Source organism: Podarcis pityusensis (genome assembly GCF_964106645.2).
Source record: "Podarcis pityusensis genome assembly, chromosome: 4".
Taxonomy (NCBI): domain Eukaryota; kingdom Metazoa; phylum Chordata; class Lepidosauria; order Squamata; family Lacertidae; genus Podarcis; species Podarcis pityusensis.
Genome location: NC_138027.1, coordinates 17,916,486 through 18,060,664, shown reverse-complemented (window position 1 = coordinate 18,060,664; position 144,179 = coordinate 17,916,486).

The following is a 144,179-nucleotide window of genomic DNA, read 5'->3' as shown; positions in this document are numbered from 1 at the left end:
AGTTGTCTCCTCATTAGTCCAACAGCCACAGCATCCATACATTAGTCTATTACTCAGCTTAATTGCTTCTTAATTTCCAGCAATGTTTGTTTGCAGTTGGTTTTTAATTAAGTGACAGAGGTTAGTGGAATGTTAACTAGCACTATCTTCCTTTGTTTGAAGGGATGGTATCCTCTACAGCAAAGATGGGGAAACACAGCAGATGCCATTGGGTTTCATCTCCCATCAGTCCCACCTAACTTAGCCAGTGTTCAAGGATGGTGACACTTCAAGTCCATCACATCTGGAGGGTCACAGGTTCCCCATAATCTATGGGTTGCATCATGATGTAGATGTGCTTAGAGTAGACCTTTTGAGGTCAGTGAGGAAAGATAGTTATGACTGACTCGAGTCCCATTGATTCCAATGGGTTTAGTCTAAACATGGTCAAGTCTGGATCCAACCCTATACAGTGGTACCTCTAGTTACGTACTTAATTTATTCCGAAGGTCCATTCTTAACCTGAAACTGTTCTTAACCTGAAGCACCACTTTAGCTAATGGGGCCTCCTGCTGCCGCCGTGCTGCCAGAGCACAATTTCTGTTCTCATCCTGAAGCAAAATTCTTAACCCGAGATACTATTTCTGGGTTAGCGGAGTCTGTAACCTGAAGCGCATGTAATCTGAAGCGTATGTAACCCAAGGTACCACTGTACCAGCTTCTGAATGTTTCTCCGCAAAGCTTGGAATTCACAACTCTTCAGAGTGCAGAGGGGAGGAAGAAAAGAGCAATTTGTGCAAGTTCAGTGTGATGCAACAGCTGGTTATCACACAGTGAGAGGAGAACCATCAACCATTACCAAAATATTAATTTATTTTGCTCAAACATTTACAGCGTGTCATTCAATACAATACCTGGGATTTTCATCCTACATTTACAGTATATCTTATGCTCACTAATTGCAAATTTTTGTTTGCTGAGATTGAATCACATGGGTCTATGCAGCCAATAAACCATGTGACATACCTTCCTAGATTCTGTGGAGTAAAATTGCTACTGGTGGTGGTGATACTTCTTCCACTGTTGGTGCCATATGCTTCTGAATACCAGTTGCTGGAAACCACAGGAAAGAAAAGTGCTGTTGTGCTCAAGTCTTACTTGCAAGCTTCCTCTTGGTAGCTGGCTGGCCACTGTGAGAACAGGATCCTGGACTGGATGGGCCACTGGCTATTTTTATAATAATAATAAATTTTTATTTATACCCCACCCTTCCGATTCAAAAACTGGGCTCAGGGCGGCTAACAACAAATTTAAAACACTTTAAAACACTTAATTATAAAAGCAGCATAAAATACAGTATAAAAACATGAATAACAATAAGATTCAAAAAATCAAAAATCAATTAGTTTTTTAGTTAATCCCCAGGGCTAGCTGGCTGAATTGGTCCTACTTGGGCCAGCGAGGAGGCCAGGGGAGAATTAGCTGTGGGGTCTCAGAGCAGGTGAAATTCATAAAAGGGGAGGGGGAGGAAAGAGAAGGGAAATAAAAGATCAGGCTGAATTCAAATTAAAGGCCAGGCGGAAGAGCTCTGTCTTACAGGCCTGGCGGAAGGAGGTTAAATTTTTATGCTTTTACGATGTTTATGAGGTTTGATACTATTTTATTTATTTTTCTTATGTTTGTTTTTGTTGTTTATATAATCTAGAATGTTGGCTATTTCATAATAGTTTTAATATTATGCATGCCTTGGAATATTTTTCACTGCTTCTTTCCCCCCCAAAGAAACTAAATAAAAATTGAATGAATAATTGAATGAATACCCTTTACACACAGGAATTGTTGAGCATTGGCATATCGCATCAATAGGAAACCATCAGCACATTAAATCACATTGGCCGGAACAATAATTGACATGCTGTCTCCACAACTGCATGCTACGCTATAACATGGTAGCATGATTACAGCAGGATGACTGTGTTGGCAATGCTGCAAAAAACACAAGTGAATATGGTTGAACATTTTGCAAGAGCTACTGGAAGGGGGCAGACACTCAGCCCTCTGAACCAGAGATCAGTTCTCAGCAATAGCAAAAATTTGGATGTGGGTGAGTGATTTAAACTCAGCTCTAATTTTAACCAACTAGCAATCTGTGTGGTATACATTACGGAAGAAAGGAACATAAATAAATGATTGGCTTGGAGTGTGTACATATGGAGGAATTTGGAAACTTTGCCAGCTTAATTGGAATCCTGTGTGTGTGTGTGTGTGTGTGTGTGTGTGTGTGTATTCTCCACCAGAGAAGTTGTATCCAATTAAGGAAGCATATTAAATTGGAGGTATTAGTGTGCTGTAGTCTCTTACTAATTCAACTTTTTATGGGCACTATCAGAAAGCCTGATCCCTAGCAGGTGGCATATATAAATCATCAATAAATGAAAATGACCTTAACATCTGCTTTTTTACAAAAATAAAATTACAGAACCTTTAACAAGTCTGAAATCAAGGCTTGGGGAAGTAGGAATGGACTCATTATTCTCTTACGGCTGTTCAGTCCCAATTTCTAGACATGTGAATAGGCTTTAATCAGTGAGAAATTATATTTGCATTGCAGGTGACCCACAGCACAGCCATATGCATACATTAAATAACCCTACCAGGAAACTGCTTTTACTTTAAACATTTTTGCAAGGAAAACAGAAGGGTGTCACAAAAAAACCTGCAATGCATCAATGTTCAAAGTGTATTGGGGGGAGGGGCAATGTGAGCTCCTTTCATTTCAAATCTGGCTAGTTTGGGTTTAGAATCAATTTAGCCTGTGGGCCATTTACCATATTGATAGCCCTTTTTTGCTGATAAGCTTGATTTAGTACACAATCATCCTTTGAATCCTAGACTCATAGAATTGTAGAGCTGGAAGGAACCCTATAAGTCAGGCATAGGCAACCTCGGTCCTCCAGATGTTTTGGGACTACAATTCCCATCATCCCTGGCCACTGGTCCTGTTAGCTAGGGATCATGGGAGTTGTAGTCCCAAAACATCTGGAGGGCTGAGGTTGCCTATGCCTGCTACAAGTCATCTAGTCCAACCCCCTGCAGTGCAGGAATCTCAACTAGATCATACATGGCAGATGGCCATCCAACTCCAAGGAAGTCCACAACCTCCCAAGGGAGTCCATTCCACCGTTAAACAGTTCTTAGTGGCGGAACGTTCTTCCTGATATTTAGTCGTAATCTCCTTTCTTGTAATTTGAAGCCATTGGGTTGGGTCCTACCCTCCAGAGCAGGATAAAACAAGCTTGCTCCATCTTCCGTGTGACAGCCCTTGTTGTTAGCCGCCCTGAGCCCGGCTTCGGCTGGGGAGGGCGGGATATAAATAAAATTTTTTATTATTATTATTATTATTATTATTATTATTATTATTATATTTTTGGTGGCTATCGTATCTCCTCTCAGTCTCCTCTTTACCAGGCTAAGCGTTACAGTCAGTTATTGATCACCAGCATGAAAAGAACACCTCATAGTTAACGTAGTCTAATTAGATGTGTCTAAACTGCAGAGGGGAAACGTAGTAAGTCTGATAGGGCAATTTGATTTTGCTATGTGATAAATGGTTCAAAATGATGTGAAAGTCCTTACAGTAATTGGAATGTATTTCCAGGTTTTGTTTTGTTTTGTTTTGTTTTGTTTTGTTAATTGCCTTCTTTTTCACCACAACTTCTATTCCTCATGGTTTTATATGTACAGATGATTCTTTATGGTGATATTTCCCCCCCTGAATTCACAGTTGCTCCTTTTCTCTTCCATCATGGTATTCTGTAAAAATCCCTCCCCTCCCCCTCCCCCCATCAATTATGAGTATGGATAAGACCAAAGGCTCATCTAGTCCAGCATTCATCAGAAGACTTCATTCACATTTCTTCATGCTGTAGTATAATCATCCACTCTCTTTCTTAATCTGCCTTTTGCTTGGAGTCGGCATCCCTGTGACCTTGATCAGCCCCATAACTCTACAGTAAAAGTAAATGGAGCAGTTCATGTTGAAAAATAGATTTCAGGGAGATTTGCAGATATCCATATGGCCTCCTTCTGAAGCCTGTTGTGATACATTCATTTGCAAGGGGTCCTTTCCAACCCTACAATTCTATGATTGTATGATACAGAGGCAAGAAAAAGCTGGGTGTATTCAGACATGTGCTCTAGACTTTAGAGAAGGCTGATTTCAAAAAGTTTAAGGAACTTACTGCTTGAGAACCTATGGTAAGAAATACTCAAAGAGAAGGGAGTCCAAGATGGATGGGAATTTCTTAAAAGTGAAGCACTGAAGGCACAAATGCAGACAATTCCAAGAAATAAAAGTGCAACGCACCTTAAAAAAACCCCCAGTGTGGCTGCATAATGAGCTTACAGCTGAGCTGAGACATAGTCAACAGTTGTAGGGAGAACATCAGGCAGGCCAAAGATCAGAATAAGCTCAGGCTTGCAAGAGAGGTTAGAAATCATAAAAAGGTTTCTTTGGCTATGTTTGAAGGAAGAGGAGGAACAAGAAGGTAGTAGGTTCTCTGTGTGGAGAAGGCAGAGAAATGCTATTTAACAACAACAACAACAACAACAACAACAACAACAACAACAACTCATTATTTATACCCCGCCCATCTGGCTGAGTTTCCCAAGCCACTCTGGGCGGCTCCCAATCGAGTGTTAAAAACAATACAGCATTAAATATTAAAAACTTCCCTAAACAGGGAAGTTGGGTGACAGAGAGAAGGCGGAACTGCTCAACACCTACTTTTCCTCTGTCTTTACCCAAAAGGAAAACAGTGCCCAACCTGGCAATAGCAGAATAAATGATGCAATAGAGAGCTGCAGCCCAAGACAGGATAAGAGATGGTAATCTATGATTCTATGAATTCCAACCACAACCAAAATACTAAATTAATTGGTTTGTAGCTTGCTAGAATGTCCCAGTAGTGTGTTGTTGTTTTTCTTCAAATGGGAGCATTAGAAGTGCTTTTCAACCCCAACTTTGCAAAAAACAACAACAACAACCCACCTCTCTGGCAGTGTCTTCAATCTGATGGAATTTCCTCTGGGAATTTGAGGCGTGCTACCCTCCACACACAGGCTCATCTACACACATATAGCCTAATTTCGAAATGCCCTCAGGACTATTCTGGATATGGTGGGCAGTATCTCCTATGTGTCTCCAGCTTTCACTTTTAAAGCAATATTCCACATTTTCATGTTCTGGAAACAACAGTGCATAAATATTTTATTCATAGATTCTTTGGGGTTCCAGACATAGTTGCATGAGGCATTTCCCCATACCGCCACTGCTAGCACATCTGTGCATTAACGTTTTGAAAAGCTTTTGCTACTTGACTGAAACTTCCGGAAGGAATCCCACATGGCTGGCCTTTATTTAGATGCAAAACTTCATTCATCTTTCTCTCTCTGCCTTCATTCCCCGCAGCACCGATGACAAGTATGGAAGTTTTGTGCTCATGACTATTGCACTGATGGGAGAACTGGATGCCCACCTTAATCCGTCCCGCCTCTGCTGAGTCATCAGTCTGATTCTCCTCCCGCGTTCAGTCAGCACCTCTGGAAGCAGAGACTCTGGAGAGCTTTTCAGAGTTGCTGATTTAGTGCGCTGGAAAGGCGCTGAAGCAGATGAATGGCAGCAAACAGATCAGCGCAGAAAACTAATGAAGGCTTTAAAGCCATTAAGTCCTGCAAGTGAGAAGGATAATCAGCATAATCCTTAGCGCTTATAGGGCCCACACTTCCAAAGGGCTAAGTACCTTCACCAAAGAACAGAGCAGCTGGGAGGCTGGGAGCCGCACAGCGCTCTACAGACGTTGGTATGTTATCGGGACATTTCCACACAACTCTAATGCAGGGATAAGGATTTTCTGGCCTGCAAGCCAGATGTGGCCCATGGAGCCACTGGATTGCAGTGTGAGTTGCAACCAGTGAAAATATGGACAGTGTATATCCAAAAGTGACCTAAAATCAACTGTAAAAGGTAAAGGTAAATGACCCCTGACAGTTAAGTCCAATTGCAAATGACTCTGGGATTGCGGCACTCACCTCGCTTTACTGGCCGACGGAGCCTACGTTTGTCTGCAGACAGTTTTTCCAGGTCATGTGGCCAACATGACTAAGCCACTTCTGGCGAAACCAGAGCAATGCACAGAAACGCTGTTTACCTTCCTGCCGGAGCGGTACCTATTTATCTACTTGCACTTTGACATGCTTTTGATCTGCTAGGTTGGCAGGAGCTGGGACTGAGCAATGGGAACTCACCCTGGCGCGGGGATTCAAACTGCTAACCTTCTGATCAACAAGCTCTAGGCTCAGTGGTTTAGACCATAGCGCCGCCTGTGTCCTCTAAGTTTGATCATAAAAGCATCTTGCTGCACACGTTCTGGCTGCACAACTAATACTAGCAGTTTAATTGGGGGGTAGGTTCAGGTACGTAGCCATGTTGGTCTGACGCAGTCGAAATATATATTTTAAAAAATTGTCCAGGAGCACCTTAGAGACCAACTAAGTTTGTTCTGGGTATAAGCTTTTGTGTGTATGTACATTTCTTTAGATAATTGGGGGGTGTTAGGGCAATGGTCCCCTTCATGGATCACTGCCTTGTCATGGTGAAGGGGCTTGAATAACTCCAAGAAGCTCTGAGCTGTGCCGTGCAGGGCCACCCAAGACAGACAGGTCATAGCCGAGAGTTTAGACTAAATGTGATCCACCTGGAGAAGAAACTGACAATCCACTCCAGTATTTTGCCAAGAAAACTTAACGGACATAAAAAAGGAGAAGCTTTAAGAAGAAAGTGAGAGTTTTCAAGGCATGCTGTGGTTCATGGGATCACGGAGAGTCAAACACGACTAAGACAACTAAACAAAGGGCAAGGGTAGTACCTCTGGTGGGGGACACGTCATGCTCCTTCTAGGGTAGTTTGTCCATCTTTGGTCCCCAGCCTGCACTCAGCTCTCACCTGTGGCTCCTAGAAGCTGTCAGCTGGCCACAGCCACACCCCAGGAATGACTTTGACTGACCAGCTAAGCCAGGTGAGGCTAGTTTATGGGTCTCAAGCCCTGTGAACACAGACTTTGGAGGATTCAATGGATGAAACCGATAGTGGGTCCAACAGTTTAGAAAGCAGTTCCTGCACACGCTGGCGAAATGAGAGGCAGATGGGGCTCGTCAACCTGGGAAGGTAGCCCATCCAGGAGAAGGAACACTCTGATCCTAAACCTCTGCTGTGTTGCACGATATCTTTGGAAGAAGAAAAGCCTAAGGAGTGAACCCGACACAAATTCAGAGTAGAGTCCCTAAGATGGTTCAATGGCATTTTGTACGCCTCTTTCCAGCAACTCCTACAGCCAAGCTGGTGCCAAATGTATTGCTCTGCTTTCCTTTGGACCACTGAAACAAGGGGGGGGGGGGTCTTGTCAGCCATGTAGTCCAGGACCTCCATATGCACTGCCCAGGCTGCCAGTGCAGCAGTCTGACTTCACCCCCAGAGGCACACTCCATTGTCTCTTGAGACAGAAGGAAGCCAGCTAATTGCCATCACTCTCAGGTTCATTTACATTCCATGACATTTTCATACAGCCAAATATGATTGGATATAATACTTGAGTTCTGACTGGCTGGGCTCACATAGTGAATGAGAAAATTGTTACCATAAAGCACCAATGCTGCAGCAAGCAAAGGCTCTAGCAGCTCAGCCAGCTGCTTGTGGCTGGAAAGCCAGACAGGATGTTTGTGACTGTTGCCATGGGAACAAAGGGGCAGTCCATTCTGTACTGAGCACCGGATGTTAGCTCAGTGTGTGTGTGTCATATGACCCGTACTGGATGTACTTGGGAGGAGTTTTCTTCTTGCTGTTGTTGAGTGCAGACATGATTCTCTGTACTGATGTAAGAGGCAGAAATAAATGATGTAAATAGTTTTCTGTCTGCTTCTTTCCCCTCCCTGGGGACACCAAAGGGGAGAGAGGAAGAACGGTGTGTTCCTCTCATACATCTGAGAAGAATCGCCGGACCTCGCCTGCTTATCAGCAGAGTGAAGACGCGGGGAGGTCGACAGGAATATCTGCCGGTGCCTACGCTGTGGCACATTCCTCTGACCCAGGCAGAATTCCAACAGTGGTAGCAGAGGATGGTTGCGATTCATCGGACATCTGCATGAGAGGCTGGTGGATTGTCCTCCTCTGCTCCAAGGAGGAAGAGAAGCGTCTGAAAGATGCCAGAGGCTCCACAGACAGCTGATGGAAAGAAGAGGTATTTTCCAGAGCAACAAAGTTCAAGGTATGCTGCATTTCGGGCTAAAAGTGTGAACGCAGGAAGATTAATTCCCTGGTTCACGGAGCTGCGTTTCAAAGAAAACAAAAGCTCCGGAGGAAGAGGCCTGCAGCTTGAAGGCTGAAGCCTGCATTCCACAAATTTTTGTGGTAGATAAGAAGTCCTATTGAAATGCATTGTTGCTAGGTAACGGTCCTGGAAAGTTACTGGCAAAGGGGCTGGACTCTGCGTGTAAGCCTGGGAAAGCGAAACAAAATCAGAGAATGTTTCGGCTACAAGGTTTACGAGCTCTTGGAAGGGACTTTTCAATAGCAGCCTGAGTTTAGCTGCCAGGTGCAAAAAGCACAAACAACTTGCAGTTTGCCTGCGTGAGAAAGAAAAAAAAAACAGCTGTTGGATTTTGCAGCTTGTTTGGAGGTGAGAGAGGCTTGGCTTCAAGATGGATGCCAAGAAAGGGGGAGGTTTGCCTTGCCCACCTCACTTAACCAATAACAATTATTCATCTTGGTCTGTAAAGATGAAGGCCCTGCTGCAGAATCAGAGGCTTTTTGATGTAATTGAAAACCCCATCCCTGCAGCACCAACCAGAGGTTGGGAGTCACAGAATGTAAGGGCCAGGACTGCTATAATTCTGTGTGTCTCAGATGATCAGTTGGTGCATTTTCAACATTTAGAAAATGCGAAAGAGGTTTGGGACACGCTGCGTACAACGCATCAGAGAGATGCTGGTTCTTCAGCGTTGCTGTATTTTGAGAAATTGACCAATCTGAGACTTGCGCCTGATGGAGATGTTCAAGCGCACCTGACAGAAATGAAGTTTCTGCGTCAACAGATGGTGGAACGCAATTTCCGTCTTCAGGAGGAAGTGTTTTGCTTCATGATGATAAACAGCCTTAGCCGCACCTACAAGGTTGTTGCCAGTCAGCTTGGTTCCCTACCGGCCGCGCAGCTGACCGCGGAGAGAGTTTGTGCTGTGGTCCTGAATGAACACGACAGACTTGCTGCACTGGAAGAAAAAGACAGGGGGAGGGAAGAACAGAGTTCTAATTCCCCCACTGCTGATGCTACTAGGGAGCATGGTGTAGCATTGAGTGCTGTCCGATGCTACAATTGTGGACAGACTGGGCATCTACAGCGAAACTGTAAGAAGCCGCGCCAGTCAAGAGGAGCAAAGAGCAGCTCTACGAAGCCTCAGGCGTCAGGCAAAAGCCGTACCAAGTGCCAGGTGAAACCTGCAAAGGCTATGATGGCGAAAGGAACCACGCCAGATGTTGGGAACTCGTTCATAATTGACACGGGCGCAACGGTTCACATGTGCCCGCACAGAGGACTGTTTTCGACGTTGAAGAAGCAAAGCTTCACTGTGAAACAGGCCAACGGTCAGGAGTTGGAAGCGACTGGAATTGGGACTGTGTATCTTGAGAGTCTGAACTTGACTATAAGTAATGTTTACCTGGTTCCAGAACTGAGATTTAATCTGCTGAGCGTGTCGCAGATTGCAAAGAAAGGACTGAAACTGTCCTATGATGCTAAAAGCTGCAAGATCTACAAAGATGGAGAACTGTTTCTTACAGCCAAAGAGAAAGATGGACTGTATTTGTTGACTTTTGCTCAAAGTGATTACATGAAATGTAATTCTTCTGATTCTAACGAAATCTCTCTTGCAGGTGTGACCAGTGTGAGCACCAAGACCAAGAAGGTCGACAGAGCATTTCAGCGGGTGTATGCTGATGTGATTGGTCCTCTAGAACCATCTAGAGGCGGTGCACGATTTTACCTTTTGTGTGTGGATTATTTCACTAATTATTCTTGGGTTTATATGATGGAGAAACCGCAAGAAACTTTAGAAAAGTTTCAGGAGTTTTGTGACAAGGTTAAAAGTATGCATGATGCTAACATTGATTGTCTTTTCACAGATGAGAAGCAAATTTTTCTGTTACAGAAGTTTCAGAAGTTCCTGGATGGAAAAGGGATAGACCACAAAGTGGCAGTTTCGACCGAAGCGTGGAACAGGGGGGTCTGTGTAAAAGTGAACAAAGAATTGCAAAAGGGGATGAATGCGCAATTGCTGAGTTCACATTTGCCACATGAATATTGGGCCGAATCGCTAGCGTCCTATCTTCATGTGTGGCTGAGAAAAGTCTCAACAGAGTTGGGATGTTCTCCTTTTGAGAAGCTGTTCAATAGAAAACCTTCTGTTGCCTATTTTAAGGTTTTCGGGTCTCATGTGAGAACAGAAGCTCCAGGTGGAGTAAAGAATGCCAGAGGCATTTTTGTGGGTTATGAAAAGGGTCTCTACAGAGTAATTTTGTCTGAATCTGGTCAGGTGATTCTCACAAAGTTCCTAGAGAGTGCTCCAGAGCAAGAGCGGGTTGTAGTACAAACATTTCCCACAGGTGGCAATTCAGATGATGATGATGATTTTTCTGATGTCACAGATTACAGTAGTACTGATGATGACAGTGAGAGCTCAGAGAGTTCAGTTGTCACAGTCATTGAGAGGAAATCTCACATAATGACTAGACCCTCAGAAGAGGAGGATGAACCATTGATTAAGCTTAGTACTGGTTCTCAACAGAGTCCAAAGGTTGAACCAGTGAGCACAGAGGATCAGAACCTCTTACGTAGGTCTGAGAGAGCAACGAAGGGTGTACCACCCAAGAGGTATTCAAAGGAGTTTGCTAACCTTGCATATGTTGCTATTGTAAACGACCAAGGACAGATTGAAGCTGTGTCTGAGTCAGAGACAAAGGCACAACAGAGAGTTGTTAACCGAGGTAATGCGAAGTCACACAACCAGAGAGGTACATTGGTTAAACCAGTGGCGGGTAGTTCCAAGGGTGGAACTGAAACAACAGGGGAATGTTATAAATATAACAACTGTTTGTTTTCTTCTCTGGATGACGCTTTGCTCGCAGCACACATTGATACTTTAGGGGGAGTATGTTACCATAAAGCACCAATGCTGCAGCAAGCAAAGGCTCTAGCAGCTCAGCCAGCTGCTTGTGGCTGGAAAGCCAGACAGGATGTTTGTGACTGTTGCCATGGGAACAAAGGGGCAGTCCATTCTGTACTGAGCACCGGATGTTAGCTCAGTGTGTGTGTGTCATATGACCCGTACTGGATGTACTTGGGAGGAGTTTTCTTCTTGCTGTTGTTGAGTGCAGACATGATTCTCTGTACTGATGTAAGAGGCAGAAATAAATGATGTAAATAGTTTTCTGTCTGCTTCTTTCCCCTCCCTGGGGACACCAAAGGGGAGAGAGGAAGAACGGTGTGTTCCTCTCATACATCTGAGAAGAATCGCCGGACCTCGCCTGCTTATCAGCAGAGTGAAGACGCGGGGAGGTCGACAGGAATATCTGCCGGTGCCTACGCTGTGGCACATTCCTCTGACCCAGGCAGAATTCCAACAAAAATAACTTAATTGGGAGAAGAATGTTACTGAACCAGCACTAGGCAGTAAACAGGTGTGGGAAAAGATGACGGTTCAGAAAAGCAGGGTTGGGGAAAGTTTGCTGAAAGGTGAACATCAAGGGAAACCTCAATTCAGGCTTAAAGGAGAAAAGTAGGGTTAACTCAGAGGAAGCAAAGCACAGAAGAAGACATGTTGCGGGTGGTGAGAACAAAAATGAAGGAGTTACAAAGAAGCTGTATATCACATCAAATAAAAAAACAGTCATCTGAATTATTGAGCTATAATTCTATCTCAAGTCATAGATGAAAACATACATCACCGAAGCTTTGCCCTTGTGGTTTATAATTTCAGTGGTGCCCCTCTGGAGAATTTCAACCTATAATTTATGCCTTTGATATGGGCTCCCCCCCCCCCTTTGCTCCTTGCAAGTTCAAAAGGCTTGCATGTTAAGTCATAACTGTGCATAGTACTAGCGATCTTAAACAAATTCTCCACATATTTTTAAAGTTTAAATGTATATTCTTGTTCCAGTGACTCCAAGTCCGGTAATATGAACGCTCACCCAGACTTCAGGGTTCATTAACTTGGACCCTGTTAAAAACTGCCAAGATCCTTAAGAATTAACATCCAAAATTGTACACCATTTCCCCAATTAACTCTTTAAAGGTAAAGTCGCCTCAAGTTAATGCCTTTTTATAACACAAATATTTATTTGCTTTGCATATATGTGCAAAGTCCAAATATGAGACATGTCCTTTAAAAAACATTCTTTCTGAGATCAAACGTATAGGTTTGATCTTCTTGCAGTCCATGGGACTCTCAAGAGTCTCCTCCAGCACCATAATTCAAAAGCATCAATTCTTCGGCCTTCTTTATGGTCCAGCTCTCACTTCCCACTACACCACTACATCACATTCCTCATAGGCCCTTGCTTGGCTGGGTTGTGTCCTTGAATTCTGTCTCTTGTTTATCTGGATGGAGTACAGGGGAATATGAGCATGTGTGAATGTGAGAAACAGGCTGCCTATACCAAGGTTAAATGTACATTTGTTGCTCTGCCTACTTCTGCCTGCCACGTGACCCTTAGAGATTAAAAATATGTAATGCTTAACAAGCTCTACAGCTGTTGAATGGAATAGTCTCCCTGCCTCCCCCCCCCAAAAAAAAAAATCCTTAAAGATTTTATGTCACCAGTGATCTCCAGAATGTAATGAAGTCATGTTAATTAGGAGTTGTAATGCCTACCCAAGTTGTAGGGCAGGTGAACGGGGAGCTGCGGTGGTAGTTTTTACCCAGTTTTACAAACAATGGCCTGTTTAAGCAAAGCCACATCAAGAATCAACATGAGACAAGCATTCCTTCCTGAAGGGCTTCCAACATTATGAGGTCGCAAGTTTGCTGCTTCCAGGAGACCCACCAAAAATACAGTTTTCTAGGATTTTCTAACTCTTTGGTCTTACTTATGCTCCTGAGTGAATTCAAGAGTCATCTAGCCTTCTGCAGTGAAGGCATCACGGCTTTCACAAACAGCTATTAGAATCAGAAGGGAGGGGAATGAGAGATCACCTTTGGTGGAGATAGTAGCCAGTGCATAGCCTTGTGGTACAGCCCGTGCACTACAAGAAGAGGTCTCAGTTTCCCTGGCATCTTAAGGTACAGATAATAAAGACTCCTGCCTGAAACACTGGAAAGCCACTGCCAGTCAGTGTAGACAATATTGGGTTTGATGGGCTCTAACTCACTGTAATGCTGTTTACTAATATAATAACTGTTGTACCTTTGAATATATATTGTATGGCAATGTGTTATATAGGCATCAAGTGCAGTTTGCTAATACAAAGTGTTAGGCAGGCTTCCCGCACACATAAACTTCATTCTGAATTAATTTCAAAACAATGAACAGCTTGTCGCACAAATTAAGGAGGGTGCTGGACTGGGGTCGAAGCCCAGCCAGGCTTGCCATTATCAAATGCAAACAGCCTGCCTTGTTTGCTTTGCGGATGTTGGCATTTAAGTCTTTGAAGGACTTCATATGCTTAATCCTGATTTAGAGAACCTTTCTTTGGATGTACGGAATCCTCTGGAGAAATTTCACGAGCTTTAGCAAAATGACTTTTGGCGAGTCGTCTGCCTGACAGCCGGGGATTGCACTCTGCGCATTGGATAGAGCGAGCCCTAGTCCATCAAAGATCATACCAATGTCCCCCAACATCACAACCTTGAGATGTTTGGGGCAACAACCCCCAGCAGCCTCAGCCCACAAGGCCAGCACCAACCAGGATGGGCTTGATGTGAGCTATTTTCATGTGAGGAATGTTGGAGGGTATGGATGAGAACAGGATGCTGTGCTAGATGGGCCTTTGGTCTGTTCAAGCAGACTCTTCTTACACTGGAAAATGTGCTCGACTTTAAGGTGTCAAAAGGCTTGTGGTTCTTGCTGCAGCAGACCAGCCTTGGTACCATGCTTAATGTTAGATTATACACAGCCACCAGAGCAGAAAGGAACCTTCACATTGGTCTTTATAGCAAAACCACTTCCCCAAATGTTATTGTCCTTATCAAAGCTCTGTTGGCTTTCCTTGAAACTTCTCAAACATTTCAGCTAAGGGAGGATCAAACCCTAAAGTCATTTTGAAAGTTGCTTCAGTCAAAATTTCAGCGGCGATACCGCATAAAATTGTGTTAGATTAATGTCGTACTACATCAAAGCAAAATCTCCTCTTCTTTTTCCTCCCCCCCCCCCTTCGTTTCACCATCTAATCATTTTATGTATAACAGCCATCGACCAGCATACAGGACTTTTTTTTTAACTGCTGCTTGCTGACTCCAGTAGCTTTTGTTTATAGTCTAATTTACAGACCTCAGGAGAGAGAAGAACATTTGTGCCAAGAATCTCTTTAATGGATGCAATTTTTCCCCCACAACACATTTATACGTGGAGAACTCACATCATTTACTAGATCGCACATGCAAGTATAAAAGAGAGAGATGATTATAACATTCCTTTAAAGAAAAGAGGAAACTGAGATGCTGAGATATATATTAGCTGCTGTCTTGTGTTCTGTTTACTGCAATTTAATAACAGAATGTTTGGGGTAATTATGCTGACCAAAAAAGAAGAAGTTAAGACTCAGGAAGATATTAAATCATCGTGACCACAAAGTAAACGCTTTTGATGCAAATGAGGAGGGAAATTACTCTGGAAGTTTAGAATCATAGAATTGGAGAGTAGGGAGGGACCCCAGGGTCATCTAGTCTCACCCCCTGCAATGCAGGACCCCCAACTACAACATCCATGACATCGGACCATCCATCCTTAGTTTGAAAACCTCCAAGGAAGGAGAGTCCATAACTTCCTGAGGGAATTTGTTCCACTGTTGAGCAGCTCTTACCACCGGAAAGTTATTCCTTTAGTCATTACACACAGGGGGGAAAAAATCCTTCCAGTAGCACCTTAGAGACCAACTAAGTTTGTTATTGGTATGAGCTTTCGTGTGCATGCACACTTCTTCAGATACTTGTTTCGACTACGGCAGACCAACACGGCTACCTACCTGTAACTAGAACCTTTAGTCATTGTTTTAAAAGACCAAAGTGTCAGTATAAGTCACTGGGTTTGTGAGTATGATGGGTTGGTGTAGATTGGGAGTGGGAGTGAAATTTGATTCCATTCACATTTAAGAGCTAACCTACCGGATTTGCGCTTTGTGAAACAATGCATGGACTGAAACACAGCCATCCTTTGACATTTGCATTTCTCGAATTTTGCAAGGCAGTTCTCCAATGAGAACGAGCGATTGTAAAGAAAAAGACTACATCTGAGTTTGCTTGTTTATACTCCTTATTGTGAAGCAGTTGCCTTTGGTGGTATATTCTGGTGTGTCTTTGCATTTTGCTATTATATCACTAGTGACCCAGTGTACTGTTTGCAAGAGGGCCTTCTCAGCAGGGGAACTCTCCCTGTGGAACACCCTCCCATCAGATGTCGAGGAGATAAAGAGCTACACAATTTTTAGAAGATAACTGAAAGCAGCTGTCAGGGGTTCAGGAGCAGAGGCACAGGAAAGGGAGGAAATAGAGAGCGAGGGGGAGGAGTCCGAAGGAAATGTTAGCGATGACAGCGGTCCGAGGTCTCTGAGTCTTTCCAGCGAATCGGAAGATTCACAGAAAGGGGCTCCCATGGTCAGAGCAAGGGGGGTGCCTAGGGGGACACCCCAGGAAGAAGGGGCCAGAGGGGACTCAGAGAGCAGCAGTTGGAAATCAGGACCAGCGTCCACACCAGAGTGCAGTAGGGGGGAGGAGTCCCAGGCATCGGGATCAGGCGGCGCACTGCCAGTGGGAGGACATGAGTCAGGATTGGCCACGCCTCCATCGGGGAGCGAGGAAACGGTCGAGAGGAAGGTTGAAGGCTGGGCGCGCTCGCCAAGTTCAAATGTACAGGAGGGCGGCGCAGTTGGCAGCCCGGATAGGGAGCCAGGTCCCAAAGCCCGCCGAAAAGAGGGGGAGGAGTCAGGGGGGTCAACGTCAGCGTCAGAAGAATCCAGGAAGGAAGGGACCCCGGGGGGTAGCAGGACCCAGAGGAGAAAGGAGAGACGGAAGAGGTGGAGTAAGGCTAGAATCTTAAACTGGTGTACAGGGGGCGGAGACTCAGATGGAGCTTCGCCGATCTAACCCCTAGACGTAGAGCTGGGGCGCTGCGGCTTGAAAATGGAGACTGTACTTCAATAAAGACTTTTGTACATTACTGCCGGCTAGCGTTGGTCCTCTGTGAGCTGGGACCTGGAGCCAGCTCTGACAGCAGCCTTCCATCGGGAAGTTTTTAATGTTTGATTTTTTTTATGTTTTTACATGTGTTGGAAGCTGCCCAGAGTGGCTGGGGCAAGCCAACCAGATGGGCGGGGTATAAATAATAAAATTATCATTATTATTATAAGTCCAGAACATGCATTGCAAAAGCCAGGGAGGGATACTTTCAAAAAATGGTATCGCGGTGAGCAGCACCTCCCCCAGCCATAATCTGTGGGACTATATGCCACCTGGATTCCCATCACTGCCATGTGAGTCTCCTCACCATCCATAAGTAGACTGGAGCAAAGGTGCAAAGACTCACAGCGTGGTAGTGGTGATACCTTAGAAGATGATGAGATACAGACAATGTAGCACGAAATACTGAGAGAATTTGGAGTCTTTGATTTCAACTCATCTTCTCACTGAGTCCATTGGCATTCACCTGGTGAGGATGAATAAAAGATCAGGGCAGGAATGGATCTGCTCAAGGAATAACTGACTGCGCCAAATGAACCTCTGCGAGCTTGACCTCCATCAGTTATGCCCAGGAATGCGAGTCCTTTAGTTAAGCATTAGCCGTAAGATACTTCGGGAAATCTAATTGTTCGTGAGTCTGTGGTGCAGCTAGTTTTACGGTGTCAAGGTTCCGTGATGATTTCTTTAGATTAGAATGTGCAGATGTAAGATTTGTATAGGGAATGGTACACTTAGGCAAATCGGGATGCATATGATCAGCCATTACGAGCTGTCTTTGTAATCGGGTCGGTATGACTGATAGGCAGCTATTGTCGAGTCTTTGGGGTATATCAAATCATTATTGCTCTCCTTTTAGACATGTCATGTTGTCTATAATGCCTACAAAGGAGACAAGGCCTTGATTTAATGTTTTATTCAAAGGACAGGTCTTTCAGCAGGATTACAGCAGCCCCCTTAATCCTTTGCAGATATCACTGGATTCAGCATACCAGTTGAATCACAATTTTAGAGTTGGAGTCATACAATTGCATCTCTCTGCAACATATGGCAATTTTTTTAAAGCGATGAGGATTTTGCATGTGAGGCCGTGGGCTGAGGCTGAATAAAAAGCTCCCTATCAAACTTTTCCAGCTAGATACAGAGATGGGGAGGGAAGAGAGAGGAGTTTTGCTCACCAGTTCCTTTCATCACCTACTTGTGGAACTGGTTGTGACCACCATGCTCTTTGGCACAATTTCACTCTCCCTTTCTTTCTACTTCCTTGGAGGTTTGTCGCAGAGGTTAGATGGTCATCTGTCATGGATGCTTTAGCTGAGATTCCTGCAATGCCGGGGGTTGGACTTGTTGGTTTTTCTTTATCTTAAAGTGGTCAGTGATGCTACGCAGGAATGGGGCTGGTCAATTGAAGCTCACAGGTGTATGTTTGTAGTTTAACCTCCTTAGCTGCACACCTGCAGTCTCTTGACTTTTTGCCTAATTAGAAAGCGGAGTTACTTTCTGCACCAGATGCAGGAAGGGATTGTTAGAATTCCTGCTCCACGATTGCAGTCATGGGATTTTTGTCTTTCACATGACGTTATATGTTTTGACTCCACAGAGTGCGAAGTGACGGAGACAAGATGTTTGTGTTACTGTGTTCCATGAAGTGGGACTATTGTCCTTTGTTCTTTTTATCTTTGCTGTCTGATAATAGAGAGAGAGGGAGCCATGTTGCAGTGCTCTGTGTGTGTTTATATGTAAATAAAGTAGATTAGCCAAAATGCTGAGTTGCTGAGGGCTGCATCTGAATACAGTTCGGAAACTTCAGCTAGTGCAGAATTCAGCGGCCAGGTTGCTCATTGGAGCAAGACAGTTTGGGCAGGTTACGCCGAATCTGGTCCAAATGCACTGGCTACCAATTAGTTTCCAGGCCCAATTCAAAGTTGTGGTTTTGACCTATAAAGCCTTAAATGGCTCAGGACCGCAATACCTCAAGGACCGCCTCTTTCCATATGAACCTACCTGGACCCTGAGATCATCTTCTGAGGCCCTTCTTTGTGTGCTTCCTCCTTGAGAAGTCTGGAGGGTGGCAACAAGAGAACGGGCCTTCTCTGCAGTGGCTCGCTATGAAGTTCACCTTGTGCCTTCATTATACACGTTTAGGTGTCAGGCAAAAACTTTCCTTTTTAACCAGGCCTTTGGTTGATTCGATTGACAGAGAGCCAGTGTGGTGTAGTGGTTAAGAGCAGTAGACTCGTAATCTGGTGAACCGGGTTCGCGTCTCTGCTCCTCCACATGCAGCTGCTGGGTGACCTTGGGCCAGTCACACTTCTTTGAAGTCTCTCAGCCTCACTCACCTCACGGAGTGTTTGTTGTGGGGAGGAAGGGAAAGGAGAATGTTAACCGCTTTGAGACTCCTTCGGGTAGTGATAAAGCAGGATATCAAATCCAACTCCTCCTCCTCCTCCTCCTCCTCCTCTTCTTCTATGCCCTTTTAAAATGTGGGGGTTTGGGGGGAGGAGTTATTGGGCTGTTGTTATTTTGATTATGTATTTAGAGTTTTATATTTTTATTCTGTGAATATAAATTTGAAGAAGAAGAAGTTGCATTTTATGAAAATTCCTTCTGCACATCCCTTTCAACAAGGTACCAATTGGGAGGATCAGGTAAGTAATATATTGAGCACAGCCTTGAAACCCATTTCACTGGTGTGAATTCATTTTCTTCAGCATAAGAAGTATGTGATTTAAGAAAGGAGTACTCATCTTGGGCAATATTTCTTCTGTTTTTTGACTGATATAAGGAGAAACGAGTAAATAGCTTTGGGCATAAATAATCTGAGTATGCATTGCCGTATGTTCGTCATCACTCTGAAATGTAGGGACAAAATACAAGTTCCTTGGGCATCAAAGGGAGAGATTGCGAATGATGCCCCCCCAGTGGGGGCAAATTTCATACCTTCCAAATGAAGTGGCCCAAAACTGGGACACCATCTTCTGGATCTGCACTCCCATAAGAGTCACATGACCTGTGCAAGATTACTGCCCCCCAAAACTGCTTTTTAGGGTGCCACACAAGATTGCTGTGTTTTGTGGTGTTTTGTGTTTTGGGGTACCACACAAGATTGCTGCCCCATAGATGCACCTTTTGGGTTGCAGCAGTCTTGCACAGCACCCCAAAACACATGTTTTTGGGCGCCATCCCTGAAAAAAGTGCAGCCTGAAATCTTGCGAGATGGCGACGGCCATTTTGGCCACTCGTGAGAAAAAAATGAATGTCTCCTTTTTTCCAGGGCAGTATGAAATTTGCATTTACAGAGAGAGAGAGAGAGAGAGAGAGAGAAAGAGAGAGAGCTGAAAGGCACTCAAGTTGGTTTCTCCCAAGGCAGGGGGTAAATAGTCACATGGGCAGAAGCAGTCAATCAGAGCTACAGTTCCCAGAGTTTGCAGGGAAAAGGGATTGACTGTTAAAGCACTCTGAGAATTGTGGCTAGATGAGGGGAATAGGGGGTCTCCTGAGAACTCTCAGGACCTTTAACAATTTACAGCTCCCATGATTGTATAGGGGAAACCACAGCTCTTTAAAGTGATATGGTAACACTTTTAATGTTTAGTGCAGATGGGGCCTGAGTTATGAAACAAGGTAATGGGGGAAGGGGGAAGGTGAGGGGAGAGAAGACTTATATCAGCAGACAATACAAAGGCAATGTGTTTTTCATTTACACCATCACCGCGCTCTGAATACTGTTAAAAATGGCTGGTTATGGATCTCCATAGTTATTTTGTTGGAAGCTGCCCAGAGTGGCTGGGGAAGCCCAGCCAAATGGCCGGGGTATAAATTATTATTATTATTATTATTATTATTATTATTATTATTATTATTATTTCTGCATTGCAGGGGGATGGACAGGAAGACCCCCGGTGTCCCTTTCAACTCTACAATTCTGTTTTTTAACTCCAGATTTATTTATTTTTATTGCCTGATGGAGCTTCAGACAATGAATTTGCACTTCATTGAACTATTCAGTACCTTATGACCATCTTGCATTTCCTTTTCGCCTTGCACTTTCATCTTGCAGGGGATGTGGCCCTGCTCCCTTACTGTGGATTTAACTCATATGTGGAGGAACGCACGAAAAGAGTTCGGTCTAGCTAGGCATCAATGCTCAATAGCAAATCAGATAAGAAAAGCGGCAGGGGCAGATTTGGGGCAGGGTGAGCATTGTGGTTGCACCAGACGCAAAGCCAAGAAGGTAAAGGGACCCCTGACCATTAGGTCCAGTTGTGGCCGACTCTGGGGTTGTGGTGCTCATCTTGCTTTATTGGCCGTGGGAGCCGGCGTACAGCTTCCGGGTCATGTGGCCAGCATGTCTAAGCCACTTCTGGCGAACCAGAGCAGAGCACGGAAACGCCATTTACCTTCCCACCGGAGCGGTACCTATTTATCTACTTGCACTCTGACGTGCTTTCGAACTGCTAGGTTGGCAGGAGCAGGGACCGAGCAATGGGAGCTCACCCCGTCGCGGGGATTCGAACCACCGACCTTCTGATCAGCAAGTCCTAGACTCTGTGGTTTAACCCACAGCGCCTTCTCAAAGCCTGCTAAGCACTTGCCCAGCTTCTGTAAGAAGGAGATTCTGACAGGGTCCTCGTGCCTCCTTCTCAAATCCAGGAAACTGCTTACGGGCTTTGGGAAGGAGCTGGAAGGGCTCTAGGATCCTCCCAGAGTCTCGCACCTTCTTCCCAAAGCCTGGCTTAAGCCCAGTGCTGTGAAAACTGTGGGAGGAGGGAATCAAATGGCCTCACACAGGGTGATGTATTACCAAAGGTGGTATATTACCACTGAAAGCAGGGATAAATTTGGGATCTATTTTAATTTGACTATTCCTTAAGCTGGAAAATGTAAATCCTTGGCTGCACTCATGCATGCAACCAGAGTACTGAAAGCTCTGCAACATTGCTAATGAAAAATAACAGGAACACAAATCATCTTCATTTCCTATCATTTGCTGTGTCCTGTATCCTGAAGTTGCATAGATTGGGGCTCCTGCATTTTCACAGAACTCTAATTCTCATTTCCCTGCATTTGTAGCAGCTTCTAGGATCTTACATAGTTAAGAAGATGAGGTTGTCAAGTGGGGTGGGGGGGAACACACAGACATTTATCCAGGGGAAAAGTGCTATAACTTAATTGTTCCCATAAATAATGTTCACTTCAAATAATCATTTATAAACACTAAAGTCAAATGGTATTCCACTAACGTTTATCTGTAGGCTGCCCAGAAGGCTTATGGGTTATTCATTTTTATCGGTGTTACTGCTACAAGTAGCAGAAATATTTTTATCCTAGTAAATCTTCATTACTTGCTTTGACAAAATAACTGCTACATATTATTTACTTAAGTGCTGCAAATCAATGTATTTTTTATTTTAAAAAAGATAAAGACTGTCTGCTCTGTTTTTCCGCTATATTAAAAGTCTTTTTCTCCCCCGCCCTAAGCTTTCATACTTTTATCTTCCCTCAAATGCCTCAATTTCTTTTCGCGGTCACATTTTTCATTAAATGACATTTTCATTTACCGAGAACATTTTCCAAAAATAGTGTGATGGTCCAGAAATACTGTGGTGGCCTCTACACTGAAAAAGCCATGTAAGTGATTGTTCTCTCTTCATTTCTTACCTACCAGCTGGGATTATTTGATTTTATTTATTTGTAAAATTTATTGATAGGCTGCCATTTGGAGCAAAGGCCATCGAAGGCAGCTTTCCATCTTATAAAAACACAGTAACATTCAAAAGAAGCATGGCAAATTAAAATACACAGAACAGGAAAATATAAATGCTATATACTGGAATGTCAGTTCATTTTCATCCATAGGTGGCAACTCCTAGGGGAATTCCACCCCCACAAAGTTGATGGACATTGCTATTCAAAGGGTGTCTTGTGATTGATGATGCAGGTCAGGGCTTACCTGGCTGTCAGGGACCGTGCTGAGGAGGGCTGCACTGAGGAAGAATGGTGGGGGACACCCCCTCCGCCTGATCCTGAACCTGAACCTTTCCAGGAGCAGGAGGACAGTATAGATTTTGAACAGTGATTTGCAGAGGGGCATAGTTCAGGAGGCAGAAGCTGGGAAATACTGGATATGGAACAGCTAGGAGAAGAAACATTAGAAGAGAAAGAGTAAACAGATTCACAGTCTCTGGATAGTATGCACCCCCCTTTCCCAAAGTCACGGAGAGCACAGAAAGTGTCAGAACAGAAAACGCAGCAGCTCCAAACTCAGATTACGAGATGTAGGAGTGACGTAGATTAAATTGGGGGCACCACCATTTCTAGGTGAGGTGTTCTTTGTTCTCTCACTGTGATTATTAAAGTTTCTAACAGGTAAGAAGACTTCTTTTCCTTTGTTCTGCTTGTCTACTGCCACGGGAGGAGGAAGCCGATTCCCTGAAGCTTGACACTGGCCCTCTTCCCCAATATTTTATTCAAATTGGCACCCCTGTTGTCAATGCATACACGGTGAAGAACTAATGGCTGCATATTTGCTTAGGGAGGAATCCTATGCACAACAAGCTGGCATAATGCAAGCCAGTGTAAGGGCCCATCCAGACCTCCTTTTGTGCCACATTCCTAGGCACAGCTCTGTACTTTAAAGCTCCAGGTGAAAACCCGCTCTTTACTGCTGAATCAGAACAAGCAGCATTCCATGGAAAAACCAGATTGCCAAGTTTCAGCACGGCCAGCTTCAGGGTGGACAAGTTATGTCAGTGTGCCAGGGACTGGCTGGATAAGGGAAAGCAGAGGAATCCACCCAATCAAGAATATCCCCACCACCACGAGGAAGGCATAGAGGAAGAGAATTTCGAGCCTGGGGACTGGTGATGGGACGCTGGCCACACATCAGCGGAAGGGATAAGCTGGGAAGTGCTAGAAGCAGGAAGCTTGAGGGATAGCGAAGAGGCAGAAGCAGGCAGGTGACCCAGCACAGGGCAGGGTGAGGAGGTTTCCTGTTTTGTTGCAGGCACCAACAGCAATGACAGAGAGGAGTCAGACCCTGCAGTTCTCCCTCAAAGCCTCTGTGACAGCTTCTCCGCTGATAGTTTGGCGCCCCACTCCTCTAGAATGAGGCATTTATTTCATGTTGCCGAGCTGTGAGCCAGGAAGACACAGAGGGAGTCCATTGGAGCTCGCCGTAAGAAACGATCACAGAAGGAAGGGCCTGACACAGAGAGCCAGAGAGCGAGGAAGGGGTTACAAGCCAGTTCGAACAACTGTTCCATTTAGACAGGTTTACCCTTTAGAAGTTTCCATGTGTGCTTTCTTTTGCGTTCCTTAATAGAGGCCAGTGTAGTGTAGTGGTTAAGAGCGGTAGTCTCATAATCTGGGGAACCGGGTTCGCGTCTCCGCTCCTCCACATGCAGCTGCTGGGTGACCTTGGGCCAGTCACACTTCTCTGAAGTCTCTCAGCCCCACTCACCTCACAGAGTGTTTGTTGTGGGGGAGGAAGGGAAAGGAGAATGTTAGCCGCTTTGAGACTCCTTTGGGTAGTGATAAAGCGGGATATCAAATCCAAATTCTTCTTCTTCTTGATAAAGAAACTAACTGCAAGTTCACCAAGTCTCTTTCTCTCCCTCTCTCTCTCTGACCTATGAACAACCTGCTTTGCTTATGGGCTCCTTGACAAAGTGTATCTTTGGCTAAGCCAAGCCTAGGGAGTTAACTCCAGCTGAGCCCAGCTGAACCAGGAATCGGCCAGCTGGAAATCCACTGCATCCTAAACTGCTCATCCCAGCAGATTTTTTTTTTAAAAAAAAAAGAAATAAAATAAAATCCACTCAAAAGGGCAGACCTCTTTCTAAACCAGCAGTGAAGAAGCTGTGGCCCTGTAAATGTTGCCAGACATCATCCCTGATTATTAGTCATGCTGGCTAATTGCCCCTTACAATATGACTATTACACAAGAGGACATGAGCTGGAATGTGGAAGTTGTATTGGGACTTTGTGGCTCTAATTCAGTGCAGACACAAGGAAGAGCCATGATGTGTCTATTACACTTTCTTGTGAAGATACAAGCTACAAATGCACTGAGAAATGTGAATTGCCTCTTCAGCATTTGATGGATACTCAGAAGAAAACTTAAAAAGCATCTTAAAAAGTAGAGACATCACCTTGCCAACAAAGGTCCGTATAGTAAAAGCTATGGTTTTCCCAGTAGTGATGTATGGAAGTGAGAGCTGGACCATAAAGAAGGCTGATCGCCGAAGAATTGATGCTTTTGAATTATGGTGCTGGAGGAGACTCTTGAGAGTCCCATGGACTGCAAGAAGATCAAACCTATCCATTCTGAAGGAAATCAGCCCTGAGTGCTCACTGGAAGGACAGATCCTGAAGCTGAGGCTCCAATACTTTGGCCACCTCATGAGAAGAGAAGACTCCCTGGAAAAGACCCTGATGTTGGGAAAGATGGAGGGCACAAGGAGAAGGGGACGACAGAGGACGAGTTGGTTGGATAGTGTCTTTGAAGCTACAAACATGAGTCTGACCAAACTGCAGGAGGCAGTGGAAGACAGAAGTGCCTGGCGTGCTCTGGTCCATGGAGTCACGAAGAGTCGGACACGACTAAACAACTAAACAACAACAACAGCAACAACAGAAAACAAAGGTTCCTCAGCATTTTCATAGTGGTTTCAGTGACCATTTAGGGCAACTTTTTTGTAAAAACAACAAAAAGAAATCACCAAATGACTAAAAAATGTAACTAGTAGTTGTAGTAGAAGTAATATAAACCAGGGATTAATGGAGATCCCCCAACCACCATTTGAGAAGAACAGAAATGTATTTTTCCCCCTCTTTACTCATTTCATTGAATAATAATAAAAAAACCACTCCTGGTGTGTTGGGAACTACATATTTCAATCTAACAAATAAACTTGAAGTCAGTCCACCCTCAGTAAAAACTATTATTGCTTTCACAGTTTGGCATGTGAAGTTTAAGCTTTATTGATTTAGGCCACTGGATGGATTAATAAATATATGAAATCTCATTCCCTAGAATAACATGTGTTTGAAAGAGGAAATAATCTTTCAAAATAGAAAAAAAAATTAAATTACAATTCCTCAGGGCAGTCCATTGCAATTGATTTCTGAGACACTAAATGAAATTCTTTTGAAAGCCTAACCAAGTGCCCTAGATACAGCTCACAACTGTGGTGAGGAGTTTAAAATTAAAAAAAAACGACACACACACACACACACCAAGTGTTGCACAATAGGCAGTTCTATTTTAGAACTTGGAGATCATAGCAACGTATGAATATTCATTGTACCATTTTTGCTGCTCCTCTTGGGGAATATTTAGGAGGCTCAGAGAGAGGGGGGGATGGATTGACATTGACAATGAAGAAAACAGGAGAGAGAGAATGGCTGAATCAATTTGTTGAAGCAGGGAGGGATGGATTGAAAGTTTCAGCCTCCTTGGCAAATTATGTAAATTGCTAGCAAAGACTACAAAGTGGGGAGGGAAGAATCTTTGCAATGGGTACAAATATAAATGTTTAGGCTCCAGTGCTGTGCACCCTTGAAGAGGTCTCACACAGGAGCCTGTGAACCACTGCTGAAGTGTACAGAAGCCTCTAGGTGACTGTGATAGTAGTTCTGAGAACTGCTACAAGCACCTGCAAAGAACCCGATTCCAATCTTTTGAGTAGCCGCAGTGCCATTACTGCCACAAACCACTCACTCATCATCAGCGTTTGACTTCTGCAGTCAACAGGGAGAAATAATAATAATAATTTATTATTTATACTCCGCCCATCTGGCTGGGTTTCCCCAGCCACTCTGGGCGGCTTCCAACTGAATATTAAAAACAATACAGCATAGGAATACAACAGGAAGAAGGAAGTTTCACCTATTTCTTAATTCTATTTCATTTTTTGAATAAGCCAGCTGTTATGAAGCAAGTGATGGCAGCACGGGTTATGGGTATATGGCAGAAGTGAGGCTCTATGCTCAAGTGCCTGTAGCAGCTGTCAGAAATGATAGCTACTGCAGACAGCCAGAGGCTTCTGTACATAAGGGATCCAGTTCACAGAATTTGCTTCTTAGTACTGTAATATGCATTACATTGGCAATGAACCCTTCCTCTCTGTTGAAAGCAACAACAGAGAATCATAGAATTGTGGCATTGGAAGGGACCGAAACACTGGCTGTTCTGTAATGATCAGTAAGTCCATATAAACTGATCCCTGTGAAAGCAGTAATGATTGAATTAATATTATGGAAGGAATTAAGGAGACGTGATTGCCTTGTTTCGGTTGTTTTGAAGTTGAATTAAGCAAAGGGTTTTTTAAAAACCTGTTAGGCAATACCTCCTGCGGTGCTTAATTATGTATAGTGATTCATTATGTAAGGGAAATGCTTATGAATCAAGCAAGGGAATTTTTCATACTGATGAACAAGTTGTACGTAATCTGGAAGCCATTGAAAGTGCCACAATAATTGGAAAAGCTCTGGACGTTACATAATGTTCCCAGAAGAGACGGATGCTGAGACCTGATAAAGAAACTTGAATAGTTGCATGCCGTGACTTGGTTCTTCTTTTCTCACCATTATGCAGTTAGAAACTCTCCAAATCAGCAGTAATGAGGAAAGTTATTAGGTATCGTTTCTGAAACAGGCATGAGTTGGAAGCATAGCTGTCAATGTTTTCCTTTTTTTTTTAAGGGAAATTCCCTTATTCCAAATAGTATTCCTCACAAGAAAATGGAAAAGTTGACAGCTATGGATGGAAGCCATGAAGAAGAAAAAAAGGGGGAAACTGAAGGGGATTTAACAGGGACATTGTTGCAAGACTTTTGGACTGGGGGTCTGAATCTCATACCTCCCCCAAACTTTGGCCCATATTTTTAATTACTTGAGGGCACTGCAAGACACAGTTATGGTGAAGCAGCAGATGACCATCATCTTAATTTGCCCAGAAGCAAATTTAAGCCATGGGCCTATTCCATGAACCTATTAAGTACCCAATAACATCCTTGACATATAGGACCAAACAGACACTGATGGGATCTCATTATGTCAGGGAGCAGGGAGCTGGGAGAGACAATGGAAGCTGGATGACATCAGAGTAGGGTTGGTAGGTGGGTGGATGGATATACTGCGAGAATGTTGGTAGGGATAGGTGAATCTGTCAGTTTTGATTGCTTTCAGATTCTCATTTTTATTAAATTCAATTCGCACAGACATGGTGGGGGCGGGGTTTAAGTCCTCACGGAAATACATAAGGATTTTAGCATGAAATTATTCTAATGTCCATAAATTAATAGGTCGGTGTGGCATAGTGGCAAAGTGTTGGTCAGGGACTTAGGTGACCAGCGTTCAAATACCCACTTCAGTCATGAAACTCATTTAGGTGGCCTTGGACCAGTCACAGTCTCTCAGCCTAACCTACCTTACAGGATTGTTGTGAGGATAAAATGGGGAGGAAGAGCACATGACATCATCTGGAGCTCCTTGGAGAAAAGGTAGAGCATAAATGCAATAAAATGAAATATTTTGAAAATATGTAATTTTGTCTAATACATATATTTTCCAAGCATATTTTCCCCTAAGATTTGCAATTCCCCCAATACAGTGGTACCTCGGGTTAAGAACTTAATTCATTCTGGAGGTCTGTTCTTAACCTGAAACTGTTCTCAACCTGAGGTACCACTTTAGCTAATGGGGCCTCCCACTGCCGCCGTGCCACCGCCGCGCAATTTCTGTTCTCATCCTGAAGCAAAGTTCTGAACCCGAGGTACTATTTCTGGGTTAGCGGAGTCTGTAATCTGAAGCGTCTGTAACCTGAAGCGTCTGTAACCCAAGGTACCACTGTACAGTGCGTTTTGTATCTTATTTCCACAAATACGTGCATTTGCTTTTGTTCTTGCTTCAGTCAGTATTTGACTCTCATCTCCTGTTACCTTCCCTTGTTTTTCCCTGGTTACTCCTTGTTCCTCCTGTTCCTCCTTCCACCTCATACTCGCTCAATCACTACTCCTCCCGTCCTGTTCTCCCTTCCCTTTTTCAGTGGGCAGGACCAATACCCAATGCATCTCTCAAACCACTCTCAACCCATCCTCTGCTGGGCTCAGTGACACTGCATCCTCAGTGTGGTCCCCCTGTCAGGATTCACAGAATGCTGTGTGAGATAGTAAGTCTGCAGGCTTGAGTTTGCTAGCTGATGCAACTGGCTGATGCAATCAGCCTGCAATACTTTCTATGGAATTGCTGGGTCAGAAAGACTCAGCAGTAATGTGCTGTCAGTTGATTGGCTGTCATCGGTTTAAAAGGGAAACCTGTCCAGCAGTAAGTGGGTGGTGTAGAAGAGGGTGGTCAGAGAGAGAGAGAGAGAGAGAGAGAAAGGTCTTCCTATTTGCCTTAAGGTGCAGCCAGGTACTCTGTTTGACTGTATGAACTGTTCGTGTATTATAACCTGTAGATTATTGTACAGTATGTGTGTGTGTGTGTGTGTGTGTGTGTGTGTGTGTATACACATACAGTACATACACACACAGTGGTACCTCAGGTTAAGTACTTAATTCGTTCTGGAGGTCCACACTTAACCTGAAACCGTTCTTAACCTGAAGCACCACTTTAGCTAATGGGGCCTCCTGCTGTCGCCACACCGCCGGAGCACGATTTTTGTTCTCATCCTGAAGCAAAGTTCTTAACCTGAAGCACTATTTCTGTGTTAGCGGAGTCTGTAACCTGAAGCGTATGTAACCTGAAGCGTATGTAACCTGAGGTACCACTGTATATAGATCACAATAAATATACTGCACTGCACTGCAGAACCTGGAACTCTGAGCATTTCTGCTAAAGTGCCACGGAGAATTTGCGGCACCCCTAACTTCATCTCTTCCAGCCAGACTGTCAACACCTCAACCAATTGGAGAAGAAGCCTTCCCGACCTCTCCTCACAACCATGTGCAGGAAAAGAATCCTAGACAATTTCCTCTGCTGTCCTCTTCCCCCCTCTCCTTTTGACACATTTGATATTCTGAAGTTTGTTTTTGTACTAAAAGTCATTGCTCCCTTAAGAGTCATTGCTCCCTTAAATCACTGCTTCGAGGAAGGAAAAGACAGGAAATGAAATCTGATGGTGCAGACCTTTGAGTCCCTCTGGAAGACAATAATTCCCCAGCGTACGTAAATCCAGATGGATCTACCTGAAAAGATTTCTCACCCAGACACATTTTCTTTCTGTCCCTGGACCCCCCCCCCCTTGCTTGGCAATGGCAAGGACAGGCTGTAGAAAAAGGATGTTTGCCAGCAGGAGCTGTCACATAGGCTTCATGTGCTCGTCTGGCAGATCACATGTGTTGGGAGACCTCGAGACAAAGCTCAACGACGGTTCCACTTAATGTAACGAGCGGGAGAGCATGTTGCTCTCTTAATTAAAGCAGGTCGGCAGGCCACCTTTCGAGACGAATATGTGCATCAGGAAACACTGCTTTCAGAATACACTCTCCTGGCCTTTTCTAATTAGAACTAACAGGGATGAATAGGTTCAAGAAGACTTGATACCTTCAGGTCATGGGGTTCAATTGAAAAAGACTCAAAAAGTTGCCCATCTCGTCCACTTCTCTCTCTCCTCTCTGTCTCTCTCTGTCTGTCTGTCTCTTGCTCTCTCTATTTTCTTTCCCTCTACCTTCAGCATTCTTCTAAACTGGAGCTAGAATGAAGAGCAGCTTGGGCGACAGAAAGGCAATTGCAAAGCATTGTTGTACTCTGGTAGGAAGAACATCACTAAAGCAGAGCAGATGCATTCTGTGGTTATTGATGCTGGTCCTTATTTGAGACCAGATTCATTACCTTTGTGTGTTTGTGTGTGGTGTTCTTTGTTCAAGATGTTGCTGGATTCCAACTCCCATCATCCCTGAGCATTGCCCAACTGGCAATGCTTAATGTAGATCAAGGAACGGCCTCAGCTCCGTGGCAGAACATCTACTTTGCATTTAGGAGGTCCCAGTTTCAATCCCTGGCATCTCCAGGTGGAGCTGGAGAAGTCCTTCATCTTAGACCCTAGAGAGCTTTTGACAGTGCAGGTGATACTGAGCCAGGTGGACCAGGGGTCTAACTTGGTATAAGACTGCTCCCTCCCTATGTTCCTATGAGTTGAAAAGAATGGGACTTACTGAAGTCTCATTGATTTCGATGGATCTACTCCTGCATGACTAAGGCTGGATCCATCCCCATGAAATACCCACATTGTTCCAGAGGGGAAGCAGGAGGCTGCATTACGTCCTTCACTGGGGCGTGCTCACTGTTGGGATGCTTCCAAGGGAACAGGGGAAATTTGCAAACCCCCAGCTGGTGCCAGCCCACCGGTCAGGAGCTGGGCAATCTCCGGTCCTTGGCTCAGCATGAAACAGCGACCCACAGCTTCAGAAGCTGGAGCACGCTCTGATCAGCAGAGTAAATAACACGCAACTGAAGTGGCAGAAGACGGCTGTGAGAGCATATTTACAGGCAGTTAATTCAGGATACATCAGGACAAAGGAAAACATGTCTTCTCCCTTTCGTGTCCAAGAGCAAGCAGCATAAACAATAGCTATGCACACAAACGGAAGTTCCCAGCAAGCTGTGCTGGAGTGTAAACAGACATGTGACATACAGCAATCCACACATCTGTCTTAAGGTGGAACTGAATATCGTAACCCGTACCATGGTGGGGGGCTACAGTCACAACCCACCTGGCGGGACCAGGGACTGGGCACGTAGGGTAAACAAAGCCCATCACACCAGCCCAACCCTCGCCGCTGTTGCTGGGCAGGCATGAGACACAGAGGGTTCATGGGGCTACGCAGGGTGGAGCCTGGCAGGCCAACGCAGCCCTTGGCATGTGCATCCCCTCAACACTGGCCAGGCGGCCATTCAGGGAGGGGACTGGGGACCCAGTGGCAAGGCAAGGCTAGGCTCCTGGACCCAGAGAACCTTGGAAACAGGCAGGGTGGGGATCCCTGCCTTGGCTCACAGCCCCCCAAAATCATGTGTCTGGGGATATGGCCTCCTTGGCCTTCTCCACGCTATGCCCCTGCATTTAGTCTTTGCCCTCCCAACTCATCCATTCCCAACAAACAACTGATTAGAAATATTTCAGTTCTTTTGGAAAGCTAGGCATCCAACTGCTCTGCACACGCTCGCTCGCTCTTGGATCAGTGCCCATGTGTTTATCTATCTTTCCCCCATCTAATCCTAGGAATAAATACTTGGTCTCCCATAAAAATGCTGAACTTTGGAATTATTGAAGCAAATCAGAGCAGCTAGCGAGAAAAGCTCTCTGGAGATTGCAAGGGTCTTAAATACTACAATGATTGTAATTTGATGGTAATTTAATTAAGGATCACGGTTGGAAATCACAGAGAAATCATTATTCCTTTAATACAGAACTAGCAATGTCTGTGCTTTTTGAAAAAATTAAGAGGGAGAAAAAAGAAAAGGAGTATTAAATGGTGAAATATAGGGAGTTAATAAAGTGACCGTAGTTCTTCTCGAAGCAAAACACATATATTTATTCCATTCCCAATGTAATTGGCAAACGCATTAACATTTTAAAGGGGTTAAGAAAAATTCTGGCCAAAACTGAAGGCTTAATCCTTAAGGGGGGGGGGGGAAATCAAGATAAGAATGACTGCAAATACAATAAGATTAGTGAAAGAGCTTAACTGGCAGAGATCCGACATGCAGCTTATTTCAAAGACTGCATTTGGATTTCTACCTTTAACATGGGAAAAGAGAATGGGAAGGGCTGTGTTTCATGAGAGCAGTGTGGCTGCTACTCCCCTGTGGTTCCTTGCTTACGTTGCTCCAGAAATGCAAGAATGAAGAGAACATTCTGACATCAGGGGCCAAATTAAGTGGGCTGCAGTGGCAGGGCTGGACTTTGGTTTTTCAAATTTCAGCGGCGTCCTGTGCAATGCCAAAATCCCAGCAGCCCCACCTTCCATTCTGCTCAGTTAACTTTATCCTAGATATGAGGCCCTGCAGTGCCTCCTAGGCTCAGGGCCCAGTGTGGCAGAACCCGTCACAATGCCCTAAATCTGCCTCTAGCAGTGGGGCAGTTCTTCCTACAATAATTGACACCCCCCAATGCACTTCTAAATTCCTATGTTCCTTACGCTTTATTAGAAGCAGAGAGAAACTAATCAGCTCATAGAAACCCACCAGAAATCTCAACATATTCTGCCTGTAATATTAGGGGACACCATAGCATATATCTGGGACAGGAGGATTAATAGTTCTTGCAAAGTCCAGGGAAGGGGTAGTCAATGCAGTTTCCTCCAGATGCTGTGGTCTACAATTCCCATCCGCCCCAGCCAGGATGGCAAGTAATCATGGGCCATGGGAGTTGTAGTCCAAGGCATCTGGAAAAAACTGTGTTGGCTGTCTCTCACCTAGGGCTTGCCCCCTCTTCCGCTCGTTCTGTACCTAGGAAGCAAGTGTACAAGTGGTTTTCCACTTGTCTCGCACTTTCTGCACATGAGTACAAGTGCTTTTGCCTTTGCCCCAACACTTTCTCCTGATAACCCCCCTCTTTAGTGCTAAATCGGAACAAACAGCTATCTGCAGAAAACCCAGTTGTCGTTTGTTCCAATTCAGCACTAAAGATCAGGTTTCCCTGGGGTAAAGCGGCAGAGCAAACAGGGGTGTGGATAAGCCCCCTAGAAGTTGCTAGGAGTGACAGGATCAACCCCCTAGTAATGACAGCTGGCAAATATTGAGCAGATTTGTGCTCCTGTAGTTAGGAGGAAACTGCTGGAGGAGAAGGTGTGTTTGTGTTCAGATCCTGCTTGCAGGTTTCCCACAGAAACCTGTGTGGCCACTGTGAAAACAGGAAGATGAACTACACAGGCCATTTCAGGCTCTTCTTATGTGTGTAAAGGTAAAGGTAAAGGTACCCCTGACCATTAGGTCCAGTCATGGCCGACTCTGGGGTTGTGGCGCTCATCTCGCTTTATTGGCCGAGGGAGCCGGCGTACAGCTTCCGGGTCATGTGGCCAGCATGACTAAGCCGCTTCTGGCGAACCAGAGCAGCGCACGGAAACGCTGTTTACCTTCCCACCAGGGTGGTACCTATTTATCTACTTGCACTTTGACATGCTTTCGAACTGCTAGGTTGGCAGGAGCAGGGACCGAGCAACGAGTGCTCACCCCATTGCGGGGATTCGAACCGCTGACCTTCTGATCTGCAAGCCCTAGGCTCTGTGGTTTAACCCACAGCGCCACCCGCGTCTCTTACGTGTGTACCCAGCCTGATATAGCTGGAACTGGGCTCCTCTATTCATGTAAAAAATAAAAAGGTAAATGACCCCTGGATGGTTAAGTCCAGTCAAAAGTGACCATGGGGTCGTGGCACTCATCTTACTTTCAGGCTGAGGGAGCTGGTGTTTGTCCACAGACAGCTTTCCGGGTCATATGGCCAGCAGGACTAAGCCACTTCTGGCACAACAGGACACCATGACAGAAACCAGGGTGCACGGAAACGCCGTTTACCTTCACACCGCAGCAGTACCTATTTATCTACTTGCACTGGTGTGCTTTCGAACTGCTAGGCTGGCAGGAGCTGGGACAGAGCAACGAGAGCTCACCCCGTCACAGGGATTCGAACTGCCGACCTTCTGATCAGCAAGCCCAAGAGGCTCAGTGGTTTAGACATTCATGTGTGCCCCTTCCATTGCACTTGTGGAAGACTTAGGGAGCTGCAGTATACCACTGGTCCATCAGTATTAATAACACTAACTGGCAGCTGCCCTCCTGGGTTTTAGGCAAGGATCTTTCCCCAAAAAACTACCTGGAAATGCCAAGAATTGGGCCTGGGACCTGTGTGCTCTGCCTCTGAGTTACAGCCTCCCTCCCCTAAGAATGTATTCAGGACTGGGAGATTCCCTTTTCCCAAGCAGCTCATGATTTAAGTCCACGTTTTAAATGCAGGACGTTTATGGCTTGTTCCCCATGCGCTTTGTTGCAGGAGTTTGATAGACGTCCTGATTTCATGCATTCCTATTTGATGCGTGCCTTCGCATCAAGATAGCTACACTGAATATTGTTGCTTTAATAATCGTTGCCCTTTGATGATAGCAAGTACTGATCATCGTATCAAAGAAAGCAACACCGAGAGTTTGACACACTGAAATATGCGATCGGGAAAGCTTTATTAAGAACCTTTCCTGCACACACCCCACAAAAAAATAAAAGAAAACCATACCCTTCTTTTTTTATAAAAAAAGAAGAAGAAGAAGGGGGGAGCTGCAATAATATTTTTTCCAAAAGAACAGAGCTATTTCATTGTGTTCACGCAGGAAAGCAATCTGAGATATAGCTTTGGTGCACTGCATGTGTTACTGGTAAATGTGGAGTCAAAGTAACCTTTATCTTCATAAAATACAGTGCCCACTGGGGTGGCTTTCCTATCAGAATGCTTATAAAGTCCTACAAGAAAGCATTTCGTTCTGCGGAAGTGACACCACATGGTATATTACCATTAAGGAATGACCTGGGGCCCTTTCAACATTTCTCACAATAAAATTAAATGTGAACCTACACTTGGGAGGGTTTCCTTCTTCTTCTGTACTTGTAAAATAAAATGCTGTTCCACGGTGTGTGAAAAGGGGATGTTGTCTGAGAATCGTAAGTGGCAGAACCACCAGGCCTGCTGTAGCACCGTACTGAGAGGAGCTCGCTTTCTGTCTGAGACTTAGGCCTCATCCACACCATACATTTAAAGTAGCGTCATCCCACTTCAGTCATGACATCTGCGACAGCCTCCATCACTGAAGACGGGAGCTGGGTAACGTGACCAATTTCCTGGGTGTTTAAAATATTCAATTCTCCCTCTTAACAACACTAAAAAAAAGTCTGTTTGTGTGTGGAACAGGACTGTATTTTTGCCCCAACTCTCTTTGGAGCATATTCTGCTCCCTATTGTTTTTGTATGCCTTCAGCTTGATGGTTTGTACCTTTCACCTGAGGAGCGACAAAGGTCTGTTCAACCTGGCATATCTGGATGCCAAGACAAAAGTGTGGCAGGTCCTTATCTGAGAGATGCTGTTTGCAGATGATGCAGCCTTGACAGTGTGCTCCCAGGAAGCTCTACAGAGACTCATCAACGGTTTTTCCCTAGTCTGCCTTAACATCAGCTTGACGGAAACCAACATCCTGGGTCAGGATGTCACCAGCACTCCATGCATCAGCATTGGTGACCACATACTTGAAGTGGCAGATGGTTTGGTCTACCTGGGTTCCACCATAACCAGCAACCTCTCCATTGACACTGAGCTGGACAAGCATATTGGCGAGGCAGCTATGGCAATGGCTTGCCTCTCCAAAAGGGTATGGGAGAATGTGATGCTAATGTCCCAAACCAAGATGAAGGTCTACCAGTCTTGCGTGTTGAGCACACTGCTTTATAGCAGTGAGTTGTGGGCAATTTACAGTCACCAGGAGTGATGCCTCAACACCTTCCACGTGTGTTGTGTCAGGAAGATTTTGGGCATCGCATGGCAGCACAGAGTCTCACACAAAGATGTGCTCTCCCAAACCCACATTCCCAGCATGTTCACACTCCTGTCTCAGTGACGTTTACGCTGCCTTGGTCCTGTCCACAGAAAGGAAGATGGCAGGATCCCCAAGGGTGTGTTCTACAGGGAACTGACCTCAGGCTCCAGGCCCCTTGGTTAACCAACTCTGTGTAACAAACATGTCTGCAAATGTGACATGAAAGCTGGCAACATCAACCCCGCCCTGTGGGAATCCCTTGCAAATGACCGCTGTGCCTGGAAACAGTCAGGTATCCATAGCAGTGACCAGAGGAGGAATGACCGTTGAGAGGAGCACAAAGAGAAGAACCTGGATACTTTCATCTGCCCCAGCTGCAACAAAACATGCCTTTCCCATATCAGTCTCTACAGTGGTACCTTGGTTCTCAAACACCTTGGAACTCATACAAACTTGGAACCCAAACACTGCAAACCTGGAAGTAAGTGTTCCGGTTTGCGAACATTTTTCAGAAGCCGAACGTGCTCCATTTTGAGTGCCACACTTCCATTTTGAGTGTTACACTGAGGTCTGTCTGTTTTTGCTATTTATTATGTGTTTTTGTTTTTGCGGCTGGTGTGTGTGTGTGTGTGTGTGTGTGTGTGTGTGTGTGACTGTGTGGAACCCAGTTCAGCTACTGTCTGATTGATTGTGTGACTGCAGTACATTCTTTATTGCTTTCATTTTATGGATCAATGGTCTTGATTGCTGTTTTAGGGGTTGTTTTTAAAAGTCTGGAACAGATTAATCCATTTTCAATGACTTTCTATGAGAAAGTGTGCCTTGATTTTGGAATGCTTTGGTTTTGAAACATACTTCCAGAACGGATTAAGTTTGAGAACCAAGGTACCACTGTATAACTATTAACCTTCCAACAGTTTTACTTCACCTTCAAAGACCCACTCCTACATTGCTTCCTGAGACTGATGGATGCCAACCATAGAATACCAGGTAGGAGAAGGCTATTGCCTTCAAGGCCTGGAGACATCCAGTTGCCAGCTGTGAGAACAAGGATGCGGGATAGATGGTCATTTGATCCTCCCATGTTCTTTGGCTCTAAACCAGGTGTGGGGATCCCATGCTGTTGGACTCCATCTCCCATCATCCCTCACCATTGGTGATGCTTGCTGAAGCTGAGGGGAGTTGTAGTGCAACAATGTATGGAGGGCCACAGGTCCCCCAAACTCACTCTAAACTATTTGCATCTTCAATCTCAACAACAGAATTTGCTTCTCCTTCAGTAATGAAACTGTCTAGGTTGTCCTCTGTCCAAGGGATGCATAGCATCTAATGCCACCTCCATGTAGCAAAGGCTAGGTATTGGCATTAATATTCTACAAATACATTAGTAAAACTATTAACCACATCCTCCTGTTGGGCATTCAGGAGAGCACAATTTCAATAAAATTATGTTTGAGCCTGGGAAGAAAGGGAGGTGGGGGGGGAAACACCCCAGTTCATTTCATATGCAGTTTATCGATGCAAAGCAAAGTAAAAGTTGTTAAACCTACCTCACCCACCCACAAAAGAAAACGCATCCAGATTTATTCCCAGAGCGATGGAAAGAATAAAGAAAGGTGAATCAAAAATTTCATGGGCAAGCTTGGTGTACATTTACTAATTGGTGTATCTACATTAAAATACACCAGAAAGTCAGCAGGCTGCAACTTCATTAATTAAAATTTATGTGTTTAACCTTCTCTACTAGTGAGAAGGTTACCTACTACTGTACATATATAGATTGCTTTAGTAATTATCTTCGGTGGAGGGCAATTCCTGGCATGCACGAGGGCCGCAGAGAACCTTGCAGAAAATGTAAGGCTTGTGCGGACCTATTACCTGAGATCTTGGGGAAGATAGCAGGCTGAGGAAATTTGGGGTCCATAGGGTTTTAAATATTACCCTCTTTATGTGTTCAAAAGAATATGTGAGTATGCAAGTCCACTCAACCCCAACATCCCTGTATGTGCCAAGCGTTTTGTTTTAGTCTCTCGCCTAACAATCCCTAGCATGGAAGTTGCCTTTGGGGGAGGGAAGTTACTGCAGATTGGGTTGGTGTTTTGTTACAGAGGAGTTCAGCCTTGCTGTTATTCTCAGTCTAGCAGCTTAATTCCGGAATGTCCCCAAGTGGCACCATCGAGCAGAGACACTTAGGGCAAAGTTCCTTTGTTTTTGTTTATTTAAAGGGTTTAAAAACTGCTTTTTGAGAAACTTAAGAAGAACCCAGTTGGATATGGCTGAAAGCCAGCATGTTCCAGCATCTTGTTCCCACAGTGGGCCAACCAGATGCTTATAAGAAGTCTGCAAGTGTGACCTGAGCACAGCAGAGTGCTCAGAAAGTCTCCAAAAAAGTTCGTTTTCCTACAGGAAATTTCCCAGACTCCTATTGTGACATTACCAATATTTAGATCTCCATAAATCAAAGGATCTACCTAGGGTTTTAATAGGTCATAAGATTATACGGTAACTATATTTGTAATGTATTTTTGTCGGTGTCTGTCCATTGATGCTATGGCCTGTTGGCTACGCAAATAAAGTCCTTGTTGTTGTTGTTGATCTCCATAAATAAACTGCTCCCATTTGTTTGCTATCATAAAGACGGGATTTGTCAGCTATCTCAGTGCATCAGCCCAGGGGGTTTAGCTCAAAGTCAGTGCAATGCACTGAGGGAAATGTTGCTTTCTAGATTTTCTTTCCCTGCTTTAGTGGAAGATCTCTGTCTCCCCTTCTTCATAACCCACTCCTATTCTTATTTGATCTATGACAACCTGCCAGGCATTTCTGTTTCCCCACACCTTTGCAAGCTGGCAACACCATGCTGCTATGTTGCTATTGTCAGCTTGGGGAAAAATATTGCTCAGACATTTCGAAACTAGGGAGAGAAAACATCTGATAGGAGTGCACAGAAGGAAGTTATTTGGTATTACTTTTCAGGACGGTGAGAAGTGTAACTGATGAAAATGGGGCTCTGTCTCTCATAATTCATAGCTGCACTGGGTTTGATACTTTGCAAAAAACTTGTGGTGTTTTGCAAAAATGTGTGCTTGAGTTTCTGCATATCTTAGATTAGGCGCACCAGCCAGAAACCAGAGAGGTACCTGCCCAGATGCCAATGAAATGAAGAAAGAAAACAATGCAACAAACTCAAATACTAGAACCCATCAGTGCCAAATCATTGGAAAGGTATCATCTCAGTTAGCAATGTGTACCAATATCAACAACCTCAGATATGCAGATGACACAACCTTGATGGCAGAAAGTGAAGAGGAATTAAAGAACCTTTTAATGAGGGTGAAAGAGGAGAGCACAAAATATGGTCTGAAGCTCAACATCAAAAAAACGAAGATCATGGCCACTGGGCCCATCACCTCCTGGCAAATAGAAGGGGAAGAAATGGAGGCAATGAGAGATTTTACTTTCTTGGGCTCCACGATCACTGCAAATGGTGACAGCTGTCACGAAATTAAAAGACGTCTGCTCCTTGGGAGAAAGGCGATGGCAAACCTAGACAGCATCTTAAAAAGCAGAGACATCACCTTGCCAACAAAGGTCCGCATAGTTAAAGCCATGGTTTTCCCAGTAGTGATGTATGGAAGTGAGAGCTGGACCATAAAGAAGGCTGATCGCCGAAGAATTGATGCTTTTGAATTATGGTGCTGGAGGAAACTCTTGAGAGTCCCATGGACTGCAAGAAGATCAAACGCATCCATTCTGAAGGAAATCAGCCCTGAGTGGTCACTGGAAGGACAGATTGTGAAGCTGAGGCTCCAATACTTTGGCCACCTCATGAGAAGAGAAGACTCCCTGGAAAAGACCCTGATGTTGGGAAAGATGGAGGGCACAAGGAAAAGGGGACGACAGAGGACGAGATGGTTGGACAGTGTTCTCGAAGCTACCAGCATGAGTTTGACCAAACTGCGGGAGGCAGTGGAAGACAGGAGTGCCTGGCGTGTTCTGGTCCATGGAGTCACGAAGAGTCGGACACGACTAAACGACTAAACAACAACAACCAATAACCTGGGAGGGCAGCTTCAGAGGGCCCTAATTCTGTGCTTAAGGTGCAAACCTTTAAATCTCCCACTGAACCCCGTTAGTTTTGCTATGGCCTGATGGTTATTGGCTTGTGCTAACCCGAAGGTGGTGGCATCGGTGTTATATAATGCCCTCCTTGCTGAAATGTAAAAAACTTAATCAGTGTTGGCATTCCACTGGCTCCTGAAGACACAACTGTTTAGGCAAGCATTCCACTCGGTGAACTTCTGCCTTTCCAGTTTTAACTGGGGTTTTCCCCCCAAAAATGTTTTAACTATTATGCTTTTTAATGGCTTGTTTTTATTGTATATTTTAATGAAAGGTGTTTTCATGCCCAATTGATTTGTTATGCTGTGTTTTAAACATGTATTGATTTTATACTTGTAAACCACTTGCAGACTTGTAAACCACTTAGAAGCCCATAGAAATGCCCATTAATAACCTGTGATTAAAAAAAACACTGCTGCCTCCCCCAGTGCTTCTAACATTGAATAGCGTTAGCACACTCAGGAATCAAAAGTTTTGTGTCTCTTTTGTAGGAAATGCATCCATTTCTGTGCATTCTTCAATTTCCATATATAGACTCTATATATAGAATATATAATGAAGGTGCCAGGCGAGCCTCCCTGGGGAGAGCATTCCACACCCAGGGGGCAATCACAGAAAAGGCCCATTGTTGTGCTGGAATGCCTACTAACCCATCATTTGTTCATCCTAGGGAGCCTGCAGTCCTCAGCCATCTACAAGTGATCATCTCAGACCTCTGGCCAGATCTGTCCCTGTTAAAGAGAGGATTGGGTGGCATAAAAAGAGAGAAGTCAGAGGGTCTTATTCCAGGTTCTTCTGCTTTAGTAAAGGTTTAGCTCTAGTGAGCTGTTTGGTGATTCTGTGAAGGTTTATGGATTCTTACTCAGAATCATCCCAGAAGGACTCTGAAAAAGCATTTCCATTTTGAGCACACATATTACCTTGGAGGCATTCCCTCCATTGGCTTCATTCTCAGGTCACTAAGAATTAGCCTACAAGGTGCTCTTCTGCAATCCCTGGGCTCTTTATTACTGGGGAAAATAACACACCTCTGCAACAGTGCAACATCTGAAAAAATAAGAACAGAGCCATGCAAACTGTTCCACACGCTAATAAACCCACACTAGTTTAAGGATGCTTCCAGACAGCCTGTTCATTGAGCAATTCATCATGATTTTTTCACACAAAGTTTGCAGGGAGGTTAGACAATGTCAGTTGCTTCTGAAGCATCCGTTCTGATTTGTTCCCCAGGAGGTTACATGACATTGCATCAAACAACTTTTACTAGTGGTGGCCCTGCCCACCACTAACATGTGGCCCTCAGAATTTTGGCCAGAAGAGAATGTGGCCCTCACCTAGACATAACCTGTTGTTGTTGTTGTTGTTAATTTATAGCCCGCAATTTTTCCTGATGGGACTCAAGGCAGCCTACAGATTAAAAATATGAACCAATAAAAACTTAGCAAAAAAAATCATTAATCCTCACAGAACTCTAGCCCAATGGTTGCCACTAATTTGATTTGAAATGATTTTATAATGAATTGATTTTAGAATGCTGTATTATTTTATTGTTGTTAGCCGCTCTGAGCCCGGCTTTGGCTGGGAGGGCGGGATATAAATAAAATATTATTATTATTATTATTATTATTATTATTATTATTATTATTGAAATTTAGACATTGGAAGTATTAAAGCTATACACATAAAAAATCTATTAATACCCTACCAATAATTACAATAAAAACAGAATTGTACCAGGCCCTTCATTAGAACCAGTCAGTTCCCAAAAGCTGTTGGAACAAGGAGGGCTTCACCTACTGGTGTAAGGGCTACAAGGAGGGAGACAATCTGACTTCTCTAGGAAGGAAGTCTCAATGTCTGGGAGCAGCCACCAAGAAGACCCCTCTCCTGAATCCCTAACAAGCATGTCTGTGAGGGTGATGGGACAGAGAGAAGGGCCTCCCCTGAAGGTCTCATAACATGGGCAGGTTTGTATGAGGGGATATGGTCTTCCAGATAGCTTGGACCAGGGATCAGCAAACTTTTTCAGTAGGGGGCCGATCTACTGTCCCTCAGACCTTGTGGGGGGCTGGACTATATTTTTTTTTGGGGGGGGTGAATGAATTCCTATGCCCCACAAATAACCCAGAGATGCATTTTAAATAAAAGGACACATTCTACTCATGTCAAAACATGCTGATTCGTAGACCGTCCATGGACCAGATTTAGAAGGCGATTGGGCCAGATCCAGCCCCTGGGCCTTAGTTTGCCTACCCATGGCTTGGACCTAATCTGTATAGGGCTTTCTAGGTCATAACCAGCACTTTGAATTGTGCCTGGAAACAGATAGGTAGCTTTGACTAAACAGTTGCAAGCAGCTAAAATATGATAAAGTTTATGGAAGGAAATTTGAACTGAAACAATAAAAACTGATGGTGTGTAATTACGATAAAATAACAAGGATAAGAAAAAAGAGGTTTATGTATAATTATGCAGAAAATATGTATATTCAATGAACCAGGAAAGGAAATGGAGGGAAGTCAGGAGATTAAAGAGAACCTCCGAAAAGATGTTTTTTGTTTTAGTTCTTATATTCCACGTTGGATATTTTGTATTTCTCATTCTTCTTTTTTATGGAAAATAATTGTTGAATTTGAAGTTGTAAAACCAATAAAAAATTATTTACAAAAAAGAAACAGAAACAGACTGGTAGCTAGTGGAGATGTTGTCTGCTGTGACCAGCCGTTTGACAATCTGGCTGCAGCTCTTGAAGTCAGTTGAAGTTTCTGAGCACTTTTCAAAGGCAGTCCCATGTAGCACACATCACAGTAACCCAAACAGGATGTACAGTAACTAAGGCAAGGGTTACATGAAATGTTTCACAGCTAATTTGGAAGTTCCTACCAGGAAAACCTGGTTGGACAGCGTTCTCGAAGCTACAAACATGAGTCTGACCAAACTGCGGGAGGCAGTGGAAGACAGGAGTGCCTGGCGTGCTCTGGTCCATGGGGTCACGAAGAGTCGGACACGACTAAACGACTAAACAACAACAACCAGGAAAACCATCTAAGGAATTTGAATGGAAGCAACAACAACAAAAAGGCTTTAGTAAATCTAGTGCATTCCCCACCCCAAGGGTCATGCACAAATCTCTCCAGAAGAGATTATATGAAGATTGTTAGTCAAGCCATCTGTGATTCTGAATGAGATTACGTTCTAATCTTTCCAGTGAGCATTGTCTGTTCTGTTCAGAGGCCCAAAGCATTGCAGGATGGCTCCAGAAACAGCATTTCCATTTTGAACACATGGACATGTGGAGGTCATGCCCTCCACTGGATTCTCAGGTCAATGAGACACAATCTGTGACATGCACTTTTGCAGTCCCAGGATCCTTGTTAGTTAAAATGACAATACACCAACGCTGCAAAATAAGAACAGAGCCAAATAGTTTGCTCCACAGACAAGCTGGCCTAGAATATTGATGGGGAAACTCAACATTTATGCAGTGGAGAGAGATGATAAGACCCGAGACTAGATTTGTCATTGAAATTCGCCCACATCACAAAATGTGAAGGTTCGTGCTTAGGAGAAACATCTAAGGAATTTTGATGGATTAAAAAGAGAGGAGAAAGAGAGAGAGCTTCAATAAGACTAGTAAAATTTCTCAAGGGGATTCTTCATTGAAAATATAGATCATGGTGGACAAGTTACCCTGAAGACAGCTTGTTCCAAATAGCATAGGTTTCCCTGAGGGTAGGGTGTTTGAACTCCATTGTATGCCTTCTGCTTCTCTGATTTCCGTGGTTCGTTGACACTTCAAAACACGCCGGTGTGGCAAAGGCTTACAAGTTCCTCCCTGACATTTCTTCAGCTCTCCCCAAAGAAAGAACATTTAAAGGAAACTCATCTCAGAAGTTCTAAATACCAAAGGAAACTTTGGGAAGAGCAAACATCATGTGGCCTGAAAAACAACTGGCAACTAATTTTCTAGGAGTGCTCTCCCAAGATTAGCACAAGTTTAATGAGTAGGATTGAAACTTCAACAATATCTCTGGAGGAAGAACCTGAGGGGATGAATCATATTTTTATCCAAGCTGCCTGGATTTTATTTTCATGCAAATTTCTTTCCCGATAAAACAGTGGTGGGAAACCTCAAGGGTAGGGACTAGATGTATCCCTCTAGCCATCTCTATCTGGAACTCTCCCCAGTCCTGTAGCAGTGGTGGACTTGAGAACTATGGTGCCCCATAAGGTAAAAGGTAAAGGTACCCCTGCCCATACGGGCCAGTCTTGCCAGACTCTAGGGTTGTGCGCTCATCTCACTCTATAGGCCGGGAGCCAGCGCTGTCCGCAGACACTTCCGGGTCACGTGGCCAGCGTGACAAGCTGCATCTGGCGAGCCAGCGCAGCACACGGAACGCCGTTTACCTTCCCGCTGGTAAGCGGTCCCTATTTATCTACTTGCACCCGGGGGTGCTTTCGAAATGCTAGGTTGGCAGGCGCTGGGACCAAACGACGGGAGCGCACCCCGCCGCGGGGATTCGAACCGCCGACCATGCGATCGGCAAGTCCTAGGCGCTGAGGTTTTACCCACAGCGCCACCCGCGTCCCTAGTATGGTGTTTCAGGGTGTATGGTGCCCCATACAAGGCCACAATTTGGTGTGTGCACACACCGCAGTCCTTGCAATGCCTTTCCTTGAGGCAGGTAAGGAGGCATCCGACTTTGGGAAAGAGGTGCAAGACTCTGGCAGGGTCCTAGAGCCCTCGCAGCTCCTTCCCAAGCTGGGGAAATGCTAACTAGGATTTGAGAAGGAAGCGGGAAGAATCTAGGACCCTGTCAGAGCCTCATGCCTCTTTCTCAAAACCCAGTGCCTCGTTTACCAAATGGCGCCCCCTTGGCTCAGTGCCCAGTGAGTTCATACTGCTCACACAGCCCTAAATCCGTCTGTGGAGTTCAGTACCCCTGCTTCACACTCAGAGTGTCTTTGCTTGGCTGGAATGTGTATAGAATTCCAATAATGCCTCTTGATTGTCTGCATAAGGGATAGAGCGGGCTGTGTGAGTGTGTAGAGAAACTAGTCGTCTACTACTACTACTACTAACCTACTACTAGCCTACTAACTGTACAAAGGTATATTTTGCCCACATTGCCTTGCCAAGTGTTCTTTGCCCCTTCGACCATTAAGAAGACTTGAGAGGCAATCAAACAGTAGAAATGTTTTATTAAATATTACACATAGAAGATCTGCAACCAGATAAGCCAAATTCAAAAAGTACAGTCAGGGAAGGTTCTGGAGAAATCTGCTAGGGACACATCACTCCTGTCCCTTGGACATGCTTATACTTGTGGCCTGTAACTCACCAGCCAAGGACTGGAAGGAAATAATTCCCTCCTTGCTAAGTGAGACTTGGGGATGTGAACCTTACACACCTGCCCAGACTAATTCCAAACAATTGACCAAAGCTGTGAAGCACCACACCCAGTAAGCCAATGGGAAGTGGTGGAAGAAGAAAGCATTGCCCAAACAGGAAGCCAGATGTCATGGAACAAAGCCATTTTACTACACTTATAAAAATCATGCTTTCCTTGGCTTGCCATTTTTCGATATATCTAAACCCTCTAGGAGAAGGAAGTTGTTGTTGTTTAGTCGTTTAGTCATGTCCAACTCTTTGTGACCCCATGAACCAGAGCACACCAGGCCCTCCTGTCATCCACTGTCTCCCGCAGTTTGGTCAAACTCATGCTGGTAGCTTCGAGAACAGTGTCCTACCATCTCATCCTCTGTCGTCCCCTTCTCCTTGTGCCCTCCATCTTTCCCAACATCAGGGTCTTTTCCAGGGAGTCTTCTCTTCTCATGAGGTGGCCAAAGTATTGGAGCCTCAGCTTCACAATCTGTCCTTCCGGTGAGCACTCAGAGCTGATTTCCTTCAGAATGGATACGTTTGATCTTCTTGCAGTCCATGGGATTCTCAAGAGTCTCCTCCAGCACCATAATTCAAAAGCATCAATTCTTTGGCGATCAGCCTTCTTTATGGTCCAGCTCTCACTTCCATACATCGTGTACTGGGAGAAGGAAGACTCTGATCCTAAATTCCCGCTGCCTTGTGGGACATCTTCAGGAGAAGTAAAGGCTAAGGAGTAAGCTCTACACAAATCCAGAGCGGAGCCCCTAAGACGCTTGGATGGCATCTTGTGCACCTTCTTCCTGTAACTCCTACTACGAAGTTGGTGCTGAACATATTGTTCTGCTTGCTTTGGCCCACATCAGCAAGACCAAGACAGGGGTGTTGTCGTCTGGGCAGCCCACGACCTTCATACACACAAGCCCAGACTTGCACCTTGGGGAGAAGAAGAAGAAGAAGAAGAAGAAGAAGAAGAAGAAGAAGAAGAAGAAGAAGAAGAAGAAGAGGAGTTGTTTGGATATCCCCCTTTATCACTACCCGAAGGAGTCTCAAAGCGGCTAAAATTCTCCTCTTCTTTCCTCCCCCACAACAAACACTCTGTGAGGTGAGTGGGGCTGAGAGACTTCAAAGAAGTGTGACTGGCCCAAGGTTACCCAGCAGCTGCATGTGGAGGAGCGGAGACGTGAACCCAGTTCCCCAGATTACGAGTCCATCGCTCTTAACCACTACACCACACTGACTTCACTTTAGTGCTGCTAACACAGCAGTTTGACTTCACCCCTGGTGGTGCACTCCAGTGTCTCTCAGGACAAGCAAATGCCAACAATAACAACCCCCTCTGTGTGGAAAAATCAGTTTCTCACAGAACAATCCTTACCATGTCTACTTGGAAGTAAGTCCTGCTTAATTCACTTTTAGCTGCTAAAAATGCCTGATTTTACCATGACTCATTCACTAATTCGCAAATCACCGAGAAAATGTCTTAACATCTCTTGATGGAAGAAAAATATACACTTGGGATGTAGAACCAATTTACAATGTTGAATTACCTCTGTCTTAAAAACCGCGTAACCTGAATACACTTCCATATCATATCATGCATGTTAAGGCAAAGAAGGACTATGAGTCACACGATCATAATTTATGTGATTTTCGGCAAGCTTTCTCTGCTGAAGTCTCTGAGGGGTTCCTAGTTTGCTAAAAATAAAATTTTCCATTGCATAAGCTAAAGCCCATGCCTCCACTGTTGGAGGCAGTATGACTCTGAATCCTGGTTGCTGGGAATCACAAGTGAGCAGGAGAGAGCTATTGTCCTTCATAGGGGTATTCCATAGGCATCTGGTTGGCCACTGTGATAACAGGATGCTGAATTAAATTTGCCTTTGGTTCATAAAGCCTGACATTCTTCAGTAAAGAATCATTTTGCCTTTTATTACAGTTGTACCTTGGTTCTCAAATGTAATCTGTTCCAGAAGCCCGTTCGGCTTCCGAAAATGTTCAAAAACCAAGGCATGGCTTCCAGTTGGCTGCAGGAGCTTCCTGCACTCAATCAGAAGCCGCGGAAGCCCCGTCAGATATTCAGCTTCCAAAAAATGTTCGCAAACCGGAACATTCACTTATGGGTTTGTGGCATTCGGGAGCCAAAATGTACGAGTACCAAGGAGTTCGAGAACCAAGGTATGACTGTATATGCAGAGTAGTCTATACTCACTTCTTAGTCCCCACAGCCAGAGTTAGTGTTCAAGAACATTGGCACCCAGGAGTGACAGCTTGGCCCTGCAACTGTGGGTGCCTGGGGCTGTGAGTGCCATGCAGTTTGCATGGCCCTGGCAACAAAATTTGTGGGTGCCCAGCCCGTTCATGGGGAATTTTGTGGGCGCTCGAGCACCCAGGGCCCCAGGGAGTTGGCACCTATGTTGGCACCTGTTTCTGCAAGTTAAACATTTCATAATTACTTTTTTTAAAAACGAACAACATCCTCAGATACTGAAGGAGATTTTTTTAATGAATCCTTAACAACAACAACAACAGATTTCTAGGAATCGACAGGCAGATTAATCACACTGCGAAGATCATTTTAAAGGTTCTCAAATGATACCATTGAGTTTGCAGCAGTACTCAATGGATACAACTGCATTAAGTCTCATTTGTTTCGTCAGTTTGTGCTTGACAGCATAATGGGTTAATATTTTCTGCCAGCTGTAACGTGCATCTAATTTGACCCAGGCTGATGAGAAGCTGCCAGCCTTGTTGACTTTTCAACAAGCCGCCATTCATAAAAATAGCTAAATTTTATTACCGTGTTGAACTGATGCCTAAGGTAGATATTTTTCCCTCCGGCGAGTATACGTCCAAGAGCACAAGATATATGACTTTTCCCTTCACTGCTCCGACCAGTTCCTTTGAAGAAAGATTGCCCATTTTAGTGCTCAATTGAACAACTGTCAGAAAGGTTTCATGGTGCGGATAATAATTTTCGCAAACAAATCTCGACCACTAATTTCCTTTGGAAGTGGTTCAGGCCCTCGTGACTTTTCCTAGAGGGTAAGTGGTTTGAGTCCAGTTTATGGAAGGAGCCAGTGACACAATGTCAATTTCCTTCCCAGCCGCATGCCATGTCTGGAAATTAAGCGAGTAATTAGACAAGACTAAATGGAATTCATTTCAGAATTAGACTTAGGCAGCTTTCCCCCCCCCCTCTCTCTCTCCCCTCCCCTGATTATGCTATAACGGCCTTGTACATTAGCTGCAAACACGATCAAAGATCATGAGCTCATGTAATTACAAATGTGAAATTCCCTGGCCTTTAGTACAGCAAAACAATCTGCTGAAACTCCAATACATCTGATATACAAGATTCAGGGGCTGACGAGTGACACATTGATGTCTGGATGCAATCTCCCCCTCCCTGCTCTCCTCCCCGCAACCTGTTTTGGAGAGAGATGCTCCCCCCCTCCTTGGCTTTGCCCTTCATTACGCCCACAAACTGAATGAGATTCCAGAATAACCCATGGGTCAGTGTGCATTAATTACAGCTACAACTAATTAGCATATATTTAGCATCAACAGTCTGCTAATTGCTGTGCTGAACATCTAAGTAATGTGGGGAGACAGGAAGAGAGACAGAGACAGAGAGAGAGCGAAAAGAGGAAGAAGATCCTCTGTTGTCCTGTTTTTTTATTTTTTCAATGTCTTTAATACTTGGATAAGAATGTAAGACACTTAGTCCTGCCCACATCCCAGTTCCTGCCGCTGCTTTGTTTTGTTGCCACAAAACAAATTCATCTGCATAATAATAATAATAATAATAATAATAATAATAATAATAATTTATTATTTATACCCCACCCATCTGGCTGGGTTTTCCCAGCCACTCTGGGCTGCTTCCAACAGAATATTAAAATACAGTAACCTATTAAACATTAAAGGCTTCCCTAAACAAGGCTGCCTTCAGATGTCTTCCAAAAGTCTGGTAGTTGTTCTTCTCTTTGACATCTGGTGGGAGGGCGTGCCACAGGGCGGGCGCCACTACCGAGAAAGCCCTCTGCCTGGTTCCCTGTAACTTGGCTTCTCGCACTGAGGGAACCGCCAGAAGGCCCTCAGCACTGGACCTCAGTGTCCGGGCAGAACGATGGGGGTGGAGACGCTCCTTCAGATATACTGGACCGAGGCTGTTTAGGGCTTCAAAGATCAGCAGCAGCACTTTGAATTGTGCTCAGAAATGTACTGGGAGCCAATATAGGTCTTTAAAGACCGTTGTTATGTGGTCTCAGCAGCCGCTCCCAGTCATCAGTCTAGCTGCCACATTCTGGATTAGTTGTAGTTTCCGGGTCACCTTCAAAGGTAGCTACACATAGAGTGCTTTGCAGTAGTCCAAGCGAGAGATAATCAGAGCATGAACCACTCTGGAGAGACAGTCTGTGGGCAAGTAGGGTCTCAGCCTGCATACCAGATGGAGCTGATAAACAGCTGCCCCGGACACAGAATTGATCTGCACCTCCATGGACATCTGTGAGTCCAGAATGACTCCCATGCTGCACACCTGGTCCTTCAGGGGTACATATACCAGGTCCTTGGTAGCATATAACCCATATTGCTACCAAGAAGAAAATGATGAGTGAAAAGTTCAAGCACACATCAACAGCAGCGCCACTCCAGAGAGACAGTCTCTTCTCAGACTTCCTTGAGTGGGAAGGTACCTCTTGATTATCGAGGGGGATCTAGATGAGTTCCTCATCGATGACGCCTGGGTGGGCTACCCAGAGTCAACCTCCACCTTACCACTGGCAGTAGGCTGGAGAGCCCCACCATCTCCACCATTGCCCACTCACTTCCTGAGGGCACAAGCCAGTACAGCACCAGGCTAAGTTGTCTTAACAATGAGCATTATGTGTATTTTAATGAACTGCATGGAGTGAAAGATTATGAGTTGTGGGGGTTTAGAGAGTGTGTGTATGAACTTAACCATGCTTAACTCTCTCTCTCTCTCTCTTTTAGTTGCTATTTTCTTAATGTTGTCAATATGGTTGTATAGATTCAAAAAGGATTGGACAAGATCATGGAGATACGAAGTAACGCAAATTGATTGCCTAATTACATACACACAGAATGCATACGTAAAACCAGTTAAAAACAATTACATATATAAAACAATATACATATATAAAAATATAACATAAAAATGCATATTTCCATACGCAATATTCCCCACTATACCCATTTTTTCCCAAGCACTTTCCCCTCATATAATGCATCCCCAAGTTATTTTTTACTATTTTTATGCACACTTTCACTGAATAGATACATTTTTGTACATATTTGTTTACAGTGGTACCTCGGGTTAAGTATTAATTCGTTCCGGAAGTCTGTTCTTAACCTGAAGCACCACTTTAGCTAATGGGGCCTCCCACTGCCGCCACGCCGCCAAAGCACGATTTCTGTTCTCATCCTGAAGCAAAGTTCTTAACCCGAGGTAATATTTCTGGGTTAGCAGAGTCTGTAACCTGAAGCGTATGTAACCTGAAGCGTATGTAACCCGAGGTACCACTGTATTAGGAAACTGAGTCACAACATTCAGGAAGTGCAAATTTCAAAGTATAGCTGCTTTATGGTTCGCATATTATTTCAGGAAGTGCAAATTAGAAAGATTAACATCAGTATGTGCACTCAACCAAAGTTATCCCCATCCTTAGTTGCAACCACCAGTTGTTGAGTTGTTGTTGTTGTTAATTTTACAGGTTCCTTGGGTGACATAATTGCCATTGCATTCAAACCCCATGTGGCAATTCTTCAATCCTAAGAAACAGTATGTTGTCCCTTGTTCAGGCTGAAGAAGTAACACTCCTTGTTATATTGACTTTGATGAATCTTGGAACCTCTAGCAATGTTGGCTTAATATGAGCCCTTGGCAGGTTTTATTATTGACTGCCATTCGTTCTCTTCATAGCTCTACTTTCTTAATGTTTTGCTCAAAAGCAGTGCAAGACTTCTCCATACTTTCCTTTGCTCCCAGAGCTCTTGACAGAACTTGTCAGAGCATTCCCCACTTTTACACAGCTACTCTTGCCGGAATCTTTGATTAATAAATAATAAAACTCATTTACAATTCTTTTACATTTGTATTTACATAGTCCTCTTGTTGCTTCCTTGCTTTGAAACCTCTTTGATCTTACCAATGTGTTTACTGTAGCACCTTTTGTTTTCTTCCTTGAAATCTCTCTGCTTGATTGGGAAGGCATTTAATCTCACAGATGACATAAGGAAAAGAATAAAGCTACATAAAGTAATTCATAAAAATTAGAAGGAAGGAAGTGAGGGAGAAATTGTGAAAGAAGCTAATGGATGTCTGTGTGTATGTGTGTGTGTTGGGGTTGTATGTGTGTGTGAATGTAATCCAGGAGCAGCCCCCAGATGTTGTTGGGCTGCCACTTCCATCATCGCCAACCACTGGTCATGCTGGCTGGGGCATCCAACAACATCTGAATGACACCTTTGTCTAGAGTGGTTCCCCCTGGTCCAGTCTGATGAAATCTCATCAAATATTAGATTCAAACAGCAGATAGATGGCCTGCTGGATTCCCTGCTGTAGCTGGATCCTTTGACCTGCTGTCTTGGTTCAAGATAAGATCAATACTCTTTTCCTGCTACTTTAAAGAAGCACTGGGAAAGTGTTGTGACTGTGGTAGATATTCAGCCAAATCTAACAATGCCTATTCTTGTAGTTAGCACATGAAAGGGTTAAGACCATAGAGCTGTGTTGCTGATAGGCAGACTCAGACCAAAGAAACATAACTGGTAGAGAAGGCTCTGTGTGATGTCATTTCCCCTCCTCTTCTGGGAGGGAAGAAGCAAATAAGTATTTCCTGTTCCTTTTTTCCTTCTGTCTCTCTCTCCCCCCCTTCAACCAGCCATGAAGAAAGATCTGCCTCTCATTGCTCCAGGCTATTTTTGTGTAAACACAAGCATTTTACCTGCATTTACTTTCAATGCTGTTGCTGCTAAGGAGGAATGTTTGTGAGGACACTACAAGCCTTTAACTTACATTTCACTCTATAGCCTGTTTCTTTGAAAAACAGGGTAACAAAGGGGAGAGATCAGCCTAATAACTAATTCTTATGCTTTCAGTTAAACTGTTTAAGGTGAGAATTAACTCTGCCCAGCCGCGCACTTTTAAACACAAGTGGTAAACTGATCCTTTTGTCTGTTAACCCTGACACGTGGGCCTGTAGGTGGATAAAATATAGTTACTCATATTTGCCCACCTACCTAATAAAACCCATCTGTGTGGTAAAGCACACGTTTTGTATGCAGAACGTCAGTGGTTCAATTGCATCTCTGGCTAGAGCTGTTGAAGATGCCTTCTAAAGACTTCTCAGCGGCTGCTGTTAGTCAGTGTAAACAACACGATCTGAGATGGTTTCCAGGATGCTACCAGGAGATTCTTATTTTCTACAGCAAGGAGAACACGAACAAGTGGAGCCTTTCTCCAACAGAGATGCAGCTTCACCTGCTGAATTACTGCCTGCAAGGTACATCAGGCTTACCAGAAGAATGCATTTTCCAGTGGGGCTGGGAATCCTAGTGCCAGGACGGAGGACACATTTTGCCTTCTCTGCAACAACCAGCTTCCTGCATGCATCCTATATAATCCTAGCAAGCTCATTCCCCATGTGTTATTCCATATTACATGTTATTCCATATGTACCTTCCCCAAAAAGCACAAGAGAAAGGTATTGACAGGCCTGGAGGACATGCCTCCATCCAAGGTTTGCAGAGGTAAGAAAAAAGGGGAGGATGGGAACACAAAGCAGTTAAAGGAAGTCTGCACATGCCCAGTGGGTATGGAATGCTGACTGAATATTGGGGAAGAGTGAACGGAAAACCAGAGGGTGGAATGGAGCATCTTAGAAAAAGGCAGGGCTGGCAAGGACCCTAAAGGGGAACCATTCAACATTTTTGCTTCAAGCCCTACTTGAGTATATGAAAGCTGACTCTGTATCAGTCTCTAGGGTGCAGAAAGCAAGGGCCCAGATTGCTCCTCGTAAACGAGGAAGTAATCTCCTTTTGCTTTTCCCTTCTCCGTTTCTGATTGTCATAATTCATACCCAACATCAGCCCTTGGTAGCCTGATTTATAGTTCTGCCCTCGTCCCCTGTCGCAGAATCTACCAGCTTTCCCAAAGAAATTCTAAAAATGAAAGATTTAAGTCATTAAATTACTTTTTTTTTTACAGTTTCAAGGGTCAGAAAAGGTCAGAGCAACAATATTTCAAGCGGCAAAGAGTCTTTACAAGCTTGTGGCACATTTATGAGAGTGAATGTCTAGTTTATGTTGAGGGAATTCTGGCAGAATTGGATGTAACTCAGGAAAAGCACAGATGTGTATGTACTACAATAAAGTCAGAACTCTCTGGAGCTTACTGACTCGGAACAAGAAGACAAAAAGCTAAGTGCAGCCACTGGGAACTTTCTATTGGTTGGAGGGACCTTAGCATGCCAAGGACACAACAGGGGAGGGCATTGCGGCCAATCACAGGCAAGTATTCCACAGGAACATCTGCTGCTGTATACAGATGTTAGACAATCTGGGGCTCATAGCATTTGAAGAGCCCTGCTGGACAAATGACCATCTAGCCCAGCACCCAGTTTCTGTGATCTTAACTGGAGTCACAAGATTTTGCCACTGTTACATCACATTATAGTGGTACCTCGGGTTAAGAAGTTAATTCATTCTGGAGGTCCATTCTTAACCTGAAACTTTTCTTAACCTGAGATACCATTTTAGCTAATGGGGCCTCCTGCTGCTGCCGCCACGCGATTTCTGTACTCATTCTGAAGCAAAGTTCTTAACCCGAGGTACTATTTCTGGGTTAGCGGAGTCCGTAACCTGAAGCGTCTGTAACCCGAGGTACCACTGTACATAGGTTTTCTTTTCCCCAGTACAATTTATCCTTTGTAAAATAATTTTTCTAACAAATACTGACAGTTCTCTGGGGTTTCAAGCAGGAGTCTTCCTAGCCCTACCAGGAGGCACCAGGAATGGAACCTGGGACCTTCTGTATGCAAAACTGGACTATGGCCCTTTCTCCCACATGACACCTATAAGAGCCAACCAGAAGTAGCACCGAACATTGCACACCTAACACAGATAAATTTCTGTCTAAGATGCACTGTAAATTACTAAAAATAATTTTAAAAAATATATTTCTACCGCTCCATCTTCTTAAGTCACGGCGACACACACGGTTGGATTGTGTGTGTTTTCCTGCAAACTGCTATTGATGTGTGTGTCATCTTCCGGGGGGGGGGAGGGGAATTAAGTCATATAAATTTATGGCTCCGAATGAAAAAGTTATAGCTGTCACATTGCTCATAAATGTACGCTAAACTAAACAGCCATTTATAACGCTGGCTCATTACAGCCGAAGTGAACACTGAGCAGCTTCAAACCAATAACTAATGCCACTTTTAGAAGTGGTTTCATTAATATTTCAAACACAAGAGATCTCTGTATGGTTATCGGTTCAGGGTGCAGAAGCTGTGGGATGAGAAATTGAATGCAGCTTCTATTACAAACTAACTTGGGGCCCAGCCACGGTTCATGGTGGGTTGTGTGGTTGCCGCATCCATACCGTCTAATGGCATAAGGCTTCCTTTGCCCACCTGGTGCACTCCAACCCCCATCAGCATGGCCAATGGTCATGGATGATGGTAGCTGAAGGTCAGCAACATCTGGAGGGTATCAGGGTGGGAGAGGTGGCATAAGACATGTAGGATAATATCCTTAATGTGTTCAGCATTTCTGGCCCCCTATAAGCAGCTCTGGAGCATACCCTCCAACATTTCTCCAATGAAAATAGGGATGTCCTATCCTTAATAATAATAATAATAATAATAATAATACCCTGCCCATCTGACTGGGTTGCCCCAGCCACTCTGGGTGGCTTCCAACATATATAAAAATATAATGAAAAATTAAAGATTAAAAAAACTACTGATGTCTTCTCTTACTTATCTCCTTGACTTGGGAGTTAGATAACTCCATGTCCTCCAATATTTCTCTGATGAAAATAGGGACGTCCTAAGGAAAAGCATCCTAAGGGATGCGGGTGGCGCTGTGGGGTTGCGGCGTTCATCTCGCTTTATTGGCCAAGGGAGCCAGCGTACAGCTTCCGGGTCTTGTGGCCAGCATGACTAAGCCGCTTCTAGCGGACCGGAGCAGTGCACAGAAACACCATTTACCTTCCCGCCAGAGCGGTACCTATTTATCTACTTGCACTTTGTGCTTTCGAACTGCTAGGTGGGCAGGAGCTGGGACTGAGCAACGAGAGCTCACCCCGTCGTGGGGATTCGAACCGCCGACCTTCTGATTGGCAAGTCCTAGGCTCTGTGGTTTAACCCACAGTTCCCAACCCTACGTCGGTGTTAACTAAATGTCACCGAAAAGTCAAAAGACCAGCGGTTCCCGGTTCGGCAATTTTCTGTGATGCATTTCAAGTTAAGTGCCTACCGGCAACCTCATCCCAAAGTGTTTCTGGGAATCGTCATCAGTGCTGGACTAAATCAATCAGTAGGCCGCATTATAAATTTTTATAGGTGCTTCTCTCTGTACCCGTCCAATGCTAGCTTCATATAAATCAGTGAAAGGATTGCTCCAGAGCCAGTGACTTTATAGCTCAGACTTCAAGGCTCCACAGTTTGAACCATTAAGAGCTGCTGTGTTCCCAACATGGTTACCTTGGGCACAGACTTCTGCTACCAACATATCCATGAAGCAAGAAGCAAATGGCGATTAAAAAAGAGGGTACCTTAGAAAGTGATCACAGCATGGAAGAACCATTGTGATTACTGTGTTAGCCCTGAGCAGATGCAAGCAATGTAACTGTGTAGGTAATAATATTGAGCTGCTGCCTGGATTGCCTACAGCAGCTCTAGTTCAATATAAAATTGGCCAAAGGAAAAGGAAAACCTCTTGATCTTTTTGCCAGCTGGAGTCCATTCAGTGGATACACTCAGGGACATACGCAAGGTCTTCATCTTTCATCTGCCTTTCTGAGAAAGTGAAACACTGTCTGAAGTTGCTTCTATCCTCTGTCATTTGGACTCTAATCTCTTCAACTTGGATATCTTCAGAGGCTTTTCAGCTGGTTCTTCTTCTGTGGGTGGGTGAGGGAACTTACCGTATTTTTCGCTCTATAACACGCACCCGACCATAACACGCACGTAGTTTTTAGAGGAGGAAAATCCGTAGGCATGCCACCCGTAGGCATTTCCTCCATAACATGCACAGACATTTCCCCTTACTTTCTAGGAGGAAAACAGTGAGTGTTATGGTGCAAAAAATACGGTACTTGTTTTTATATTGCTGTTGTTATTTTCTCATGATAATTAAAAAAAAACCACCGAATTTATTTAAGATGAGCCCCAAATACATATTCTAAAGTACCCTAATGACAAATACCACATAAAATGCTTCCTTACACAATCAGTGGCCAATATCTCAGGGTTATTTAGAATTCCCCCCATCAAACCCATGTGCCAGAATACAATCCCCCACACTTCTGTCTCTTTACTCCCACTTTTTTTAGGTTAAGGGGCTGCAAATTGATTATACCAAATAACATGATGAAAAGTAACACGAAACATACACTATATTCCATTAACACACAATGCGGAAATTAACAGCTAGGGGAAACATTGGGGGGGGGGAATGGAATAAACTGCTATGTCAGGGGGTATTGATTCGCCAAGGTTTTAATTGAATTATCAGGCTCTGTTGTGAAACCTTTTCAGAACGTTTATTTATTTATCTGAGCATATATAATCCATAGCTTCATAAAGTATATCAAAGTGTCTTGCAACACACAAATGGCACATCAGTAGATATAAGGTGGTTAAAAGAGAAATTCAAATTGTGAAGGTCTGACTAAATGATGGAGTTTTCAGAAGCATCTGGAAGAAAGCAAGGGCTGTTCCTGCAGGCAAGCCGTCCACAGGAGCAAGCTGCCCACAGGGGCAGAACAAGCCGCCCATGGTGGACATTCAGCACACTGCACACCCGCCACTCCCAAGCCTCCCCCAAGCTGTCAAAACGAAGGGGCAAGGGGGGAAGGCCATCAGCAAAGTGGCACAGCTCCCCCCCTTACCCCAACGGCTTGGGGTAGGCTTGGGCACGGCGGGCGGGTGGCATGCCGAATGTCACCCCCCTCAGTGAGGGCACCCGGGGCGGTATGCCCCCACTATCTCCCTTCCTATGCCCCTGCCTGCAAGTAGGGAGATCCCCAAGGCATGGCCTGACACACTAACAGCTCATAAATTGTTCTGTATGTGTGTGTTGGGCATCTTAAAAGTTTGAGGTATTAATAATAATAATAATAATAATAATACAGTGGTACATCGGGTTAAGAACTTAATTCATTCTGGAGGTCCATTCTTAACCTGAAACTGTTCTTAACCTGAGGTACCACTTTAGCTAATGGGTCCTCCCGCCACCACCGTGCGATTTCTGTTCTCATCCTGAAGCAAAGTTCTTAACCCGAGGTACTATTTCTGGGTTAGCGGAGTCTGTAACCTGAAGCGTCTGTAACACAAGGTACCATTGTAGTAATAATAATAATAATAATAATAATAATAATAATAATAATAACAAAAGAATGGATTGTTGTTGTTTCTGCAAGAGCAGTTTTATTTCACACTGTGCAGGCAAAAGAAAACAGGTCACCTGACAACACTGTGATATCAGATGACTGACAGGTGTGTGGTCTTACCTACCCTGTCGAACTCAGTCCTTAGAGGGTAGAAAGCTGCTTCCAGTCCTCCACCCCTGCCTTAGAGTGACAAGTGCAGAGACACCACCTTGCTACTAACCGGGAAGCATTAGGCTTCAGAAGTTTTCTTATCACACTTTCATTAAACTGCTCTGCAGCATCCAATCCGTTACATGCTTCTCTAGCTACTCCTGGTTTCTTGAGCTTCTCTGCGTCTTCATCCTCAAATTTCTGAATTGACCTGACAGCATTAGGTCATTTAGAAGCCAATCCTCAAGCAAGCACGGGGTAGAGAATGTGCAAACAGACGCTAGGAATGGGTAGACATAAGTATTATGTCAGAGTCGATTTCCCAAATGCTGCTGAATGTTCCTGTATTTGCTAACAGATCATGTTTGCCTGAGCAGAAACAGGTGTGCTGCAGCCAGGTACAGGGAGAGCTTGCGGGGAGATGGATTACCATTGTAAAGGAGGATTTACCTACTAGTATGAGTATTGTGCTTAGATCAGGCATCAATTCATGGCCATTACATCCCCCAGTTCACAACCCAGAAAACCAAGTTTTGCTTAACAAAACCGATGCAATGAGAAAACTGATAGCTGCTACAGAAGAGATTGCCTTAAAATAGCCAGTATGTTGTCATTGCTCTGTGTGGAATGTTGCGGCTTGATGAAGTTGCTATTTAGGAACCTGCCTGTTATTGGGCCATGGATACTCCATTGTCATTAGATGCTATCTTCAGAGTAGAAGGTAGCCTTTTAACCCATTAAATCACTGAATCAAATGTAAATTTAAAAATTTAAAAAGAAGCGGAAAATATGCTAGCCCTCCAGATTTAAGTTGCTGCTGCTGCTGTTGTTGTTGTTGTTGTTTAGTCTTTTAGTCATATCCGACTCTTCGTGACCCCATGGACCAGAGCACGCCAGGCACTCCTGTCTTCCACTGCCTCATGCTGGTAGCTTCAAGAACACTGTCCAACCATCTCGTCCTCTGTCGTCCCCTTCTCCTTGTGCCCTCAATCTTTCCCAACATCAGGGTCTTTTCCAGGAAGTCTTCTCTTCTCACGAGGTGGCCAGAGTATTGGAGCCTCTGCTTCACGATCTGTCCTTCCAGTGAGCATTCAGGGCTGATTTCCTTAAGAATGGATGCGTTTGATCTTCTTGCAGTCCATGGGACTCTCAAGAGTCTCCTCCAGCACCATAATTCAAAAGCATCAATTCTTCGGCAATCAGCCTTCTTTATGGTCCAGCTCTCACTTCCATACATCACTACTGGGAAAACCATAGCTTTAACTATACGGACCTTTGTCGGCAAGGTGATGTCTCTGCTTTTTCAGATACTGTCTACCCGATTTAAGTAACTAGAGCCAAAGAGAGTTTGCACCAGCAAAACCTCATTGTCCCTCAAGAACAGTGAAATGGTTTAAACTGATTTTAATACTATGCTTCAATACTTTTGTAACGCATCCTGCTACTTCGTTGTAAAGGGTCGATATCTAACAAATAATAGCAATGATAAAAGTATACATCTCTTGCAAGTTATGGATATTGCCCAGTTGCCAGGTGACAAGGACCAGCATGGAAAGCTCCAGCTTACTAGCCATGATGACTATGCTCTGCATACGCAGTAATAGGCAGTAATGCTTCTGTATAGCAGTTGTTGGAAACTGCAGGAAGAGAGCTTGGGTCTTGTGCTTGGGTTCTGCTTGTGGGCTCCCCACAGGCATCTGGCTGGTCACTGTGAGAAAAGGATACTGCACTAGATGGGCCATTGGCCTGATCCAGCAGACTCTTCTTATGTTGATAACTTATACTGGCTACCACTTCTCCATTCATCTTGCCCAGGAGGACTCCCCTGCTCAGCGCCTCAGGGCCCCAGTCCTGCCACTCACCACCTGGCCTAGGGCGGGGCCTGACAGGCTCCATAAAGGACTGCTGCTGCCACTGCTGGACAGAGAGGGCTCCATTTTCGGGGGGTTTTAAATTGCTGTTATTTTTTACCTATGTCATTTTAAACTGTGATATTAATTCTGTATTCTTAGTTTTAGATTTATGTGGAAACTGTTTTCCCTTTGGTTGTGTATTTTTTATGTGGTTTATTTATTGTTTATGACTTTTGTAATTATGTAAATCTTGTCATGTTGTAAGCCGCCTTGAGCATTGTTTTTAACTGTGGAAAGGGAGCATACAAATAAAATGATGGTGGTGGTGGTGGCGGTGGTCTTGGACCTGAGAGCCTGCATGGTACCATCAAATATAAACGCCATTCTGGGACGCAACCCAAGCAAGCACAACAGTCCAAAGTCTCCAAATTTGAGCCAGAGAGCTCTCTAAAGCACTTTAGCCGAGTTGCTCGAGGAACTGAAGTGCCGCCGCTCTTTCTTCTGTTTTCGTATCGCCTTGCAACAGGGATAAGGCTAATCTTTTCTTCTTTGAAAACTGTTTGCTTTGGTGGGAATTGCTTTTTTTCAGTATTGCTTTTGAGATGTGCTTCGCATTATATGAGTAGAGAAAGAAGGACCGGGATGCAGGGAAAGAGTGAAAAAGTGTTTATTGTGTTTTTCTGTGAGTGTTCCTTTGATGCACGGGCCTTTGTTACTGTCTAAGGTACAATCCTGAAGCAAAGGGGTGGGTGGGGGGGAGAGAAACAAAGGTGGCTGAACTGCCTCATCCCCTCTCCTCCAGCAGAGTGCAAGTGATGATGCATATTCTTGTCCTTGTTTGTCCATTTCCAGTGGAGAGCCAATGTGGTGTAGTGGTTAAAGGGACATGGGTGGCGCTGTGGTCCACTGAGCCTCTTGGGCTTGCTGATCAGAAAGTCATCAGTTCGAATTCACGAGTCAGGGTGAGCTCCTGTTGTTCTGTCCCAGCTCCTGCCTGTTGGTGCTTCTGGGTGAGAGAAGGCCTTCTCCCGGCACCGGTCCAGAACACATAGAACAGCATAGCACAGCATTCACTCCTCCAGACGTTCAAGCAAGCAGCAGAGCTTAGTAGAAGCTGAGACTGAGAATACGTAGCATCTGGGTTTGTGATTTATTTACAGGATCAAAATAAAGAACAGAGCAATCATGGTGTGTCTCTCCTCCAAGAGAGAACAACAACAAACACAGAAAACAAAGAACAAAGAAGGCAGAAGTGGCATACAGTTCCTTCCATTCCCACGCTTCCAAAGAATGGAATGTCAACACACAGAGCATGTGATCTAGTAGTCACATATTCTGCAGCACGAGAATGAAACTCCTGACACTGCCAACCTAGCAGTTCGAAAGCACGCCAGTGCAAGTAGATAAATAGGTACCGCTGCAGTGGGACAGTAGACAACATTTCCATGCGTTCTGGTTTCCGTCACGGTGTCCCACTGCACCAGAAGCGGTTTAGTCATGCTGGCCACATGACCCAGAAAGCTGTCTGTGGAGAAACTCCAGCTCCCTCGGCCTGAAAGCAAGATGAGTCAACTTTGACTGGATTTAACCGCCCAGGGGTCCTTTACCTTTTTTTACCTTAATGGTTAGAGCATTGGATTAGGACCAGAGAAACTAGGGTTCAAATTCCTCCTGCTCCGCCATGAAGCTCACTGGGTGAATTTGGGCCAGTCACTACCTCTCAACCTAATCTATCTTACATTGTTTCTGTGGGAATTAAGGAGTGGGAGAACAATACGTGCCACTGTGAGCTCCTTGGAGAAAAAGGTCTGGTATAAATGCAATAAATAAATAAACTTTGCCTCCCATGGGAAACAAAGGAAAGAAATAAAATACCGTATATCAACTCCAGGTCGGGTGTAGTTACCTCTTCAGTTTCGGGTGAGGGGCATTTTCAAGAACTGGGAAAGTATTGGATCCTTCAGATCTCAACCTTCCCATGGCCCATTTCCTATCCACTCTGCCACACACCCTTTTTGAGCTTGCCAATGGCAGAGCTCCAATGTTGGTAGACATAGACACCAACTATAGGGGGCCGGGGCCCCTTGCCCCCCCCCCCCGGGGTCCCTTCCAACTCTGCAATTCTATGATTCTGTGACTGTTGCTTTGCAAAGACTTCAAAGGACATTATTTTATGAACTAAGCATTAGAGGTCGGCATCCTACACAGGATTCTGAATTTCGAAAGGACTAAGGACTGGGTCTCGTATCCTCACAGTACTTAGCCTGTTGTGCCTTAATGTCAATCAGCATGATCAGTTGGGCTATCAGGCACTTCTAGTAACTAAGGCTGTGCATTATGCCTCTCAAAACCACAAGTGGGCAGGGTACTGCTGCATTCATGCCCAGTTTGCAGGACAAGCATCTGGTTGGCCGCCATAAGAACAGGATGCTGGAGGAGAAACGCCATTGGCCTGATCCTAGCAGGCTTGTCTTATGTTTCTTTAGGCAACCCAGATTTGGTTCATGGGCCAGCTTGGCAATCCTGACCAGGCCTTGATCCAACCTGGGCCAACCTGCTGCCATCAAAGCCCTGTACGGAATCAGGGGCTGTGCACAGTCTTAATGTTTGAAATCCTAATTAAAGATGTAGTCAGCAGCGATGAGAGGAGGGAAAGAAGGAGACATGCAGGTACAGACTCTCAGCTACATCCCCACCCCTTGCTACCTGACCCACCACCCCTTCCAACATTCCTGGATTCCTCCATGTGGACCCGATCCAGGGTCAATTTGGGGCTCCCTTGATCAAGTCCAGACCAATCCCAGTTTAGTTCAGGATCTGGGGTTTGTATGGAATGGATGCACAGCCCTAGCAGTAACTGGAACCAGCAGAGGCATGTCCCTGGCCATTTATTTCTCTTTATCCACATGACAATGAAGATGAAGGAGCCAAGAGCATACCTCTAAGCTTCAAAAGAAAACCGTGTCAGATAGGCAGAAGCCTACTTCGCTTCAGAAGCCCACAAATGACATTACAGAATTGATCTTTCTATCAGAACATATAAATGGTGAATCGCCCATCAATAGCCAAAGGCATTGGAAGGGCAAGGAAATATGCTCACTTTCCAGCAGGAAATAAATTGTGATGCCTATAAAAAGCAAACCACATAGCACTTGTTTGTTTGTTTGTTTGTTTGTTTGTTTGTTTGTTTGTTTGTGTGTGTGTGTGTCTGTCTGTAGGGGTGGCATTAAAAGAATCTGGCAGTGCTCAGTCAGAAGAAGAAGAAGAAGAAGAAGAAGAAGAGGAGGAGGAGGAGGAGGAGTTTGGATTTGATATCCCGCTTTATCACTACCCAAAGGAGTCTCAAAGCAACTAACATTCTCCTTTCCCTTCCTCTCCCACAACAAACACTCTGTGAGGGGAGTGAGGCTGAGAGACTGCAGAGAAGTGTGACTAGCCCAAGGTCACCCAGCAGCTGCATGTGGAGGAGCGGGGAAGCGAACCCGGTTCACCAGATTACGAGACCACCGCTCTTAACCACTACACCACACTGGGTCACAGATGAAAAGAAAATATTTCTGTTTTGCATTATATTAAGAACCTTGAAGCTGTGGAAACCAGCACCATGCATGCACACAATTACCTCTTCACCCAGCATGGGTACAGGTTGTTGTTGTGGGATGACCCACCCAGTTAGCAGATATGCACTTGCAGTGTGCTAGTTTACATACCTACAATCCTCCAGCTCTGGAACCTAACGTGGAATGGCGTGGAAAGATCTATCCCTCCTGTGGCCATTCATGGATAGGGATAGCAAAACTGCAGTGATCCCTGCTCTGGAAACTCCCTACTGTAACACGTTTTTCATAAGGCTACCCTTGAAGGTGATTCAGAATTAGACTGCCAGAATTCTGTCTGGCCTGGATAAGTGAAGCCTATATGCCATCAATTCTTAAGTAACAGGAGTGGGCCAGAGAATTTCATTCAAATACCATCTGTCTTTGTTCCCCAAACTCACCTGCTGCAAAGGTTAGTTTATGCATTGCGATCTGCCCTATATCTTCCATTGTGAAGACAGATGCAAAGAACTCATTCAACTCCTCCACAATCTCTCTATTATTATTATTAAAGGGGGGGTATAGTGAGTGGAGGAAGCTATGAGGGGGAAAAGAAGGGTGGGGACACAGAAGTTTTTATGTTCAGTGCCAGACGTGTTGCAGGAAAGCACTGAATCCATAATTATTTGATCTCTTGCTTGTGGCATATGCCAATTGACAAGTGCAATTGAGCTCAGACTTCAATGGACTGTTCACCACAGGAAAGAGATGCTAGCAAACATGAAACGTGACACAACAGCAAGGATTTGGAATTACTTTACTGACAGGGAAAAGGTGTCTTCCATATGGTCCTCTGGTCATTTTGCCAATGTCAACTTGGATGATCAAACCACAGCAGATATCAAGGGATGTTGCTAATATCATAGCGCCAACCAACCCTTCCGGCAACTTCTGCAGCCAAGCAGGTGCCTAACGTATTGCTGTGCTTCCCTTTGGACCATATCAGTGAGGCTGAGAGGGAGGTCTTGTCATCTGCGCAGCCCAGGACCTCCATACATGCTGCCCAGGATTGCAGACAGGGAGGTCACTTCAGTGCTGCTAAAGTAGCTCTTTGATCCCTGAAGGCACACACCATTGTCTCTCGAAAGAGATGGATGCCAACAAACAACCCTGCTGGGTTCAGTAATGGCAGCGGAATACAGATTGTTAACTTGTGTCATCTTCTATTGTCGCCTTTGGCAACCTGGTGCCCTCCAGAGGGTTTGAACTACAACTCACATCAGCTCCAGTCATCACAGCCATAAAGGAATTATAGTACCAAACATCTGGAGATAAATGCTAAGGCTGAAGCTGATTCAGTCATCTAGTTCAACCTCATGTGATGCAGCAATCACAACTAAAGAATCCCTGACAGATGGCCATCCAGCCAAGTCAACAGCAAAACGACCAAGCTATCTATAAAACTATAGCTATCCATGATTAAAGTGCATAGTGCAACAATTTCATCAAAATACTAAAACGCCCATCATTAAAGAGAAGCCAGTTATACTAGTATAACAGTTAAAACAAGAATTAAGCCAGGAGGGTTCAAGTCAGTAGATCAGGAGAATGTTTGTCTAAACAGGTGTGTCTTCACAGACTGGTGGAATGCCAATACTGAAAAGCCCATCCCTGTATTACCACAAATTGATACTCATTAGGCTGTGGCAAAACTATCTGGGTTTCATTTGTTGATGTTAATGCAGATCTGAAGGAAAATTACATTCTAATCTGTGTTTTAGCCCAGAAGGTATGAATTAGGTCTGTTACATGGACCCAACAAAATTCTCCTCCACCACTTCTGAGAGCAACTCTTTGTCAAGAGCTCATCCCACCCTTTATTTGCCTGGTTGCCCCCTCCCCCGACCCCTTATCCAGGACCACAATAAAAGCTGGAATAGAAACGTATTCTCTTGAGGGGAAATCTATGGAGCCAGACAAAGCTATCAGCCAGAATGAACCGAAGATCAGCTCAAATGTTAAATACAAAAATTTCTGAAGTGGAACAACTCAGGCCTTCCAAGTGGAACAAATGAAATGATGAATTCAAAAATTGAATTTTGATTACCCATATCATTGTGTCTGACATGCACATTTATGAGTGGTTATAAAACTAGCCAGCCACAATATTACAAATGTCTTGGATGAGGCCTAGGTAGACCAAGTTAATATGATTTTTTAAAAACCATTATCGACGTGATTCAGTCAAAGTTAAATGTCAGAACTGTGGCTGGCTGGAGAGCGTAAGGATAGGGCAAGGGTTAGGAACCTCAGGCCCTGGGGGCCAAACCCTACCTTCCATGGATTCTATACCCTCAGGCCTCTTCTCAGAGAATGCCTCAGTCATTGCTCCTCTCTAGCCCTGCTCCTGTCCCTCTGTCACTGGAATGTGTCCTCAAACTGTGATCAACCTTTTCATTTGCCTGGATGGAGATTTCTGCATTGCTGGAACATAGGGATTTTTGTCCACTTTTACTCTGGCCCTTCACCCAATGGCATGCGGCCCCCAGAAGGCAGCCCAGCTAGTGTGGTGGAGTGGTTAAGAGTGGTGGACGTGTAATCTGGTGAACCAGGTTCGCTTCCCCACTCCTCCACATGCAGCTGCTGGGTGACCTTGGGCTAGTCACACTTCTCTGAAGTCTCTCAGCCCCACTCACCTCACAGAGTGTTTGTTGTGGGGGAGGAAGGGAAAGGAGATTGTTAGCCGCTTTGAGACTCCTTAGGGTAGTGATAAAGAGGGATATCAAATTCAAACTCTTCTTCTTCTTCTTCGTCTTCGGCTAAGAAAGGTTCCCCACCCCTGAAGTAGAGAGTTTATTAGAGAGCTGACACCCTCAGATGAAAGGTATAGAGCAGACATGAAGAAGCCGTGCCCCTTGAGATGATGTTGGTATCCAATTCTGGGAACATGGAAGAGGGTCTTTTCCAGGGTAGAAAAATGGGATATCCTGATATGCCCTTCCCTGAGCTCAGCAGAGGAAGACCAGGGTAGAAATGTGATATAAGAGTGTCTTTTGTTTATGCTGGCAAACTCCACCCATGTGAGTGGTGTTGTGAGTGGTTGAAGACACATACCCCAGTTCCAGACGTGAGGCTTTATAGATGAGTTCATGGAATGTCAAATCGCATTATCTGCAACATGAGTAAATGGCCTGGCTGTCAGAAATGAAAGCTTCCGAGTGTCAGTGTAGTGCTCTGGGGACATGAAGCCACTGACCTGCCTTTTAGTGATAGAAACCTGTTTGCTGCATTGCAAAAAATCAATCTCCACTGTAAGAACAGAAGAAAGGATTTTGCAAAGTGAAAGGTCAGGTGTTTTAATCACTTGTTGGTTTCTTTTTTATAAAAACAGACGTCTTCGTATTTACCTATCCCAGTTTGTTGCACCAGAAATTTTAAAGCAATATTATACCACTTTCGGAAGCCATGGCTTCCCCCAAAGAATCCTGGGAAGTTTAGTTTATAAAAGGTGCTGAGAGTTGTTAGGAGACCTGTATTTCCCTCACAGAGTTGTGGTTTGCAGAGTGGTTTAACACTCATTGCCCTCTCTCGCAAAGAGCCTGGCGGGGTTTTGGTGCTTTGGGTAACTTCAGGCCTTGCAGGATTCCATTCACAATGGTGTGCAACCCTGAACATGTCTATTCAGAAGTAAGTCCATAGACTGTGGCATCTACTCAAGTAAATGTGCATAGGATTGCATCACTGATGTGACAAATAAATCACATTGTCTTGATCTAAGATGAGCCTTCTGGACTGGTAAAAATCCATTTATGTTCTGGTCATATATGCTTTCAAGGGTTCCCTAACTGAAGTACTACCATTGAGGTTGTTCCAACACTCAGATCCAGCCTTTCTCAACCTTAGGTCCCCAGTGGTTGTTGGACTACAACTCCCATTATCCCTAGCTAGCAGGACCAATGGTCAAGGATAATGGATGATCAGTCAAGCAGATCTCTCCCCAATATGCTAGCTTTCTACTAGCAAGGAGGTATTTGCATAAGACAACATTTAAAAATGGGATCTCTCCTCCAATCTTCGGCCTAAAATGGAATGGCCTGTTCTATGATCTAAGTGCTCTTCCTCCTCGTTTCCATCTCATTCTGCGGCCAAGACCAATCCTATGCCACAGTAGGGACGTAATTCATCAAGGGCCTCAAAGATAACATTTCAGAGTTAGCCACCACAACAGGCTGTTGCATTAAGCCCTCTGAATTTATTCCCGAGCATTTGTCTAATGCTGTGACCTTTTCTACAGAACATTGCACTCATACATTAAAGTCCAGGAAGAACAGACTGCCTGCCAATGGTTCTGCAGGATCAAGAGGACCCAAGAGCCACTCAGGACACATTTATTAATTACCCCCTTCCTGCGCAGTAACAATACCATTCATTATTGTTACAAGCAATGAGGAATACAATGCATTAGGCACCATATGGATGGTCATTCCAAGCGGTTTACCAGAACATCCTGAACTGCGGAAGATTACATGGAGAGAGAGAGAACAAGAAATTTATCCAGCACATGGCAGGCCGCACAATATATAGGTAGTGCATAAGAACACAGGAAATGCCCTGCTGGACTAGGTCAATGGCCCATCTAGTCCAGCATCCTCTTCTCACAGCAGCCAACCAGATGGCTTCCCATAATGGGATGTGTTTGGCTCGGTTGGTCACAAGTTGCGCAAGCATGCACAGATATATGTCTGTCACACACACAAAAAGAGCAAGTTCCCAAACAGATGCGGTGACAGTTATCTGGCAGCAGCTGGCAAAGAAACTTTGCATTCTATCTAGGAGCTGGATCTTCAAAATTAATGAGCCCTGCTAATTGATTTTATCCTCATTATTTGGAAGCATTTTAGCCTTTATTTATTAAAGAGCAGAGGTTGTTAATACACAGCGAATGGAAGGTCATACGCTCAATCCATAGGCCAGTGTCCTTTAAACTCTTATGATTAAAAGCTCCAAAGAAAATCTGATTTTTTTAAAAAAAGAAAAGAAAAAGCCACATTGCACTGACAGTTCCTCTAAAACCCGTTACATTTCAGCACTATAAATTAGTTTGAGAGTGTGTTTACCATTTGTTTCTGGGAATTTCTTTCTCACTTTCAAAACAACTCCCCCCAAAAATCAGCTTTGTGGTTTTCATAATCAAGGCTGTTCAGGCTAATTAACACTTAAACACTTAAGCTCATTAGACGCCAAGCAGAAGAGATAATATTTTCTTCTGTAGTCTTCACTTTGCTTATGTGAAGTCAATTGTTGAGGCAGCTGGTGCCTCCCAGTGAATGGAGGGGAGATCCAGCTCTTTTCCTCAGCCCTCGAGGCGCATGGAGACTGTTACCCAACTGTTCAAAAGAAGCAGTGGAAAGCATCCTTCCTCTGCTAGGTTTGCTCCTATGTTTCCATGTGGAAGAGCAGATAGTAGACCAAGGTCTTCTTCAAGGTGATGCTCTGCTGAGGAGTGCCTTGGATAGCACAGCTTCTGCTGTAACTTTAAGGCAGCCCCAATCCACCTGCCCAAGATCCAAAACTGCTGCTACTCAACCAGTACAGTCAGGTGCAGGAAAGGGCAGGGAGGGTCTGCCACCACCAGGGCCTAAGGAACGGTTCAGGAGGTGAAACAGCCCAGAGGAAGCACACATGAAGTGATTTCCTGGAGAGAGGAGGGAACAGGCACCACCTTCACTCGGCTCCACTGCTGTCCCATCTCATGGTTGTAGGAAAGCATAGGGAGCCTTGAGAGAAGACGTTGTTGGTTTCTCCAACCCTACAGGGATTTGCATTTGGGAGAACTTGGCAGTTTTGGGTGGCCTTAGGGTTTTTAAAGAAGGGACCAGCAGCAGAGCCCCTGGAACTTTCACTCCCCAAACACTGATGCCTTGGAGGAAGGCTTATTTGTAAGCACCAACTGGGAAATGGGGACTGTGGGCAGGTGGGAATTGGCGGCCTGATCTTTTATCTCCTGTGAAACCTCAACAAATTGTGAGTGGCTGCACTTGGCTTGTTTGTTCTTCATTTGGGACTTGATCTGAACTTATTCCCCCTAGCCTTTAATCTGCCCCTTCCACAGAATGGTCCCACACTCAACTCCAATATAGGATGGGATTTATTCTGCAAAAAGTTTACAAAAACTGAAAAAAGTACTTCCAGATCAATGCAGATTGAATACATATTGATTACTGAACACACATCCAGTCCGAATCTAATACTGCATGTCCTATGACAAAAGTACTTATTCAGAAAAGGCAAGGGAGAAAGGGATGAGAAAACATCATTTAAATAATTCCAATCTATACATGAGGAAGATTACAGAGTTAGAGGGAGATAAAATAACAGCCTGCAGCCTAAGGCAGGGATGGGCAAAAGACAAATCAAGATCTACAGGTAGATTTCTGGGTGATTTGCAGCAGATCAGCCAGAGTTTTCTGACAGGGTTTAGGAGTAGGGCAACTGAACACACATATGAAATATATATAAAAAATAAAATAATTGTCCAGTAGCACCTTAAAGACCAACTAAGTTTGTTCTGGGTATAAGCTTTCATGTGCATGCACACTTCTTCAGATACACTGAAACAGAAGTCACCAGACCCTTATATATAGTGGGAGGGTGGGGTGGGGTTTTTCTCAGGAGGGTAGTAGGAGATGGGTGATGGACTCAATGGGTATGGTAAACCTATTGATGACTGTTAACGACTGCAATTAGTCCTACAGGAAAAAGCAAGAGATAGTATGAAAATGATTAACATATGTAATGAGGCAGGAATCCAATATCTCTATTAAGACATGGTCTCTCCATAGTTTTCAGTTTAGTGATAAGTTGTAATTCAGCAACTTTTCTTTCAAGTCTATTTCTGAAATTCTTTTGTAATAAGACAGCTGCTTTGAGATCCTGTGTTGAATGTCCTGGGAAACTGAAGTGTTATGCTACTGGCTTCTCTGTCTTGTGATTCCTGGCGTCAGATTTGACGTCAACAGGTTTACCATACCCATTGAATCTATCACCCAACCATGTGGCTATTGATGCATACATAAAAAGTCTTTTCTGCTCCTTTTGAGATATCGGTACCTACAATTCCTAATAAAAAAACTTCTGGGTTTCTTTAAAGGTTGTTTTAAACATTTTTTTTTCCAATTCATTATATATCATTTCCCAAAATGCTTTTATTACCTTACACAACCACCACATATGGTAAAAGGTACCTTCTTTTTCTTTACATTTTCAGCAGGTATTTGTACTTGTCTTATACATTTTTGCTAACTTACTAGGAGTCAAATACCACCAGTACATTTTCATATACAGTAGTGCCTTGGTTCTCAAACTTCATCTGTTCCGGAAGTCCGTCCCAAAACCAAAGCATTCCAAAACCAAGGCACGCTTTCCCATAGAAAGTAATGCAAAATGGATTAATCCATTCCAGACTTTTAAAAAAACCCCTAAAACAGCAGTTTAACATGAATTTTACTATCTAACAAGACCATTGATCCATAAAATGAAACCAATAATAAATGTACTGCAGTCACACAAACAATCCATCAAAGAGCTGCAAAAACTAAAACACAAAATAAATAGCGAAAACAGACAGACCTCAGTGTAACACTCCAGACAGAATTGTGGCACTCAAATTGGAAGTGTGGGCACTCAAAACAGAGCACATTCAGCTTCCAAAAAAAGTTCACAAACCAGAACACTTACATCCGGGTTTGCAGTTTTCGGGTTCCAAGTTGTTTGAGTACCAAGGTGTTTGAGAACCAAGGTACCACTGTAGTTTTCTTTCAGCATACAACACACCGAGAATTTCAAATTGGTTTTCCATAACCTTTCGCAATCTGAAAGTTGAATCTGGACTCCAGTTCCCATCAGCTCTAGCAAGGATGATCAATTATGAGTGATGGTGGAAGTCTAGAATGCAGATTCCCCATCCCTACCCTACAGGACTGGGTAAAATGGCTCACCACCCTGACTTTAAGGTAAGATAGGACTGAACTACCCTGTTGCAGTCCTTTACCCACTGCAATATTTAATATCTGCAATGTTGTGTAGGATTGCAGTCTGAATCTGGGATCTTCTGCAAAGGAGCTAATATTTGTTACCTTCTACCTTTCCCTTCGTTTGCTTGAAGGAGACCTATGTTATACAGACACAATCTGTGCCAAAGTCACCTTTTTCATTAAAAATCAAATCATTTCAGTAATGAGTAAGGGCCCATCCTTGCTTTTAAATGCCCTCTTTTATTCCGACTACCTTTATCCCTTCAACGTCTATTTATGTCTGCAGTGCCTTCGTTGCGTCCCTTGCTCAGGAAAGCTCCTGCTGCAAGAGCTCCCAATTAAAATCCATTACAATAAAATAAATACAAAACACAAATCAACTGGTGACACAATGAAATACTAAATCAGATACAACAATTACAACAGATTAAACAGCCAGCAGAGAAACCAATAAAAGAATTCTAAAAAACCATCCATCAACCTTATGGAACAATTGCCTTCTGAAATAAGATCTTGCTCATTTTTCTGAAGGTCAGGCCTGATCCAGATTGTCCTTTTAAAAGCTGCCATTAACTGAAGAGGGGAATTATATAGGCACTAAGGATTGGGGAGAAATTTGATTCCATTCTCTTTTAAAGGTGAACCCATCTCATTCACACTTTCTGAAACGATACACTAATCCAAACACATCTATCCTTTTGGAATTTGCACTTCTCTGAATTTTGCAGCATTGTCTTCCAACGAAGTAATGTGCACATAAATGAGGACACATGTGAAGCATGCATTAAAATGCAGATGTTGGTGAAAATGATATATGGAACACATTATATTAGGGGGAAATTGCTTTGCAAAAACATGTATACAGTGGTACCTCGGAAGTCAAACGGAATCCGTTCCGGAACTCTGTTCGACTTCCAAAAAGTTTGGAAACCAAGGCGCAGCTTCCGATTGGCTGCAGGAAGCTCCTGCAGCCAATCAGAAGCCACAGAAGCCCCATCGGATGTTCGGGTTCCAAAGAACGTTCGCAAACTGGAACACTCACTTCCAAGTTTGCGGCATTCGGGAGCCAAAATGTTCGACTCGCAAGACGTTCGGGATCCAAGGTACAACTGTTATTAGGCAAAATTGTTTTCAAAAAAGTGTATATTAGAAGTTCATACTAAAATACTGCTTAATTTTCATGATTTTTTTTTTAAACACACACACAAATTCGTAAACTAAAGTGGAAATTTGGAGAACTGAAGTTAAAATTGGGGGGGGGGGGGGAGGAACTGAGAAAAACTGAAACTGACAGATTTGCCCAGTCCAAATAAACCCTATTATAGAGTTGGCCACTGAGAGAACAGGATGATTGGCTAGATGGGCCGTTGGCCTGATCCAGCAGGCTCTTGTTACATTCTTACGTTCCTCCTATATGTTCCTCTTTGTTTTGTTTCTTCCTTCAATGGCTAATTGTGGCTGCTGGGAGAGGGTTGGAAATCTGGAATAGGACTGGAATGATAGAGAAACAGGTTAGATATAAACACACACCCAGTACTTCAGCACCAGCCCAGAACCACCCTGGCTGGTTTTAGGAGAAGAACGTTATCTGGGGAGATTCAAACACAATGCAGTGGCAAGATCCACTGGAATGAGCAGCTTAGGATGCAGCGGATCTCAGATCCTCTACAGTAAGTGTCCCTATTTTCCAGGAACTGTCCCGGATTTACAGAAGCCGTCTCAGTTTCCGATTTAATCCCAGAATGTCCCACTTTTCCTTAGGACGTCACTATTTTCATCGGAGAAATGTTGGAGGGTATGGGGTTATGCAACCCCCACGCCAAGGCGATAAGTAAATAGACAACCTTTAGAAGAAATCTGAAAGCAGCCCTGTATAGGAAAGGTTGTTTTTTTTTAATGTTAAATGTTTTTATATATGTTGAAAGTCACCCAGAGTTGCTAGGGGAACCCAGTCCGATGGGCAGGGTTTAATAAAAAAAAAATGATGATGATGGAATCCCTATTTTTATCAGAGAAATGCTGTACGGTCCAGTTAGTTTTTAGCTGACCTGGAAGAATCTTTTATTTGTGTCATAATTCAGAGAAGGGACAAAACCTCCACTGTGTAAGTTTGCAAAATGAAGCATGCCTGGGTTTTTTGTTTTGTTTTGTTTGCAGTTGTGTGACTTTGTTTGAGGTAACCAAGGTTCTATCATCGGTTTGCTGGTTGCCACAGTTATTTCTGCACCCCGGTCTACCTCCCTGGAACCTTCCGTGTAATGTTGATGACTTCCCATGTTTTATTTGTTAGCTTGCCCCGAGCTTCCCCTTCCTCTCAGTTTTGTGCCAAGATCAACAAGCAGGTGATACGCTTTCCTGTACATCATCCAAATGAAACACTTTGATAAATATTTTAGCGTTTCTCCAGAGCGCCTGCAGCAGAGGCTATGGGCCAAGGTGGGGGTGAGCAGGATAACAAACGCCTTCTGTTGCTTTGCAATACAGCACTCTTTGATTTTTGACACTCCAGTAAATATCAGAGAGCAGAAAACCGAAGGCTGAACTTTTACTTTGGGGATAGGGGGAGGGGTCTCCCAAAGGTATTGCCAATCATTTAGAGGTCGGTGAGTTCCACCTTCTGGCCAGCAGGAGGCTACAAAGTTCCAAAATATCAGCAGGGGTCCATCCATAATGCACCTACTCACAAATAAACAGCATTAGCAGGTGGAAGAGGAGTGGAACTCACCTGGTGCCTTTATTGCATATATGTAGGCACCAGGCCCAAACTTTCCTCTACAACCAGGTCGTTGGCTGATTTAACATCCTATAAAAAAATTCCTTCCTGTAGCACCTTAAAGACCAACTAAGTTAGTTCTTGGTATAAGCTTTCGTGTGCATGCACACTTCTTCAGATACACTGAAACAGAAGTTACCAGATCCTTCTATATATTGAGAAGGTGGGGAGGGGTATTACTTAGAAGGGTGGTGGGAATCGGAGATTGGCAGATAGCTGAGATGAGCCTGTTGACGACTCTTAACGACTGTAATAGGTCTTACAGGAAAAGGCAAGGGGTGAGAAGGTGAGAAATGGCTTAGTCATGTATAATGAGATAAGAATCCGATGTCTCTGTTCAGACCAGGTTTCTTCATTGTTTTAAGTTTGGTAATGAGTTGTAATTCAGCAGCTTCTCTTTCCAGTCTATTTCAGAAATAGACTGGAAAGAGAAGCTGCTGAATTACAACTCATTACCAAACTTAAAACAATGAAGAAACCTGGTCTGAACAGAGACATCGGATTCTTATCTCATTATACATGACTAAGCCATTTCTCACCTTCTCACCCCTTGCCTTTTCCTGTAAGACCTATTACAGTCGTTAAGAGTCGTCAACAGGCTCATCTCAGCTATCTGCCAATCTCCGATTCCCACCACCCTTCTAAGTAATACCCCTCCCCACCTTCTCAATATATAGAAGGATCTGGTAACTTCTGTTTCAGTGTATCTGAAGAAGTGTGCATGCACACGAAAGCTTATACCAAGAACTAACTTAGTTGGTCTTTAAGGTGCTACAGGAAGGAATTTTTTTATTTCGACTATGGCAGACCAACACGGCTACCCATCTGTAACTGTTAACATCCTATGGCCTTTTAAATGTGTTTGTGGGAGAGGGGGTATTGGTTTGTGTTTGTTTTGGCTTTCTTATTTATTTTGCGTTCTCCTTTTGTATTTTTATGTTGTGAACCACCCTGGGATCATCGGCTGACCAGGCGGTATGCTGATTAAATAAATAAATAATATAACATTACCCAAATCATTTACTGTTTGTTTTTTGGGGTTTTTTTAGCATGAATGGTAAACCACAAGCGTTATCAAAAAGTTAAATGGAAAGGCGGGGTATAATTTTTTTAATAAATAAATACGGTCCCTTGCATCTGTTGTTGTTGTTGTTGTTGTTGTTTAGTCGTTTAGTCGTGTCCGACTCTTCGTGACCCCATAGACCAGAGCACGCCAGGCACATCTGTCTTCCACTGCCTCCTGCAGTTTGGTCAAACTCATGCTGGTAGCTTCGAGAACACTGTCCAACCATCTCGTCCTCTGTCGTCCCCTTCTCCTTGTGCCCTCCATCTTTCCCAACATCAGGGTCTTTTCCAGTAAGTTTCACCATTTCTGCATACTCTATAAGTTTTTGTATCCATTCTTCTTTTGCTGGGACTTCTGCTTCTTTCTGATATTCTTATATAGAAATGCCAAGGAACTTCTGTGAGATTTGTAATGGTGGAGTGGGACCTGCAACAAAACAGTTCCTTACTCTCCAATAGGAATGCTCCCAATCTGAGCCAATCTTACCTTCCTATCTGTTCCACAGGTCTCCTGAGTTCCATCTTCTTGGGCCTTCCTTTGGTGGTGGGCCTCACCATGGATGAGGACAATGATGATAGCAAGTGCTCCTCTCTTTCCTGTTACCTTCATGCAGAAGAAACAGGTGGAAGGTGGAGGCCCAACCAGGTAGGTCTTTAAATTATTCACCTCTCACAGCTCCTATTGTCTGAACAGTTATAACCTGATTCCACTGGCACTGAAAGCAGCTTATAGCAATGGAAAGCAACCAAAGACTTCAATGAGCATTGTCAAGTTTCCTCTCCTGAGTGCTTTCAAAGCCCCAGAAAGGTTCTTTACTCCAGGTTCAACACCAGCAAGAGGAAAAGACCCTTCTCATCACAGGAGAACTTGAACCAAGGAATTTGGTAGCAGGAAAATATGCCAGCAGGACAACAGGCAAGTGGAGGAAATGGCTGGCCTAAACTTTGTCAATCCACAGTGCCATCCTGATAGTGTCAAGAAGGAAGACACCCTAGAAGTACCAGGAAATCTAAGAAGCTAGCAAGGCACTGCCAGCCTTACTTAATAATGGTCCTATGCCCAGTATACCTGAAGGAGCATCTCCACCCCCATCGTTCAGCCCAGACACTGAGGTCCATCTCCAAGGGCCTTCTGGTGGTTCCCTCACTGCAAGAAGTGAGGCTACAGGGAACCAGGCAGAGGGCCTTCTCAGTAGTGGCGCCTGCCCTGTGGAACGCCCTCCCATCAGATGTCAAGGAAATAAACAACTATCTAACTTTTAGAAGACATCTGAAGGCAACCCTGTTTAGGGAAGTTTTTTCCTGTTTGATGTTTTATTGTGTTTTTAATATTCTGTTGGGAGCCCCCCGGAGTGTCTGGGGAAACCCAGCCAGATGGGTGGGGTAAAAATAATAAATTATTATTATTATTATACCCCAAGCTCAGCAAGTCCTTAAGTAGCCATTCACTGGCCCTTGCCTTCTAACAGCCTTCCTATTTTGGACTGTGCCACCTGCTTCTGGGCCATCTGAGCTTGGCCTACCAGTCTTTCTTGTAATATATCATCTAGACCAGTGGTCAGCAAACTTTTTCAGCAGGGGGCTGGTCCACTGTCCCTCAGACCTTGTGGGGGGCTGGACTATATTTTGGGGAGGAAAATGAACAAATTCCTATGACCCACAAATAACCCAGAGATGCATTTTCACATTCTACTCATGTAAAAACACGCTGATTCCCAGACCGTCCGTGGGCCAGATTTAGAAGGCGATTGGGCCAGATCCGGCCCCCGGGCCTTAGTTTGCCTACCCATGATCTAGACTCTTGGTCACTGATTATGGATTTCTGTGGTGGGCTTGGGTAGCACTGTTCACTTCCGACCCAGCTGAGCCCTATCCTACAAATGCATTGCCCTATCTACCCTCTCTGAGTAGCATCCCTGTTTTAGAATCTGAGCTAGAACCACATATCTCAAGGAGCTGAAGCTCATCCCATCCATCCCATTGGCAGGCTATCTCTTAGTACCCATTGAGACTTCTGCTACAAGACTTCTGCAAGCATCAATTAAATCTGATTGCCGCTTTCTTTATGCCATCCAAACAGCCTTTCCAAGGCAGTCGTCTTAATATTTCTCCATTCCCCTTCGGTGTCTCTGTCTGTCCCATTACCTGGTATCAGATCCATAAATGCACTGCCAGCTTTAAATCCATCGGTTAATGTAATCCAATCCATGCTTCCAAAGTAACAAGATGGCCACATATGCTTGTCAGCATTAATCACTGTGGTTCCTAATGCACTCTAATTTGTCTTCCAATGTATTTAACATGAGGGAAAGAAAGGGAGAGAGAGGCTGGTTTGTATTATTGAATTGTGGGAAGTTTCTTTATCTTAGTGGCTTGGGGGGGGGGGGCTTGTAGCAACCAGCTACTGATCGCCCTATGTCCAGCTTTTAAAGAAGAAATCCATCACAGACAGAAGTTTCTTATTAACTCGATTGCATTACTTTTCAGTGGAAGTGCCAAGCAATCAAGTGATGAGAGATTGACTGATGGATCCACAGAGATATGTGTCAGTCCTTATTGGCCAGCGCAAGGTTCTAAAGTTGGAGCTAGAGATTTTTTTGGGGGGGGACCCACTGACTGCTGAGTTCTCCCACTTTGCAATGTGTAGCAAGACTTACCCCATGTAAACGTAAAGGTAAAGGGACTCCTGACCATTAGTCCAGTCGTGACCGACTCTGGGGTTGCGGCGCTCATCTCGCTTAATTAGGCAAGGGAGCCGGCGTACAGCTTCCGGGTCATGTGGCCAGCATGGCAAAGCCGCTTCTGGCGAACCAGAAAAGCGCACGGAAACGGCGTTTACCGTCCTACCAGAGCAGTACCTATTTATCTACTTGCACTTTGATGTGCTTTCGAACTGCTAGGTGGGCAGGAGCTGGGACCGAGCAACGGGAGCTCACCCCATCGCGGGGATTCGAACCGCCTACCTTCTGATTGGCAAGCCTTAGGCTATGTGGTTTAACCCACAGCACCACCCGCGTCCTTGTAGGCTACACCAAAGGAATTTAAGAGGCTGCTGCATCAGACCAAATGCCCATTTAGTCTAACATGCTGTTCTTACTGTGGCCAACTAGATGTCTATGGGAAGCTCAAATGCAGAACCTGAAGTGGTACCCACCCTGTGGAATGCCCTCCCATCAGATGTCAAGGAGATAAATAACTGTACAAGATGTAGAAGACCTTTGAAGGCAGCCCTGTATAGAGAAGTTTTCAAATGTTTTACTATGTTTTGTCTATATGTTGGAAGCCTCCCAGAGTGGCTGGGGCAACCCAGTCAGATGGGTGGGGTACAACAACAACAACAACAACAACAACAACAACAACAGAATAGGACGCACCCCTATTTTCATCAGAGAAATGTTGGAGGTATATCCTTGTTCTTAAGAATGAGTGCATTGGATACCACTCTATGTTTTATCAGCCGTTGTCATCTTGCCACTTTGATTAACAAGGCACCGACTTTCTTTGAGATTCTTGGAGAAGGGCAACTGGAAGCTTCGCTGGTTTTATTGTCAACCCCATGTGTGATAATAATGAGTCCGAGGGAACCAAACATTTCCAGCCGTTAGATTTGTTCTGCTGTATGAATTTTAGTTTATTGTAAACCGGGGGGCTCCCACAAGGTAATTATTACAAAATTAAGAGTCTTCTGGAGGGACATTAATGGTGTGCACTGACTCAGCACTCTTTGCAAGGTGCCTCCAGTCTGTGGCGTGAGAGTAAAATCAACAGAAAGACCGGTTTGTACCATCTGCTGACTAGATAGGTCCCCATCTATGACTTGGAGGGGATACAGGGACTTTATTTTCTGGCACCACATGCTCATGCCCTCCTACATTTCTCCAGTGAAAATGGGGACACCCCAACATTTCTTTGATTAAAATAGGGTTAACCAAACATTTCTGCATTGAAAATAGGTACAGTCTATTCCATACCCCCCAACATTTCTCCAGTGAAAATAGGGACATCCCAACATTTCTCTGATGAAAATAGGGAAGTTCTACCATACCCTCCAATATTTCACCGATGAAAATAGGGACTTCCTAAGGAAAAGTGGGACATTCCAGGTTCAAATCAGAAACTGGGATGGTTTTTGTAAATCCGGGACTGTCCCTAGAAAATAGGGACTCTTGGAAGACCTGCATTCTACACATTAGCAACTTGCTACCATCATCTGCATCCAGTAGGCATTGATTGGCTACATGATCTCTAATTATTGACCATGCTGGCTGAGGGCAGATGGAGTTCCAACACCAACTGTGAACATTGCCCCATCCTTGCCATATGTGATAGAGAGAGACTGTAGAAGCAGCATAGCCATACTCTCTATGACAGGGGTGAGAATATGCTGGCCAGGCAGCATGGCCACTTGTGAGCGATGAAGGGAATCGTAGTCCATCCACACCTTGAGGGCTAAGTGTTTCCTATTCCCGATCTACATGATTTATTCCATTTTTATCCCAACCTTCCTCTAAAGCAGTGGGTCACCACCTGTTGTTGGACTACAACTCCCATCATCCCTAACCACTGGTCCTGCTAGCTAGGGATGATGGGAGTTGTAGTCCAACAGCAGCTGGAGACCCTAGTTTGAGAAACACTGCTCTAAGGTGCTCAGGATAGTGAACATAATTCTTTCCCCTCCTCTTTATCCTCATAATAGCCCTATAAGGTAAGTAAGAAAGAGAGACTAACTGGCCCAAGCACAAACAGTGAGCTTCATGTTTGAGTAAGGATTTGAACCATGGCCTCCTCAATACTTGTCTGACAGTCTAGCTATACTGCACTGACATAGCTTACTCGAAAACCTTTCGAAAATCATTTTCATTGAATAAGGTTTGGAATGTATAATGATTTGCAAGCAAAGTTGAGTCTAAAGTTTGCATGTGTGGTTTGTTGTTGTTTTTTTAATCCCAGGCAGCCATACTGAATACTTGGGATAATATTTCATCTCAAGTTGTGCTGACATGTAATAAAATGCCATGGCAATAACGGGAGATTTCCATTCCCTGTGCTAAGAACTTGATGTTGGAGCCAGATTCTGTGTAAATAATTCTTCCAACGATCACAACTTTATTTTTTAAAAAAATGGTGAAATGAAGACTGCACATCATGGTGGAGTAGAAAAAAACACACACAAAGTGGTCTCCAAAAAATGAAAGGGAGGAGGGGGGGATAAATTTCTATACAATCATTCTGAAAACTTACTAACACAACATTCCCCGCCTTGCTGCCTTGCTTAGTATACATATTTGCTATGAATTAATCATAAGCTAATTAAAAGAGCATATATCAAGAGCATCCCTAGGTCCAGATGGGTTTTGCTATTGACCTGTCCACCAAGCAAGAGAAATTTGATGACCTCTAGTTTTTGTCCTCTGCTGTTATTGCAGCATAATACCAACAAATGTAATGATGCTATATATCTTAGGTGCATAGAGAAAGATAAATAAATATTCAGTACACTGGCCTTTTACGGGGGGGGGGGAGAATGCTGTTATTCAGAAAGCAACACTTTTAATGAACAGGAAGGCACATCCCCTCATCAACCATACATGTGTCCACAGAACCCAGAGATGTGTTACCTCATAGTAACTGTGGTAGAAGAAAGAGAAAGAAGGTTGGTTTTCCTCTCCGGCTCAGAATAAAATCTAAACCAGAGAAGACCTTGGGCCATTATGTTTGACCTCACACTGAAAGCAAACACTGTGCACTGCTTGGGTTTATATTCTGAGTCAGAAATCTATGCATTTGTGTCATCTTGAATTGTGGGGTGTTATACATAATTATGGTTATAGCTTGTTTCGTAACATCTTGGAAAGGCTGTGTGCAAATATTCTAAACAAACCAGCAAGAAAGTTCTCAGTTTCATTTCCAGGTATCTTCACCTTAAAGGACCTCACTTAGCAGGAGAGGTCTTACCCGAAGAGCTTGGGAAACTGCTGTCAGTCAAAAAGAAAGGCTCAAGTCAGCAGAACACACCAACGGCATGTTGGAATTAATTAGTTCAACAAAAACCTTGAAAGCTGAAGTTGGAGCTCACATGGTTGGTGTTAACTCCCATGGTTCCTCATGCAAGAGGATGGAATAAAAAGAAGCATGAGGAGAAGAAACTATGGGGTCTTGCTGGGAAACTACAAAGTCTGTTTTCCCTGACTGTTAGCCTCAGCTTTGCCTTCTGCTGGCTAGGGGCATGCAAGCAGGAGATAACCTGGATGGTTTCACAGATGAAAACAGAGGTGGTTGCACATTTCTGTAAACAGGAATGCTTGAGAAATCAGATCCTTGTGGATTCCTTTAAGAACTGCCTGTTGGACTAGGAATAGTCAGATGAATTTAGTTTCACTCCTCTTATATTTTTGTCTAGGTTTACACCTTGATCTGGTTTGTCTTGTTTCTATGTATTATAACACCAGTGGTGGACCTTCAGGTCTCAAATTTCAGCGGCACCCTTTGTGATGCCAAAAATTGGCACCCCCCTTCACCTTCCATTTTACATTATATGGGATGCGGGTGGCACCGTGGTCTAAACTACCAAGCTTGATGGGCTTGCCAGTCATAAGGTCGGCAATTCAAATCTGCGTGATGGGGTGAGCTCCCCTGCGTTGTCCCTGCCAACCTAGCAGTTCGAAAGCATACCAGCATGCGTAGATAAATAGTTAGCACTGCGGTGGAAAGGTAAATGGCATTTCTGTGCACTCTGGCACTCATCACGGTGTCCAGTTGCACCAGAAGCGGTTTAGTCATGTTGGCCACATGACCTGGAAAAGCTGTCTGTGGACAAATGCCGACTCCCTCGGCCTGAAAGGAGAGATGAGTGGCTCACCCCATACTACCCTTTGACTGGGCTTAACTGCCCAGGGGTCCTTTAAGTTTATCTTTACCTTTTATCTACTTAATAATTACAGCACCCCTAAGGTGCCACAGGGGGCGCGGGTGGCACAGAGCCTAGGACTTGCTGATCAGAAAGTCGGCGGTTCGAATCCCTGTGACGGGGTGAGCTCCTGTTGCTCGGTCCCTGCTCCTGCCAACCTAGAAGTTTGAAAGCACATCAAAGTGCAAGTAGATAAATAGGTACCGCTCCGGTGGGAAGGTAAACGGCATTTCTGTGCGCTGCTCTGGTTCACCAGAAGCAGCTTAGTCATGCTGGCCACATGACCCGGAATCTGTACGCCAGCTCCCTCGGCCAGTAAAGCGAGATGATCACCACAACCCCAGAGTCGTCCACAACTGGACCTAATGGTCAGGGGTCCCTTTACCTTTACCTTTCAGGTGCCACAGAGGCTCTGCATCCAGTGTGACTGAGCTGGATGCTCTCCTCTAAATCCGCCTCTGATACACACAGACACACACACAGACACACACACACACACACATCCCCCTCTTACATTTTTACAAGGTGGTTTGAGTGGTCTGTCCTTTACATTTATTTATTTCTTACACACACACAGAGAGAGAGAGAGAGAGAGAGAGAGAGAGAGAACTATTTTGTAGTGACTAGGAAGCAAATCTGTTGGCGCACAAATGAAAACAGGGCTTCAAATGCCCCAGGGCATGATGGGATATAATGATATTCCATCAGTCCCAGCAACATTGTATGTAAAAAAGTGGCTGCCCCTCTCAGACCACCTCACAGAGCTGAGATGAGGAACATGCAGCCCTCAAGATGTGGCTTCATTACATCTCCCATCATTTTTTACCATTGGCCAGGCTGGCTGAGACTGTTGAGAGCTGGAACCCAACTACATCTGAAGGGCCACCAATTTCTTACACCTTTCATAGGATTTGATGGAAGAATGCACCATCCTGTCCATCAGCCAATGGCATTCAACAGCTTGCTGCCTGCGAGGTGCAAACATCAAGTCACCAAGTCATTGTGATGCCAGGTGAGCAGCCCTGAGAAGGATCTGGCCTATGGAGCCAGAACAGTTCTTGACCCCGTCCTAGAATCATAGACTCAGAGAATCATAGAGTTGGAAGAGACCACAAGGGCCATCGAGTCCAACCCCCTGCCAAGCAGGAAACACCATCAGAGCACTCCTGACATATGGTTGTCAAGCCTCTGCTTAAAGACCTCCAAAGACTCCACCACACTCCTTGGCAGCAAATTCCACTGTCGGACAGCTCTTACTGTCAGGAAGTTCTTCCTAATGTTTAGGTGGAATCTTCTTTCTTGTAGTTTGGATCCATTGCTCCGTGTCCGCTTCTCTGGAGCAGCAGAAAACAACCTTTCTCCCTCCTCTATGTGACATCCTTTTATATATTTGAACATGGCTATCATATCACCCCTTAACCTCCTCTTCTCCAGGCTAAACATGCCCAGCTCCCTTAGCCGTTCCTCATAAGGCATCGTTTCCAGGCCTTTGACCATTTTGGTTGCCCTCCTCTGGACCCGTTCCAATTTGTCAGTGTCCTTCTTGAACTGTGGTGCCCAGAACTGGACACAGTACTCCAGGTGAGGTCTGACCAGAGCAGAATACAGTGGCACTATTACTTCCCTTGATCTAGATGCTATACTCCTATTGATGCAGCCCAGAATTGCATTGGCTTTTTTAGCTGCCACGTCACACTGTTGGCTCATGTCAAGTTTGTGGTCAACCAAGACTCCTAGATCCTTTTCACATGTACTGCTCTCAAGCCAGGTGTCCCCCATCTTGTATTTGTGCCTCTCATTTTTTTTGCCCAAGTGCAATACTTTACATTTCTCCCTGTTAAAATTCATCTTGTTTGTTTTGGCCCAGTTCTCTAATCTGTCAAGGTCGTTTTGAAGTGTGATCCTGTCCTCTGGGGTGTTAGCCACCCCTCCCAGTTTGGTGTTATCTGCAAATTTGATCAGGATGCCCTTGAGTCCATCATCCAAGTCGTTGATAAAGATGTTGAATAAGACCGGGCCCAAGACAGAACCCTGTGGCACCCCAGTAGTCACTCTTCTCCAGGATGAAGAGGAACCATTGATGAGCACCCTTTGGGTTCGGTCAGTCAGCCAGTTACAAACCCACTGAGTGGTAGCATAGTCAAGACCGCATTTTACCAGCTTCTTTACAAGAATATCATGGGGCACCTTGTCAAATGCCTTGCTGAAATCAAGGTAGGCTACATCCACTGCGTTCCCTTCATCTACCAGGCTTGTAATTCTGTCAAAAAACGAGATCAGGTCCTAGAGGGTGGCAAACAGACAGGTACCATAAGGATAAATATTTAGGAGAATATTTGTCTCACAAGGGATCTGCTCAATAGCAGAGTGGATGCAGAAAGCACAAGCAACTCCAGTTGATATGAGCTCAGAAAACAGAGCTAGGACAAACTTTTGCCCAAGCCAACAGAGTGCTACTGCCAATCAGAGGACTAAAGAAAGTCCTAAATCGGGGGGGGGGGTGCCTAGTTTCAGGGGACCAAATGCAGCCTTTCAGTGTATAACTGCAGCCTCTCAGTCAAGACCCTGGACTGGCTCCACTCACTAGATTAGCCATTGGCTCAGCCCGGGAGGGAGGACTATAAGATCACTTCCTGTTTCCATGGTGCTTTGCTTGAGCAAGGAAGTCAACCTGAGATCTGGTGTGACTTGTGCTTCTGATCTTAAACTTTGGTCCTGACTAGCATCTTCCTCTCTGGTCCTGCCTTCCCATCCCTGGCTCCCTCCGGACTTAACCCATCGCTGACAATCCCAAGCATCTTTGCCGATCATCAAACTGCTATTGTGCTGGGCTCATATTCTGCACCAACCTCTCCCCATCAGATCTTACCTGGTATTTCGGTGGGTTTATGAGGAGTGCACTGAGAGCAATTAACATTTGAATTAAGCTCCATGAGGATAACAACAGGCGATTACCCCATTTAGCAGCTGTTATGTGGTGTTAATTGCTGGCTATAGACCACAAACTGAGCCATTTTCTGCTGCCTGTATAAACAGAACAAAACAAACTGGGCGAAGCAGCAGAAGAAGTGGAACAGGAAGCTAGCAAGCACATTTACAGCATTCACACAGCTGGAGATTATATGTGGAGCATGGTGAGCTGTTTTGCAGCAGGCAATTTGTCATATTCAGCCCCGTTCTTTTCTGTAAGGGAAAACTCATAATAATTACAGTACTTCTAATTTGATTGTTGTTGCTGTCAGTTAACAAATGTTTTATGTGAGGATATTTTCCAACTCAGAATGGAAAAAGAACAGAGCTGGCTCGAAATATCCCCAAAGCCTTTCCAAAACGGGGAATGTAGCCATGCTTAACAAAACGTCCGAGTCTGTGCAGCTAAAGACAAACCCTGAATAATGTGCATCTTCCTGACCCTAATCAGGATGCTGCTAAAGGACTACCTAGCACATTGTCAGTGTTAGAACATGGTACCCTGGAGTCTATGTCAGGCCCACTCTAGTGATGGGCTGAGCAGCTAATTCATTGTGGTTTAGGTGGTGCTCAGCCACTGATCCATTCCATCCAACTCCATCTATCCTGTTATCTGCCACTGCATCCAAATGAGTGACATTATATTCTATTGTATGCACCTTATGCATACGCGGGTGGCGCTGTGGGTTAAACCACAGAGCCTAGGACTTGCCGATCAGAAGGTTGGAGGTTCAAATCCCGTGACTGGGTGAGCTCCCATTGCTCGGTCCCTGCTCCTGCCAACCTAGCAGTTCGAAAGCACATCAAAGGGCAAGTAGATAAATAGGTACCGCTCCGGCGGGAAGGTAAACGGCGTTTCCGTGTGCTGCTCTGGTTCACCAGAAGCGGCTTAGTCATGCTGGCCACATGTACGCCAGCTCCCTCGGTCAATAAAGCGAGATGAGTGCTGCAACCCCAGAGTTGGCCACGACTGTACCTAATGGTCAGGGGTCCCTTTACCTTTACCTTCTGCACACTTTTCGTCTGGGAGTTATATTCCACAGTGCAAGCAAGTTCAGGAGCGTTTGTCTGGTTGGTCCACCCAAAAAGTGGAGCTAATGAAATCCTCCTCAGATCCCTAGGCCACAAACTGGCACATTCTACAAGCACTGATAACTGGTCCAGGGCTTTACATTATGGGAAATGTAAATGGGCTGTTGCTCATGTGGGGGAAAAGTCACAGCCATCACCAAGTAAGACCGTGAACATGGTTCAATCATTAGCAGTGGTAGAAAAGGTGGTCTTATAATTGGTGGGGCCTGTTAGGATATTTCCGTTCCACCTTAAAAGGGAGCAGGCTTTGTGAGTCAGAGTCTGTGTATTTCCTGTTCACAGGATGTTTATGTTTTCTGTTGCTTTTGTTTTCTCTCTCTGTGTCGTAGACACTAAAGCAGGCAGTCATGTTTTTCTGTGTTCTGATCAACGCTGAATAAACTTGTAAATAATGCTCTCCTGATTGCAACTTTTGCCTGTGCATTATCTGCTGATAGAGTGTGCATGAGCTCTGGAATGTGGCAAGAAATCTTCTAGAAACTCATGTCGCTGCGTGCCTACGGGAGGTCGATGGATCGTCCGGCAGACGGCTTGGGGCCATGATGGACTTTATCTCCCTGGCAGTATCCCAACAACAGGTTATGGGCCCAGATTCACAGCACTTACAGGAGAGTAAGACTGCTGAAAGGTATGTGGAGGAAAAGCAAAAGTGAGGCTTTTCTGTTTGCCGCGGCAAGAGCTTTAGATGTCCGGCTGGACTAATGGATCTGGGAGCCACGCCAAAGGCTTCGTGATTAATGAGCTGCCGAGATAAGACGTCTCTGAAGTGAATAAGACTCACGGCTCAAATAGAAACCTGGAATGGAGTTTTTCCAAGCTTCTGAGGCTGCTGAGTGCCCAAAGCTAAATCGGCACAACTATCAGACCTGGGCAAAATGGTGTGAGAGTTTGCTGCGTCAGTTTGGAGTGTGGCATACTGTGTGTGAGGCCCCTCCAGTTCCTCTGACAGATAGATGGAAGGCCGAAAATTCGAAGGCGATAGACGTAATAGTCTTGTCCGTCTCTCTGGAGGAAATAAAAACGCTTGCTGGCAACGTCACTGCACGTAAGATGTGGAATGCTTTGAAAGTAGCCCATCTGCCAGTCATCCCAGCCCAGAGTTTGACTGCATCGGAGGTCCTGGCTGTTTCCCAGAATGCGAGTGAATGCAGGGATGCCGAGGGCACCGGTTGCAAGCTGCAGGGGGAGCTGACTGTCACGTCATCCCAGGCAGCATTCCAGCCTCCAGGGGGAGCCAAGGAGTCGGCAGCTGAAAGCTCTGTTTCTCATGGGAGCCAAGGTCATCGCCTTTGCAGAGGCCGGAAGGGCAAAGGTAAACAGAGGCAGACGCCTGCAGATGGCCAGAAGCAGAGGGAGGGTGAAGAGCCCACGCCAGAGAAAAACAAGGCTTTGTTTGCTGGCACAGCTTCACCAAAGGCTAAAGGCAAGTCTGATGGCCAGGAGCAGGGGGGCAAGCTGCAAAAGCCCACGCCAGTGGAAAACAAGGTTTTGTTTGCTGGCATAGCTTCACCAAAGGCTAAAGGCAAGTCTGATGGCCAGGAGCAGGGGGGCAAGCTGCAAAAGCCCACGCCGGTGGAAAACAAGGTTTTGCTTGCTGCAAAGGCTGCTCCAAAGGCCAAAGCCAGGTTTGTTGTTGATTCAGGCTGTACCCGCCATGTCTCATTGGGGTTGCAGACCTGATAATTGGCAAGGATGTGATTGGCAGTGGTGCATCAGCCTTGACTTAGCACACAGAGCAAAGCTGGCTTCAACAAGCGCCAAAGTCTTTCCAAAATGGGGGATGTAGTCTGGGTTAAATAAAATGTCATACAACTATGAAATTCTGGTGAGGTTAGGTCTTCCTGATCCCCATCAGGATCCTCAGCTGGGTCCTTCAGACAAAGGACTCCCTAGCAATGTGGGTATTCCTGAAGTTTCTGCTCTCACTTCTTGTACTCCTCCGTACAGTAAGGCACATTGCAATCCAAATGGTAGGAGGCTGGATCTGGGAACCACCATTTAAATTTTCCCCAATGTAGCAACACTCTGGAGCATTGTAAGACATCAAAATGGCACATGCGCACACAGCAGCCTGCCACCGATTGGAGCGCTTGTGCTAGCATGCCTGGCCCGTTCAGGGTTCTGCAGCACTGCAAAAATCATTTAAAACCAGAAAGTTTGCATCCTTTTCTTTGAAGGGCTGTCACAGAAGAGTTCTACAGAATGGCTGTTTGGTCAAAGCCCAGCTAAACTATGAAAAACCCAAAGATGGGCTTTGAAGTTGCCCATCACCTGGACAGCAGACTGAGCAGTTATGCAGGTATATCTATATATATATATAATCTCCTTTTTTTGTAAATGGTCACCCTACTTGGCACTGTTTCAATGCAGGTTTGTTTGTTTGTTTGTTTGTTTGTTTGTTGGAAGGGGGCATCCCCAGGGATGGCATCAGTGATGGGCCCTCCCAGGGGCCCAGGATACCATCTACTGATGCCATTTGCCTTTTGAACAATTTCGTAAAGAATTTTTGATTTTTTAAAAATGCCTGTTTCAGCTTTAGTTGTAAATGTACCCTGCTGAATTGAGATACGGGTCCTAATACACTTCACGGTATCTTTGATTGGGTTTTTGCTTTGGACTGACGTTCATTTACAAATATTAATTGGCCCTGTTTAAAATCAAAAATTCAGCATCAGTGTACTAAAATCCATGAAATTAGCCCTGATGGAAGAGGGGCGGGGGAATGCTGAGAAATGAAAGCGAAGTCTGGAGTCTCTTTTGATTTATAGACAAGTGTCTGCACTTGATTTAAATTCTACCATAACATTGTTATTAATGCTGTTTTTCCAATGGATGCTGGATGGAGCAGCCTGCGGTGGGGGCTTGTCTTCCTCTTGCCAGCATAACTCACAGCTGTAATGAATTGTGTCAGTTTCCCAGGCCTAAGCAATTCCTGTGAATGGCGTAATTAATTTGTATGAAGACCCCAGCCAACTGTAAAGACTGAAGTCAAAAACGGCAAATCAGAAACCAGTTGAAAAATAATCCTCGCCGTAAAAATGATAACAATGGCAACAAAAGTAATCGAAAAGCGGCGTGTAAGTAAATTACTGTTGTGGTATTCGTCTCGCCGTGGTTAATGTTGTGTCAGCACTTTCATTTTAAGCTACATTCCATTCCTCCCAAGATTTTATAACTTGCTAATAAAGAAAAATAGTTTCTAGGATGAAACCTCTTCGGCGAGGTCTTACACTTAAAAGAATTGTGGGGGGACTGTCATTCAGTAGTGGTTGCCCTCTGGGCTTTTTTTTCCCTAGAGTTTTTCTAGAGTTGTTGAGCTTTTTTGGGGGGGAAGACATCTCTTCTCTTCTTCCCCGCTCGCCCCACAACCCCAGCAAAATAATATTAACTACCACCAATGAGGTGCCGGACTGGACCAAAGAGGTGCCAGAACTCAGTTCTGGTGAGTTCTGGTTTAATAAAGCCCTGGTTGACCTGCTTTTTTTGTATTCAAGGACTCAGGTTAAGTCTCTCACATATCTAAGGCAGTCCTATTGAGGAACAGACAGTTCATGCTAAATTATGACCTGTTTCAGTTTCTTTGAGAGAGCCAGTATGGTGTAATGGTTAAGAGCGGCGGATTCGTAATCTGGTGAATCAGGTTTGATTTCCCCCCTCCTCCACATGCAGCTGCTGGGTGACCTTGGGCTAGTCATACTTCTCTGAAGTCTCTCAGCCCCACTCACCTCACAGAGTGTTTGTTGTCGGTGAGGAAGGGAAAGGAGATTGTTAGCTGCTTTGAGACTCCTTAGGGTAGTAATAAAGCGGAATATCAAATCCTCCTCCTCCTCCTCCTCCTCCTCCTCCTCCTCCTCTTCTTCTTCTTCTTCTTCTTCTTCTTCTTCTTCTTCTTCTTCTGTATGCAATCATAGAATCATAGAATGGTAGAGTTGTTCCCCAGAGATCTTCTAGTCCAACTCCCTGCAATGCAGGAATCTCAGCTAAACGATTCATGACAGATGGCCATCCAACCTCTGCTTAAAAATCTCCAAGGAAGGAGAGTCCACCTCCTCCCGAGGGAGTCCTTTCCACTATCAAACAGCTCTTACCATCAGAATGTTCTTCCTGATGCTTAGTCAAAATATATTTTCTTGTAACTTGAAGCCATTGGTTCAAGTCCACCCTCCAGAGCAGGAGAAAACAAGTTTGCTCCATTATAAGTCTGTTCTGTTTGATGCAGGTTTTTTTTAAAAAAACCAAAAAACAAAGGAATGCATGACGCCTGCGATTAAATCATCTGATATGCATTTGCCCTAAAATGCTTATTTTTTCAATGCTTTTTGATTATTTTATTCTGAAAAATATACTCAGCCCACCACTGCCTTGAAGCCTTGGGAAGGTTACCCACAAAGGGAGTACATCCCTTGATCTGGAAAATACTCCCCCTCCCCTGTCCTATCAGAAGGTGTGATGAATCACACATATGCTTGTTGTTTTGCGTGCTGAGGTCCCCCAAATCATCCCTACCCCAATAACTCACACATCACACATAATTTTTGTTTAAGGTTTTTGGCATAATTTTGGCCACAACTTTTATTATCATACAAAATTGTGAGTGGTTGCGTAGGCATTGGTTATGACTAGCTATCCCCCCCGCCTTGGGGGATAGCACTGACTCCCGGATTCCAGCGTAAGTCAGTGTGGAGGAACAAGCAGGGCAACTGGGGCTGCGTTACAGACCCTTCAGTTCCTCCCTGCCTGCGCCTTGGGGTCTTACACGGCCCGCACCCGATTCCAGGGGTTTGGACAAGGGGATGGTAAGCCCCAGAATTCCTTTAACGGAATTCCCATTCCGCAGCAGCATTGGAGGGGTAGGCACAGCCAATCCATACCCCTCCACCAACCAATTTAACCAATGCCTAACCGCCAACCTTACAAGTTGTGACGATTTGCTACGTAGTAGGCAAAACCCAATTGGCACACACTAATCAGCCAAAAGGAAAAATTCCTACTAGGCCCCCGCACCAAGGCGGACGACCCCATGACAGGCAATAGCAAGGTCAGAGCGAAGCCCAAACAAGGGAGGGCGGGCGGGTGATCCGGTGTCCACAGCGAAAGAGAAAGGAACAAGCTGTGGACCCAGTATAAATAACCTCTGACTCCACCCCTTACTTGGCAACATCAAATTTACCCCAGTAACAACAGTCACCAATCAATTCAATTCCCTTGCAACAGCCTGGCTGGCAACTGAGGATGTTTTGTCTGGCCCCATCCGCAACACGTGCTCTCTCTTTAATGAGAACACGCTTTGCGTGCTGAGGTCCCCCAAATCATCCCTACCCCAATAACTCACACATCACACATAATTTTTGTTTAAGGTTTTTGGCATAATTTTGGCCACAACTTTTATTATCATACAAAATTGTGAGTGGTTGCGTAGGCATTGGTTATGACTAGCTATCCCCCCCGCCTTGGGGGATAGCACTGACTCCCGGATTCCAGCGTAAGTCAGTGTGGAGGAACAAGCAGGGCAACTGGGGCTGCGTTACAGACCCTTCAGTTCCTCCCTGCCTGCGCCTTGGGGTCTTACACGGCCCGCACCCGATTCCAGGGGTTTGGACAAGGGGATGGTAAGCCCCAGAATTCCTTTAACGGAATTCCCATTCCGCAGCAGCATTGGAGGGGTAGGCACAGCCAATCCATACCCCTCCACCAACCAATTTAACCAATGCCTAACCGCCACCCGAGCCCTTATGCTCGCCGCCAACCACTCACAAAGCAAACCACACCCTCAACTTGGACACCACTGCATCCAACCATACATCATTCCCAGACGTGGAAAGATGAACCCCATCAGCCCTGTATAAGACTTCCTCCTTAAACGAAATACGAGGGTGAGGAATCACGCATCCGCCCAAGCTCACCACCAACTTGCCCACCGCGGAATTAATCCGCTTCCTAACTTTCTCAGTGGATGCTGGGCAAGGACTGCCCCACCAAATGCGGCGCTGAAGCAACTGTGACCAAATCAATTTCGTATTAGGCACCATAGCCGCCAACTCCCTTAGGTCCTGTAAAATAACAGTACGCAGCGTATAGCAAGGAAAAGAAACCATATCATTCTCCCCAAGCTGCACCACAATCGCTGAAGGTGGGCCAAGCAGGAGGACACGCCTTTTCATGAGTGGCAAGAATTCCCTCCAACGCATCCCCCTTCTGGAGATCCAGGACACCTGCACATGCTGCGGAAGGCCCAGGCCATCTCCCAATCCAGACTGACGAGCTCTGTCAGCGGCCCAATGCACAATACTGTGGCCCACTATCCAGATACGGATAGTGCCCGGAGCTAGGGTTAAAACAGAAATGTAAGTACACAGCCACATTATTTCCTCACATACGTTTTGAAAGCATCCGATCTCCATCGACCCAAGTCCTTTATCCTCTTCACGGATAAACCCCAATGGGCGGCTGTAGTTGCAGCACCAATCCGGAAGGAGTGAGGAGCGAACTCCGAAGCCTCAAGCCCACACGCTACAATGGCTTTACGCATCACCTTAGTGAATTGATGCCGTACTAATGGGTGCCCATCTTCGTGAATAAACAGGGGCCCTTCACCCACTGGTCGCAAGGCCAGGTACCGCTTAAGGTCCTTTACCGGACAAGGGCCACCTTCCCCAGACGCCGGGAGCCTGATAACGGCTCCCCTACCCAGCTGATCCGTCTTTGAGTTTCTGATATTAATTTGCAAGTCAGACGGAGACATACTCACGTCCTGCAACAACAAGCCCCTGGAACCTCCATCCCGCTTTGGCTCAAGGACCACCTCTCCTACTCTCAGGGCCCCAAAGAAAGCCAATGAGAAAGCTGCAGAAAACAAACGGGCCTCGAATTTAGACCAACAGATGCTACGCAATTTAGTATGCATCTGCGCCAGCAACTCTAATGTAATAGGCCGTCTAGGAATAGGCTTAGAGGGAGTGAGACGCCCCCAACCTTCCACAGCTCTGCGCACCACAAACTTCCCACACGGATCCTTGTTAAAAAATGCCCTGCTAAAAAAGGAAATCGCTGCCGAATGAAGTCGCAGCGTCCTGGCCGCCCGGCGCATCTGGAATAGATGTGCCAAATACTTGAGCACCTGAGAGGAAGAATGGGGGGCAGTAACCTCCTCAACCGTCTGTCCATTAAATAATAAAAAATCTGCGCAGGCCTTTTTATAAGACCTCAAAGTAGAGGGGGCAACAGTGGAGGGGGCAAGAAATGCAGCTACTCCCTGTAAAACTAAGGGAAGACAGCAAATCATTCTCGCCCAGCTGTACCACCAGCACTGCGGGAGGATCTGCACAGGTCACACTCGACCGCACCAAAGGAAGGATCTCTTCCCAAAGCATTCCCCATCTGGACAGCCAGTATATGTTCACATGGGCAGGAAGACTGAGATGGCGCCCCAGTCCAGACTCGTCAGCGCGCTTGCCAGCCCAGTGTACAATGCTGTGGCCCAAATGTGCACAGCTGCTCCTATGAAAAAAGGAAATAACAGACAAGCATCAGCACAGACATCATTGTGACACTTCCTGATATAACCCTTGTCAGCGTCAGACTTCCAATGACCCGTATTCAAAATCCTGTCTACTGACAGGCCCCCAGTGTGCAGCCTTTGCAGCAGCACCTATTCGGAAGGAATGAGGCGTGTTCAGCGGTAAGCAAGCCGCAGGCCGTAATAACTGGTGCACGAGGTAAGCACATTGATGCTTGGCTAACGGGAACCCATTTTCATGCACTAGGAGCGGGCCAGCCCCCAGGGGAATGAAAAGCCAAATATTCTGTTATCCATAACTGGGCAAGGGCCCTCCTCACCTGTGTCGGGAAGCCAGATTGTGGCACTCCTGCCCACTAAGTCTGTTTTAGAGTTCCCAACTCTAATGACCAGCTCCAAAGCGGATAAGGAAAAGTCCTGAAGCAATAAGCCTCCAGACTCTCAGCCCCGTGCTGGCACCAACAACCATTTCCCCAACCCTCAGTGCACCAAAAGGCAATGGAATACTGAAAGGAGTCTCGCCTTGATCTTTAACCAGCAGACAAGTTTTAACTTGTTGCAGCTACTGCATAGGTAAAAATTGACAGACTTCCTGCCCACTGTCCTATGAGGTTGGAGCCTATTCCAACCTTCCAAGGCCCTGCGCACTACAAACTTTATACAAGGGTCTCCGAAAAATAAAGCTTCAGTATAACAGACATTGCAGCGGACTGAATTCTAATAGTTATAACCGCATGCCCAATCTGCAGCAGGTGGACCAAATACTGCAGGATCTGCTCAGAGGATGGGGGCCAGTTCATCTGAATAGCCGAGGACTGCCAGCTTAAGTCTAAGAAATCCATCCAGGCCTTCCCATAAGAGCTAAAAGCAGCAGGGGAAATGGAAGCTGCTGCTCTCTGTAATTACTAATTGTTGTCAAAATGCCACAGGTGGTCTGGAAAATTCTGGCAGTAGCTGAGTGTCTGGAGCCCAGGATCTGAAGCGCTCCATCTGAAAATGGGATAGAGTGTCAGCGACATCATTAGAGGATCCCGTAATCAGGAGCAGAAAGCACAATATTAAACCTTAAACAGCGCAGCTCGAAAACGTGAGCGGAGGGGCGGAGACTCTGCTGGAGCGTGAGGACTGTTTTGCCAAGACGCTCACCACTACCTGGTTATCAGGCCAAAAGCAGATCCGATGGTCACTGGACTCCTCGGGCCACATGTGAACTGCTACTACAATGGGGAAAACTCAAGAAAGTTAGGTCACATGATTGCCTCACCACACTGGGCTTGAGGCCATGGCTTTGCACACCAGCAGCCCTTGAAATAACAACCAAAGGGCAAAGATCCAGCAGCAGCAGCATGAACCTGAAAATCCCTGTGCGGGTTCAAGGTATCCTGCCATGGCGAACGACTATTGCATTCATTTCGGAATTGCAACCATTGCATGATTAATTAAGTGACCCAGCAAGATCGGATCTGATGAAGCATCACTTGCTACAGAGGAAGTATTACAAAATAACTTCCTTCAAGGCAGACAGCTTCTCCATAGGCAAGTGGTATGTTTTAGCAATGATATCCAACTGGATCCCTAAATAAAATGGGAATATGGGCAAAAGGTATTGAGCTATTGCTTGCCAGCTTCCAGCCCCCCGCTTGGGCAGGGGGCACCTTGTGCTGCCATCATGATATGTAAATTTACAGGGCCGACGCTGGCCAGAACCCCTAAAGAAGTCCCGACAAAGCTGCCGCCGAGCCAGCTTCCTTTTCAGACACACACTCTGTGTAATGCAAAAACACACTCCATGCAGTGCACACACACTCCATGCAATGCAACTATACACTCCGTGCAATGCAAAAACCACACTCTGTGCAATGCAACTACACACTCCGTTCAATGCAACTAGACACTCCGTGCAATGCACACACACTCCATGCAATGCAACTACACTCCATGCAATGAAACTACACACTCCGTTCAATGCAACTAGACACTCTGTGCAATGCACACACACTCCATGCAATGCAACTACACTCCATGCAATGCAACTACACTCCATGCAATGCAACTACACACTCTGTGCAATGCAACTACACACTCCGTGCACTGCACACACCCTCCGTTCAATGCAACTACACACTCCGTGTAATGCACACACACTCCGTGCAATGCAAAAAACACACTCTGTGCAATGCAACTACACCCTCCATGCAATGCACACACACTCCGTGCAATGCAACAACACACTTCGTACAATGCAACTACACATTCCGTGCAATGCACACACACCCTCTATGCAATGCACACACCCTCCATGCAATGCAACTGCAAATCTCTCACGCAATGCAATGCAATTGCAGCCCGTGCAGCACCGTGCCCTGCAACGCACAGAGCAAACTGCAATGCGGGCACGCAAAGGTGCTTTCTCCCGCTTGCATATTGCAAACGTGGCGCCCGTTACATCCCTCGCAGTGAGGTAACCACCAAAAGGACCTAAGTGTCCAGGTAGAGGAATGGGGGAGCATGCAGCTGTCCCATACAGGGACCAATCCTGCAACCTAGGCATTACCGGCACTATGCGCTGACCCAGTGAAACCAATGCTTCATGGACCACATGGGGACACTATTCAGGCCGGAAACGCTTCCAGGCCATCGAATTCTAGGGCAAAGCCCTAGGATCACCTGCTAGGCCAGGCATAAATATTTCCAGTGAAATAGCAGAGTTGAGGTAGCCCACAGCTTGTCCAGGTACCCCTGCTTGCCCTTTTAGAGGGAAGCACCCCTTCAAGAAACCCAAAATTCTTTTATCACAAATGGGCCGAACTACCCAGCAACAGAATAGCCCAAAAGGAGCAGTTTGTTTTGGTTTTTTACAACAATGACTAAGAGGGGGATATGAACCCTGTCTCCCAGGTCCTAGTCCTACACTTTAGCCACTAAGCCACAATGGCTCGTCTCTAAAATGGCAGTCACCACTATCAGGGCAAAACAAACTTGGAGAAAATAAACTTGTTCAGAAACAGCATAGTTCAAGAGCATATACAGCGGGCTCATAGTCACTGGAGGCACAGAGAGCCTCTGGCACCCTCTGTCTGCCTCAGATATACCTTAGCAGCAACTGGGCCTGCAAGCAGATACATAGAGAGAATGAATCACGTGTCAGAGACTTAACAATTAACTGGTACCTGTAGCAGACTTAGGCTTGGAAGTTGTGTGCAGGCCGACTAGGCCTCCCTGCTTCTGCTCTTGAGAATCTGAGTCTCATAGCAATATTAAAGGAACTCAAAATAGTGCTCCTGTCCAAGGCTAGATTAAAATTTGGCCAACAGCGCTGCACACACTCAAAATAAAGCCAACCTTCGGGGATACTATAAACGAAAGTGATTCCAGCTAAGCTGGGAACAGCCCTGACTAGCCCCACAATTTACAACAGGAGAAATGGGGGAAACCTTTTTGCGAAAGAAAGCCCCTAATGGGGCTCTCTCCCTATTGGAAAGGCAAGCCACAGATACAGGGAGAATCTTCTCACAGGACAGGGTAAGGGGTGGGGTGGGAAATCAAACAGGAAAAAGAGGGAATTAAATTATTTAAGGGACTAGAGAGGATTAAAAGAAGGGGGAAATAAAGAAATGTAACCAGACAATGAGAAGATTGCATCACTGTCCTCCAGACAGTCCAAGTGCTCCATGTGATCCGGTGTCCACAGTGAAAGAGAAAGGAACAAGCTGTGGACCCAGTATAAATAACCTCTGACTCCACCCCTTACTTGGCAACATCAAATTTACCCCAGTAACAACAGTCACCAATCAATTCAATTCCCTTGCAACAGCCTGGCTGGCAACTGAGGATGTTTTGTCTGGCCCCATCCGCAACACGTGCTCTCTCTTTAATGAGAACACGCTTTGTCAAATCACATCAATGAGTTTTGCCAATGACATGTATGGGGTCTGCGGCCTCTTTATTTGCAAAATACTTCCAGTGATTTCTCCCACTTTCAGATCTGCCCTTTAAAGATTAGGTATCACACCGGTATGATTACATTAGCATTAAACATGCAGTTAGTTTGTAAAAGCATAAATGCTTATTTTTTAAAGAAACAATGTAAATTATATGAAAATTATGCATGCTAAAAGTAGGCTTGATTGCATAATCATCTGTTTGTATCTCTGACTAATTAAATATTTCAGCAGAGAAGTGTAGGTGCTTTTCAGCTCTGTAACATGGTGGTAGTTTTGAAAAGATTTAATTCTTTCTCCAGACTTCATTTCTGATTTCTTTTGCAAAATGCATCATTCAATAAGCATAAATTCATGCCAACTTTACATGCTCCTGGATCCATCTTTGCCACTAGAGGTACAGGTAATCTCACTGGCTAAGAATGCCTTTTTACCAGCTTTGGCTGGTAAGGCGGCTACAGTCATTTCTGGACCAGGATAGCCAGGCCACTGTCATCCAAGCACTGGTAATGTCCAGGTTAGATTACTGCAATGAGCTGCCTTGAGGTTGATCTGGAAACTGCAGCTAGCGTAGAATGTGGCAGCTCTAGCGCTCATTGGTGCATGATCAATCATGTTACATCACTGGGAAAGAATTGCACTGGCTGCCAATTTCTTCTTCTTCTTTGGCGATCACTCGTAGCTGAGTAAGATTATCTTCCATGAACACGGTCTTAACAGTGAATCCATAAGTGATTATGGTGGCCAGTTCTGGATCCACATGTCCTTCCACAGTGGGGACATTGGTTTTGGGGGAGGGGGAGTTGACCATGGTGAGGGTTTGCCAAACGTGCTTCCTCTTAGCTTGTTTCTCCTTTTCTCCCTGAGTTCATGCTTCTTCAAAGTCCATGGCAACTTTGGTAAAGGCTGTTCTCCATTTGGAGCGTTCACAGGCCAATGTTTCCGAGTTATCAGTGCTTATACTACATTTTTAAGATTTGCCTTGAGAGCATCTTTAAACCTCTTTTGTTGTCCACCAGTAATAGTTGCTTTGGAAGACAATAATCAGGCATCCAAACAACATGAGCAGTTGATGTTGAAGAATCATTGCTTCGACACTGGTGATCTTTGCTTCTTCCACTACACTGACATTGGTTTGCCTGTCTTCCCAAGTGATGTGTAAATTTTTTTGGAAACACCATTGATGGAAGCTTTCAAGGAATTAGAGATGGCGTTTATAACTGGCCCATGTTTCACAAGCATCTGCGAAAATATTTAGGATAGTTTGTACGTTATCCTCTGTGTGTGAACACACTACGTTGTCATCAGCATACTGAAGCTCTATGCCAGAAGTTATGGTGACCTTACTCTTTGCTTTCAGTCTGCTTAGATTAAAGAGCTTTCCATCTGTTCAGTATATGATTTCTACCCTGGTGGGGAGTTTCCCTCCAAAAATGTGTAGAATCATGGCAATGAAGATAATAAATAGAGTTGGGGCGATAACACATCCCTGTTTAACACCTGTTCCCATTGTGAATGGTTCACTTTGAGAGCCATTGTTATCCGTGATTGTTGCTATCATATTATCATGGAGAAGCCAAAGAATGTTCACAAATTTATCTGGGCAGCAGATTTTCAGGACAGTCCACAGGGCAGTATGATTTACAGTATCAAAGACTTTAGTCAGGTCAATAAACACCATATACAGGGGTTGGTTTTGCTCTCTGCATTTTTCTTGAAGCTGTCAAGCAGTGAAAATCATATCCAGTGTCCCCCTACGTGGTCAAAAAACATTTTGCACTGCCAATTAGCTACTGGGCTAAGTTCAGTGTGCATGTTCTGGTATATAAAGCCCTGTACAACTTGGGGTATACCTAAAACATCATCTCATCCCTAATATACCCAGTTGATCACTGTGCTCTGCAGGTGAGGACCTCCTCCAGATGCCATCATACCAAGAGGTTCATTCTGCATAATAAAGGAATCTGACCTTTAGTATTGTGCCACCTGCCCTTGGATATTTAACAAGTGCCATCTCTGTTGTCTTCTCAGAAGACCTTTCCTCTTTCTGCTACAGAGAATGCTCTCTTGAGCTGCCATGCCCTGAGCTTCTGGGAGCGGTGTTTCAACCAAGAAGTTTCACTCTGCCAATCTCAGCACTTGAGAGGATCTGTAGGGAAGGAGACGGTCTTTCAGGTATTTGGAGCCTGAGTCATTTATGGCCTGTGGTCATCCATGGAAAAGAAATCAAAACAGACAAAAGAAGTGCTTCTTCACACAGCCCATAGTGAAACTATGGAATTCACTCCCGCAATATGATGCAATGCCCACCAACTTGGATGGGGGATTTAAAGGGGAATGTGATAAATTCATGGAAGATAAGGCTACAAGAGGATAATTGTAGATTGCAACTAAACATTAGGAAGAACTTTATGATATTAAGAGCTTTTTGACAGTGGAATGGACTATTTTGGAGGGTTATTACAATGCCAGCTTTCCTACACATTGATAAAACACCACCCCAAAAGAATGTGGTTTTATTGGACATGGGGTTCGAGACTGTGCTTTATCAGTGTAGTAGTGGTTGGTAATTCAGAACTCCACAAGCTAGGGAGAAATTCAAAGGGTGAGCATTTGGGGCGCTTCCTTGGCTCCAAGGTCTTTTCTAAGCAGACCTTCTTCTCCTCTGTGGCAACATTCATTCCAAACATCATTAAGAATGGGAGGCTTCTCCCCTTAATTAAGAACTAAAAGCCTTCATTTCCTAAAACAAAAAGCATGTGGCAGGTTGGATCGATCTAGTCTATGTCGCCAGCTGAACACATTAGCAGGAGTTATTGATTATTCTAGCAGTAATGAGCTTTGTTCTTTGTCAGGTATAAGCCCACATTCCTAACAAGAGTATCTTGGAGTTTTCAAAGAGTCCATGATGCATCTCAACTTGAGCCGAGATGCAGCAAGGTTGGTTGGTTTTAAGAAGTCTTTATTGCCTACATATCAATTTGCTTGAGATGTAACTGGAGTAATCAGAAATGTTATTTTCTAGTCATTATGTTCTTATAATTTCTCTGGAATACTAATGATGCACTTAAGAGAGGGAATTAAAGCCAGAAAGGCATATAGGCTTAATGTATACACATGCAATTATTATGATGCTTAATTCTATAAGCAAATAGAGAACCCAGTGGGTCTTTAAGTAGCTGAACCAGCATCATTCATGCACAAGAGGAAGGCATCAGCAGGTTTGTGGGGAAGGTGTGTAGCTCAGCAGTTCAATCCCCAGCATCTCCAGGTAGGGCTGTGTGAGTCTCCTGCCCAAAACAATGGAGAGCCACTAGTAGTAAGTGTAGACAATATTGAGCAATGGGCTGATTCAATTTAAGATGCCTTCCTGTGTCCCTGTGTTCACCATCAGGTTTGTAGCACTCACATCTTCCAGTGGCATTTCCCAGCCACCACTTTACCCTCTAAAGGTGTATTAGGCTGAATATTTTATTTAAAAAAACCGCATCCAGAGAAATGGGAGTGAATGGGTGAGGTTGCTGAGAGGGAGGGGTTGGGGATTTGGTTCAGTTTAGGGGACGTGAGTGGCGCTGTGGTCTAAACCACAGAGCCTAGGGTTTTCTGATCAGAAGGTCGGTGATTCAAATCCCCATGACGGGTTGAGCTCCCATTGCTCGGTCCCAGCTTCTGCCAACCTAGCAGTTTGAAAGCACATCAAAGTAAAAGTAGATAAATAGGTACCGCTCCAGTGGAAAGGTAAACTGCGTTTCTGTGCGCTGCTCTGGTTTGCCAGAAGCGGCTTAGTCATGCTGGCCACATGACCCGGAAAAACTGTCTGCGGACAAACACCGGCTCCCTCAGCCTGTAAAGCGAGATGAGCACCGCAACCCCAGAGTCAAAGTTGTTGCTTTTTTTTTAGGAAGACACCAAAATTGTTGAGATTGTTTTGGAAACAAATCCAAACTGATGAGCTTTTTGGGGGGAAACCTCAAAAAAAAAGTTGTTTCCACTGCTTTTTCCATCGCGTTGCCAGGTTTTCCCTGATTCATCAAAATTCCCAAAGTGACCTCCCTGGGCGCAACCCTGGGCTGTGTGTATAAAGGTCCTGAGCTGCCCAGACTACAAGACACTTGACCTCACTGATGTGGTCCAAAGGAAAGCAATACATTTGGCACCAGCTTGCTTGTGGGAGTTGCACCATCCAACCATCTTAGGAACTCCACTACGAATTTGTGTAGGCTTTACTCCTTAGCCTTTTCTTCTCCCGAAGATATACCGCAAGGCAGCAGAGGTTTAGGATCAGAGTTTTCCTTCTCCTAGATGGGCTACCTTCTGAGGTTGATGAGCCTTATGGATCCAGATGGGTAGCGCCAGGGATTTTTCTGGTAGCCATCTGTAAAGTTAAAAATGTTTTAGAACTAAAATAGACATGGCCTTTTTGTTTTCAACACAAGGGGTAGTATCGTGAGAGACACCAGTGTCAGAGTATTTATGCCCTGTTCAGAGAAGTGGAGGAATTCCTTCATGAGTGACAGAAGGTCTGGCAAGTCAGCACCGTGGAAATCTAGCTTCTGCTCTGATGGAGAAAGCAGGTTGGTCCTGAGTCTACATTTGTAGAATAGTGCGTATTTGTCAGAAATGTGACAAGTGCACTTCAGTAGTAGTTTCACTGGTGAAATTATTAATTTCTGAAGGCACTGAGGGAGAATGACTAGCGCAAGGTCACCAGCTGAGCTTTAATTTCAAGCAGGGAACTGAACTTGATCCAAGTCCAACATTTTAGCCAACACCTAAATACAATTTAGGTCTCTAAATACTATTTGCTGCTGACGTTTCTTCTTAAAGACCTGCAGAAACCTGGACACTTAAAAAGAAATATGTTCATTTAATGCTTCCAACAAGCTAATGAAATACAGTGAGGATACAGAACTGATTCCAATAGACAGATTGTCTTGGGCGCGAAAGGGAGGGGGTAAAGAAAAGACTGCTTTTCTTTCATGAAAATTCAAATGTTTGTCAGATGGCAATACAAATGCTTCCAGTTTGATATCTCTGAGATTGTTTTCAATATGGATAAGCAGCGGACGCCAGTCGGTTAGACATCACGTCAAACCTTGTTTCTTCAAATAAATAATTAAATTAAAATTAAAAATCCAGGGAAAGGAATTTTAACCGCTAATCAGTCTCATAGCTGTATGCCTTTCAACGTCGTGAACCAACTACCCAATAAATGATCCATCGATCTCATTTCATAAGTGTCTAAAGGGTCCAGGCAATTACTAAGATATATCTACCCATGGAGCATAAAACATAAAGAACACACTTGCACTGAACTCATTATTTAAATTGCAAAAGAGTCACACAGTTTCCAAGAGAAACAGAAGGGGGAAAACAATATACATAGTTTTTAAACAGAAACCCATATTGTGGGTTGATCTCAGATTGCTTTTTCTCCTTCCCTTCCTTTTCCCTTCCAATTTGGCTTACTTCGTTTTGTAAGTTGACCTGTTTCCCTTTAACTCCTGTGCCTCCCCTCCTGCCTCTTTTGCTTCCTCCTTGTCTCCTCTAGCTTTCTTCATCTTCACTCCTGTCCCCCTCTTCCTTCCACTTTCAACTGGGACTGAGACAGAATACTCCCTGATGCTGCCCTGAAATCTGTTAGGAGACTATTTCAGCATCCTCCCCCTGACACATTATTTCACTGACACCTTTTCCAGCCCCAAAGCCTCAGCTGTGTCTTGGGTCAGCTGTGCAGCTCTGCCAAGCACAACATCACCCATCAATATCCTTTCACTGTGGTCCATCAGCCAGGCATTCTGCGGCCAGACAAATGCTTGGCAGATACTCCTGCTTTGCAATCCCTGCTCAGAGTAGGTTGGTGGGGGGAGCAGGGTTCAGTAGCAGGCCAGCAGTTGTGGTTCAGATTCTCTGAACTAGATTTCTCCCAGTTTAAATTAACTGGAGTCTGCAAATCTGGCTCTGTGTTTTGAGAGGAGCATCAGTAAGATGCCCCCAGTGAGCCTATTCCTATCATAGTGTCCTACCATAAGGTTTGCAGGTGGTTCACCTGGTGGGCACAGCAGTGTGCTGAAGGCATTTCCCAAATGTCAAAGCAGGGATGGAGACTGGTACAGGCAGACCTGGCCAATCCATCAATAGAACCAAGGGACATAACCCTAAAATCCATGATTAAAGCTTTCAGCTCTACAGGGGATTTGTCTTCATCAAACTGGAAGCCTAGACTAGACAGATTCTGATCCAACACTCCTCTTCAGCATCCTTCTCATTGCTGCGACTATCGCTTTCCCCAGATCAATAACGGAACATAGCACTGATTGTCAACACTCCAGCTGAAGGTGTTTGTCACTATACTTTGTCACTTCTCATCTGTGCAGAATTGGATCATTAACAGAAACATAAGAAGAGCCCTGCCAGTTCAGACCAAAGATCCATCTAGCCTGGCATCCAGTTTCTCAGTGGCCAATCAGTTACTCCCTGGGAAGCCCACAAACACAATGTGAGGACAACAGCCCCTCCCCTGTTCTGTTTCACAATAGTTTTAGAATGTATAAATGAACGTACTTCTTCTTTATCACCCTGAAGGAATGGAAAGCATGACTAACCACTTCAATGTATAAATACATAAGCAGCTTGATGGTATTAACGAGCTAGAAATAACATATTTATTTCAGAGGGCTATGTGCATATTAGTGCTGTGCCAAAAAAACAAAAAACTCCCCCCCCCCCATTCTCCATCAATTGATGAGAAAAAGATTGCATTCAAAAATTATCAAAAGCGAAGGTTGGTGAAATTCTCATGAGTGAGGTGCAGGAGGTTTAATCTGTTTACCTTTCTTTCTAGGTAGCCAAGTGATGTTTGGGATTGTCCCGTCTTTCATTCTGCAAAACATATCTCCAGTGGTCTGCACTCTTACGCCTTTCCTAGTGCCCACATTTGCACATCAGCTGGGTTTTCCTGTAAGCGCAGAAAGGTAGCCCACTGTGCAAATGATAGCTTCTTGCTGCTTTTTGTTGTTTGAAGTGAAGCCATTTTACTTTTAAACAAATTAGTATGTAAAGCCTTTTTAAAAAGTGGAGGTAAAATTACTTCCTTTAAAAATGAAACCAGCCAATATACCAAGCAAACTAAAAACAGAATTTAGCCTGGTTTAATGTAGTTTTCTGGCACATGCAACTTCCAGGGTCATATAAAATTGACATAGAGTAGTACACATTGACTCATACAGTTTTATGTAGTAGTTTTCTACAGCAAGCCAATAAACAGTATCCCAGGGTGGTAAAATATCACAAAACAAAGGCATGTTTGTTGAGTCAGAAGGTATGCACTTATTTGCTTCTCTGCGTTCATTTTTTGCTTGCGAAACCACAAGACATTTTATTTTTACCCGCTAGTATAACACTGACTGAGACAAAAAGACACCCGAGTGGCAAAAGTGAATAGAATTTGTAGGATGTTGTTTTGTCCCATGTGTTTTTCATTTACAGAAATGTAAATGATGAGTCAATGAAGCAAAAGTAGATGTTTTTCTGGAAAAAGCAGAGACATCACCTTGCCAACAAAGGTCCGTATAGTAAAAGCTATGGTTTTCCCAGTAGTGATGTATGGAAGTGAGAGCTGGTTGCCGAAGAATTGATGCTTTTGAATTATGGTGCTGGAGGAGACTCTTGAGAGTCCCATGGACTGCAAGATCAAACCTATCCATTCTGAAGGAAATCAGTCCTGAGTGCTCGCTGGAAGGACAGATCCTGAAGCATAGGCTCCAATACTTTGGCCACCTCATGAGAAGAGAAGACTCCCTGGAAAAGACCCTGATGTTGGGAAAGATGGAGGGCACAAGGAGAAGGGGACGACAGAGGATGAGATGGTTGGACAGTGTTCTCGAAGCTACCAGCATGAGTTTGACCAAACTGCAGGAGGCAGTGAAAGACCGGAGTGCCTGGCGTGCTCTGGTCCATGGGGTCACGAAGAGTCAGACACAACTAAATGACTAAACAACAACAAATGATGAGTGTCTGGAATTTGGGGACACTGTTTACTACTGTGCAGGTGATGGGGAGAACTATGTTGGATGTGTAAATTCTAGGTAAATTTTGAACCAATTTTGGACAATGAGACCATGGTGGATCATTCTGATCTTTTCTTGGAAGAAGGTTGGAAAGAAAAACTCACACGCCATCCTTGGCCACCTCAAAGCAATGGGATAAGTTCAGCACTGCACTCACTGAAAGCCTACATTCATACTTAATTCGCCTGTGAATGATACAGGAAAATGGGACGTTCTGTTGCAGGAGAAGACTATTTTCAAGAAATTGAAGAGTAGGCCTCAGCATAGCACTAGTGAATACATATCTTGCTTTGAATCACCCTTGGATGAGGTCCAAATCTTATTCTAAATAGAACCACCTAGGACCGTGTTGCAATTCCTATATTCTGCAAGTGCAATCAGCTGAGCAACGGGGACACATTTTCTTCTTCCAAATTGGCATATAAGCCAGAAACCACGAATGAATGAGCACATTAGGAAAGACCTCAAGCATCTGTAACTCATACTAAATGCTATCCAGTATGAGAGACTGCTTTATATAGCCATCTGTTTCCAAATAGCCACGGCATTTACAGTTCTGTTCTGAAATAGTCTATGAAACTTTTATTGGTTGGTGTTTTTTTTTAATCTATCAAATTATTGATAAAAAATAAGCTTTGATGGTGACAAGAAAGGTTCCTTAAACTCAAAGATATTGTGGATGTATATAACTATCACAAATCCCATCAGTGGGATTTATCTCCCACGTATAATGGATGGAGGTGAGTTTTGGGACAGCCTTAAACCCCACCAATGTCTGTTAGACTTACAATCTGATCTTATATATTCTTCCTCATTTTAGAAGTATGTTCATGGTTGAGGGTTCACGTCCCTACCCCCCCCCCCCAAATTAGCCATTAATTAACTGTCCTTGGGTTGGGGCTGCACACATTTTATTCAGAGCTGAGGTCTTACGAGGCAAGCACTGATATAACAGAAAGCCAGGGTCAGCCCAGATGCTGTGGTATAGCAGAGCTCTGATGTTGCTTCAGCAAAGAACGGATTGAGACTTACCCCTGAATAGTAGCAGCAACAGCTTCGTAATTGTATGCAAAAGTTAGTATGGGGTGGCATTTTTTGATTGTGCAAATTTCTCCTAATACACACATTTCTGTGATAATAAAAAAGCCTAATATACACAATTCTGCAAAGCAATTTTTTTTCTAACAATGCATTTGTGTAGGCCCTTTTCCACTAATTTATGCATTTTATGCACATTTTGCTCCAGTGCATGTCTTTTTGTACACGTTACTTAACTAGAGAACTTCACTGCAAAATTCAGAGTGGTGCAAAGTTTGAAGTATGGCATTTCGGTTCACATGTTGTTTCAGAAAGTACCAATTAGCCAAGTTCACCTTTAAATGGGAATTGAATTGAATGTTTCCCCCATCCCTACTCTACACATGAGGAAACATGGGCTTTAAATTACAGAACATTTGTGATTCAAGGTCTGGCATTTTGGACTAGCGAGGACTCATTTCTCAGTCTGCTCCAGGCAGGCGGCACTGAATAGGCAGCTGTGGAATAATTCACTCAGGAACATGTGATTTGCAGGTAGTGCCAATTTAACAAAGCTGTTGGAAAGATGGGCCATCTGGCTGCGTTTGTGAGAGCAGGATGAAGCCTTCCCTAAAAACTATTAACTGTAATTTAAATGCAATCAAAAGAAAAGAAAGGATTTCTGTGTGTATAAAAAAAGGTGACGGGTTTTGATCTTAAATCCATGGACAAACGTAAGAACACTGAGCCATTAATGTAAATGAAAACAACATCCAAATCTGTACTAAAGAGATGCATGCCCAGTTTCAAATCTTTTTTCTCCTGTTTCCAGTGATGTGAAATAAGAGGACACAGAGGGAAATGGAAGTCTTTAACAGGTAAGTGTTTTGCAGTTTCATAGAGGAGGTTTACTCAAAGTGGTTCGGTTATTCACAGATGTTGGTGATTATCTCCAATGTTCTTTCTGCACAGGATCTAACAGTGAAATAATAATCAAGGCTGGCAGTGTACAAACAGAAATACAAGAAAAAATCCATATTCAGAAATCGGAGTTATGGTTTTGTATACTTTTGTGAATTGCTTATGGCTCCAATGGTAAGTTGGTCTTGCCCCTGCACCCAAAATAATCTTCAGATGTGTATTCTCTGAAGCAGGTTTCCTCCAGATGCCCTCTGGTTGTGCAAATATTCAGAAGACAATTGATGTTCTTCTTCAGCCATTGGTAGCATCTGACAGCTAGAATGCAAGAGCTGTAATATTTTCACTGATTTACAATAATTTGTAGAACAGGGATGGAAGGAAGAAGGCTCCACAGAAGTTGTTGGGCTCCAACTCCCATCATCCCTGAAAATTGGTCGTACTAAGGCTGATAGGAGATGGAGTCCAGCAACATTATGAGGACTGCAGCTTCCCCTGATTTAGAAAATGTTGCATATGATTCATTTAACCAATTAGGAAAGGTGCTTTGAATATATTCACACAAATGTTGACTGCTGGCACCAGAAAGAATTCTGAAAGGCAGATGTGAAATTTTGCAATCCAGATGGATTTTAAAAATTGAACGATGGAGCCTCTTGCCAACTTGAGCTTTTTTTGGGGGGGGGGAGATGTGATGAGTTCAGTCTGTGATGGTCTAGGAGTTCTTGGGGGCACAGTGCTCCAGCAACTGCAGCTCTAAAGAAGAGTTGGATCCCTGCCCTGTGTGGGCCCATGGTCACTGAAGCCCACCTCCTTCTCTTGCTCCCCAAGAAAACTGCTTCCAGCACTCACATTGCAAAACTCCAGTATCTAAGCCCACTATAAACCTCCAGGACCTTGCTGAGGCATCTTAGATGTTCCATCTGAGCTGCAGGTGAACTATCCATGTTCCGAACGCATATACTAATCTCTCTACATCGTTCTACCTTTTTGCCTTGCCTTCTCTAGCCTCAGAGACCATCACCTCTGCTTGGCCTCTCGGTGGATCATGACATAGAGGAGGCATAAGGCATCAGCAATAGGACCTGTCAGGGTATTATTATATGCCAAAGCATGCCAGGTGCTCATGCTGTTACTGTATGGAAGAAAGACAGAATATAATAAAGCAGGATAGGTGCTATGCATTAATAAAATACACAGATCTGCTCACCTGAGGTACTATTTCTGGGTTAGTGGAGTCTGTAACCTGAAGCGTCTGTAACCTGAAGCGTCTGTAACCCGAGGTACCACTGTATTAGAGAAGGAGGAGGAGAAGAAGAAGAAGAAGAAGAAGAAGAAGAAGAAGAAGAAGAAGAAGAAGCAGCAGCAGCAGCAGCAGCAGCAGCAGCAGCAGCAGCTAGGCATTAGAGCCAAAGTCTGCTTTCTGCAGGAAATGGCAGCAAACAAATTGGGAAGGACATAGCTCAGCAGCAGAACAGCTGCCTTGCACGCAGAAGGTCTCAGGTTCATTCCCTGGTATATCCAAGCAGGGCTGGAAAATTCTCCCACCTGAAACCCTGGAATGCCTCTGCCAGTCAATGTTGAGCCAGCTGCACCAGTGGTCTCAGTTGGCATAAGACAGCTTCCTATGTTACTTATGTAGCAGGTGCAAAGAGGTAAGCTCTGTGGATTTGGAGATAAAGTCCAAAAAGCTCAGTTTTCACACCAGAAATGCTCATCCCCAAACACCCAGTGTAAGTCTCATAAAAACATGAGATAAAAGTAGACAGACCTTGGAGAAAGGTGAGACCACAAGCATTACAGAAAGAAAGAAAGAAAGAAAGAAAGAAAGAAAGAAAGAAAGAAAGAAAGAAAGAAAGAGCCCTACACAATGATGAAGCTTAGAGTAACAGAAAAAGAAACCAACAGAAAAAGAAACCAACGTTAGCAAGAGGGAAATGCAAGAGATGGTTTTTAAAAAATATTTTGTTCTGAAAGAAGGTTGAAGCTAGCCAAATATGCAAAGGCCGGGAGTTCCACAAAGAAAAGGCTATGAGAGAGAAAACACACACACAGGACATAGTGAAAGGCAGAGAAGGTTTCATATTTGATTAATGGAATGATGGAGAAGAACAGGAAGAGAGCGAATTAAATAGATGGGAAGGGGCAAGCCCAGAAAGGATTTCAAATAGTATCTCAAGTTTAATCTTAATATGGGGCAATAGAATAAGCCAATGAGGATAAAAACACAGATGGGCAAGTCATAGGAACCTGATGAACTTCTGATTGGCCACTGTGGGAGGCAGGAACACAGGAAGCTGCTTTATATGGAGTCAATCCAATAATAATAATAATGATAATAATAATAATAATAATAATAATAATAATAATAATTTTTATTTATACCCCACCCATCTGGCTGGGTTTCCCCTGCCACTCTGGGTGGCTCCCAACAGAATATTAAAAACACAATAAAATATTGAACGTTAAAAACTTCCCTAAACAGGGCTGCCTGCAGATCTCCTCTAAAAGTCAGATAGTTGTTTATTTCCTTGACATCTGATGGGAGGGTGTTCCACAGGGCAGGCGCCACTACTGAGAAGGCCCTCTGCCTGGTTCCCTGTAACCTCACTTATCACAGTGAGGGAACTGCCAGAAGGCCCTCGGCACTGGGCCTCAGTGTCCAGGCTGAACGATGGGGGTGGAGACGCTCCTTCAGGTATACTGGGCCGAGGCCATTTAGGGCTTTAAAGGTCAGTACCAACACTTTGAATTGTGCTTGGAAACATACTGGGAGCCAATGTGGGTCTTTCAGGACCAGTGCTATATGGTCTGGGTGGCCATTCCCAGTCACCATTCTAGCTGCCACATTCTGGACCAATTGTAGTTTCTGGGTCACCTTCACAGGTTAGCCCCACATAGAGCGCATTGTGGTAGTCCAATCCTATATCAACTTGTGCCCATTCACCTGCATGCAAGCCCCATTGAATTCATAGGTCCTTACTTCTGAGTAGACACATATAGGATTGTGCTGTTAATTTGTGAAACCACATTCTCCGCTAACCTAAAAGAACTTTCCTCTTGGTGCTACAGTGTCAATTCCCCCACATTTCCCTTGTCCAGAAAAAGCAGTTATCTTTCAATAAAAGAAAATTGGATTAATCTAGCATGATTGACACACTGTGAACATATTCTGTATTGCGTCTTATTTGCACATACCATTCATATCTTTAATTATCCTTTCCTTTAATATTTGCACGGTCTTAGTAGTCTATTTGTGTTAAGCCAGCGTGTATAGTGTATTGGGCTGCTTTAATTTTCCTACCTATAGATATAATAATAGCTGCTGGAGCCAAGGGAGGAAAAAATACTTCTATACAGCTGACATTTCCTGTGCCCATCTCCTTTAGTACCCTGTGATGCAGAGATAGGATCCAACTCCACTTCTGATCATGAAGAATCCATTTTAAATGGAACCGTGAATGAAATTTGGTGGTTTCTCACCCAAATAATCATGCTAGGGTCATGAGTGCATGTATCTTCTACCACCAGGAATGAACTAGACCATTGTCCTAGTTCAATACAGAGCTGAAGCATAACTTGAGACCCACCTTGCTGAATTCACCCCGTTTTTTGTCATTTTAGGCAAACAACAGAGTAGCGGGTGATTTGCCCCAGTGGTTTCCCATTATTTTTGTTTGCTCTGATTCTTTGAACAGACCTGAGATACAGACCTTTGAACAGACCTGAGAAGGATAGACAAATCCCACTTTTAAGCACTTTTAAATCTCATTGATTTTAGTAGGGGGGATTTAAGCATAATACATAACTGTCTTTCTTTCTTTCCTTCTTTCTTTCTTTCTTTCTTTCTTTCTTTCTTTCTTTTATTATTAAAGATTCCTTAGTTTACATAAGTATGCGCAATGTCTCTTTTCTCAAGTTGCATTTTCTACAGGCCAGTTTCATTTGTTGAGACTTTAGTGTTACATTACGAAGAAAAAATGGGGGAAGAGGTGAAGGGGACCATGGTGGGTGGGGGTGGGGTCTGGTGGCGATGTTTCTATTTTACTTAATGTATGTGTAGGGTTTTGTGTCAGCGTCGTTTGTGTAGGTTCTCTTTGCTATTCACTTGTGTTCCTTCATTGGTGAGTAAGCATGGACCAATGGTACCAAATAGTATGGGAAACAGCCCTACTGGAAAAATTAACCAATAAACTGAAACTGACATGGGGACAAATAGAAGATGCCTTCACCCCAATATTGCTCCCCTTTATCACATACACAGCCCAACAAGATAACAACAAGAATCCACCAAAAGCGTACAAATCAATATGGCTAACCTGATTCAGTACAGACATCACCTTGCCAACAAAGGTCTGTATAGTTAAAGCTATGGTTTTCCCAGTAGTGATGTATGGAAGTGAAAGCTGGACCATAAAGAAGGCTGATCACCAAAGAATTGATGCTTTTGAATTATGGTGCTGGAGGAGACTCTTGAGAGTCCCATGGACTGCAAGAAGATCAACCCTCTCCATTCTTAAGGAAATCAGCCCTGAGTGCTCACTGGAAGGACAGATCGTAAAGCTGAGGCTCCAATACTTTGGCCACCTCATGAGAAGAGAAGACTCCCTGGAAAAGACCCTGATGTTGGGAAAGATGGAGGGCACAAGGAGAAGGGGACAACAGAGGACGAGATGGTTGGATAATGTTCTCGAAGCTACCAGCATGAGTTTGGCCAAACTGCGGGAGGCAGTGGAAGACAGGAGTGCCTGGCGTGCTCTGGTCCGTGGGGTCACGAAGAGTCGGACACGACTAACCAACTAAACAACAACAACCTGATTCAAAACACCCACGCCATTCACTCATGAAAACAAAGTTCACCACAGCCAATCACATAACTGTCTTTCTGAAATGAAGGCAAGCACATGCTGAAATCCCTCTTAAAAGCATAAGAAGAGTACTTCTGGTTCAGGCCAAAGGCAAATTGAGTCCAGCATCTTGATCAATCAAACACCAATGGGAAGCCAGAGAGCGTCCCTTGAAGACAATAGCACTCGCTTCTCCTGCGGTTTCCAGTCGCTGGGATTGAGAAGCAGACTGCCTCTGACTTTGGAGGTAGAACAAAACCATCAGGGTAAGCAACCTCCATGAATTTTTCAAACCCTCTTTTAAAGCCATGCAAACTGGTGACCATTATCACGCCTTGCGGGAGTGAATGCCATGTGGTGTGAAGCTGTACCTCCTTTTGTCTGTCCTAAATCTTCCAACATTTGGCTTTGTTGGATGGCCCAGTTCTACTTGCTCCACACTGTGCATAAACTTATAAGCCATGAATGAATGGGGGTTTGATGGGTCACATGTTGTGCCAGAAAACAAACAAACCAAAGTATGGCTGCTTTTTTATACATACATAATGCTTAACAGCCAAAGGAATATCTGTGGGATCCTAGTCCATAATATTTCCTACACTGAGCACAAGGTGTACTAAATGACTTACAAGTTGTTCCACAGGGCTTCCAATTCTATAGTACTATGATTTATGTACAGAGAAGTGCATGGTTCTTTGCAATTTACAGACAAGCTGTTTCGCCTTGCCTTGTACCGAATGAATTTGCCAAGCAAATGAATGGTGTCTTAAGGAAAGGGAATTAAAGAAGAATCATAGTGTATTCATTCCCATTCTGCGCATTGCACCCAGGGGTTGCTTCGTCTTTTATTTTTTTGAAAAAAGGAAATCACCAAGAGATATGAAAAAACAAAATAACCAGGTAACTCATGCATAATAAGTACCATTACATCATTATTTTGGACACTGGATGAGTGCATTAAATATGCATCTGGTTCTTTACCATATGCTGCAGGTAAGGCAGATGTTATGTGGAACACTTGCAGACAAACATGACAATAGCAGCTTACTTGTGTCTACAGTAATTGAGGAACGGAGAGAAAAACATGTCCCTTTCCATGAACGGGGCAAGGGATGCATTTCTGGAAGCCTGAACATATGGCATTGTATACAGCTAAGGCCCCATCTAGTATACTTTTAAAGCAGTATCATGCCTCTTTGAACGGCCAGGGCTTCTGGGAACTTTAGCTTGTTAAGGGAGCTGACATAACTCTCACAGAGCTACAATTCCCAGACCACACTTAACTAGCTACAGTTCTCAGGATCTTGGGGGGAGGGAGCCTTGATTGTCTAAGTTGTATGGAGTGGGTGTGGCCTACAGAAATTTGCCCTAGAAATTGAAGACCTACCATTTGTTAAGAGTGCTGAGAATTGTTAGGAGACCCTGTCCCCCTGCCCAGAGCTACGATTCCCAGAGTTATTTAATCAATCCTTGCGGAACTTGCGGAATTGGTGTCTTAACAACTCTCAGCACTCTTAAGATTCCATACGATCTATGTCTTTGTGGTTTCTCCTGAATACAAGATTTATGCTGCTGTTTACGTTGTTGTTGCTGCTGCTGCTGCTGCTGCTCCTGTTGTTTTGTTTAAAGGGAGAAATATATTTCAAAGCTGATATGAGGTATGGTTAATGCTGGTGATCTTGAGAAAAACCACATTTTTATTGTCTAATAACTAAGATGAATTTGTCACAAATAAGAGTGACCTGATTTGTGATTACTGCATGAAAGCTGAGGAAAATATTTGCCAAGGTTTAATATGGTGAATTGTAGAGATGTTATATTGTAATATATGACTTATTGATCACTGTTCGTTTCTTTCATTCTGCAGGGAAAGCATATTTATAGCTTTTAATTCTATGATTTCCAGAGATAATCCCTCTATGTATACACCAGGGTTAGTCATTGTGGTTTCCTCCAGGTTTTGCTGGATTGCAACTCCCATCATCCCTGACCATTGGCCATGCCGGCTGGGGCTGATGGGAGATGGAGTCCAACAGCTGGAGAGCACCATGTTGGTACCTGCTCTTTAGCTATAGAGTTGTTTTATTTCAGGCATTGTTGATAATGTGTTTTCATCTTGTTTTGTTGATATGTGTGTTGCAATGACCATTACCATTGAAATGATAAATGTTCCTACAATTTCAAAAACAAGGTTGCCTTCCTTCTGATCAGTGGTACTGGAGGGGCCTCAAAAATGTGATGGAAATCCAAAAGTGGGTTTTCTAAGAGGACTGTCAACTAGTGAAAGACAAAGTGTTGGTGCTGACCTTTAAAGCACTAAACAGCCTCGGCCCAGTATACCTGAAGGAGCGTCTCCACCCCCATTGTTCAGCCTGGACACTGAAGTCCAGCACCAAGGGCCTTCAGGTGGTTCCCTCACTGTGAGAAGTGAGGTTACAGGGAAGCAGGCAGAGGGCCTTCTTGGTAGTGGCACCTGCCCTGTGGAACGCCCTCCCATCAGATATCAAGGAAATAAACGACTATCTGACTTTTAGAAGAAATTTGAAGACAGCCCTGTTTAGGGAAGTTTTAAATGTTTGATGTTTTATTGTGTTTTTAATATTCTGTTGGGAGCCGCCCAGAGTGGCAGGGAATATAATTTTTGTTGTTGTTGTTTAGTCAAGAGTGTCTGACTCTTCGTGACCCCATGGACCAGAGCATGTCTTCCACTGCCTCCCGCAGTTTGGTCAAACTCATGCTGGTAGCTTCGACAACACTGTCCAACCATCTCATCCTCTATCGTCCCCTTCTCCTTGTGCCCTCTATCTTTCCTAACATCAGGGTCTTTTCCAGGGAGTCTTCTCTTCTCATGAGGTGGCCAAAGTATTGGAGCCTCAGCTTCACGATCTGTCCTTCCAGTGAGCACTCAGGGTTTATTCCCTTAAGAATGGATAGGTTTGATCTTCTTGCAGTCCATGGGACTTTCAAGGTTCCTGGAGCAGGAACCGGCAAGCCACTCCAGTATCCCTGCCAAGAAAACTCCATGGACAAAGACAACGGGGCAGGATATAAATATATTATTATTATTATTATTATTCATGAAGCTGAAAGTTGAAAGATTCAGGGCAGATAAAAGAAAGTGTTTCGTCACACAGTCAAATTATTGAACCTGCTCCCCCAGGAGGCAGATGGCCACCAACGTGAATAGCTTTAAAAGAGGATGACATGGAGGACAAGGCTATAGAAGGCAACTAGCCCCAAAGCCTATGTTCTACCATCACTACCAGAGGCACCATGCCTCCGAATACCAGTTGCTGAGAATCACATGTATGCACTCATGTCCAGCTTGCAGACTCCCCACAAGCATCTGGTAGGCCACTGGGAGAACAGGATGCTGGACTAGATGGGTCATCAGCCTGATCCAGCAGCCTGTTCTTATATTCTGGTATCTGCTTAATTGCCTGCATCTAGCCCAATCCTGATCTTAACAGCTTAGAGGTCCTATTTACAGTTCAGCGGCACAGAAATGTTGTTCAATGCATAAACTTATATGGCAGGAATGTTGCAAAGTAAGATTGCAAAGCCTTTGCTGAAAGGCCTCCCATGAAGAGCAGTCCACCACCTCCCGTGAGAGAGCCAGTGTGGTGTAGTGGTTAAGAGCAGTGGACTTGTAATCTGGTGAACCGGGTTTGATTCCCTGCTCCTCCACATGCAGCTGCTGGGTGACCTTGGGCTAGTCACACTTCTCTGAAGTCTCTCAGCCTCACTCACCTCACAGAGTGTTTGTTGTGGGGGAGGAAGGGAAAGGAGATTGTTAGCCGCTTTGAGTCTCCTTTGAGACTCAAATCCAAACTCCTCCTCTCCTCCTCCTCCTCCTCCTCCTCCTCCTCCTTCTTCTTCTTCTTCTTCTTCTTCTTCTTCTTCCCGGACCAGCCTGTTCCACTCTCAAGCAGCTCTGACCACTATGAAGTTTCTTCTAAGGTCGCCACCAGCTGAGGATAGAATCATAGAATTGTAGAGTCAGGGGGGACCACAAGTCCAACCTCCTGCAATGTAGGTATCTTTTGCCCATCATGGGGCTCGAACCTACAGCCCCGAGATTAAGAGTCTTGTGCTCTACTGACTGAGCTGTGTTGCAGGACGATATTATTTCCATACAGGTTGTGATACCCTAACTTGGGTGGCTGAGAGAGACAGCAAGATTACGCTCTGGAAAGGAATACGGGCTAGGAGCTGTTGCCAGCATGATGCACAGGAAGTGCTAAAGCCTTGCAAATGGGAGAATAATTACACGGGGAGTAATTAGAATGTTTAGATGAAACACAGAAGCCAAATCGTTGCCCTGGGATTAGAACCGGATGTAATTACTTTGGGGGGGAAACCACAGAGGGTGGCAACATCCGCAGCAACATTTCCTTGCAAACTTTCTGAGATGGAGCTTATTTTTAATTCGAGAATGGAGGTTGCAGAGAAAATAATGAGCGACTTTTACTGCCGAGGAAGAATGGTTACGATAAAAATAGGTTGATCTAAGGGAAACAGCTGCAATACGCTCATTGCCATTGCTTAAAGAGAAAAGGGATAATAATGCAAAGTGCTGGCAATGTAACATTCTGCCGCCTGCCACTTTAATCATCACAGCAGGAAATCAAACAAGGAAATTTAATGAACCAGAGTTGGAAGAGAAATTCCTTAATATTTGGGAGAGAGAGAGAGAGAAAGATGGGTGATTCTGTGAAGACGGCTCGTCAGTTACAAAAATGTCTCTTGACTTGAGTGAATCATATAGAAGCGTATATTAAGGAAATTTATGCAAACAGTAATTATGTAAATACGAGGGCAATTTCAAATATATTACTTCCTTGCACTGTTCAACCTATTGCCGTAGAACTTAAAAGTGGATTTATTCAGGGATGGTTCCATTTCACGCCTTCTGTTTTATTTCTGTGTGTTTCAGTTGAGAGAAAACCAACTGACAATGAAGGAAAGTGCACACACACTAGAAATATATATCTGTTGCACTGATTTTGCAATATTTTCTGCTCATGTATCATACATGCAGAAATTGTCCTAATATAACATTGGTATCAATGTCAACCTAAGCGCTACATGACCTGCAATCAAGTTCTTCACTGTCAGAGTATTTTAGGACATACATTACAGGCATTGTCAGAAAACATAGACATTGTCACAGGTTTCTAGGAACATTAATATGGTTTGAGGAACTTCAGATCCTGTGCATCTCATCTCAGCTATGCATATAAACTCAACAGCGGGACTTACTCCCTGGAAACTGTTATTTGATTGACTGATATTGCACTGTTCCTTCCAAAAGAGCCCAGGGCTGCAAAGAAGGTAAAACAATAACAATAAAATTAAAACATGAAAACAATTCAAAAATATTTAACACTTTAAAAATATAAACACCACCCAAAAACATCTAATGACATTAATAGCTGAAAATAAAAATGATTACATACTCTCACAGCTAATAATTTCAAGGTTGCCAGGAACAATATATTTCAACCATAAAATGCCAGGGGAAACAGGAATATAATAATACTGGGTGGAGAGATTGTGACAGGCCCAAGGTCACCTAGAGAGTTTCATGACTGAGTGGGAATTTGAACCCTAGTCTTCCAAGTCCTAGTCCAGCGTTCAAACCACCACACTGGCTCTCTAAGTTGTCTGTTCAGATGCTAAGTATAACCTCTACGTTCCTAAACTTCCACTCTTTCCCCATTCATTCGTTCATTAACTATCCTTGAAGCCATCATTAAGCTATACCAAACTCTGTGTTGATTGTGCATCGAGGAGGCTTTCGAATCATGCCAAAATAAAGAAGAAAAAAGGAAAACAACCTCTCCAAAAAACAAACAAGAGAAGAAGTCATTGATATTTTGTTTCCAATTAATTTTTAATTATGGCTGACACCTCGGGCCAAAACAATTTCACCTTCCCCTCCCCACCTTTACGAATACCTTTCGCCTGTGTCATCTTCAGAAGCGCTTCAACACTGGCTGCTTATTTGCATAGACAAATTAGAAGCCAGCAGAGCTCCGGGCAGCTTCAAAATGACACTTGTAAATACCTCTGGGAGATAGTTAGCATTATTACGTGCTTTCCTTTCCTCAAGAAGAACCAGACATTTCAAAGAATCAAGTGCAAATAGGAGAGCAAGTCTGACAAATAAGGTCAAAATACACTACAGAAATGCTCTTTTGTGGGGGCCACGCGTACACAGATCAGCATGCAAATGAAAAACACAGGAATCTGCATTGGTCTGCACTCCCTGACAGATATATCTCCAGAGTTTCAAGCAGGGACTCCAAGCATTGAAACTGGCACCTTGTGTGACTTTGCATATCTATTTCACACATAGATGTTCATCACTTGTTGTCAAGGGGTTACTTGCATGGATGAAGCAGCCATGCCAGATTAATCCCTTCATGTCAGTTGGTGCCCAATACTTTTAAATGGAGACACACTTCGCTAAGAGTCATAAATGAAGAAGATGGGGGATAGGCTTGTGTGAATGAGACCAACATTTCTTTTGCTAAACCTTCAGGTTTTAGCCTCACCATCAGGAAGCTGGGGCAACTCCCCTGTGATAAAAGGCAACAGAGGCCAAATTCACACATACATTTAAAGCACTGTGATACCCCTTTAAACCAGTGCTATTTTTTCTAGAAAAAGAGGTGTCTGAACTCACCATGAATGCCTCCCTTGTTATCTTAGAATGGCAGTTGAGTTCCAGCAAGTTCCAACTGAATAAAATCCCTGCTTTAAACAGGCATGGCTTCCCCAAAGGATTCTGGGAGCTGCAATTGGTTAAGGGTGCTGAGAGTTGTTTAGAGAGCCTTATTCCCCTCATGGGGAACTACAATTCCCAGAGTGGTTGAACAATCCATCCCTCTTCACTGGGAACTCTGGAAATCGTAACTATGGGGGAGGACTAGTGTAGTGATCAAACTGTTGGCTGAAGACCTGGGAGACCGAAGTTCTAATCCCCACAAAGCTCGCTGGGTGTCCTCAGGCCAGTCACTCACTCTCAGCCCAACCTATTTCACAGCATTATTGTGGGTATAAAATGAGGAGAAGGAGAACCACGTATACCACCTTTTTGCTCCTCGGAGGAAATGGTGAGAAATAAATCTAATACTCAGACTAGTAAACTGACTAGTAAACTCAGAGGAAACTCAAAGCAAAAATTTGTGGGAAAATGGGATGGTTATAGAAGATATGTTCAAAAATACAATAATAGTTTTGACTCCGTGCTAGTATTTGAGTGATAAAGGAACTAAAAGGAGGTGGACAACAATTTAGGATTTATTATGTTTTCAGAATGTATTAGAAAAAATATATAGAAAGGTTTATTGTTTTGTGTACATTCAAATGTAAGACAAAACATATGCAAAGGGACTTGACAGGAAGTCAAAGTTGAAGAAAAGATTTTGGAAGATAAAGGGAAAAAATATTTACTTTCATTATTATCATTTTCTGTGCAGGTGTGGCTATGTGGGTGTCTGCACATATGTGTATTGTTGTATGCAATGTTTGGGAGGAAATAAGACGGTAAATAACAAATAACAAATAACAAACTAAATATTGATGTGTGCAATTTTTATTTTTTAATTATATTTAGTGGTAGTATGGCTGTATTGTTTTTTGTAACATAAAACCATTCAATAAAAATTATTTTAAAAAGAGCGAAATAAATGTAATAAAGAACCATGAATGACCTGGGAAAAGAAAAGCGTGGACTCATTTCCAAATGAGTACAAATGCTTCCCTATCTTGCTATCTGTAGGGATTCCTTATTGGCCACATGGGGACCGGCACCCAACTATTTGCAAGCCTACTGTAAGGAGTGAGTGTCCAGAAAGAGCAGCTGCAGCTCTGAGCTGGTGAAGAGGGAGAGAATGTGAGCCAAGAGGAAAGCAGCACCATAAATATGTCATCGCTGTTGGCCAAGCCATGTCACTTGTTCATCTCGGCTCACATTTCTTTTCATTGTTTTCCAAGGCCGTTTCATCACTTGACTGGACACCTGAAATTACCTAATGGATTGATTCTCCCCCATTTCTACAGGGTTTTTTGGCTCATCCAAATCCTGGGCACTTCATCATACAGAGCACTTGGAGAAAATTAAAACAGCACCGGGCTGCAATTTTTAATTGCAAGCCTGACGCCGTTGAGCAAATAACGCTGGATTGTCTTGGAATTTATTGGCAAGCAGCTTGTTTGTTGGAGTCTGATCTCTGATTAACAGTTCACTTTGGCTCTGCTCAGCATTCAGATGGGGTCGTTCCGCTCAGATGGAAAGTGCCTCGAAAGCTTTTTGAAAACCCTTTGCTTCCTTGGCAAAGGCCGTCCTGCTTGCCAAGCTCATTACAGCCTAAGCAGAAATAGCATCCTGATCACCAAACTAATTTCACCCAGTAGATTTTGTGGGGACCTGCTCAATGTTATTATTTTTTTATCACCATTTCTGGATTCAGTCATAGATTGAATGCATTTGTTGAGAAGCCTTTGTTTTAATCATGTTTTGCAGAAATGTTATATACCGTATTTTTCGCTCTATAAGACGCACCTAGTTTTTGGAGGAGGAAAACAAGAAAAAAAACATTCTGAGTCTCAGAAGCCAGAACAACAAGAGGGATCGCTGCGCAGTGAAAGCAGCGATCCCTCTTGCTGTTCTGGTTTCTGGGATAGCTGCGCAGCCTGCATTCGCTCCATAAGACGCATACACATATCCGCTTACTTTTTAAGAGGGGAAAAGTGAGTCTTATAAAGCAAAAATACGGTATATTGGATCATTGCTTTAAAAAACTTTTTCTTCTTACTTTGAAAAGAGGGAGAGGGAGAGAGAGAGGTCTAAGGTTAGTGAATGCTGCTCTAATGTATACTGGGCCCAGTTAAGTTAAAGCCATCATCCTGAATTGGGCTTCCGAAAGAGAACATGTCAATGTACACACATGAATCATGTTCTACCAATGACAAATTCCTGGTAGAAAGCAGGTCAGAATATTCTGCACCAGCTGAAGCTGACAAACAGTTTTCAGGGGCAGCCTCACATACAATGTGTTGCACTAATCCAGCCTTGTGCTAACAGAGACACAAGTAACAGACGACACATTTAAAACAAGGTAGCTGTTTCCTACTTAAACACTTGCGCTTTCTCACTTTTCACAGTTATTCACGAAACAAAAGGCATGGGGTGTTGGTGGCTGCCAAACCCTGAGAAATGGAACTAGAAAAGCCACCAAGAGATTTCACAGCAAAACCAGAGCCTTGAAAGAAAGTTATTTTACACTTGGACATTTCTCCAGAGAAAGCTAGCGAAGCTCTCATGGTGGACAACTGCACTTTATTTGCTGAAATGTCACAAAGCATTGCTGCGGTGATTCTCTCTTCTCCGCTAAAACATTGCAAAAGGCCACAGCCCTGTAGGTTTTGATATGTCTGCAGCTGAAGACTATTATCTGAAAAACATGCCTTCTGGAACAGGGGGTCGTAGTCTCCTGCTGCGTGGGGATGCACTCTGGCTCTGAGCAGTGAAGATAAAGGAGACTTCTTCTTTTCAAGCAAAGTAGCCTTGGGATTCATAAACCTGTAAGGAAGGTCAGGAAGTGGCTGGTGTATTTGCTTTGTTTGTTTGCTTGCTTTTGTTTTAAGCCCATCACTTCTTAGAACTATCCTATGTCCTTCCAATGTTCTGTTCTGATTGACAGCAAAGTGGGGGCTGGGGAGAAAGGTAAACTGTGATGATGTCTTTGGGTGAGCCCACATTAGACCAGCTCAGAAACTCAGAACCTACTAAAAGCAGCCCTCCAGAACCTAGAACTCTCCAGATATTTTAGAATACAATTCTTCTGGGAGCTGTGGAGGACGACACCAGGTTGGCAAAGGCTGCACTCAGAGCACAAGGAAGCATATCGTTAAATTGTGTAGCTCACTCCCACAGAACGCAGTGATGACCAACAACTTGGATGGCTTCAAAAGATGGCGGGACAGAATCGTGGAGGATAAAGCTGTCAATGGCTACTGGGCATGATGGCTTTGGTCTCCCCTCACTGTTGAATAACAGTCGCTGGAAACTGCAGAAAAGGCAACTGCTATTGTACTCAGGACCTGCTTGTAAGCTTCTCATGGGTTTCTGGTTGGCCATTGTGTGAACGGGATGTTGGACTTGATGCATTGGCTTGATCCAACAACTACCAGACTTTTAGAAGACATCTGAAGGCAGCCCTGTTTAGGGAAGCTTTTAATGTTTAATGTAGTACAGTATTTTAATTTTTTTTTTCGAAGCCGCCCAGAGTGGCTGGGGAAGCCCAGCCAGATGGGCGGGGTATAAATAATAAATTATTATTATTATTATTATTATTATTATTATTATTATTATTATCCAGCAGACTCTTCTTCTGTTCTTATTGTCATACCATTCGTTCATCTAACTCTGCATTGTCTAAATTGTCTGGCATCAAGTTCTTTGGGGTTTCAGCTAAAAGTATTTTTCAGCCCTACCTGAGACTGTCTGCATATAAAACATGTCTACTACAGTGGTACCTCGGGTTACATACGCTTCAGGTTACAGACGCTTCAGGTTACAGACGCTTCAGGTTACAGACTCCACTAACCCAGAAATAGTACCTCGGGTTAAGAACTTTGCTTCAGGATGAGAACAGAAATCATGCTCCTGTGGTGCGGCTGCAGTGGGAGGCCCCATTAGCTAAAGTGGTACCTCAGGTTAAGAATAGTTTCAGGTTAAGAACGGACCTCCAGAAAGAATTAAGTTCTTAACCTGAGGTACCACTGTTTGTTTTTTGTTTTTTGTTTGTAATAAAATGTCTCATCTGTGGCACCCATTTCTCCCCCAACTGTCTGCAAATAGTGGCCAGACTGAGGTTCCCCAATGTGTTTGAAAACTAAGAGAGAAGACAGACTGACATAGGATGAAAATAATAATAATAACAATACTGATAACAATGACATTTTTATTATAATTACAGTTAATATATTGATTGCCTTCTAAACCACTGTCTCAATATGATTTAAATATGTGAGAAGTAGAAACAGTTAAAAACAGAAAAATAATGAGCCTGGGGGTGTAATGAAGGGGTGGAAGAGAATGAATTTAGGGGGTTAATTGAGTGAAAAAATGTATGAAGTCAAGTATCCAAGGAAAAGAATGGCGTTTTTAAAAATGAAAAAAGAAAGAAATGGAATTGTGCCAGTGTTTTGTTATGGGAAATGTATTTCAAAGGTATTAACTTTCCTCTTCAGTTGCTCCCACTTTCCCATCTTGGCCAGAGGCATGTTACCATGTGGCCCTCGGGTGATTGGCCACGGGTCAATGTGGCCCTCAACCACAAAAAGGTTAGCCACCTCAGAGATCATTTTAATTTAGATCCCAGCCCTTGGACTTTCCTGCATAAGGGCAGCCTCATCTCTTCCATTTGAATTGTTCACACAGTTCCTTGAATGCCATACGCAAGATAGGCATTTTACACTCCTCTACACCAGCATGTTTATTGATGCGATAAGCCTGCGCACTCTGCTGATAAGTAAATAGACCCGATTAAGTGCTTCAGCAGAGCACGAGAAAGCGCATTTACAACTGAATGAGAAATCCGTGTTCCCTGAACAAATATTTAAGATTCAAGTATACACTGGAAAGCTATTACCGGAAGCCAAACAAACAGCATACAGCACGCCTTTTAAAAACAACGAAAACACTTCGTTATCATTCAGCAGGTAGCAAATTGGACAATTGTTTTTCATCGATTCTCCTGCTTTATTGGTTCCTCTAGCCCAGCAATGTCTGCTCTGGCTGGCAGTAGCAGCTTCCCAGGGTCTCAGACTGGAGGTATTTCTTACTGCAGGGTAACAAAAATATCCCAGGTACTATGTTCTTCAAAAGTTGTCTTTATGAGGGTAAGATTTGCCACCTTCACAGTTATGACTTGACTTGTTGGACTCTCAGTGGATTGCTATAAAGCTAGCTTGGGCCAGGACAGTCTATTTGTCCATCTAGTCCAACTTTGTCTACTCGGACTGGCAGCAGCTCCCCAGATTCTCTGGCAGAGGCTTTTCCCAAAGTGTGTTACCCAAACCCCCTTTTAAAAAACTGGAGGTTGCCAGGGACAGGACCTGGGACCTTCTGCATGCAAATCATGTGTTCTTCTGTTGCAGAGCCTGCAATAATCACAAACCGTTGAGTTAACTCTTTATTAGCAAAAATACAATCTTCACTTGGCTGAGTGTCAAGCCTAAGGAGCACAGCAGCTCATTCTCAGTGAGTCTTCCTCCATGAAATTAGTTCCTGGGACTAAAGGTCCCTGCCTCTCCACAGATGTCTATGTCTCCTCCTCTCCAGGGCTTTCTCCAAGCAATCGGAAACTGCACCTATGTGCAGCCAATCTCTCCTCTGCCCTTTTCATGCCTCTCCTGGTTCTGGGAGATGGGAAGAGGGGAAGAGTCACAACAGGAAGGAGAGACACCCGTGACTCTTCATCAGCCTAACTCGTCTCAGCCTCTTGACCTCCCTCCTCCCAATCGCCAGCTTCAGCTTCTGATTCCTGACTTCTTTCTGCAACAGACTAAGCCCTGTTACCCTTCAGCTTCCAACACCACCTCCTCCTCCCAGTCTTCTCCCTCAGACCACTCATTGTCATCCCACCACTGCTGCCCAGCTGGTTCCTCCCGCCATTCCTCTGCATCCAACCAGTCCAGGACATCTGCTACTGAGCAACAGTCCTTCCCCAAGATGTCTTCACCAATCTGGTGCCCTCCTGATGTTTTGGACTATGGCCTCCAGCAGATCTGGTCAGCAGCACCAATGGATGTGGGTAATGGGAGTTGTAGTCCTAAAGATCTGGAGGGCATCAGTTTGAGAAAGGATGCTCTAGAGAATCCACTACAGACAAACATTAAGAGAGAGATGTTAACTGAACATGTTAACGCTCACAGACCAACCTATTTTCCTGTTTCTCCTTGTTTCCTTCTGTTTTTCCATCCTGAAATTTCCTCGCGTGCTTTTGTGACAATTGCCTTATTTGCATCCTGACAAAGGATTAGAGTCCTTATTAGCTGTGTTACGAAGAACCGCAACATGCAGCTCTTCCACAGAGACATGCAAGCTTTAATTAGGCAAATAATAGTCAAGTGAGATGACATTTTTTCAAGAACACAGCAATAATGTTCAGTTGCTACACTGTAAGCTAAGCAAACAGGCAACAAGTTATTTATTTGGTTCCTTTAAGAATTGAACCCCAGACTGTCAGTCTGAACTAGCAAGGATGATGATGATGATGATCTGAAGGAAGGGATTTACAGTGGTACCTCGGGTTACGGACGCTTCAGATTAGAAGACGCTTCAGGCTACAGACTCCGCTAACCCAGAAATAGTACCTCGGGTTAAGAACTTTTCTTCAGGATAAGAACAGAAATAGTGCGGCGGCAGCACAGCAGCAGCAGCGGGAGGCCCCATTAGCTAAAGTGGTGCTTCAGGTTAAGAACAGTTTCAGGTTAAGAATGGACCTCCAGAACGAATTAAGTTTTTAACTTGGTACCACTGTACACAGAGGAAAGCTCAAGGAATTACCCTTCACTAAAATGTGCAACAAAGCCCTTGACGATGCAAAATCTCTGTGTGTACATGTGCAGGCATGCTCACTGATAAAAGAATTTTATGCATGGCAATGCGTACAAGACTCTGGACTGGCCTGCATGGACCACTGGGATTCGCTTCCTTGCCTGGTTGGACTGTGCCCTTGAAATGTGATAATGCATCTTGCTTTCCTGTAGCAATGTTTGTAGACATCTGGCTTTTGCATGGCTGAAATGTAGCCTACCGTCCAAAAGTAAGAGCCAGTTCTGCTGCTCTGCCCACTCTTTGCCTATGGCAACATTCACCATTGCCTTGTGGCCCCTAGAAAGTTGTCCACAATGTCGGCAGGCTCCCCCTGGATGCAGAACCGGTGTTGCTGCTGCAGAGAACCATCCTCTGCTACCATTGTTGGAAAACGCCTTAAGGTGCTCCTGCAGTCCCTGCTGTCTGAGCATCCTCCAATATGTGCAACTCTGGAAAAGGCATTTCCCTTCTTCTCCAGTGCGCTCAGCGACATATACCAGATGGTATAAGCCCACTAATCTTCTAGCATTACACAGCAAGAAGCGTGAGACATCATGGAGCTAATCTACATATTTATTTACACACTATGTACAGACAAAGAATTATGGCGTCCTCTCTCATCAGCTAGGGACGAGAGTGGCGCTGAGCGTTAAACCACAGAGCCTATGACTTGCCAATCAGAAGGTCAGTGGTTCGAATCCCCACGACGGGGTGAGCTCCCGTTGCTCGGTCCCTGCTCCTGCCAACCTAGCAGTTCAAAAGCACGTCAAAGTGCAAGTAGATAAATAGGCACCGCTCTGGCAGGAAGGTAAACGGCGTTTCCGTGCGCTGCTCTGGTTCGCCAGAAGCGGCTTAGTCATGCTGGGCACATGACCTGGAAGCTGTATGCCGGCTCCCTTGGCCAATAAAGCGAGATGAGCGCCACAACCCCAGAGTCGTCCATGACTGGACCTAATGGTCAGAGGTCCCTTTACCTTTACCTTTTACTCTCATCAGCTTTGAGAGAGAACAGAAATGGAATATGGCCCTCAAGTTGGGGGGGGGGGGAGGCTTGCCCTATTTCCCATTCTAACTACATAGTCCCTGCCTGGGTTAGCTCATCTGTTGGCCATGCACGATCACAACCAAGAGTTCAAACATTTGTATCTATGGCTTACACAGAAAATATGGCAGAAATGGAAAGAAGCAGAAGTCCCAGCAAAGGAAGAATGGATACAAAAGCTTATGGAATATGCAGAAATGGCAAAACTTACCGGAAGAATAAGAAATCAAGATAACAAACTTTTTATAAAAGAATGGAAATGGTTTATTGAATATTTACAGATAAATTGTAAACAGATAAGAACATTGGCAGGATTGTTGTAATAACCTGCAGTGTTAAAGGAGTATATATTCAAAGAAGATGAATAAATGAACAAATTAAAGTGCTTTGGACAGAAGATATTAAAAATAAATTTAAGGAACTGTGGAAAGAGGGAGAAGGAAGTCAAGTTTTGAAATGTTAAGATGATTGTAAAATTGGTGAAATGTATAAATTTGAAAAGTAAAAAGAAAATTAAAAAAAAGAAAAAGAAGGTGAAAAGGTTTCTCAATACCCCAGTTTTTCTCATTTGACAGAACGAAAATGAGTGCACTTGAAGACTTCATGAAACCACATTTTCATCAGAGCTCTTTCTAACGTTGGGCTAAACTTAAACTGTGAGAAGAATGAGGGTTTGGAAGTTGGTATCCCAACAGACTAGTGTAATTACTTGTCAATGGGTATATCCAATTCTTGGCACCAGAGCTGTTAAATATGTTTCTTGATAGAAAATCAGATCTTAATCATAAAGAGCTGTTGAGTCATTTGCTCTCGGCCAAACAAGCAGTGGTAGCTCATAATTGGAAGCCATTTCAGAGTGTGAATATTGACCGATGGTACCGAAGAGTTTGGCAATTTGCTCTTTTAGGGAAATTAACACCCAAAAAATAATAATAAATGAAGGACAATAAGGGGCACAAGACAAAGGATTCCTTTGAGACAACACAAAAAATGTTTAATTATACAAATGCGACAGATAATGCCCGCCTTCTGCCCCAATGTAGCTCAACGATTGACTGACTTAGTTATTTTTCTCTTTGTTTCAAAACGCTGCAAAGAAAACATAAAGAAAAAAGGAAGTGTTAACATTACCAGCATGTATGTCTACTGAGCTGTCTTATGCTTGTTATATAATCCTTACATTTCTATGCTTTCTGGGGTGAATTTGTTTTGTTTTTCATTTCTATTTTTGTAAAGGTTAGTAAAGAAAAGGGAGGGGATGAGAGTTTGAACAAAAAAAAATTCAAGAGTTAAGAAACCAGGGTAAGAGAAGTGTTGTCATGAGACAATAAGGCATAACTTAAATTGTACAATTCCCCGACCATCATAGCTGCTCAAAGATCCCACTGGAGAGCTGTAGGAACGTGTGTTTTTTACTTAAAGAAATATCTAAAAGTGATGTCAGTGGCAATGACATTGCTTGGAAAGGACAAGGGGTCATTAGTTTCTTCTGTCTCTTATTTCTACAGTTTACTTTGCAGGTTCCAATTTCGCCCACAGGAATTGGCAAAGGCTAGCTTGTTTTGAGTGGACCAAAACCCAAAAGAAAAAAAATAATCAGGGATGCCAATGAGGGGAAGGAGTTGATAAAATGCCTTGATGATGAAATCCCAACTCCTTATTCTGTATTTAAAGAAAAAATAGTGTGATAATTCTTATTTAGATAACCAACATTTTCCAGATCCACACAGTTTGCCTCTACAAGGTGACTAGCAGACAATTTCCAGAACCTTCACCAAACTATAATTCTCAGGATTGTTAATATGTATCGTTACTTATCAAATTTGTGAGTCGCTTTTTCTTGCCCAAGGCAACTCAAAGTGACTTGCAACCAACAAAACAAGAAAAAGAAACCCGCATAGATACATTAAAGGGTAGTGGGGAGAAATACATTAAAAATATATATATTAAAGATTTCTTACTTTACAAAAATGTGTGCATTGTCTCTTTTTTCAAGTTCATTTTCTACAGATCAGTTTCATTTGTTGTGAGACATCAGTGTTACATACAATGTTAGGTTCGGAAGAAAAGGGGGGAAGAGGGTGGGGTCAGGTGACAATGCATCTATTCTTCTACTTAGTGTATGTGTGGGGTTTTGTGTCAGCATCCCTTGTGTGGGTTCTCTTTACTATTCTCTTGTTGTATTTCTTTGGTGGTGAGAGAGGTTGGGGTTGGCCTAGGGTGTGGTTGGTTGTATTTGATTGGCTGTAGTAAAGTGTGTGTGTGTGTGTGTGTGTGTGTGTGTGTGTGGTGTTTGGATCAGGTTAGCTAGATAATAATAATAATAATTTATTATTTATACCCCGCCCATCTGGCTGGATTTGTATGCTGTTCGCTGGTTCTTGTTGTGTCTTGTTGGGCTATGTATGTGATAAAGGGGAGCCATACTGGGGTGAAGGCGTCTTCTTCTATTTGTCCCCATGTCAGTTTCAGTTTATTGGTTAGTTTTTCTAGTAAGGCTGTTTCCCATACAATTTGACACCATTGGTCCATGCTTACTCCTGACAGGTCTCTCCAGTGTCTGGCTATGATGCTTCTGGCTGCTGAGAGTAGGTGGGTTATAAGCTCTGTATAATGTGAGTGGTCATTATGATCTTGGAAGATGTTCAGGAAGGCCAGTTCTGGAGTGACTTCTAATACTTGCTTAGTTCTTTTGCATACTTCTTGTATGATTGATGTCCAGGAGAGTTGGCTGGGAAAAATACATTTAAACCATCCAATCCATTCTAATTCTTTGGGGAAAGCTGTGACACTGGAACTCATATAAAACAAATATAGGTTTCTGATATGCATATACCCTTGATCTGGTGCACAATTCAAATGACAGAGAGGAAAACGTACTGGCATCAGGCATGTCAGGGCACAAACCAGGATCCCTGTAAATCAGACCTGGCTTCCCTTCTTTCTGCATCACCTACTGACTAAGGAAGAGAACCTGGAGGTCCCCAAGGTGGAAGGAAGTGGAGAAGGCATCTGGCTGGCCTCTGTAAGATTAGGATGCTAGAGTGGATTAGCCTTTGTCTTGATCCAGCGAGACACATTCCTATGAAGGAGTGAGGAACAGGATCTGGGATGCTTAAGTCCCTCACCCACCATGGGCCAATGGAAAGTATCTCCATCCAGATCTTTGTGTCCAAACCGACCCTCCTGACCACACTGACTCTCATTCATGTTAACATAGCAATCAATTATATCTGGAGTCCCTGGTTCATCATGATCATGTTAAAAAGAAGAGTATATACCCCCTTTATCAGATTTAAATGTTTCATGCAAAGACACAAGATGTTCCTTTCTGCATTCTACCACAAAGGCACAGATTTGGGATTCACCGTCTCTCACTGATACTGGGTACTCAGCCAGCTATAGTTTAAAAATAATAGTGTAAGTAATGGATAGCTAACCAACTTCCACTGCATGATCATTGAACAGTTCATCATACTTAAGTCATCTATATCGCTCCTCTGTCTCTTGGCAGGTTCTGGGAACAATGTCCTTCCCTTTCCCATTTTTTATGAAAAGATTATTTTTATAGATTTATCAGTGTTGGAGAGAAATTGTAGGAGGAAAATGAATTCATTAAAAAGGTGTGAAGATTAACTTTCAATTAGGTCAAAGCGGCTGATACAGAGCTATATTTAAAAACAGCTTCAAGAACCTACGTAGATAAAAAGGAGAAGCTAGAAGCATCAATTCTTTACAGGGTCAGATAATCAGAAGGCACTGCAGGTCTACTTACTAGGGGTTTGTCGTGACCACAAGTTTTGACTCGTATCTGCAGGACTTGGAAGCAATCTGATCTGTTTCAGATCTGCTGCGTGGACTTTCTGATTCAATTTGTTATTCAAGTCCAGATCTGACCTGCTAAATCCAAAGTCCTGTTTCACTCCCATAAACAATAATGGTGAATCTTCTCCTGGCCCAAAAATGGAAAGGGGACAAGATACCAAGAATGGCAAAGAAGAATGGCAGGTCAAACTTATGGAATATGCAGAAATGGCGAAACTTACAGAAAGAATCAGAAACAATGACAATGAAGATTTTTTTAAAAAAGACTGGGAACCTTTTATGTTGTATTTACAGAAATACTGTAAAGAAATGGACTCACTAGCAGGGTTTGATTAAATACTTACAAGTAAGAAAACAACTTTAAAGGTCAAGAAACAATAATATGGAATGTAATTGAGTGTGAGATGTACCGGTAATTATGAAAGAAAATTTGGTATAAAAATGAGAAGAGTTTAAGAGTATTCAGATATAAGATCATAAAAACAAGATAACAATTAAGCAGAAGTAGTAAATATTCAAAGATCCAGAAGGGGAAGTTGAGGGAAGTCATGGGGGATGGGTTCTTTTTATATATATATGATAAATGTTAAATTGTGTTATTGGACTGAATATTAAATTGTAAAACTATATATATATACATATACAGTGGTACCTCGGGTTACATACGCTTCAGCTTACAGATGCTTCAGCTTACAGACTCCGCTAACCCAGAAATAGTGCTTCAGGTTAAGAACTTTGCTTCAGGATAAGAACAGTAATCGTGCTCCGGCGGTGCGGCGGCGGCAGCAGGAGGCCCCATTAGCTAAAGTGGTGCTTCAGGTTAAGAACAGTTTTGGGTTAAGAACGGACCTCCGGAACGAATTAAGTACTTACCCCGAGGTACCACTGTGTGTGTATATATATATATATATATATATATATATATATATATGGGAATCTTAAAATGACTATAATGTGGGGTTTTTCACATCAGTGGCTCAGATTTGCTGGCAAAGTGGAGAGCTTCAAAGTGGTTTAGGCCTGCCAAATGTCAGAAGAATCCATCAATGAGGTTTTCCACCAGGGAACCTTGATTTTTTTTTTGTTTTGTCTTTGAAGAAAGATCTCTTTTTTATTTTTTGCTGAACTGGAAGCAAATTTCAGGCATGGTTTCCCCTTCTGAGAGGATGAAGCCTACCATATTTGAGAAAGATGAGTCAATTGGTTCTCCAGCAAGGCCAGGCTTTGGGGTGTGAAAACAGAAATCATGTTCCCTCCCCGATTTTTTGTACACAATCAGTTTGAAACTGGGTACATATGCTAGAGCTGCCATACGTCTGGGTTTTCCCAGACATATATGGGATTTATCCATCGTAAATACTGTCCAGGTGGAATTTCCAAAAATCACTTAAAATGTCCAGGAAAACCTGGTCATATGGCAACCCATGTTGGAAGTGTTGACTTTTTTGGCGAATAGCCTTAAAAATAGCTCCAAAACTCCATTATTTCTTTTGGACATTTTGGGGGGTGGCGGAGCTCAACAACTGTGAGATCACAGCCCACATCACCTCATTGTTCAGAGTCAATGTACACTCCTGCTGTTTCCTCATTTTAAAGGATAAATCAACCTAACATTGAAGTAGGCATATATTCCCCTATATTATTTTAGCTTTAGTATATCTGAGGAACGCCTCCTTTTGCACACCAAGATGAAGGAGGAATGTCATACTTCTCCTTTGATTCTCTTTCAGGCTGAATGGGAGGTCCTTTTCAAAAGCACTTGCTTACAAACTGAACACGAATTAGCATGTAATTACAGAGAGGTTGGAAGCACCAATGAATAGGCTGATGCAGCCCCTGTTATATCATCCTAGTAACAAAACCTCATTCATTCAAGACATTCAGATCTTCCCTTCTGTGAGTATAGCTGGGCAATTCACCTCTGATCTCTGTGAATCATTGGAAGATAGACTGAATAGGGCAAGGAGGACAATTCCACTTACGTCTAAACCAGGTAGCAATCAAATCTCCAGGTTGTTAAAACAACGGCAGTGATGTGCTGCGGAATATATGGTACACCTAAGAGCTCTTCTTTCACCTTCATGGTCTCTTACTCCAGCTCTATAGTAGGCGTTTTAAGTTTATTGCAATCCATGTGCAGGTCCCTTGACCAGCTGTGTCCATTCCCAATTATTTAATCCTTGAACATCTACCAGCCTACCTGTTTTGCTACTACTGCTGCTGCTGCTGCTGCTTGCTTTTGCCAGATGTTCTCCTAGGAAAATATTCTTCTTCTTTGGCAATCACTTGTAGCCGAGTAAGATTGTCCTCCATGAACACGGTCTTAGCAGTGAGTCCATAAGTTACTGTGGAGGCCAATTCTGGATCCACACGTCCTTCCACAGTGACACCACACCCAGTGGGCTAATATTTATATACTGATTTACAGTGCATTTTACCAAATAACAAATGGATGGGCCTCTCCCCTTAGGACAGTGGTTCTCAACCTGTGGGTCCCCAGATGTTGTTGGACTACAACTCCCATCATCCCTGAGCTCTGGCCTTGCTAGCTAGGGGTGATGGGAGTTGTAGTTCAACAACATCTTGGGACCCACAGGTTGAGAAAGGCTGCCTTAGGAGCTTTCTTCCTATCCAGGGAGAGGCAATAGAAGGAGGTGAGGGAAGATGAGGGTACCAGGAGAAGAACTAGTGTTCATTTCAGGGGCAGTATAGTCAGAAACTGAATACTGAACCAGGATGGCTAATGGTGGCTGCAACCTAGTAGACTGGCCGCCGACACACTTCCATCATAAGCAAAACGCTCCGGTGTAAACTGTGATCATCGCAAAGGTAATTGGTAACAAGTGACCCAGCAGTGATTTTGTTATGTGGCTTAGACATCGCAAAGAGAGTTGCATATTGATCTGGAGCTTCTGTTTATGGACTCCTGATGAACTCTCATTTGTAAGAGTCCTTCAAGTAAATTTCAATTTGAAGAAAATACACAAAGGAAAGTGCTTCAATCCCGCTTTGCAACCAAGGATGTTTATTGTGCTAAAATGTAGGATCCCCCCCCCCCCATTAGGCAATGCCAGTACACTATGAAGCATAATCGCGGCTGTCTCTAAATATCAGCAGGAGGCCCAGTTACGCTTCTTCTTGCATATTCTAGGATGGCATATGTGAAACTGCCTTTATTCAGCTGCTATTGAGGATGGAGCAAAGAGGTATCAGGAACCTTTAGCTCTGGAAACTACTATTTTAAATAAATGATGAATAACAGATTGCAAACGAAACAAGTAAACAAAATATGTTATGGTTGGCAGTCGTGGTTTAGCGCCATTCTCTCCAGAGAACGGTGACCTCTTCCTTCAAATCCTGCTTAGAGAGGGTATGTTTCCATCTTACGAAGCCCGAAAAGATTATAGGTTATTGTACACCTTTAAAATTAGCATTTGGCTAGCAGCTGATCTGCTGATAGGCATGAAGAGTCTGCTTCCACCGTGAACTATAAGGCGACACACACTTTGTCTCCATCAGCTGTTCAGTGCTGAGAGGAGCAAGCGGGTAAAGAAAAGTTTTTTCTTCTTCTTTCATAGCACAAGAACTCATGAACACTCAGTGAAGCTGAGCATTAGAAGATTCCAGGCAGGTAAAAGAAAGTACTTCTTCACACAGCACATAGTTAAACGGTAGAACTTGCTCCCACAGGAAGCAGTGGTGGCCACCAACCTAGATGGCTTTAAAATAAAATTAGAACAAAATCATGGCTATGCTCTATGTCCCCAGTTGGAGGCAGACGTTTTGGCTCTGGAGCAAAAGCCCTTTCATTCTAAGCCAGGGGTAGGCAACCTAAGGCTCTGGCCGCAGATAGTCCGGGAATCAGTGTGTTTTTACATGAGTAGTATGTGTCATTTTATTTAAAATGCATCTCTGGGTTATTTGTGGGGCATAGGAATTCGTTCATTCCCCCCCCCCCCCCAAAAAAAATATAGTCTGGCCCACCACATGGTCTGAGGGACGGTGGACTGGCCCACGGCTGAAAATAATAATAATAATAATAATAATAATAATAATAATAATAATAATAATAATAATTTATTTATTTATACCCCACCCAACTGGCTGGGTTTCCCCTGCCACTCTGGGTGGCTCCCAACAGAATATTAAAAACACAATAAAACATCGAACGTTAAAAACTTCCCTAAACAGGGCTACCTGCAGATCTCCTCTAAAAGTCTAGTAGTTGTTTTTCTCTTTGACATCTGCTGGGGAGAGCGTTCCACAGGGCAGGTGCCACTACCGAGAAGGCCCTCTGCCTGGTTCCCTGTAACCTCACTTCTCACAGTGAGGGAACCACCAGAAGGCCCTCGGCACTGGACCTCAGTGTCCGGGCGGAACAATGGGGCTGGAGACGCTCCTTCAGGTATACTGGGCCCAGGCCGTTTAGGGCTTTAAAGGTCAGCACCAACACTTTGAATTGTGCTCGGAAACGTACTGGGAAAAAGGTTGCTGACCCCTGTTCTAAGCCCTAGAGAGAGAGCCAAATTGCAGGATCAGATCTCTCTGCACCTCTCTCAAAGCAGGAGCCAAGCATGAAACACCCTCTACACACGCAGGTGGTGGCGGCGGTTCAGTGACACTTCAGATTCCCAGATGAAAATGGCAATGAAAGGCTTGCGGTGGAGAATTTGGGACTCTGCCTGACCAAGTGAGAAGCCGTGATGGCTGAAGGGTCTTCATGAAGCTCCCGGCACTTCCGAGCCAATCGGAGACTATGGTAGAAGTCCCTGACCCATCTCCCTGAGAAGCACGTACTTCGTTCCTGTCTGTTCCAATTAAAATACCATTCATTTTAGCCAGATTGTGTCCTTCGCCAAAGTCGGTTTCTGCAGCCTTTCGCTACGGCTGCAGAATTATGAGCCATTTTCTGCTTCATTTGGACACATGGGCAAAGGTAGAATTGTGCCCTGTGGCTGAGAAAAGTCAAGGGTAGCTGTTCACCAGCACACCAGAGGCACATATCACAGCCATGCAAGGAGCTTTGAAGGCAGCAGCTTGTACCGGTTTCCCGTTACAGCAGCAGCAGAAACCACACAAGGTCTAATGATCAAAAACATTGATTTATTCCTCTCACAGGCCTTCAGCCTCTCCCTGGCTTCTAATTAAATCCCACTTACATTCAGCTCTGGTATATAACCCTTCTGCTCTGCATGAGATAAAACCCATTGCTATACCTAATGCCCCCATCCATGTCATTCCTTTCACAAAGCTCCTTTTCCTCAAACAAAGGAAGGGTCCAAGATTAGCCTCTGTGAAGACGAGCAAAAGTTGAATTTTAAGATTCCCCAAGTATGTAACATATGTAGGACTAGACTCACTTCACTTCGATTAAAAATATATATAAAAATTCAAAGGGTGTAATGATATGAGAGATTACTGTTTTTGTAGTTTTGTCATGAAGAGTAGCATATGGGGATTTCTTCATAAAACATCAGCTTTGGGAAGTCCTAGAAGTCAGCTTTTTTATCATTTAGAAAAGAATTTTTTCTAGCACGATGGAAAGGAAACGAAAAGCCTTAGGCTTCCAAATCTAGGGATGTAAATTCAGGCCTTGCTGGGGATCTGCTTTATTTCTTGAATATTTCAAACTGTGCATTAATGCTTGCCAACTGGGGGGCTAATCTTCTGCATAATACTGTAGCCTAGCGGCCAAAGGCAGAAGTGCATGTTATGTTCCAAAATGGCTTCTCAATGACAAATGCTTATCTCGGGGATGGGGAAACCTGTGCCCCACCCCCAAGGTGTGTTTGGACTCTGATTCCCAATGGCCAGGGATGCTGGGCGTTGTGATCCATCAACATCTTGCATGCCACAGGTTCCCCATCCCTGACTTAACTCTTTGCTGTGGCATCGCCACATGTTATAATTCTCTGGCTCTTTTTCAAAACATCGGTTATCACTGGTGGGGCTGGGGAAATGCATCCATAACAGTGACCAGAGGTCGAATGGCCACTTGGAGGAGGGCAAAGAGTAGATACGTTATGGTGCGTCTGCAGCAGCACAACTGGACACCTTCATCTGCCCCAGCTGCAACAAAACATGTCTCTCCTGTATCGGTTCTCTACAGCAACAGCAGGCACTGCAACCTTCCAACAGTTTGACTTCACTCCTAAAGGTATACTCCTCCGTTGTCTCCCAAGACAGACAGATGCCAACCATGACATGGGGTGACTGATTTGACATAGTAAGAATCAGCCACTACATAGGGCACTGATTCGACTCAACAGAGGGACATTCTTGCCCTGTGTCAAATGTGGCGTGTAATTAGACTATGAGCTATAAAGTGTTTAGCTCAGGGTTTCCCTGACTACATTTCCCATCACCCCTGACCACTGATCCTGCTAGCTAGGGATGATGGGAGTTGTAGTCCAAAAACAGTTGGAGACCCAAGTTTAGGAAACCCTGGTCTAGTCAATGGCGTCTCAGCTGACTTCAGTGGCTAAGAGTGCTTATGCCCAGCTGAGGCTGGTTTGCCAGCTATGGCTGTCCCTAGACTAGGACAGCGTGGCCTCAGTTGTCCATGACCTCTTGCATGGACTACTGCAATATGCTCTTCGTAGGGCTGCCCTTGAAGTTTGCCCGGAGGCTGCAACATCTGGAGGGTACCATTCTGGTTCTTCCTGTCCTAGTCCCTCACCTTCCTTAGCCTCACTTCCTCTTCCTCTGTCACTTTCCCTGCTCGTCAGAATTTACATACTTGAGAGGGGAAAGGGGCAGAAGCAGGGGCTGCCTTTTGTGCTTGAGAAGCTCTGCAAAACATTCCAAACTTGGACAGCACCATATAAAATACCTTAGAACATGGGTAGGCAAACTAAGGCCTTCTAAATCCGGCCCAGGAATCAGCGTGTTTTTACATGAGTAGAATGTGCCCTTTTATTTAAAATGCATCTCTGGGTTATTTGTGGGGCATAGGAATTTGTTAATTTTTTTCTCTCCAAAATATAGTCCAGCCCCCCACAAGAACTGAGAGACAGGGGAATGGCTCCCTGCTGAAAAAGTTTGCTGACCCCTGCCTTAGAGAGTATCGATTCTGCTGCGAAACATGCTGATAGCTTGGTTTAATACAGGGAAGCCTTGGTGCTACCTCCGTAGCAGAAAGCACACAGAGACCACACAGGCAGTTTGGAGCTGGTTTCTGGTTTCAAGCCTTTTGTTCTAACTGCTTTGCTTTTATCAGCTCTCTGCAGGCTTCTGTAATAACCAGAAAGTCTTTGTCAACAGTCAGTTGTGGATCAAACAGGGTCCCGTGTCAGAGTCGTGACTGCAACATTTTCTTCTGCACAGTTGCCTTGATTGAAATTGTTCCCAGGGAGTGAAATACATCCCGACTTCCACACACACAAATCCACTGTGCTTCTCAAACACATTCATGCTTTGCTTGCCAAAGCCGCATCTCCCATAATAACCTGGCACCATTTATCATTTTTAAGGCTTGACTACCAGAATTATATCGCAAACATCTACAGAGTATTTTGTTTTGCTGATTAGAGATGGCACGGGAACTGGGGATCTGTCAGATACACGGGCTGTGATTGCTGGCCAAAATCTGAGCGGCGTTCTCTCCAGAATATTGATGAAATATGCGTCACCTGCAAGTTCCGACTGTGGCGTGTCCTCTGGAATTTTCCCTGTCACATTCTCAGTCCAGTCCTTGCGCTGCATGAAGCTAGTTCTGTTAGGTAGGTGAGAGAAATAGGAAGCTGCCTTAAAATGAGTCAGTTCATCAATCTGCCCAGCTCAGTATCAGAAGGGTGTCTGGCAGAGTTCTTTGCCAGTCCTACCTAGAGACATCTGGGACTGAACTTGGGACCTTCTGAATGCAAAGCACGTGCTCTACCACAGCCCTTCCCCCCACAGGCAGATTTGGGGATGTGCAACTTGTTCTGCCGCACTGGGCGTCGAGCCTAGGGGGCGCTGCAGGGCAGACAGGCAAACTAATGCCAGCGTATTGGAAGAACAAAGATCACCAGTATTGAAGCGATGATTCTTCAACATCAACTTCATTGGAATGGTCATGTTGTGCAGATACCTGATTATCGTCTTCCAAAGCAACTACTCTATTCTGGACATAAAAATGGAAAGCGTAATGCTGGTGGTCAACAAAAGAGGTTTAAAGACTCTCTCAAGGCAAATCTTTAAAAAATGTAGTCTAGATGCCGACAATTGGGAAACACTGGCCTGCGAGAGCTCCAATTGGAGAACAGCCTTTACCAAAGGTGTCATGGGATTTGAAGATACTTGAACTCGAGACGAAAGGGAGAAACAAGCTAAGAGGAAGGCACGTTTAGCAAACCCTCACCATGATCAATTCCCGCTCGGAAACCTATGTCCCCATTGTGGGAGGACATGTGGATCCAGAATTGGCCTCCATAGTCACAGACTCACTGTTAAGACCGTGTTCATGGAAGACAATCTTACTTGGCTACGAGTGTTCGCCAAAGAAGAAGCAGCAGCACAAAGCAAAACAAGTGTTAACCAACAACAAAGGACTCAGCTACATTAATCAAAAAACAGTGTTTTAAATGTGATATAAACTTGCAATACCAGATGGTGCAGTAGAGCACAATCTTTTCTATGTGATTTTATATCAGGTTTTTTCTCTTTTGTTATAATGATTTATTTTACGACTTATTTATAGTGTTTTTTCCCCTGTGTGTAGATCCATGCAAAGTTTCTGGTGGTGGTTGTTCTGCACTCCAAGGCTTAAACACTTCAGAGCTCCTCTCCCAAGGCTAGATGACATGCAGCTGGCTCCTATCTCCTTACTCCAGAGGAGGCTGACAGCAGCAAATGACAACTGTTGGAGTGGTCAATGATGGCCAGTCTCTTCTCTAACCTCCTGGAAGTGCAAGCTGTTGGTGCAGGTTTCTTGCTCTTCCATTTTTATATTGTTGCAAGATATCGGTTGCTTTATCTGATTGCCAGCCTCTGCCTTCAGAATTACAGTGGTACCTTGGGCTACATATGCTTCAGGTTACATACGCTTCAGGTTACAGACTCCGCTAACCCAGAAATAGTACCGTGGGTTAAGAACTTTGCTTCAGGATGAGAACAGAAATTGTGCTCCGGCAGCACAGCAGCAGCAGGAGGCCCCATTAGCTCAAGTGGTGCTTCAGGTTAAGAACAGTTTCAGGTTAAGAACGGACCTCCGGAACGAATTAAGTACTTAACCCGAGGTACCACTGTAAATGAATTTACTTTAAACATAAAGCTGTTAAAAACTGAACTTATTTCCTCTGAAGGAGCAAAGCAAACTGTTTTATATTTGGTAATATCTGCAAATGGTCAAATTTTCAAATGTCCCACACTAAGATGTACATTTTGAATGTGCAAAAAACCAAACCTCAACATTCAAAAGGTGAGTTCAAAAGAACTTTGTCCCATTTACGCTGTGTAGGAGTGGAGCCTTAGACTTGTTAGCATCTCCTGACTCTTTGCGCAGGCATCAAATATCAAATCATAAGTTATTGACTCTCAAGTATTAAACAGCGTGGCATGGCATCTGTCAAATGCTGTCAGATACTAAATGCCGTTACATGTCAACTATCAAATCAGATCCAGTAGACTTGAGCTGGTTTATTGAAGCACTTACTTTCATAGGCAGCAGCCTATATATTATCTGGATTTATTTCCTTTTCCTGTGCGTTAATATTATATCTGATATTAAAGACCAATCGCTAGGGATGGACTAAGCAGCTAATTCCATTTCCTTTTGGTTTCTTCTTGCACTAAGACATAAGCCTCCTCCATCCCATTCTACCCCTTGTACGCCATTCCAGCCCCTAGGGTGCTGTCCCATTGCAAGCACTTTCTATTGCTTTTCAGTGTCTTTCAATGCATTCAGCAGTAGAGACAGGTGAATCTATCAATTCTGGTTTCTCATGTCTTCAGTTTCAAGTTCATTTCTCTGTACAAGTTTGAGGTGTTCTTAAACCCCCCCAAAAAAGACATCTCATGGAAATTCATCAGCATTTTATTCTGAATTTCTCTGAATTTCTGCAAAGCAATTTTCTGTAATGCATTTTGACATATTTTTATATGCTTTAAAAAGCTTTATTTATCATTGTCATAATAAACATACAAATAATCACCTCCCCCGGCACAGTCCCATTCAAAAGCACACAGATGTTTCTCAAATAAAAATATATTTCCACAGATTCCTATGAGATTCTAGTGGTCTATAGCCCTGCTCTTTTGATATTGCATAGGAAATAAAGCTGTATTGTGCTTTATGAAATTTGTATGCATTGTTTCTTTGATCTCAAATTTCGTTAGTCAGTTTTTACATTAATATTGGGTCCCAAACTTGTGCAAACCATATTTTTATTAGATCAGTGTTTAGAATTCTCCAAATATCCATGTGAATTTTTGTATGTTTTTACTAGTAAATGCATTTTCATGCACAGTTTACCACAATATATATGCATTGTTGGAACACATTATTTGGCTGGAGAACTGAATTGCAAAATTTAGAGAAATGTGGATTTTGAAGGATGGCTGTTTCTTGGTTCTCATTTTGTTCCAGAAACTGGGAATTTGCTAAGTTCTGTTGTGTTCTGATCTGAAAGCAAGACAGGGAGTGTTGGAGCAAATCATTACACTTTGTAAATAGGACCCAATAAATTCCTCCCCCATCTCTACCTGAGAACTCCTGATGGCTTTTCTGATTCTTAACTTAACTCAGAAGTTTCTAATTTTCTGTGTCACAAAAGGGTCCCAGATGGAGTGAGCTGACATTGAGCTTGTATTAAACAAACAAAATACTATTATCCGAACCATGAAGAGTTTAAAATAGCCAAGGGTGGCAAAAGAATATATCCTAGATGTTATTGCAGAATATATTGTTGTGGGAAATCCAAAAGCTTGGCCAGGCACTCATCAAAGGTATTTTTAGGGTGAAGCAAAATGAAATTAGACTATTGCCTTAAAATTAGTCGCTCAACTAGTTAAAGACTCTCCTAAGTACCTCATTGTGTTAATGTAGAAATATACTGGTTAGTATAAAGAGTTTTTCAGGATTCTTCCTTTACAACTGCCTTTGACAACCTGGGATCTTCAGCTGTTGTTGTAAAAAGGTGAAGGTAAAGGACCCCAGTCAAAGGTGACTATGGGGTTGCGGTGCTCATCTCTCTTTCATGCCAAAGGAGCTGGCGTTAGTCCACAGACAGCTTTCCGGGTCATGTGGCCAGCATGACTAAACTGCTTCTGGCACAACAGGACACCATGACAGAAACCAGAGCACATGGAAATGCCGTTTACCTTCCCGCCACAGCGGTACCTATTTATCTACTCGAACTGGTGTGCTTTTGAACTGCTAGTTTGGCAGGAGCTGGGACAGAGCAACAGGAGCTCATCCCGCCATGGGGATTCGAAACCGATGACTTTCTGATCGGCAAGCCCAAGAGGTCCAGTGGTTTAGACCACAACGCCACGCTTGTCCCATATTGTTGTAGTACATCCTTCATCCTTGACATTCACCCTGTCTGGTGGAGTTTGCAGCCCAGCAGCATGAGAGCACCCAAGATTGGGAAAGGCTGCCTTGGAAATATTCTGCAAAATCAGGTACTTATTTTTAATAGGCAGCCAGAAGGCTGACTGCAAACACTTTGTGCTATCTTGCTACTTATATGACTGTAAACCAGCTAATTGTTGACTCATCTCAATTTTTTGAGATGAAGTCCTGTGAGTGAGGTGACCAGGTAGACGCTGACACCTCCATCTGCATGTCTGTCACATCTTTTGGAAAGATGGAACAAGGTACACGTCTTTTGGCAGTCCAAGAACTTCAGATGGTAAGAATATGCCTAGTCATATTGAAATACTGCCCCTCAATGAAGCTAAACTTAGATTCACAAAATGTTTAGGGGTATGCGTACCCCTGAGTACCCTCAGAAAAAAGAACTTGATATTGCCCTATATCGGTGCGTCACCTTGGGGGGCCTCTTCCGCCTGAGGTAGTGGCCTCATCCTACCTAATGGCTCTGGCGACACCTCCTCAAAACTCTCAGGTGCGACTCTTCCTTCCTATTTGGGGCTCAAGATTCACTGATTGGGAACCTGATTACCAGTCCCTCATTCTCTTAATTCTGATTTCACTCGTTCATAAATAATTAATTTCATCAGGCCCAAGTACAAATACATGAATATGCAGCTCCATGTCAAAAATACACAGCAATTGGGGGGGGGTTGGGGGGGAAGTTTGGAGAAGGAGTGATGGGGGTGTCTTTTTTAAAAAAGAGAAATTGGCTTCAATATAATTATATGCATATTGCGCCAAAGAACGTTCTCGTTTCCTTTGCCGGAGCAAACGGAAAGCACAATTGCCTCCGACTCTCTTAAACAGACGTAATTTTTGCTAAATACACGAGCGTATTTATCTGGTGCGAGCTTTGGGAAATGAGTGATCGTTATGCTAATCAACGGTAATGATTCCTCCCAATCAGCTTTATCTTAATGTAGTTCTTTGCCATTACTGGTGATGGAATTCATACCAGTTGACCCGCAATAAAAAGCAATTACATTAGCCACCTAATCACAGCCTTTGCAGAACAGAGAAGCACATTTAGAAATGAAAAACCTTTCGAGAGAGAGAGACAGAGCCCGTATAACTTAAGCAAACACCATAAAGCATATTTATGACTTAGCAGGGAGAAAGCATAACACAGGACGAGAATGGTAAACAATGGAATGGAACTGTAAATTTCGGGACAAAAAGTGTAGCAGTTGTCGCCTAGCGATGGGATGCGTTTGGCTAAATTGGAAATTGCATTTTATCGAAGCAGTGTGTGTGTGTGTGTGTGAGAGAGAGAGAGAGAGAGAGAGAGAG